Source organism: Aythya marila (genome assembly GCF_965140915.1).
Source record: "Aythya marila genome assembly, chromosome: Z".
NCBI classification, from domain to species: domain Eukaryota; kingdom Metazoa; phylum Chordata; class Aves; order Anseriformes; family Anatidae; genus Aythya; species Aythya marila.
Window position 1 is genome coordinate 5433391 of NC_139080.1, and position 144179 is coordinate 5577569.

The following is a 144179-nucleotide window of genomic DNA, read 5'->3' on the forward strand; positions in this document are numbered from 1 at the left end:
CAATGAAACTTCCACAGCAATCACAACTGAAGTCCACCCCTACAACCTTAACTGGAAGTATTTTAGATAGTTAAGTACCTAAGTTATGTAGGCGGGGAAAGTAATGAGCTATCACATCTCTTTTTGAACCAGAAATTGGAGACAATAGCAAGACTTTCCCAAGTGTTCATCTGAAGTTAGGTGCCTGTTTACTGTTGCTTTCAGAACAGCTCTGAGGTACCCACTTGCTTTTTTTGGGTGTGGCTGTTCTAATTACAGCATCTAATTACCATTTTCAAAAGACACAAAACTCACCCAGCACCACAAAGTCAGGCGAGTAGCTCTGCAGGTGGTATAGGAAGTTCTGAGGGAGGTGCCAGATATCCTCCCACGACAAGTGTGGGGGAGAGCTGCTGGCATGGGGCCTGAAAACAGGCAGCTGGCCTAATGGAGAGTGTAAATGCCACTCCAAGGGGAGATGCAAGAAATACTGTTCTGTTTCAAATGCAGGAAAATGTCATAATGGATTTCTGCTGTCAGAAAAGGTCTCTCTCCCTCTTTCTTATACCTCTGTCACAGCAACAAGGACCCATTGTCCCTTGAGCAGACTCTGGCTGCTGCAGGACCCTGTGCTGAACTAATTTAATTGATTAAAATAGCAGAAAACTACCCACTCTTCCCTCTCCCAAGATATTTTCTCCCATATTAGTGAGATAAATTAGTTCATGAAAGTGTCCTAAGAATGCCAAAGCCAGGACCAAACAAGTGGCAGGTTAAATTGCCACTGATTCTGTGATTCTGTGAAAACACCCAGGAGGGGAAGATGGATGGAGCTCCAGTCTAGAGCCATGTACAAATGCTGATGTGAATAGGGAGGATTTCAAACATCTCACCTTCACTGCCATCAGGAGGTTGAGGCACCCCAGGGCCTAGGTAACTTCTATGAACTCCCTCTGCATTAATTCCCTAGAGGACTAAGGCATCTTGAGTGTACAAAGGTCTTACATCACTCAGTGAGAGGAGACCACACAGCTTCTCCCTGGTGCCCGTATCCAAAGGGATGTGGGCACTCCCCATTTCGTGTGTATTATCTGAAACACAATGGAGATGTCTTAGATACCCAAAGAAAGATAAAATGGCCCTGGACATCAATGTTTAGGCACCTGAATGTATCTATCAGTGACCCAAGGTCACTGCCACTAAAAATTCAGTAATCTCAATGGCTTTAAAGGGGTGTATTGAGTCCAAGAAAAGGACTATCAGCTTTTCATTAACACATAAAGCATGAAAGAACAAAGGTATCTTTATAAAGAATTTCAAGTAAGATCATACTGAATGCCTTAGGATCTAAAATAAACTAATAGATAAAAATTTCCTCCGTATATATATGTGCTCCACACATCTGCATTTCAAGTTTCTAAATTTCTTCTTATGAATGTTAATAAGTTTACCAGGTTCAGTGTTACCAATTTCCTGATGCTACTGGGAAAAAAAAAAAAAAAAAATCGACCCCTCTCCCCCTGCTTCCCCATATCTGTAGATGATTTCACATTTAGACATTTATTTAACAAGGGACATTTTTCTATTCTCTGATATTTATTGTAACTGCAAATAAAGAAAAGGATCAAAAAATCTGGTAATCCTACCTGCAGGAATCTTGAGAATGGGACTGAAAAGAAGGTGATGTTACAGTCACATGAAATGAACCTTGAGCATTTTACTTGACTACCGCAACATGAATAGCACCATTAGTGAGAATTGTCTTTTTCCTTTTTTTTTTTTTTTTTTTTTTTTTTCTTGTATAAGATCCGTCCTTCTGTTTGTGAAATAAAGACTTCAGCTAATAGTGCCACCAGATGGGCCCTTTGTGGTACTGTAGTCCCTGAGTGATATCCTAATGGAAAACAGAGGAAAAAGAAAACCCCAAACTTCAGCATTTCTGTTCATTTCATCTTATCTTTTCATCTCTGCTCCAGAATTCTCTCTCCAGCAAGAAACTGAAGGCTTTATAGTGTCTTACATTAAAAGGTGAAAAGACCTTGGTTTTACTTTTCAGTACAATAACTTAGTGGCTTGCAAATTTCTCACTTGAGGTTAATTGTATCTTCAAAGTGTGTGACCCACATTGCAGGCAGACAGAATAAAACAGTTCTGTATACATTTAATGGATTTATTTAAAAGGATGAGCAAGCAAATGTTCACTTAAAAGCACCGATTAGTGAGCTAATATACTACATTTTTACTAGGATAATTAAAGATTGAACAACGCAATGGTCAAATTGAGGTCACAATTAAAATTAAATCAGTAAATCAATAGACTCAAAATGATCAAATCACTACATTAATACAATACATAATGAAATCAAATTATGAGGTTGATAGCAGATGAAATTACTGTATGATAGTCTTGGGCTTTTGTTGGATTTAACAAAGAGATATTTTCCTTTTAGTAAGACCCCACCATGTACCAACATGGTGTTGACCTAGCAGGTAAAGGAAGCAAATACCTACATATGTGGCTCTGCCAGTCTCTTGGCAGTTTTTCATGGGAGAAATCCAACAGACAATAAAGGAGTCTTGACTTAGACTGAAAAAAATAACTCCTGTTGGGTGGTTTTAACAGTCCCTCCTCAGCTCTCATTGCTATTAACACATTGCCGTAGATCTTCTTAATTACCACCCTTTGGTTTTGCATAACATAGAATTTTGCATAACATAGAATTTCCCTAAGGACTTAGAAGAGAATTGATGATTTAGCCATATATAATTGTGGCTTTGGGATAACAGCCACTCTCCTACACAGAAGAATCCACTCCCTAAAACAGCAACAGTTTTGTGTTTATTAATGTTTCTGCCATTGGCAATAAGAAAGCACAAGAGAACCATATTTACATCAAATGTTAGATTTCATAAGGATTATTTTTGTTTGCCCTACCTTTGGAGTCAACAGGCACATCAACTCAAGTATTCTGAATACTCCACATGGTCTAGTGCTTTAGTCAAAACATGTTAACTTTTAAGGTTTTATGTCATGGAAGAATACTAAAGAATCAAGTTACCGGTCTCTGCCACACCAGCTCTAGTGCAGATAATGTTCCCAAAGCAATGAAAGGCCTTTGATAGACAGGTATGATGTCAATATTTCAGGCAATACAGCAGACACCACATCTCTGATTAAAAAATAAATAAATAAATATGCATCAATGAGATCAATATATTATTTCCAATTCAACTTTCTTTTAATGGTTCTTTTTTAGCCATTCCTAAAATAATCTGCCTTTTTTGGGGGAGGGGAGGGGAAGGGAGGGGAGGGGAGGGGAGGGAAGAGGAGAGGAGAGGAGAGGGAAGAGGCGAGGCGAGGCGAGGCGAGGCGATCTTGCCAACAAATATCATAAGGAAGAGTGTCAAGAAGATGGGGGCCAATCTCTTTTCAGTGGTGCCTGGACAAGAGGCAATGGGCACAAACTGAAACACAGGAAGAATCATCTGAACATGAAGAAAATCTTTATTGTGCAGGTGATGAGCCTGCACAATAAATAGGCTCCCAGGCTGCCCAGAGGCTGTGGAGTCTCCTCATTGGAGAATCTTCAAAAACCACCTGGACATGGCCCTGAGCTCCCTGCTCTGGGGGTCCCTGCTTGAGCAAGAGTTGGACCAGACAACCTCCAGAGATGCCTGCCAACCTTAACCACTCTGTAACTCTGTAACCAATCCTTTAAACTCATCTCTATATTCTTAAAAAGCATTCCAGTCTTTCCAACTGTCTTCAGTTTAGAGCTCTAATCCTAACCCTCAAAGCCCTTTGAGAAGGTAGCCTTTGCTCTCTAAACAGTGACAAAGCCTTCTCAAAGAACTAATCTCAGAACATGTGAAAAAGGACATTACTAAATAGCACCAAACTGCTCTTTTCTTAGCTGACTGAAACAATTTATTTTATTTTAAGAGAAATTATGGAAATAGTTTTGGTAAAAACATTGATTAGTATTTTAAATGTTATTTTCCCCAGTTATTTTTACTGATCCTACTAATGATCCATTTTATCTGTTTTAATAGGTTATTAAAACACTTTTAGAAAAATGGGTGGAAGTAATATTTTTGTCTGAACGCTACAGGAATAATGCTTAAAATATTTCAACTGTTAGGCAATGGGCTTGGGAAGCCAATTGCTAAAGACAGAAAACACATATGTTTCTTTGCACAATGGTGTTATTGGGTTGATCAGACAGATTTTGGTCTTGAGATGGGAGTCTCCACTGACAAACCCAGATTGCAACCCCAAATCAGAGCACTGGTTTGTTCTGTGCTTGTCTCTAGTAGCAACATGGCCCTTTGCTGTATTCCTGTAAATATATAAGTTTGACAGTAGCTGCAGTGATTTGTTGTGGAGCTGTAGCACAATTTTGAGACAAATCCCCAGATGATCTCCACTTAATGTTCACTAGTTCAGTTATCAGAGCAGTTTAAAACCCCACAGAAGACAGAGAGTAGACAAAGCATTTCTTGGTAAGGTACTGGAATACTAAGGCAAGGAATTTCAGCTTTCTCCAACATGACATAGGTTACTACGTGAACTTGGGTAGATTACGCAGGTTGCATCGACGGTGAGTATATTGTCCAAGCCAGTCAAATGAGCTCTGTGTGCTCCTGCTTGACATCTGTTTCAAGGCTACATGCCTGTTTCTGCATTGAATGACTGGCTGTGGCAAAATGCACAGCTTTTAAGGTTGTTAAAGTTGGTTCCCTGCCCATCTCCCGCTAATACAGCCCTATCAGTGGAAAGTTTCACTCCCAGGCTTGGTTTGGGTCTGTTCTTGTTTTAGCGAGATCCCAGCCTAACAAACATGCAAATAAGAGAGCCATCTCTGGCCACAAATGTGTGCTTGCACTATGGGTTTGCTGTGGCCTTGGTGCATCTCACAGGCTCTGCACAAAGCTGTAAAGAGATTCCCTTTTATCTCCAGGGGGAGATAAGAAGGTGACAACCTGTGCTTAAGGAACAGAATAAGCTTAGTATAATACCACAACTGCTACATATGGCTACTGTAGCTATGGAATGACAAACAGCAATTCCTAAGCTCTACATGGCTTGAATCAGTGGGGGGAAGGAGATAATAACTCATGAACTTCCCAAACAAACATCAAAACAGATTTGAATGCAAGAAGGCTTTGTACTATTATATTAAATAAAATCCATGATAGATAGCTAAGTCACAGGAGGCCAGTAGCAAGCCTTTGCTGCTGTCAAATGATTAATTTCAGTAAGAACATCAAAGAGAGGAAACAAGGAAAATGGATGAGATGTTTGCTTCTTAGGAAGAGACAGCAGTGGGGGATTTTGCCCACATTAGAATTGCAGCCCTATGCCCAGAGGCTGCACATAACACGTTGTAATTTCCACTGCCTTAGAATCACATAATCTCGACAAGTAGTAAAACTCACTTTTCTGCAGAGCAGCAATAAATAGTAGGAGGTATTGGTTTCTGAGAGAGGCAGGATAACTATACCAGTCTGCCCTTCCACACCCCAAAAATTGAGATCATGTTTAAGAAATCAATATTAAAAATGAAGAAAAAAATCTAATGTTGTGATTTACAACTTTCAGCTCTCTCAGATGGAGATGTAAACTCTCTGTAACAGAGAGAGAGATTTTCATCTTCAAAAAAATAAATCAAAGATTCTTACATGAATAAGCTAAACCCAGCTGGCAGGGCTTTATAACCAAAGGGCATGGGAGCCTGTAACACTGTGGTGGTTTTACTCAGGTGGGCAGTCGAGCTCTACCACAACTCACTCCCCCTCTCCTCAAAGAGGAAGGGGGAGAAAATACAACACAGAGAACTTGAGGTTTGAGATGAGACAGGTTTAATTAAAGGGAAAGGGACTGGGGAGAAAATGAAACAAAAGAAACAATAAGTCCACGTGGAAGCACGGAGAGACGGAAAAAAATTATTCTCTACTTCCCATCAAAGAGCAATGTTCAGCCACATCCTGGGAAGCAGGGCCTCAAAATGCATAGTGGTTGTTCAGGAGGAACATCCCCCTCCCCCATGAGAGCCCCCCTTTTTATTGCTGAGTGTGACATCAGGTGTTATGGAATATCCCTTTGGTTGGTTTAGGTCAGCTGCCCTGGCAATGTCCCCTCCCCATCACTTGCCCACCTTCAGCCTGCTGGCTCTTGGGGGCTTGGAAGGAGTCCTGATGCTGTGTCAGCACTTGAGTGATATCAGTGCTGTTCCAGCTATGAGTGCAGAGCACAGCACTGTGTGGGCTGCTGCAGGGAAAAGGTGACTCCAGCTCAGACAGACCCAACACAAACACTTCTGTCACACTTCTGTGGAAAACATAGTGTCTAGAAAACACTCCAATTTACTAAAGGTCTTTGGAAGCTCTAGTGGTCTAATGAGACAAAACCAAGAATTCACTATAGAGGCTGCAGCATGCCACTGGGTTAGTATTGCTTTCCATGGACCAGTGAAGCCAGGGGACAATTGCAACAGCACCTAGCAGATGGAAGAATTTTTGAACCCTGATTCTAGCTTTTTATTGAACTTCTGGAGATGCTTCACAAAGAGTATAGACTTCAATGAAGAGAGAAGACAGCAGAAGTTAATTTTATAATGGAGATAATGGGTGGTTTGTTTTTCTTTTGATTTTTGTTTGTTTATGTGTTTGTTTCCTCCTCCTTTCCCTTGGAGCACAAAGCTAGACCTTCATCAGAAAGGATGGATGTCATCTGACGTCTCTAACAGACTACTGTGGGATCCCATCTGTTCTGTTCATAGGAGTTGGACAAAACTTTTCCAATGATTGCATTCTCCCAGATGGGAATCCAGGTTCCATAGTAATAAGGCTATGGGGTCCATTCAAGTCACAGGGGCCAAAGGGGCCAAATGTGAAAGATTTTCCATTTCCAATTTCCATTACTTTCTTGGCAAAAGGATATATAAACCATAGACACAACAACCCAAATTTTAGGGCTCTGGCAATCTGTGAGTGGCCAGACAATGCTGCAGTTATTTATTGTTTGTACTGAGGGATGTGTGTTCAAAGGCTTGGTAATTCTGAGAGCTGAGTAATTCTGCAACCAATTTAATGTATGTGAGGTATGAGACTTCCTTTCGCATATTCAGTAAAACACATAGCAAACAGCAACCTTCATACACCCACCAGCAGAGATTCATAGATCTCAAAAGAGAATTGATCATAGCCCTCTGCAAGCATGACCTTCTGTTTGACACAGGCCACAGAATTTCACCCACCACAGTGGAGGGAATTATTCTTTCTTTCTTCCTAACTGAACACTATCAAGCCCAATAACTTGCTGGTGGCTGAACTATAGCTTATCGTTAAGTAAGACATCCAGTCCTGGCATAAACACTCCACTGTGAATTTACCACCTTCTCTGGTAAGCTCACAGTGTGCTTAAGCACCTTGACAGAATTCATTCTTTTCCATTTGAATTTATTTGATCTAAACTTCCCTCTATCCAGTTGTATTATGCGTTAGTGCACTGGATGGGATACTCATTAATTTCATTTCCCTGGTTAAGATGCTTACACTACCTGCCACACACCAAACACCAAGGACTAAAGCAAGCAGTTTCAGTGCTAAAATATTCTGTCAACAACCATTAGACAGTTCAAAGGTGTTGCTCCATGGCAGGATGAGCTCTAATGGGGCTGTCAGAGACAGGCGCCCTGCCCCACCTGCACCAGCCCTCCTGTTCCCAAGTTTGCTGAGCGAATCAGTTCAGGGAGTTCAGCCAGAAGAAATCCAATGCTATAAAAGAGATGGATCAGGTTTTTGTTGGCTTGCTTCCTGAGCTGGGTTGTCACATGGCTAACCAGCACTGGGACAGGGGAAGCCAGCTCTGAAAGGTTGAGTTAGGCAGTGATGAACTCAGGCTCTGGGAGAACCGCGGTCAGTTTGCACCATTCTGTGGAGCAAAGTCCCACAGCACGCAGTGACTGGGAAGTTGCAGCTGATCACAAGGGGACCTGAAGTTGATGCAATCCTGAGCTCAATATGGGGTTTCAAAAGAAAACAAAGCCCATGAGGAAACAACGAAAAACAAAATGAAGCAAAACAAAACAAAGCAAAGCAAACCAAAACAAAACAAAAAACACCTTCACTGCTCCAACTGGAGATTCCTAAATTAATCTTCAGTACTGCTCGAGGCATTCACCATCATGTGCAGGACTTCTGGTGCAAAAAGAGCATGGGAGGTGTGACACTTAAGGGATGGGGTCTGAAAACCAAGACCAGACCCAGAATCCTTCCTGAATATATCCTGAACAACCACCAAAAAAGGCTCCTGTGTCCAAAGTGAACCAGTACAAGACAGATTGATGGACTGGCCTGAATAAAAGTGAGGAATTTTTCATATTCTTCTGAAATATTATCTTTCCCCCATTCCTAAATAAAAGGTTGGAATGTAAAATCAGCTAAGTGCATCATTTTGATAAAAACTATGCAAATCTTTATATATATATAAAGGCACCATCTATAACCCTGACATTTCAGATAAAGGCTTTAGTTTCAGTTTAAAATATAAGTTCCCAGTATGGAATGTAAATTCAAACATTTGTTTTATTTTTAAAGTACTGTGTATTTTGTACTCTGACAGTTACAAATTGCATATATAATTTATTGAGCTTTTTTTCTCCCCACAAACCCAGTCCCAAACCCTGAGAAGACTTCCTAATATTATAGGAGTCTGACTAGAAATACAAAACTTGAGGGGCAGTGGGAAAGAAGATAAAAAAAAATAACAGAGAGAAATGACATAGATTAAACTTAAATAAATAGCGGGCAGCAGTTCAAATTGCAAAGTGCTAGGGGTATTAAAAAGGAATCCATCATATGTGCCAGGAAAATGAATAACAATATATAGCCTTCCCATGTTGGTCCTTTTCTTCTAACTTGGGGTCATTTTTTCTTCCCTTTTAAAGTGAACTGTTACCTATTCACCCAGCTCAAACCCTTGCCAATCAAGAAGGCAAACAATACAAAAAGCAAGAATGAAGCTATGCACATTTATTTAGTTTTCTTTTCTAAAGACTTTCCCATTGCCCTCATCTTTTTCCCTTCCCTCACATCCTTTCGTTCCCTTTCCTCGCACCTCCCTGCCTTCTGCTGTACCAGCACAACAGTTTCTGGTGCTGTTCTGCAAAACAAAATTTCCAAAAATGATAAAATAAATCAGAGAAAAAAAGGTTGCATTGCTTATTTTGACCCAGATAATTTCAGAGACCTGCTTTATGCTGCAGCCCCACACAGCTGTATCAACACAGCTGAAGGGACAGCGGGGAACTTTGCAAGTTGGCTTCCCTGCCAAAGAAAATGTAGCATGTAAGCACTCCCCGAGGAGCCATTCAGTCAAATGGTGTGCCCATTCTGCCTGGGGAGAACAAACTTTAGGATGGATTCAGTTCAATGTGATTGCACTGCAGCTGGGACCTTGCTCAGTGCCAAAGTGTTGTGTGATTTTTTTCCCTGGCTTAATGTACATAAATGATTTTTTTAAACTAAATTGCTAAACTAATTTTGACTTTACATACTCTAAATGAGGCTAAGAGGAAATTATACAAGAAAAATGGAAGTCCATGGAGTCATCTAAAGGCCCAAGACACCGTGTCATGAAAATTACCATGAATTAGATAAACTCCCAATTAATTACAGTCTGGAAACAGCAGAAATAATTTCTTGTCTCCCTGACCAACACAGAAGTAGAAGGCAGGTTAGAAATCCTACTTTTTAAAAACCATTTGTGTATAAAACACCATCAAACTCACCTTCACCAGGTTCTTTTATGAAACTAAAAATACTGAGCTCTGAGCACTTTGCAGACCTGCAGGCATTCCACCATCCACTAATGAATGGAAATCTGACTGTATTTCTTGACATCCAGTGTCAGAAATCACTTACAAGTCCAGCTCAAACACTGGGCCCCATCACACCCCCTACAGACCTATTTCTTTCATCACAAACTGTTGTTCAGAGAAAAAAAAAAATCACTCCTCCCCAGGCATTTTGGATTTCTTTGTATCTTCTTTGAAGAAGACAAAGAGCTATATAAGAGCCACCACATGAAGGACTAAAGCACTTCATTAGCTTTTGCTACAGAATAGATAGTACTTGATTACTTTAGAGCTTACTCTCTGCCTCTAAGATATTAGTAGGATTCAACACGTGTTTTCATCAGTTTGCCTGAAAAATGCTAAATACTAGAGCCAGCTTGACAAAACTATCAGTTAATAGTTGTTGATGCAATCTATCTCCCTGCCTACAGTCTTTATGGTCAGTAATGCAGACAGGTTGTGGCAAAACAAACCCAATTCCATGGAAACTCAAGATTTGCATCATTTTCACATTGCTGTTATATCATGTCAGTGAGAATAAGCAGTAAAATAACTTAATATTCACAAAATGAGCAGTCAGCCTGAAAACAGCTGAAAATGATAATGGGTGACAGCCTGGACTACAAACAAGCGTGCCAGGAAGATGCTACATCTTCCTGCAGCAACAGCACTCTGCTGCAGCAATGCTTTTGGGTAGCTGCTGAATTAGGATTAGAAGGAGGACCCACCCTGGGTCAGGATGCATCTCACCTGAAGCTGGCAAGTCTAACATTGAGATATGTTATCTAAGCTAGGGGTTTTGATCTCCCTTTGTCATCCAGGGAGAAAAAAATGCTGCAGACTGCCACCCCACTGGTCTTCAAATCAGCCCCAGAGATGGGAAAAACCCAGCTCCCAGTGTCTCTAAGCCTCCACACCCAGCACTGACAAAGGTCTGTACTCCTGCTGCACCTCAGAGCAGCCCTCAGACTGCCTTTCACACACACAGAGGCTCTGCTGGAATCTAGTCACCTGCAAATGCTGTCGGTCTACATCGCCACTAGGCACCAAGAATAAGGAGGAGACCTCCCTGCACATCATGGTGGGAGATTCATCGCATCCTATTGATGGCCCCACAGCTCTGCACTGAGCCCCGCACTGATTTATTTACATTTATTTATTTATTTATTTATTTATTTATTTATTTATTTATTTATTTATTTTCCCCAGCAGTATGCCCTTTCCTTGCCATGTCAAACTCCTTAATTTAATTATTCCTTTCTTTAGCTTTTTCTCCTTCCCAAGCCTCCTGCCTCCCCTGTCAAAGCCTCACCATCACTCCCCAACCTAATTAGCTCTCACAGAACACGTGGGTTCTCTATGCAGGCCTGACATCTTCTGCACTGCACCAATCCTGGGCTCAGTTGTCTCAATTAGGTGCCACTGGACACCGGGGTACGGCATTAATGTGACATCTGTACAGTTCAGGGAACTTCTGCTCCGTTATTGAGCTTTTCCATCGCTTCTTGGCAAGAAAGAGATTATTGTTCCCCTAGCTGCGTCCCTGCCATAGCCAGAGGGATCACTCTCTGCCTCCTTGTCTCACATACAGCCACTCAGCTCCTCTGCAGATGTTGAATCTTGGAAAAAATGGCTCTGCTGTGATAGAGGTGAAATGACAGACCTCCAAGGCTTTGGAAAGAGGAATTTATTGGAATGCTTAGAGCCAGAATTGCAAAGCTGGGTAGAACAGCTATAACAGTTGCACCTTGATTGAACTCTGTTCTAATCCCAGCAAAGTGCAGCTCTTTGCCTTGCTTGGGCTGGCTATAAACTTGACAACCTCCTCAAGCTGCATAGCAGGATTTTAAAACCTTCATTAGGCTCAGATTGCTCAAGTTGTTTGCAATAAATTGCAGGCCAGGACATTCAGGGGTAGCACAGAAAATTTACATCTATTAGCTGCTGGCTAAGTTTTCCCCCTGCTCTTCAGAACTTTGAAGGACGGTCAAAAGGGCACCCTCAAAAGCTGAAACTGCATAGATAATATTGATGAATGTAAATTTAACGCTAATTACAGTAAAAGGAGCAACAAAGCAGCTTGTTCAGTGCAGATGAGAAAAGAGGGATAAAGGTTTCCTAGCAAAGATGAAGGCTTGCTTCCAGGATCCAAAATGAAATAATATGTTTCAACAAGTCACCAAGTTAGGCTCATACATTAGCCTTTTATAAAATCCAAGCTCCTATTACGCCTTATTTTGCAGATGGGTAGGGGGAAAAGTAGCTAATTTAATTTTATTTGACAGATATCAAAGCTAAGAACAGCATTTTTAGTGATATTATGCTGAAGCTAGGAGGCTTATCTTATCACTTTTAATACACCTGTCCATTCTTAATAGTATAACAGTTGAAGTTGTTAGCCAATTTCAACCAGCGAGGTCTCAAGGACTTTATGGGTTTCATGGAAATGAATCTTTAATCAAGAAGGGAGAACTTATTAATTTCTCTGGTGCTTAAAATGGCTGTAGTCTGAAAGCAAGAATCATTAAAAAGTAAAGCCACACCAGATATTTTTATGAAATCCCTAGCTTTAGGAAAAAGACAACCAAAAACCCATACCATCACTATTTGTACTTTAGCAAGCCCCCAGAAATTTAGCTAAGAGTCTACTCCATAACATACTGATCTCCAGTTCTTCAGTGGTTCCTCTGGTCAAAGAACAAGTGGTTATGGTGTATTATTTTGGGACTACAGAATGACCCTTTGGAAAGAAATATGACAAGAAAATGCTTTCCTAGACTGGATTTTTGCTGCTGTGATGTAGAACTTACTATAAGTAAAATTTGAAATAGGCACCCTGAGCCACAGCACAGGTGAGCTTTCCTCATCCTTTAGAAAAAAAAAAAAAAAGAAAAACAAAAAAGAAAAACAGAATTAAAGAAGAGCTTTTTCTTTGCTCCCGGTACTGAGCCACTGAATTATCCCCCCTAGAAGCAGCACATCATTTTTCATGTCTCTCTTACCAGGTGACCTGTAGGCAGTAATTTCCTTTGGCAGGGGTCTCTTTTACATACTTAGAGGCAATGACACACAACTTACAGTGGAATCCCAGAATCAGCTCCACAGACCTTCAGGGGGAAACTCTTCCTTTCAAAGCAGACTCATGTACAGCTATTTTATGCTGGATTATTTTCTGTAGCTAATAGTATTTCCGTATACTGTAGTTAATCTGCTCAACAATACAGCTCCACCAGTTGAAAAAACTGTTCTGTAAACTGAACTGAACTAAATATATATGTACAAATACATCTAGAGATTTTACTACTTTGGGAAAAGGGAGAAAACCCTAATGAACATGATCCCATTTGTCAGCATAACCAGGTCTGCTTTCATAGCAAGTCACTACATGGAAGAAGGGAATAATTAAAGAGAACAAAATCAGTATATGCTTAGTTTTAGAAAAACGTCCAATCAAAACGTCCAATGAGAGTCATTGACTCACTAGAGTATAGGCTAGACTGTCTTATGGATTAAAACTAGTTTTTCAGAGCTCTTTGTCTTCAGGAATGCTATCTGTAACATCTTCCACCAGTCAATGTTCACGTGCCTTTTCTGCAATGCATGATAATGTGAGCTCAGGTACAATTAGTAATTAGCAGCCAATAGGCTACAACTAATGGATATGGAAATGGGTTCTGATTTTCCTCTTTTCTCTCTTCATTTTTCAGCAGAGCATTTGACTAGTCAGGAACAGGAGAGATTATACTTTAAAGCCAATTAATATCAACCAATCACCAAAACTAGCTGTTTTGGGAGCTCTAATAAACGAGTTCAACAGCTCGGTGGATTGGAGCAGACAGCAGGATTCTGGCCATCTTCTTGCTCTAAACCAGGAGTAATTCTGGAATTAATGGTCTGGAAAAGGGCTTCAGTCCCTGGTTTGCAGCCTGGCACCCAAAAATGGCCCTGACTTTCGCCCACCTTTTTTCTGGAAAAGTTTTATAAGTAGCAGGCAACTGGTATGATATGGCTGGACTGATCCCATGTGATGTCTGAGTTTCCTGAAGGGCATTACACTTCCTCAGAGCAAAGCCATCTCACTGAGCCTGCCATGAACTGAGATCACCTGCTCTCCGATTCCTAATTTAAGTTTCAGTCTTCTTTAAACCTTGTGAAACAGGCAGAATATTGTGTTTATCCTGAGGCACAAACTTTAAGGTCAAAGACAGCAATTGAGAGACATGTCAAAGTCCTGCATGGCACAGTGGGTGGTGTCAGCACCAAGGACATTCTAAATTTTCATTAAAAGACATTTCAAGCACTTTTTTTTTTCCCCTTTTAAGATCTCACTACTTAAATTAAGATATTTTTTTTTCTTTTTTTCTGCATCCAGTACTGTTCCCTCATGTTTCTTTTGTGTCTGATGCTTTAAGTGTTCTGTCATCACACATGATGGAAAAATATTATCAAAGCAACCAGACTATAGATGAAGGGATTTAGCCACTTACATCTGTGTTCAGCTCTCAGATGAAGCTCATGACAGCTGCAGAAAGCAGCAGACTCAGTTGCCAGGCACAGCAGGTCAGTAGCCACCCAGGGCAGACCTGCGTGTGTTGGGGAAGGCTGGATTATGCGTAACACACTCAGAGGAAGAAATAGATGATATATTCCATAGGGTATTTCTACTCAAACAAAACTCAGTTTTTCCAGGTAAGTTACTAACCTAGATTTCCTCCTTTTTAACATCTCATTCCAATAACTTGCAATTCAGGCAACAGGAGGAAAAAAACAGTCTAAAACCAATACGGACATATAATTGACCTGGGTTCCTAATCGCCACTCCACAGGGACAGCAGTGCTTTAAAAACAAGATGTATTTAATCACAGTGTCCCACTGACATCAGTTCAAAGGCAGTTTCAGCTGCTCTCATCTTCAAGAGAGAACTTTCTTGCCCAGACTTCAATTAATCCCCATGCTGTCTAATTTTTCAACATTTTCAACCTTGTACATTCTTTGCACAAAATCCTGTCTCTTTCACTTGTTTTCCTCTCAGTTTCAATATGCAGGTCTTCAGCCACAAGGAAATAAGAAAACTTTCTTATGCATCAAGACTTTTCCTTCCCTGCACTATGATAAGACCATAGCTGCTTTTTGATTTGCTTTATTTATTTATTCCCAGGACTCAGTCTCCTTTGTTTTAGTCCATTATAGAGATTGCCAGTTTTCAGTCTTGTGCAAATTAAGTTCTTTACTATTTTGCCTATGAATTAGTGATAAACTGTTTCTTCATCATATATTCCAGATTTTCCTGAAGATTCTTTTTTTTTTTTTTTTTTAAAATGAGAAACTCTGATCTCCTAGTAAACACATATACTTCTATGTCTTGCAAAAAGAACAAATTTCCTAAGTTCCATTTGACTCTGTCATTTTATTTATATTTATATAAGTCAGACGTATATCAAGTCTCTGAAAAGCATGCTACATTTTCACTTGTAATTCCGTAAGTTTTTTGATATGGAATTTTCTGTTTTATACATTTAATTTCAATTTTAAACATCTTGAAACAGAGTACTAATCAAAAGAAGACATGGGAATTGAACTTTCTTGCTCAAATCTGCATCTATGCAAATACCTTGTCTCTACTCAAGGCATATTTTCCTTCTCTAAACTAGACATCCATTTCTGTCTTATAGTAAGATTTATTATTATTATTATTATTATTGTTATTATTATTATTATTATTATTATTATTATTATTATTATTATTATTATTTAAAGAATTTTCAATGAAAAAGTATCACATGTTGCACATTATTGTACTTCTAAATGTATGACCATCTATGCAAGGTCAGCTCCACCACTGACCAGTGACAAAAGCCAAAAGAAGAAGAAGGAGAAGGGTAGAAATATGTTAATACACCTCTGTTGCAGTCTCTCAGTTTCCAATGATTTGTAGGTTCAGGAAATTCAAGGACTGTATATACTATTGTGTTTAACTGACCTTGATGAATGTTTCTTCTGTGCATTTATCTAATCGCTATTTAGCATCCACAAAACACTATGAAAATGAGTTCCACAGTTCAATTATGCACTGTGTAAAAAGCACTTTTATTTGTTTCAAACCTTTCTCTTGCTAATTTCCTTCTGATACCATCTGTTCATTAAGAGAACAAACAATCCTTTCTGTTTCACTTTTTTTTTTTTTTTTTTTTTTTTTTTACGTATTAGTTAGGATTTTCACAAAATCACTGAGGATGGGAGAGGGCTCTTGAGACCACCTAGTCTAACCCTTCTACTCAAGCAGATTGTCAAGAATGGTACCTCCACCGGTGAACACCTTAAAGTTTCTATGGGCAACCTATCCCCATTAATAAATAAATAAATAAATAAAGTTTTCCTGTGTTTTCATTTGTGTCCATTGCTTCTTGTTTTGTCACCGGGCACTACTGAGAAGAGTCTGGCTCCCTCTTACCATCAGGTATTTATGTACATTATGTATTCCCTGAACCTGGTCTTCTCCAGACTGAACAAACCCACCTGTCTTAGACTGTCAGAAAAACAGACAAGTCCTATGATCATTTTTGTAGCCCTTTGCTGCATTGGTTTGCTTGCATTCAGCATAGAGATGCACATGTATACAAGCAGTGGGCATGAGGATGTTTTCTGTACACTCCCTATTCCTTTACTAAAAAATTCCTAACTTTCTATTGCTCTTTGACTGCTATTGAGCATGAAAAGATGTTTTCCTGAAACTATGTATTTGAACTCTAAGACATCTTTCTTGAATGAGCATTTAACAGATGGGGCTGTATAATGCCAATTTTTCCATATGGTATTATTATTATTAGAATCACTTCTGAATGTTTCCTTCTATTCTTCCTTCAGTTTTTGCTTTGCTTTCTCAAAAATTGAAAAAAAAAAAAAAAAATTGATTTTGCATTAGCATTTCAGCCCCTTTTCAATTATTTTCCAATAGGAAAACATGAAAGCAAAAGGAGGAAAAATAGATAAGGATAAAAAGAGTGGAAATGTGTAAAGATGTGGTATTGAAGTAATGTATTGATTCTATAAGTGATTTTCATTTCAAGATGGTTACAGCATAGCTTTTTGCCTTCTACACTCACATTCTGGTCTACGTGCTGGTCTAGAAAATGACAAGAGTAAAAAAGGTGAGACTAAACCCTACAGGATTTGATAAGAAAGAGCTGTTCTGGGACAGAAGAGGTATGTCACATTATGAATGAGGTAGGACTTCATTCCAAAAGGATAAGAAATACCGAAAACATAGTGAGGGGCAAAGACACAACTATTTTTCTACAGGCAAATCTTAGCTATTTGTTTTTGCAAACCAACATGAGCTTCTTGGCATAGTGTCAGAAACATACAGGAATATATTTCTACCATCTTGACAGTAATATTTTTCTGACTGAAGTTTAAGAAGGAATTTCTTCTCCACATAAGAGTAAGGGGTGCAGAGATATTTGAATATATTTTTTCTTCTCCACCATAAGCTATCAGGTACAGTGCAGCAGAATGACAAAGGATTTCATCGGGTGCTTATACCCTTCTCACTTTGATATTGAAAACAATTCCCCCATATATACAGGTTGACCAAAGTGAAAGTGTGTGAGGTAAATTATTTCTAGCACAATGTATACACCTTTTTCAGAGGGCTTCTCCTATGTTATTTGAAAGGTCCCTTCTCATTTTACAGTAGATTTACCAGCAACACCCAGACATATTATTTACATGTGCCTTTTGACTTGAGCTTGGACTAATAGTTCTTTCCATAATTGTTTCTATTACAGGGGTGCTCAGAGATTCCAGGCATATGAGAATCACTTTGCAAGTGTAGTATGATCCTTGCTCAGATGAGCTTACAAATTTAAAAGGTCATGAGAAGACAACACAGATGCAACAGTTAAAATAAGAACCACTTGGATCCCTGATGCCAGGTATATAGGATTTCAAGGAGACTGGATAAAAAGTTCATACATTTGAAATGGCAAACAGCTGCATGATATGCACAGAGCACTGGGATCAGGTCCCTTCTTTATTGTGCCAGCAGAAATTCACTGTAGTGATTTCAAATTCCTTTCGAGTACAGCATTCCTAATTTATTTTGATCAAAAACTCAAAACCAAAAGCAAGAAGTAGTCTTCCTTCCCACCCTCAGTCACACTAGATTTTAAGGGATTAAACAAAATAAGAGGAATAATCAATGAAAGTTTCAAGACATTCAAAAACTGCAGTCAGTACAAATTCACCTTTAACTTCAGATTCATTTTACATCATTAAAGTTAATACTTTATGACTCACTTAGCATCATTCCAATACCAGTATCTAAACATATTTGTTATTGCAAGCTTCACAAAACACCTGAAACAAGAGATCAGAGCAAGCACAGCTGAAACCTTGTTACCATTGAAATTGGATGCTACGTGTTGGTTTAGAGCCCAAAGCTGGGCATAACAGTTGATCTCCTAGGGCAATGCAGTCATCTACTCAGATATAAACTTGGCTGATGTGCCTAGTTGTGTGAAACACTTTTGACTCTTCTCCAGCTTCTGAGAAGATGGCATTTCCAGAAACGTGGCACCCTCTGCTGCAACATCATCCAGTAATAAACTTAGGTAAAAGTGGTCTGTCTTGTTGGGACAACATCATCTGCAGTTCTAGGGGGAGATCTCTCAACCACACCATGCTAGTTAAGTTCATGGACATCTGAATGTGGGTTAAGTATCTCAGTGTTCAGCAAAAATGTCTGTACTCTTAGTCCTTTACTAAAGGTGAAGCTCTGGACTTCTGCAGAAATTGGGTTCATGGAAATAGGTCTTTTTTAAAGATTAACTAGATGAAAACCTGACAGAATTAGCCCTTTCTCTGAAGATTCCTGTATCCTCAAAAAAACAATATGTGTGACTGTACAGTCAAAGTAAAGCCTAAATGTAAGTTGGATACATACTTAATCCAGCATGATCCATGGAAATTACTCAGTGCAGTAAGTGAAATCTAGTAGTTTCAGAATCAGATCATCCTACAGCAGGCACATATGCAATGATGCAATTTGGCTATAACTAAGCATGCAGTGCCATCATTTGAAATGGTTTGGGGGTAGCCAAGACCTCCATGACAGGCTGGTAAATATAACATGGAAACTATAGGTGGTTCATGGTCTTCTGCAGTGACAGCTGGAGTCCACGAGAGATACTGGCTAAGTCTGTTACCTACTTCTAACAAAACCGATTTAAAAATCATCATCTACATGTATGAACCAAATATCACAATATAAAGCTAGGGATAATGATCCTTATCTGCTTGACTAACAAGACAAACTGGAAGGAAAAGATCATTTAATAGCTATCCAATGGCAGCAAAGAACTGACCAGGATCCTGCAGATGCTCTTGCCCACAGGATTAGAGCAGGCATACAACCAGCAGCTTTTGTCTTGTTATCTGCCCCCAAACTGTGTCTGTATGGCACTGACTGCACAGCTCCCAGATTCCTTTTCCATGCTCCTGTATTACAGTACAGTATGTTGCTCAAATACTTGTCTACAGCTTTCAGTGATTGGACTGTGCTGCTGCCATCTTCAGTTATTCTTGTCCAAGTTCAACACGCTGCAGGCAAAAAAATTAGGATAACTGGTAACCCTACCATCGTACCTGTCCCTGCCTTTGTGCTGGTACTAACACCATGGCTGAGAAATGGCAAGCTACAACAACAAGGCACTAGAGCTCAGTACGTGAAAAACTGAGCAAAATGAACAGTTCCTATGTCTTGAAAGGCTTAAAACTAAAACTGCTGTTGAGGAGCATTAGTTGGTACACAACTAGGGATTTTAACATGTGCTGCATAAAATAATGAAATAGCAGGAAAACATATGCTAAGCCTTTTGTAAACATACATAATGGAGGTGTAAGACTGAACTGTGGGTATGCTGATTTACAACTCTTAAGTGAGTTGGACTGCTCACTTATTATAAAGCTTTAGCTGTAAATGAGAAAGTTGGAACTCTCAGTTCTTAGCTGTACTTGAACACACCCATTTACAATCTATGCAGTGCTAAGCTAGAAAATCTGTACAGCTTTAAGCTATCCTTCTGGCTATATCTCATTATTGAATAAAAGAATTTATCTGTTGCTGCATATTGCATCAGGATCAGGTACCCATAAAGCTGATGATGTTCATGCATAAAATGTGGACCCTGATAAAAAGGGCCTGACAATATGCCTTGTGGCTATTGCTTGCTTAAGCTGAATACACAATCATCACATTTTGCTGTGTTTCAGTTAACTTTTTTTTTTTTTTTTTTTTTTTAATATATATATTAGTTAATGAAAGCAGAGGAACATTCTAATTCTCCCTCTTTTTACTACAGCTTTCTAATATTGACAGAACCAGCAAAGCAATGTTTGACAGGAACATGAGCTCCAGCAAGTACATTTCTTCAGGCATCTTTCAGCTGTAACGTATGGGATGAACACAAGCCAACAAACCAAGGCTGAATGCAAAATACAATCAAAATGAACTGCTGCTTGGCAGATTATAATAGCGCTTTCTGGATCCATCTGTAATTAGAGCCCCAAGCTATGGTGTTTTTATGTGAGAAGTTAGAAATGGGTCTGCACCACCAAGTTTACAGAGCTCAAAGGGAAATGGAAGTTCATAACTTGAAAGATCTTCAGGGCCAATGGACAATGAAAGCCACAGCCAGAACTGTAACACAGTTTCTCGACTCTCATTTCAAAAGCAGTGCCTGTCAAATTTGAAGCAAAACTGCAGCCTAAATCTGTCATCTCATTTGTAGATTAAGATGCCACTCGGCACCTTGTTGATGGCATCTTGTTTGCAACTTGGAAAACAGAAGTGCAATATAGCCCAATATGGCAAGCACAGATTTTAGTAAATTGTGTAGACCAGCCACACAAAACACCTCCAAATTATGTAACACCACTTTTTTCCTCATTCATTATTTAACAAGTACTGCTCTTGTGGTAGACAGTTCTCTGCTGCATATTTCATCTCTAGTAAGGCCTCATTCTTCCTGCTAATGTCCGCATTGTTGCTGTGATCTCCCTTGGAAAAAGAAACTGAATTAAATCCTAGTGTAATTCTGCCTTGGCAGAATCTGGTCAGAAATCTCAGCTGAATCACTTCTTTAAAGAAAGCTTCCTGTCATGTGTGCTCTTGTCATAGAATCATCAAACGGCTTGGGTTGGAAGGGACCTTAAAGATTATCTACTTCCAAACCCCTACCATGGGCAGGGACACCTCCCAGCAGACCAGGTTGCTCAAAACCCCATCCAGTCTGGCCTTGAACACTTCCAGGGATAGGGCATCCACAGCTTCTCTGAGCAGCATGTGCCAGTGCCTCACCACCCTCGAAGTTCTGAGTGAAGAATCTCCTCTAAAGAAAGGCTGCTGGAGCCTTCTTTTCTGCAGGCTGAACATCCCGAGCTCTCTGTCTTTCTTCATAGGAAAGATGCATCAGCCCATTGATCATCCTCGTAGCCCTCCTCTGGGCCTCTGTCTTTCTTGTGCTGGGGGCCCTGACCTGGGCACAGCACTAAGTGAGGCTTCACAAGGGCAGAGCAGAGGGGCACAATCCCCTCCCTCCACCTGCTGCCCACCCCTCTGTTGATGCAGCCCAGGATGCAGTTGGCTTTCTGGGCTGCAAGAACACACTGCTGGCTCTTGTTGAGCTTTTTGTCCACCAGAACCCCCAAGTCTCTATCAGCACTGCTCTCAGTGAGTTCTTCTCCCAGTCTGTGCTCATGTCCAGGATTGCCCCAGCCCAGGTGCAGCACCTTGCATTTAGACTTGTTAATTCATTTCCATTTTCTGTTAGGAAGCTGTTTATATATGACTGTGCCAGAAAAGACGTCTATTAAAAAAAAAAAAAAAAAAAAAGCCATTTTTCTTTCACAATGTGGGTTCTTTGTCTCTAATCAGACAGAAATGCTGCATTAAGCAGACATGGGAGAGAAAAGCCTTTAGTTACAATTAACTTCACAGTCTGTTTCCAAGTAAAAGAAGACACTGAAGAAATGACTGCACAAAATAATCTCTGTTTTATTGATCAAGGACAGAAGCAACAGTTAGTTTGGAAAGTGTATCTGTACGATTTACCCATTACATATTCCAAATCATGTTTAAACACCTAACAAGATAGGAAAAGAGCTGTTGTACACGTTGGAGAAAACTACAGCCTGCCCGTGGAAGAACAGATACCAGAGCTCCCCAGAGACCCCCACATTGTCTCAATCCTCTCTTCCTTGTCACTTTATTTATTGTCTGTCACAGTTTATGAATAGTAAATCCTCCTCTTGAACAACTCTATAAAATCATCTTCCGATCCATCAGCACTGATGAGGAGGATGGGGAAAAATTTTGGATAAACACGTCTGTGAAGGGAAGTAATTCATATTGGTTTTGTTATGTTTTGCACAACCTCTAATTGTGAAGAGGTTTTATTCAGAATGCAAGTACCTTGCTGTCGCAAAACTTAATCCACTTTGAAAGGATCATCCCACACACCAGCTTAACTGATTAACGTTGGTGCGTGGATGAGCTATGAACTCCTCTCCAAGGAACACTCCTGCAGTTTCAGGTTAGAATCCGTACAGGTGAACCACTTCACGGCTCAGTACTCTAGAAACAACTGCCATTAGGGATTTTCCTCTCCAAAGAGAAATTTATTCTCTTAAGGAAGAGTCCCTTCTAAATCACGGAAGCTTGGAAGGACAGGAGGGCACCAATATTGTACTCTAAGCAGCTTCACTATTACAAAGAATCATCACATCAGCTGAAGGGGTTACAAAAATCTATTTTAACACAATCTGCCTGCAATCTGTTTTCAATGACTCCCTTAAGACTCCTTAGATGTACGTACTTCAGATACTTCATAATAACTGCTGTATTTTCCATCCACTGATGATACTAGGTCTTGTACGTAAAACCTCTGCTGACTACAAAAGAAGTGTCATTTAGCAACATCACTCCACTTTGCTACAAAGACATCATGACGCGGTGCTAAGATTCACATTCTCTGCTCCTCCTTCCCCTTTCCAAAGTTATTATTCCCCCAAAGACTTACAAAAGTGCACACAAGAAGGCAAGATAACTGTCTATAAGAACAGGCACATCTCCTGCTGAAGAATAGATGACTTTTATATTAAAGCTAAGAGCCCCTCCTTTTTATTTTATTTATTTTTTTCCTTCTCTCCATGAAATATATATTTGCAATTACTGCTTGAAGACACACATACACCCCAGAAAAAAAAAAAAAAGGAGAAATTTGCACCACTTTCTGCTCTGACAATTGAAAACAACCATGATGAAAGGGCATAGGTAGGGGACGGAAAAGGAAAAGGAACTATTTATTTTGCTTCCTTCACTTTCAAACCCAACAGAAAGACCAGACTGCAGGAAAAAATAAAATGAGGGTGAGACCATGAAAGGCATGCATGCCAGTAGGCAAATAAAGAACTCACAAGCTGGCTTTCTAATGCTTTTTTTTTTTTTTTAGTTATACAAAATACAAATGCAGGGTAAAACAAGACCTTAGCAAAACTATTTTCTGCCTGTTGTATTTATTTTTCTCTGTAATGCTTCCTGGAGAGATTTAACAGGATGATTTTTGACAGGTTACTCTGTGACTCAGCTGGCACAGCCTGGTTTTCTACCAACTACTGCTTCATGCTTTGATATATATGATGGAGCTCACATCCTGACTCTATGTAAAATTTTGTGCGTATTCAAACACGCTCTCTCCATGTATATGTACAAATACTTGTTCAGGGTGATACTGCTGTCTGACATTCCCCTGGGAGCCTTCTTCTATGATGTACCTTTGTGAAACATGTAGGGATTTCACCTTTAAGACTCGCAGCATCCCTCAAGTCAAAATTGGCAGTAGTTATTCAAGGGATTCAGAATTTTTTGGAGACAGACACATAACACATGCTCACAGTACTAGATTACATAGAGCCATGATAGAAAACATGTTAAACTAAGCATTTTTTATTCCTGTTAGACAAGGTTTCAGACTAACATACTGAAAGATAACTCCTCATTTAATATAAAATAGATAATTCCTTCCAAATTCTACTTTTGTTTTGCTTTAAATAATGCTGCATAAAATGCTGATAGCTGTTAGATTTTACAAAACCAAGTTGAAATCAAGAACTTATTTTGTGTATCATGATTTGAAATATATCTACTAAAAACAACTATATTGATTTATATACTTCTAAGTACAATTTTCAATGATATTTGATGTTTTTCATACAATACTTTAAGTAATGAACTTACCTACAACTAGTATATTGTAGCAGTCAGCCTGAAGACAGTCATTTCTTAGATCAGAGACACACCTGGACAATTTCTTAGCACTCAGCTGGTGTTTATCAAATTGTTAGGAAAATATACTGAAAAAATGTGTGGTTAATTGACAAGTAGAAACAGATAAAGATACTAGTTGCTTCTCTTTCACTGACTCACACAACCTTTTTATTTCTGCTACATAGATTCTTCATTCATAATGTGATTTATTGTGAAATCAGTGTCTTCCTAAGCCTTGCATATCATACTTAGATCTCATTTTGGATTCATGTGCTGACATTTATAACTGAGTTAATGTACGGTGTTTATAGGTTGCTGCACAGTCCAGCATACAAACAAGTCATTATATTCACTTTAAACTAGATGAAATAGTGAAAACCCTCTATTCTATATGTTTGTAGTGTTTATATAAAAGTTATATTTAACACTTTATAAATACACTTGAAAAGTGCTGTATAGTCAGGCTGATGATGCCTTCTGGGTTAATAATAAGGAGTCATCCTTGGCCTGCCTGGTCAAGTGGTACAGCCTGCCTCAAGCCTACATGTTTTCATAATTACTGTTATGCAGGGAGAACAACAAGATCAACACTTGGAGTAGAGTTGAATAACAATGATCAACACTTGGAGTAATGTAGTTACTTATTACTACATGTAGTAATTACTACATGGCTCATATAACTATGAGGCTTTTATCTCTAGTAGAGTATAGCCTTCAACAAATCCACTGATCAGTGGAGATCAAACTGTCACCTGGCAAGTGAATCACCAGCTGGAAAATAGGAAATTCAGTACGTGTATTCCTCTCAGACACCATCCTGCAAGTCTTAAATTCATGTGGTCTGCAGCAGCCACATCCTCAAGGTTATGCAGGGCTTTGCACAGACTCCCAGTCCAAAGGGGTTGTTGAAGTGTACCATTCAGACACTGCTCAAACAACCCTGAAACACCTTTTCCGTAGCTATCTGTAGTACAGAATGTTAATTCTCTCTTCCTGCAGATCAATTTCAATCACCATATGAGAATCGTGGCCCAGTTTCACTGCTGAAGCTCAAGATGACAACACTACAGAATTCCTAAGCCTAGGGACACCAGAAGGTTCAAACACCAGAGTGCACATTGGCTGTTGCTGCTTGCTATTTTTTAGCACTGGACTGAAGCTTGCATTTTGAGTCAGAGATTTTTTTCCTTCACATGCTCAATGCCTGTGTGCAGCAGGACAACGGCTATATTGATGGACCACAGGACAGACGATTCTGACCGCCCAGCTGGCTGGTCGATATGGTATTGCAGTCAAGTGCAATGACTGCCATGCTGTCTACAATCTGTGTTAGGGTGCTAATAATATTCTTTCACAAGGGTCTCAACATCACTCCCTTTGTGTATGCCTGGCCCTGCCTAGCACTCACAGCCTTGTGACATGACACAGCTAAGTCCAGCTGCACACCCATATCTCAGAGTAGAACAATTTGATGAACAGCATTCTCCTAGCTGTGAGGACTCCTGCACCTCGAGCAACTTGCAAACATACACTTTCTCTTCACCCTTTCCAATCAATAGACCTCCATCAACCGTTCTCCCCTTTCCTTTGGACATATGTGAAAAAAAACTAGAATCATCAATCTTCTTTATACATCACAAATGTTTCTCACCTTGCAGGTTCCCAGAACCTTTTATTCTGAATTGCACTTCCAGTTCTCTGTGCAGCAGGTCACATAGCACAAATAGCTTAACTGACACCCTGAACGAAAACTCTTGCACTGCTTAATGGACTGGAAATGAATTCACCAACATGCATCAAAGCATAACCACTACGGACCTTCCCAAAACATGATTGTAAAATTTAAAAAATGGTATTACTCAGTGCTGTGAATATAAACTCCTAGTAAATAGCCAAGTATCTTCATCACAAGACAGAGAAGGACAAAGTGGTTTACTGGTGGAAGGGGATGGGGAGCAGACTGTGGCCCTCACAATCCATGAGGAAATGTTTAGTGACCTACTACGGCACTTGGACGTACACAAGTCGATGGGGCCAGATGGGATCCACCCAAGGGTACTGAGAGAACTGACGGAGGATCTGGTCAAGCCACTTTCCATTATTTATCAGCAGTCCTGGCTATCGGGGGAGGTCCCAGTTGACTGGCGGCTAGCAAACGTGATGCCCATTTACAAGAAGGGCTGGAGGGTAGACCCGGGGAACTACAGGCCTGTCAGTTTGACCTCACTGCCAGGGAAGCTCATGGAGCAGATTTATCTTGAGTGTCATCACGCTGCACTAGCAGGGCAAGCAGGCTATCAGGCCCAGTCAGCATGGGTTTATGAAAGGCAGGTCCTGCTTGACAAACCTGATCTCTTTCTATGACAGTGTCGTGCTTGGTGGACAAGGGAAAGGCTGTGAATGTGTCTACCTTGACTTCAGCAAGGCTTTTGACACTGTTTCCCACAGCATTCTCCTCAAGAAACTGGCTGCTCTTGGCTTGGACTGGCGCACGCTTCGTTGGGTTAGAAACTGGCTGGATAGCCGGGCCCAAAGAGTCGTGGTGAATGGAGCCAAGTCCGGTTGGAGGCCAGTCACTAGTGGCGTCTCCCAGGGCTCGGTGCTGGGGCTGGTTCTCTGTAATATCTTTATCGATGATCTGGGTGAGGGGATTGAGTGCACCCTCAGTAAGTTCGCAGATGACACCAAGTTAGGTGCGTTTGTGTTGATCTGCTCGAGCGCAGGAAGGCTCTGCAGGAGGATCTCGATAGACTGGAGCAATGGGCTGAGGGCAACTGTATAAAGCACAACAAGGCCAAGTGCTGGGTCCTGCACCTGGGGCGCAAGAACCCCAAGCAGAGCTACAGGCTGGGAGATGAGTGGTTGGAGAGCTGCCAGGCAGAGAAGGACCTGGGAGTATTGGTGGATAGTCGGCTGAATATGAGCCAGCAGTGTGCTCAGGTGGCCAAGAAGGCCAACAGCATCCTGGCTTGTATCGGAAGCAGTGTGGCCAGCAGGGCTAGGGAGGTGATCGTCCCCCTGTACTCGGCTCTGGTGAGGCCGCACCTCGAGTAGTGTGTTCAGTTTTGGGCCCCTCGCTACAAGAAGGACATGGAGATGCTTGAGTGGGTTCAGAGAAGGGCGATGAAGCTGGTGAGGGGTCTGAAGAACAAGTCTTACAAGGAGCGGCTGAGGGAGCTGGGATTGTTCAGCCTAGAGAAGAGGAAGCTCAGGGGCAACCTTATTGTTCTTTTATTAGTACTTTAAAGGAGGCTGAGAGAGGTGGGGGTTGGTCTGTTCTCCCACGTGCCTGGCGACATGACAAGGGGGATCAGGCTAAAGTTGTGTCAGGGGTGTTTTAGGTTGGATATTAGGAAGAACTTCTTCACTGAGAGGGTTGTGAGGCATTGGAACGGGCTGCCCAGGGAAGTGGTGGAGTCACCATCCCTGGAGGTCTTTAAAAGACGTTTAGATGTAGAGCTTAGCGATATGGTTTAGTGGAGGACTTGTTAGTGTTAGGTCAGAGGTTGGACTCGATGATCCTGAGGTCTCTTCCAACCTAGACAATTCTGTTATTCTGTGAAAGTCTCCTATAACAGAAATGGGATACTGTCCCTGATTTCGGGGTTGATGATTGCTGCAGTGCATGTGAACACTATAGAGCTAAGCCTGGAGCAAGTTCTCTCAACTGCTAAACATCTCCTTCTGAAGTTTTCTTCAAAAGAACTGGAGGAAAATTTCAATATATTAAGTGCAAAGGACGGGATCAAAGTGAAGAGGTGAGATGAACGAAGTGCGGCTACATCACAGAAATCAACAAGTTTTATGAGCACATAGGATGCCCCTTCAAAACAAATTTTTAAAAAGTTTTTTTTTTTTTTTTTTTTTTTTTTTGTGCAATGTTCCCTAAAAGTAGCGAAAATCCCAAGCTCTCAGAAATACCTTAGGAAGATATCAAAAAGTTCTGCATGTAGGATGAAACAATGGGAAATACAAGCAGTAGAGAAATCCGTATTTCTGACAGATAAAGCAAGACTAAAAAACAAAAACACCCCACAATGATAATTAGTGCTCTTCCGAAGAGGAGTCAGCTGAAGATTGGAGGTACTGCTGTGCCCCCTCTGCAGCAGTTTTGCCAGCTAACACAAACATTAACTAACAAGGGTAATATAGATCCTACTAAGTAGCACCTTATATGGAGAAGAGGAGCTGAAACAATGTTGTGTTTAACTAGCTAATTTGGGTAATATGCTGAAATAACTAAGGGCCTATTACAGCCATTGCTGGATTTTCCTCCATCAAAGCACTTCTCATGTTTGCAGAAGCAGTAAAGTGCAAGACTTGATTCACAAATACCAGATTCAGATTCAAATCAGTCCTTCTTATGTTCATAATTGGGAGGGCTCTCCTCCTGACAAACAAAAAAAGGAGTGTAAGTGCACTCTTTGAAAAGATCCACACATTCGTGAAAAGCTAATTACACTGTTGATTATTCAAAACAGAATCATTATGCACTCAACATGTGGCACAGAAGTCATTTTATTAGTACCCTTATTCCTGAATCAAACAAACACAGTAGTGAAAATCCTTGCAGAAAGCCAAGAGTTATGAACATAATCCTTTAGCATGCCACATCTCAGCAGGTAAGATGAAAAAGACAAAACAGAATACCTCAGGACTGCAACAACAAAGAGTTTATTAGTCATGAATATATAATTGCTGTACAGAAAACATTCAGATTTAAAGTGTGAAATACTGAACGCCTCACTGTGCGTTCTTGTTGCTGAGCCTGTTAGTGATGATTTAATTGACTGCCTACAGATGACTAACTTATCAGCACTTAAAAACATTTTTGTAAGCAGGGAAAAAATGATCGTCCTTTCTAAATGATAACATTGCCCAAGGTGGGAAATAAAGGAACACACGAATCATGTTTAAAACTTACTCAAGGATTAGAGTTAGTAGGAGGGGAGAAGAGGAGATTAACATGGTTTCATGTTTTTCTGTACTGAAAAACTGTAGACTCACTGCTGTGCTTTGTACATACACATATTCAGTGTAGCAATGATTTCCGTTTTTAAATAAGAAAATATTTTAACAGGTACAAGAATCTACCATCAAATCCAGCCTCTTCCAGTTATCTTTGGCTTGGGAAGATACTCACTTCAACCTTTGAGGCTGACATTTTCCTTAGAAAGAAATGCCATCGTATGTGAGCCTGAAGGACGGTATAAACATTCTCCTTTTTTTTTTTTTTTAATTAAAAAAAAACAGGTATTTTTAAACCTTTAAAGAAATGAGACTCAAAAAGCTTCTTTGCCTCCCGAGTTCTCAGTTCTCCATGCTACCAAATCTGCAGCTTTTGCCTTCCAAAACTGCTTAGTGAAGTCCATAAGGGCTTGAGAAAGTCTCTTTCTTGAGCATTTGCTGAGGCTTGTTTCCATCACAGGAAGGTGACGGGCTTATTTTCTCCAATACTACAAGGGAAGAAAAAACAGAACGGAATTTATTTAACCTGGCTTATTCTCAGGGACCAAAAGTTATGTGTAAATTGAACTGGGTTTAAAAAACATTGAACACAATCCTTCAGGAGACCAGACCATTTGGAAACCAACACTGTCTGACACTGGACAAACAGCTTCATCCAATATGCACAGTCCTGGTGGTAGATTTTCCACTTGTTTTATTTTCAGCATGCAAGACAGGCTTCTCCAAAAGGAGAAAAACAGAAGCCTTACTATGAGTGAAAGGAACCACAGCAGCACTTGGACCACAGCTTCTGAATATCATAATACCTCTTTACGTTTACAGTTTAAATTGAGTTTGTTCCTTAAAGAGCAACTGCCTATTAGTACAACCTCAATTGCAATACTATATTTTAGGTGGGACACCCCTCATCCCTCAAGTTTTCACTCTTCAAAAATCACTGATTAACAATGCAAATTACTTAAGCTGTAAATTTACAAGGAAAAAATGTGAAGTTAGTCACTTCAAATTGAGACTGTTTCCCTTCTTGGCAGAAATAAATAATGCTAGAATGAAAGTGACTCTCCTGGGAGAAGTGGCTAGCCAGTCTTCATTAGTATCAAGTGAAATTACTATGCGCTTTTTCTCATCTTGAGCAGTTGAGCAGTATTATACCACACCATTAACTTGTTCTAAATGTTAAGTTTATTTACTTTTGAGACAAGTTTGTTGATAACCAATAAGAAGGAAACAAATACATAGCACATAAAAGGGCCTGTAAAATATCTAGTATGACAATAAATTACAGATACATTAGAAACTAAGGTTTCATAGCAGAGCTTTGACATGAACCCAATTTATAATATTGTTACAAAAGAACAGGACCAAGATGATGCCAAAAAATCTAAGAGTGCTTTACTGAAGAGCTCCACTTTCATAGGGAGTGACGCAGAATGCTCACACAATGGTCACTACAATAACTAACCTTATTAAAAAGCTCTTAACTACTGCAGTAGATATCACAGATTCCCTGTAGACCTATTCTGGAGGCAGCAGGATAATAAATATCTATTGATAAATTTAAAGAAAAACATGCTTAAGAGCATTTCAAATGAAAAATTGTGTGGCTTTAGGTCCAAATCTGCTATTTAAGCAGGTGTTATTATACCCGCATAGTTTTTTGTTGTTGTTGTTGTTTGGTTGTTTTTTTTTGAGACAGTTTTTATTACTATTTAGAGCAAGGTAATTCAATGCAGCATTATACAGGAACAAATTGAAAGCTCAAACTGGCCATTGTGTAAGATGACCGCTTTACTGCAAATTCAATTATGCATTAATTGTTCATTTGTTCAACGATTTAAAGACTCTGAAGACTTCAGCAGCAAATTCTTCTAACAAAGACAGTCTCAGAAAAAAAGCAATGATTTTGACTAATGAAGTACTAAATATCACTACAAAGTGTCCTACCTCACTTGTAGTATAAAGATAATAGACTTATTACATTTAACTTTGATGGATTTTTGGTGATTTTTTTTTTAATACACGAACACATTTCAGAATCTTAATACATGTCAACTGCCAATTCATTTATGACTTAATTTCATGTCCTCCTCATGCTGATACTACCCAATGTTCTTGCAGGGGGAAGCTTGCAACTGTAGCTGTTTACAGAATATGAATGAAGGCAGAAATCAGAACTCCGAAACAAGAATCCTACATCGCAAGAGGTTAAAAATGCCTTAAGCATTTAATATAACACATTGTTGTTCACATTTTAATGTGCAATTTCTTGTGATCCCAGGAGAGAAAAAGGACACCTTAAAGGACAGAAGTGTCAACTCTTCAGCAGCACATAGAGTTCACAACCTCATGAAAAACAGCTTGTTACTTAAACCACGCTTCCTTGGATCTAAAATTCTTGGGTTCAAATTCTTAGTTACTTTACATATCCTGAACAAATCTGTCTTGCAATTTTAAAAGCAATCTTAAGTGTTGAGGAAAGGTCAAGCAAGTATACTTCTGAATGGAGAAAGGAAAGGTCACCTAAATCAAATCCATAAACTTTGACTTACTAATACAGCTTCAGAAATACATTAACAATTATCTGGGACAGACTGCCAGTCACCTAAAACCAATGAAGTAAAAAGATGTCTTAAATAAACTGTCGGTATGTGATAAAAGCAAGGTCTAGGCACATACTGGAGTCACTTAATTTTAATCTTTTAAAAAGATTACATCTTTGTAATGGTCTTGTTTATTCTGAAAAACGTGAGGTAGATGCTAGACTTTTTCACTTGGTCTTATGAAATTACTATCCTACATCCTATGACCGAAGTAATCCATGAGGAATAACAATTTTCGCAATACTTTTGTGTAATTACTCTTTTTTTCTCCCACACTGTGCAAAAGATCACCCTTGTTAAACACATATGCAGACAGAAAAGATGTTTTTACTTTTTAACCTGCACTGTAGTGAAGTTCTTAAAAATAAAAATTTGATTTGCAGGAAAGAATAGATTAGTTGGAAAACCTTCAACAAAACAGACAGCCATAGAAACTGAGAAGTGTTTTTATCAGATTTTGATCAGTTTTGAATGAATTCTTTCAATTCTATTTCTTGTCAGGAGCCTAATACTTAAGGCAAATAGCATACTACCTTAAACGCCTGATAAAAATAAACTAGCCAGAGAGCTTTGAGGAAGAAGCATTATAAATTCAAAAATGAAATTTGAATAACAACTTTCAATGTAAGATTTTTTTTCCTCCTCTCATGGAACCCCATCCTTCCAATTTGCAGTTCTTACCCCTGGTAAGATGATGAGTTACACTCCAATTGGCATGTTTGCCAAGAAGTTTATAAGAATTTCCTAGTACCACTGCAAGCTGGCTCTCCAGTCCTGGCAGCAAGAACACTTAACTTGTAAGAACTACGACATCATTAACAATGAGCTCCTGTCTTGAACTTACCACTCTGGACCTCTCACCTTACTCAGTTTTCAGTAAGACTACCAATTGAGAAGCTCTCTCACCTGTGCAAACTTATGTATCTGTTCCACCACAGCTGCAAAAAGGGCATGGACACTTTCATCAATTAGACTCTGCATATAATGGACAGCTTCTTCATCAGAGAGGTCCAAACGGAACTTGTCCTGCACCTGGAATGAGTTGGGGAGACAGAAAAGATGACAAATGTGATTTCAATCAGACTTACCCAGTAGCAGACATGATTTAAGCTGTCAAAATTTAGTAAAGAATCCGTATTTTACTTCATATGTATTTTACAGCAGATTACTGGATATTAACAACTTTCATTTAAAATGTCTGATTAACTTTTTCATAAAAATGAGTGTTTAAATAAGTGAGAAACCCCTCCCAACTCCCCTCCATGAACAGTCAGTTGGAGACACTGCTACCCCCTACACTGTTTTTTTATTTGACAACATATTTTAACTATTATCATTATTGTACCAATAACATATCTTGCTTGGTACTTACAATTTCCCTAAGAATTAAAGCAGTGTAATTAAGAATAGAATACCAAGATCTATATTCCTCTATTACAGCCTTGGTAATGCCCTGACCCATGAATATTTACAAAGGTACAGTGGATGCCTTTTTGTGAATTCCAGCTAATTCCATGGCAATTGTTCAGGACTGCTCCAGATGGCAACATCTCATAAGAACCATTACTACAAACTTTTCTTTTAATATTCAGAACCTCCATACATAGAACTGGCAAGAGCTTCAGCAGTTTCAGAAAAAGAAATAACATTTTGCTTTTTGGGAGCCAAGTTAGTTTTGCAGACATGCCTTTTTGCTCAGAACACATAAAAGGCAGATGCTTAAGTAAGCATTTTGGGTGAGTTCATGTAATTTGATGCACAGATTCAGTAAAATGATAAAAAATATCAAGACATCATGATTTTCTAATTTTTATGAGGTGATGTCTGTAAAGCAAGACTTGCAAACAGGAATGGTGAGTGTTCAGATTTTTTTCCAGGAAAAACAAATCTCTTGCGTAACAATGCTACCTATGGGAGGTCAATTTGGAAAGCCATTTGTGCTGTTTAAGAACTCCTAGCAAGTCCTGATTTCCCTAAATAAAATTAAGGATGCTATGATCCCAGCATTCTTTTTGCAAAGTAGCACTGGTCACAATATAAAAATCCCTCAGCAAATTTCCAACACTTGCAGAAGATAGTTGCAGCCATCTAATCACTTCCTTTATGTTCATAATGGTAAATTTCAAGGGATGTGAGCTCTTCTAGAGACTGTCGTATCCATCTACTCAGTCTCTTGCATAATGAGCTAGGTAAAATAGTATAGACTTGATGCAAAAATTGTTTGATAATTTCCAGTTTATTTGTGACAATCTCTTTTACAGAGTCTCTACAGTGAGAGGGAATGAATCACATCCTAGGTAGGTTGTTTCAATGATTAATTGCCTTGTTTAAAAATTGTGGTTTATTTCCTATCTGAACTTGTCCAATTTCCATCTCAAACAGTTGAGCTCATTAATTTTTTTTTTTTTTTACATTAAAGAGCTGTCTATCACAAATATATTTCACGTAGGCAAATATCAAATGATTTAAGTTGCTTCTTAACCTTATCCTGGCTAAGACTGAAGAAACAGATTATGAGACAGAATAACATCTCTCCTGAATATCTTCCATTCATTTACCTTTACACATTGAAAAGAAATACCAGATTATTTCAGCAATGTTCTTAATAAAGACATTAGAGCGATAATACCACCTTCTCTTCTCCTTTTGCATTCTTTTTCAACATTAAGGATACCACATAGACAACCGCCCTCTTTATGATAAGAAAAATTCTGAGATATCAGTTAATTATTACTCTGCATCCTTTCCAAAGGCGAGGTATTGCAGGGGAGCGCCCTTCAGTGCCACCATAAAAGCCTAAGTTAGCCTACCAGGTACAGAAAGACAACACCACTTCACTCAAAATACAGTTGTAACTCTAAACTTACTTCAAACATACTGCTACAAATTGAGTTTTTCTGCAACTTCAAAGTTTCATCAGTATGAAAGCCTAGATTAAGCTGAAAAATGTTCAAACTCCCCAGGAAGCAGATCACAGGGAGGAAATTAAAAGGGTATATCAGGCTAATTTTATACAACTTTCATTTTCATAACAAACATAATAAAAGGTTTGTTATCTCCCACATATGTTAGAATTTTGACAGTCAATAAAACATGCAGAAGAATCCAACTGAACTTGGACTACTCACATGCCTGCAATTATACACAAGCTCAAATACCTCCCCAAATGAGTCCACAGATATCTGTCACACCTTTTTAAATGCTTGTAGAAAAAGTGATGCAATGAGATTTTAACAAAATTTCTAACTGCAGTTTAAAAAACAAAAAAACAGTAACACTCTTAAAACTCTAGTAATGGAGCACTTCAACTGTTTTCTAATCCGTTCACAGAACTGCAGCTACTGATGTTAAAATGCTGCTTTACTCTATGGGATTTAGGATTAAACTACTTCCCACCTTCCCCAAGAACAGACTGGCATACTGATATATGTGGAAAGAAATTTAGCCACAGCTAGACCCTAAAATCAGATTGCAATTAACAGCAGGATCAAATGCTGCTGAGCACTAGATCTTTGCCTGGAAGTTTTTCAGCACTGCAATTAAAAATGACTGCTGCAACCTAGCTGAGAAGAAACATGGCAAGATGACAAATTACCTCTTGAGCTGTAACATCAGCAACAAGATTAATATATACTGACTTATGGTTCTTGTAACAAAACCAATAGTAATTGTTATCTGAAATCTCTCAGCTCCAAACTAAACCATATATTGTGAAAGATAGTGGCTTCTCACAGAGGAGGTGAAATTAGCAAGAGATTTCTGCATGGTGGTAGAAGGGAATTTAGGGGTCAAGTTATGATGAGTTATACAATTATCTCATTCTACACATTTAAGAACAAAATTTATCATTCTACACATTCAAAAGAAAACGGTCACCATGAATGCATCAAAAACATGCCACCTGAATTATTTACCTGGAGTTCTTGTTTTGGCAATTGAATTATATTAGTCTTGTTAGCTTGCTATTAGCATTAGTCAAAAAGAGGAAAGAAATATACTTGATGAATCTAGTTAAGCTTTTGTTTCCAGAAAGGAAAGTTTTAAACCCCATACTGTATGCACACAATAACTTTAAACACATTCCTTTAAACACGTCTCAACAGTAACCTTGAACATTTAAGGGTGAAAAGGCTGTATAAAGAATGACAGAACCCATGCAAATACTGACATTCAGCCTAAAGGTTTCAAATTGCCCACTATCTATCCACCTGCACAGTGGATAATTTCGTACTAAATACAGGGTAAAATAAAAGAAGTGCATAGTATATGAATTTACGTGACTAGGAATTTTATTGTTCAGTTAAATTGACAATCACTTCCTGCAGTCACATGGAAGAAGAGGGAAACTTTGCAAAGTAACAAGCAAAAAAAAAAAAAGGAAAAAGTTCTACAACGTAACCATGAATAAATACCACTTTGCACCATGATCATCCCATGAAAAATCACAGGCTTTTCACCTATGATAAGTTTGCTGGTGAAGCAAACTCAAGTGAAAAGCAGTACAAGAGGAGGAACTGGATACTTAGCAGCCTCTGCACCTTCCCCAAATTAGAGGTCAAGCACAGGTAGCAAACAATATAGTAACAGAAATAGGATGTTTGGTTGGTAGGGTTTGGTAACTGATACTGAAATATCAAAGGTCTTCACACAGCCTTTAACTGCCACTCTCTGCAGAGAATTTTTCAGTATCTGCAGAGACTGCAGATTAAAGCATTAAATGAAAGGTCTTCCTTTTCTATGTAAAGATAAACTCACACAGCACTTTTATTATTGTCTAAAACTGCATTTACATATTTTAAACAGGTCACAATTTGCAGCTATATAATTATGCTTTTATATTATTATGCTTTCTAGAACAGTTTAAACAAATGGAAAGGTGTAAACATTTAGTGCACGTGGGGTGGTAACCAAACAGTCATTAGTTCTGAGTACCCTTTTGCTGCAGAAATACCTGTGCTTCATTAGAAAGCATTCTTAATTTCATTAGAAATGGAATTAAAATTAGAATTAATGCTGCCCCACTCTCCCAAAAAAAGAAAATCAAGTAGTCACTTTATCCATGCATAGCAGAAAACCCAGGATCTTATAATGATGCAGCCTGATCAAAGCAAACAAACTAGAATCCCACCAGCTACCTTCTGGAATAATTAAAAGATTAAAAGTAGTACCACAGCACAAGCGTTGTTACTGGGAAGTAGAACATCATGAGAGATCAGACTACAGCAGGAATTAAACTATTTCATGCAAAATACTGATAAGTCCCACCACATAATCCTGCACACCCAAACACCCATTTCAAATACATGAAATTTCAAAGAAAATTAAACGTTAGGTATACTTACACTTCATGTGACAACTCACTAAAAGGGAAATTGCAAAGGTAACTGATATGGAAAGAAGACAATATCAACCAGAATAACAGACAGTTATCTGATGGTAAATTCATAATTCATTTTTGCTTGATGTGTCTTCACAGGAAACTAAAAAGACTCATTTTCAAAACAGTAATGATGTGTTATATGAAGCTCATTTCAGAGAAAACTCCACATCATGTCCACAGATCTATGTACATTATAAAAATCCAGATGACAGCATAGAGGAGACTATACTCAAAAGCCTAACCACCTAACAGTCGTAGAAGTGTTTAAGATAATGGACAGGCCTCTGTTTTCTTCCAGCAAATAAATCTCCAGGTTTGTCCTTCTCCCTTTTGCTATTTTGCATTTTTGGATGTGTGACAGGCTTGAGATTTAGATACCATACTCAAACTCAGTTCAGAAATACTGTTGGTGTAGTTAACCAATCTATGTTTTACAAACATTTGCAGCTATGATTGACATAATTACTGAGGAAAGTAGCAAAATATTTTGAGTTAATATCACATGGACATATGAAAGCCCTTTCTCCACCCTATTTTTCTCAGACTAATTGCAAGTCAGCCATTCCAAGACTGCTGGCTGCTCTACTCTTATTCTTCCAGCACCATTAGGCAGCACTGCTGCTGTTTACTGCAACAACTAGCTAAGTAGCTAGTCATTGTGTAGTTTTATCACTTTAATATGGGATTGCTCTTTGCAAAGTCAGCTACTCAAATTGAATAGAAGCTTCAGTGTTCTTTTTGATTGGGTCTTAATATGCATCAACTACTATTAAAGCTCAAATAAAATAGTTGATAGCCAAACAAGTAATGTTTAGTGAGGTTTTCATGATTTTTACTGTTTTGCCGTAAGATTGTTCCAACAGTCAGCATTCAACGTACATGTAGCAGAAATTAGCACTAAATTCTTGGCTTAACCCTTACCATGTTTCACCTATTTCAGCAAAGGTCTTTCCTGCTTTCCTTGCTGCTTGATTACAACACAGTCCGAACAACTCACTGTACAAACTCTTCAGATGCTCTAGTTGCATGTACAATTTTATTTGAAGGACTATTCTGACAACAGCTTTTGTTTTCCAGGCTTTGATTTGAACAAACTGCACTTTCTAAACAAGCCTGTGCAGACTTCTGTTTAAACGAAACAGAACAAAACAAAAAACGGAAGCTAATAAACCCATTAGTGAGGATCTAATTGAGCTTCCAGAAAAATATGGGTTTTAGCTGACGCAATATGCAAAGGTCATACTGTTCCTGTTCAGAATTTCATCATATTGGCCAAATAATTATGACCAAATGAACAGCATGATATAAAGCACCAGGAACCTGGGGTGTTCTTGCTCTCACTTCACTCTGTGAAGTTTATTCCATCCTTTCTGGGTTTCAAAATGAGTATACATGCAGAATCAACAGCCTAGAAAGAGAAAAGCTGGGTGTGCAGCTGCAGCATCATTACCCAAATGGACAGAAAGATGAACGTCTGCCTAGGCAAAATGAGCTCAATGTCAATGTGACACTATTACAAAGAATAATCCTCCTCTGAGGAGGAAGTAAATATAAATACAGAAACAGACAGACTTACCAAGCAAAACTGAGTTTATTTCTCCTACAGAGAAATAATACTAACTCTCTTGACATTAATAAACCTCAGAAATGTTTCCTAGCTCCACCTTTCAAAAAACATTGTTATTTTCAGTTAGGTAAACAGGGACAGATATCTACTGCTGTCTAAAAATGCAGATCAGACAACAAATGAGAATCCTTTTCCTCTTCACTGACTTGTGAACTTAACTCTCAATTATCCATTGACTGACTTCTGGGGAGGAGGGAGAAAGAAGAGAGGGCGTTTTACTACAACCTCATAAATTAACTCAGCATTAGAAACAAACTGGCTCAAACTTTCTCTGCACCTTAAGTCACATTGTTTCTCTGTTTCAGCTTTTCTGCCTGTAAACAAAAATTACTGCACTTTGATGTGTTTAATGCAAAAGAATTAAAGCATGCCTGCTTTCTCTTCTTCCCAGTTTTCAGACATTTCTACCACTTGTTTCTCATCAGGTGTAGTGAGACCTAGTTAAAGGTTACATAGATTTGGAAACACAAAGTGTTCTAAGTGGTCCATTCTGTAAGAAAATTCCCCACTCCACTGAATCATGAGAATTTAACCTTTTCCTGTGTAAATCCAAAGGTGCTATCAAATTTGAACAGGGCTTTCATAAAAAAGTTACCTTCCATCTACAATCCCTTTAAGCTCACCTATAAATGACACAGTTGCAGCATCTTTGCAGCACCTGCAAATCAATGGGCATCTGAAACACAGTTCAGTCAATTATAACACTGTCCTTTAATGCCTGCCGAGTTCTTTGTGTGCCAATGAATCACCGGTCCCTGATGTTTTCTAATTTAAAGGTCAAACTTGCTATGAAGGACAGACACAAGCCATCTGGCTTTCCTGCAGAAAAATCAGATTTTTTTTGTTGTTGAGAGACGACAATGCTGAATGCATTTGTTACATTGGAAGAGTGATGGCATAACTCCTCCTTACACAAAACTGCCTGCGTAATTGACTGAAGATTCTAGTTACCACTGTTTAAAATTATAGCATTACTTCAAAAGAGTAACAATTGTCAATTAGCATTGCAGCTGCATGAGAAATACAAAGGCAAGTAGCAGTGGCAGAAAAAAGGGGCGGAGGGGATTTGCATTATATCCTCAGTTATGCACTGACAAGTCAATGTAAACAGATTTCAGCCCAGTCCTTTTCCTGAAAATTGAGATCTGGAAAAGAATAAGCAACGAGTGGAAAATTAAAGGCAATTACCTCAGAGGTCAGAGAAAGCAAGAGGCAAACAGGGGAGAACCTTCCACTATTTTCCAATTTAAGTTCATTTTGTAACATTTTTGAGCCAAAGGGGGTTCTCAGAGAAGCCTAAATCAAAGGGTAGCAGTAGGAGATGGTATCCTGACCCATGAGGTGAAGCACACTAGTCCACCAGGTTTCTTTATGAATAGTATGGAGAGGACAAAAGGACATGAAAGGTTAAAAAAAGACAACTAATTTCAAGCTTTGCTGATCCTTTTTCTTGGTCAAAAATTGACAAATGTTTTCATGTTAAACAAAACATCAAGAATCTGAAGAGGATTTCTATGGTTTTATGGGATGGAGATAACCTGTATAGTTGACAACCACTTTTCTGCTTTGATTTGCAACCCCTTTTATCCCCCTCTTCACCCTTCTTTTACTGGGAAAAATACTGATTGAAACTGGATTGAGGGAATTAAATCATTAAAGGAAAATTTTCTTTCAGTTTAAAGGCACTAGATGATCTACCTAGTGATACACACTGGAAGTGGAGAGATGGTTAAAAAAATATTTTCTATACATCAAAGAATAATGGTGAAACTTGAAACCAAGAGCTTTCCTCTTTCCTCCAGCCCAGCCAATACTGACATTCACATTTTCAGTTCAGTTTTAGGTGTAAGAAAGCATCATTAAGGTCAGCATTGGTTTAATTTCTGAACACAGATTTTATACAAAGCAAGTAAGAAGGTACTGTAAAATTGTAGTGTGTTCCAAATCCACAACTCCAGCTGTAATCATCAGAAGTTTCTGGTACATTTAACATTAATGAGAAGAAAGTACCCAGTCTTCTCCCCCAATAAGCAAAATCAGTTTGTGTAGAGCTTGCTCACTTTTGAACAAGAAGAATGTGAAAGTGCCTTCAAAGATGATATAAACGGAGAGCCCAACTCTGCTTACTCCATCCTGTGCCATAAACCATGTCAAACAGGTGTAATCTATACTTATTTTACAGAAAGTTGTACATGACAAGCTGCTATTTCAATTTTGCTTCGACTCGATACATATTTCTCCCAAAGACATTTCACAGGCATTGGACAGAAATGACACCCAGACAACATGCTTTTTGATAGAATGTAATTTTATAATCAGCTTAAGATCTTCCAGTTAGCTCCTTGGGCTATAACGTGTTACTGGAAAGTAGATGTTTCTTCAGCAAAAACAGCTTACAACTAAAGATCCTGCCTTCCTTTTTCTTCCTCAGGTTAATAACATTTTCCTTAGGTGTACCTTCTCATTCAGATTTCTCTAAGAAGTTTCTATTACCATAGCAGAATGAAACTGTTAAAAAACAAAGAACAATTTGTATCATCCACAGCCTCAGTGAAGAGGGCATGCTCTACATCATAATTTTTCCATTATCTTGGTTTGTTTTCTGATTTGTCTGAAATTAAGGCAAAAGATGGCAGACTTCCAATTACCTTTTCAAACTCATTAGTTAGTGTCTTGTTATACATACACATACCACAGGTGACAAAAGAAAGTACAAGAAATGAAGCCATACAAAATGGCTGTAGTGTTCTTTCCTCTACTTGAATTAAAATAAAAATTAAGCACTCATTCATACTCAAAGAATTAGGCATGCTGTTTTCTGTAAGTTTGGAAAAGAAGAACACCAAATATTTCTGATGTTATGTTTTACTCGTCAGAGTATTTTTATATATTGTCCATCAGCAGACAGATATTTCTTGCAGCATAAAGTACCTCTAATTCTTGCTCAGAAGCAAGAATGACACATTACATCTCTTTGCAAAGCTGCTCAGAACACAGCCCAATGTACTGCCTAAGCATAATTCTTTCCTTTTGAGAAATCAGAATAGTAGCCATTGCAGAAAAATCTCCCTTACTACCTCAACTTCGTGGACTGTACTCTAGCATACCTGTTTCAATGAGAACAGAAACCTGTGAGGCAAGAACAGCTCAGTAAATGAATTTGCTCAGAATACATTCATTTAAGTATGTTACAAGGTGCCTTTTTTCTTGATCCTGTTAAGAGATACCTATGGAAGTATAGTTAGAATACTTTATAACTGCTCTTAATAGGATTGCTGCACCTACTAAAAAATTCCAATGTCAAGGAATGCTGAACAGTTTGAACACCAAAATATATTGAAATATAATGTTCCACCTTCAATAACTTTCCTTTCTTTAAAAAGGAAAATTAAAATTTGTACTATATACATTTTCTCACAGTTTCATCCTAAGTAATATTCTGATACCTGAGAGATTTGGAATAAAGATAACCCAACCTGTTTCCTCAGTGACCTGACTTCAGCTGCCTGTGAGATCAGAGCCTAACTAGATCACTGGCCTTCTAAAAAAAAAAAAAAAAAAAAAAAAAAAAAAATGAAGGCTCTACAAAACAGAGAGTGAGTGATACTACAGCACCAGTAAGGAAAGTAAAGAAAAAAAATTTCCACCATAACTATTATAAGAAGGATACCTTCTTAGATACAGAAATGTTTGTACATCTCCACCTTTCTTTCCCATGAAAGTGATATCATGGTTGAAATGGCTATTGACTTGACTCACATAAAGGTAATTTAATTTTACGGGTCAGTCCAAAATGGATCTTTAGCTAATTTGAGTCTGTTGAAATATATATGGATTTTTTGTTTAAAGCTTTAAAAAAAGGCAAACAAAAAAAATCAATTGAGATGCTGAAGGCATTTATTCAATTTTCCTACAACAAGGTACAGTATTATCTTGTTAAATGACTGAACAAACTTGCCACTCAGCCCAAGAGGTACAAGACACCTTGTTTCTCTTTTCTTATTGGTACTAACAAAGCTCAGAACTGATTTGAGACAGGCTAATGGACATTAAAAACAAAATTTCTATCACTATCTAAAAAGTGACCTCTTCACTCTTCTACATAGAATTAAGATGATTTTGCTGCTTAGCCATTTTATAGCTGTTTACCTGATGTTTTTCTTTAAAGTAAAAAAAGAAATAAACCAAAACCAAAATATTTTCAGTTGCTTTGAACATAGTTGTTTTCATCCAGTAGATCATAATAACAACACTTGCTTTATAAGAGAGTCCTCTATTCACCTGCTCTTTCAAGATCTCACCATAATGTATCATTTTTGCAGAAATTCCAGAAGTTTATTTATTCTACAATTCTTAAACCAAAAGGTCCAAACCTGAACCTCTCATTTGGGATTATAAATTGCTGTCCTGTCAAAAAATTAGTTTATTAAAATAATTATACTTGGGGCAAAGGATTGAGAAGACTATGAAGTAAAAAAACATTTATGAACAAGCCAAACAGTTATCTTTCTGATAATACCGTATTGTGTTTGTTTTATTCTGTTTTCCTTTTTTAAGGAACAAGCACACTCTAAATGAATTTACAGAAGTTGTGACAGCGAAATCTGTTCTCTCAGTATATTATCTCTACCCATTTATAATTATTTTGCATGAAATTTGAAGGTCTTCACTCTTCCCCAACTAAACAACATTTTAAAGCGTGAAAGCAATCTGCATTCCGTATAACAAATACTTGACTCACTGACTCAGGTCTAGCTCTCAACATTTTCAAGCCTCTAAGGTGAGAATAAATTTCATCAGGGTAAAAACTGCAGATCTCAAAGTTGCAGCATTGCCAGAGCTCAGTATGACAACAACTCTGTTGTATCTGACCTAAGTGACCTACCAGACAGCAAATAAACATACACTACTTTCATCAAAAAGGGGACTATTATTTATACTTAGTAATGAAATATAGAGGTAAGTACATTGATCTAATTCATATGCCTATGAACTTCCCTTCAGATTTTGCTTCTTTCTTCTACAATACACGTAGGTGTATTATCTCTGATTGGATATACTATAATCAGGCTTGAGATAAACGTGATTTTAGCTACTGTATATCAGTGAACTGTAACATACTTCTCAGCTGAAGAAAAGACTTGTTGGCTTTCAATTCTCTATCTTAATTTAATATTTTATATGAATTAATATTTCAAAACAAGGGAGGAAACTTCTATTAAGTACGAATTTTATAAGCATCTGAAACACTCAGACATTACTACAGTAAAAGCACCCTTTAAAAATATTTTAGAGAATTTGACATCCTACTATCATTTGCTACAAAAAAAATCTGCTCCTGGTATAATTCACAGGAGTGTTGTCCAAGATAAAATGTGATGCCAAGATACTAAGAAGAAAAACGTATGTTAATTGGCAATGGAAAACAAGGAGACCGAATTTGATTACAAAACGAAACAGACCAAAAAAACACACTATGTCATCATTTGCAGAAATGAAACAATGATTATATGAGCTCTTCTATATCAATTTGAAATTAGGAAACGCTAAACATAGATGTATATTCTTACATGCTAAAAGAAAAGCTTCGTTGGAGTCAATTCACTTACCTTCAAGAGAATTGCATTAGAATGTGAAGTATTAATTTAAATAATTGTGGATCTTTGCATTCATAGCTTATTGAAAACACTAAAGATCAGGTTGATCTTTAGAGAAAGTACAGAGCTTGAATCAGAAGTGAACTGAACTGATTTTCATTGGATTCACAGGCTCCACAAAGTCTTTTGTGGAATTAAAAGAGATAGCCCTTCGCTAGAAATCAGGTTATAAAAAAAGCCAACATTTGCCTAAAACGTAAGTGCAATGAAATTTATGGGAACATTTACCCGGTATTTTCAACGTCAACAGTAGGTGAAACACCAAATAGAGAAGAATGATTCAGGCTGGAGCAACAAGACAAAATCAGAATTAGGGGACACCTGTTAGTTTGTTTTCACAACAAAGATTTCCTAGTGAAGAAGTAAAAACAGTCTCAGTTACTGTTTTATAAAACTATATGTGACTGTTCCACCTAGTTTATAATCCTGCAATCTTTCATGATACAATTAGCGTTGACTGCTTCACCCATCAAAAGCTTTTCATTAAAGTATGATCACCGTTCTTAGCAGAATGTTGAAATATCACTTGGAACAGAGTGCTAGGGCAGACTAGGCATGGACTCCATGGGTGATCAAGATCAATTCTGCATATATGGATGAGCACACATACTAGGCAACTTCAAATGTATATTCCCGCCTTTAACCTCAGTGATTCTAGAAATCACTTAGACCTCATAGAACAAATGCAAGCCTCCTCAGGTCATTGGTTACACACAAGTCATCAGAAGTGACTGAAGATTTCATAATATGATGGTTTTGGTTAATTAAAGACAAGGAAAGCTTTCCTGTTACCTTTTTTACAGTCTTGTCAGGTTCAAGAGCAATATCTGGAATGTTGGCATCCACCATGAGGGAAAATAAGTTCAAGATCAAGTTGGAATACCTGAGTAGAAGAGCGTATTAGATAAATACACTTTGTAAAATGTACGAAAGACAACATTTTGTGAACAACTTCATATAAGAAATAAGATCAACTTGAGTTGGTAATGTTTCAGAGGAGATGCATACACACCACTTTATTTGGACATATTTAAGATATCCAGTAATATGAATGACAGTTTAAGCCTTGTCTTGAACTGCCAACACTGAACACAGACCATGCTTTTTTTTTTATGTTGGATTTTTTTTTGTTGTTTTTTAAACAATCTTATAAAAATAGCACATATTTTAGAACAATGTTTATCCACAGACACACCAAATATAAACAGTTTCAAATACTGTAAGATTTAATGCCTTCTCCCACTCCTGGGAGACCAAGCATAAGCTTGGATATTGATTCAAAGGTTAACTTTATTAATTGGGTAACAGTTATATAGCGATATTATATATATTAGCATTCAAACAAATGAAGTCTTCACAATTAGAATGATTTTTCATGTTGCTGTGAGGGCTTTTGCCATAACAGGTTGACTATGAGTGGTTCAACCAGATCTAAGTCTGCAGTTGCTCAGTTAAGCTGCAGTAACTTTGGTAGTACAGACGTCAGTTATAACCATTTAAAGAGAAAAGACAGAGTAGTTTTAAGTTTTAATATGGTGTTGGTAGTACTTGCAAATCTTTTAAAGAACATAATTTTACCCTTGCAGGAAATTAGCTCTAAGTTGCTATTTGAAAGGATAATTTCCAAGCTGTTCAACATAAACTGAAACTTCCCTTACTCCCTTAAAAGAGAGACGGTTTTCTTTTAGAGACAAAGTAAGCAACCAGCTTCAAAATCTGAAATACTGCTTTTCGAAGACCCGCAGGAGCTTCTTTGATGATAGAAAAAGAATTCTTAGTAGTAAAATTTATTAGCAAACTTGTAAATGCATATAAATTGGCAATCATAATAGCATGAAATATTTTAACTACAGAAAATGACTCTTAGCCATACTCTACAAATATTTCTCAACAAAAATCTCTCTTGGAAAGCTTAATTCTACCAAAAACTATTGACACCTAGTAACAGGAACTAGCACTACCTAGAACATTTCAGTGTAAGATCCAACTCTTTAGAACACAACTATTTTAAACTGTTTGGACAGAAATCTTTTGTCTAATTTGTTTCAGCTGTTCTGCTTCACTTTCCCAAGGGCAAGGGGCTGGAATCTGGAAAATGTCTTTTAGACATTTTTTTAGACGATAAAAATTACACTACTATTTTGTTTCAAATCTGGCTACAAACTCTGGCAGTCGATAGCAATAGCAATTGCCAAGGACAGACTACTTTCTTCACTTTTCATGCTCCTAATAATAGCATTCAGATGTAAGCAACCTGAATTATGTAGCGAGAAATTGGGCAGAAAGAGAAGGGCTGGACAAACCAGAGACTGAACAAGATGTGTAACAGGGTGTGATAGACAAAGGGCAAGAGTGCAGAGACTGATGCTAACTCTCGATAAGGTCTTATGCAGGTGCATGGTATGCCATGGACAGGCAAAAAAAAAATAGAACCAAAAAAAATAGAACCAAGAGCCAGAAGCAAGGGTGTATGCATACTGGTGCATACTGGCACCTGAGACACAGGGTGTCAAGATGCTCACAGCTGGTCCACAAACAACCCAAATTCACCCTAACATTAGACATTTTGTTGGAAAAATATCTTCAGGTGTTGATTCTAGATTCTTTTCTGACAGATCCTGCTGAAGAGTTGTAAACTGGGAATTCAAAAGGGACGGAAAGCTGACACACAATAGGACTTGAGCGTTTTTAAGTAAGCTCAACATGTATAAAAAAGGTGTAAAATGCTGCTATGCCACAAGTGAGGATACAGCTACAACCTGCCCTGCAGCACATTCAGCACACGTGGGCTGCTCCTTCATTACAGCATTGCTGACAAACACATACAACTGATCAGCGGTGTTCAAAAAAGTGGAAAGTCATCTCTCCCCAGGGGAAAAAACAAAAACAACACACCAACCACAAAAGTCCCTCAGCAATGATCATATGCAAAATTTCTTTCATCTAAAACTATGAACAAACTTTTTCCACTTATAAGTTGGAAATTGTTTTTGTTTTTGCTTTGCAACAGTATTCTACCAGGAACCCTGAAAGGCAGATTCAGCATTTGAAACATGCAGAACACTGTCTATACCCCAATGAAATGAAGAACAAAACAGGAACTGATAGAGATAACAAATAGGGAATTTGCATTTCGATTTAGCAATTAGAAGTTATGATTTCACTGTACTTAGCCAGAAGTATCTGTGAACAGGTTGGCATCAATGTGCAGAACCGTTAGAGCTAAGACATTCCTCCTTTTTTTTTTTCCTGACTCAATAAACAAGTAATCTTGATCATTTTTAATTTTAGCTGCTTAAAGTAATAGTTATTGTAATACCAGTATTATCCTATGCCTCCAAGAGAGATCCAAAACCATTTAAAAATGTTTTCCTATAAACCTGAACAAATATTGGAGACATAATTACAACTATAGTCCCAGAATTAAAAATGAAGTTATCTTGATTTACAGTTCAGTTTTATACCAAAATGACTGCTGCACTCCACACTTGAATATCACCTCTGTAGCAAAACATTACGTAAACTAGTTAATGCAATGGATAATCCTTCACTGACATAACAGACCTGTTCACTGAAAAAAACTAAGTTTAAAAAACAAAAAAAGTATTACTTTTATAATACTGTATTTCTGATTTGTGAAGTTTTGAGAAAAATTCAGAACACTGAATATATATTGGCCTTCCTATTAGACTTCTCTGAAGTCAAACAATCTTTGCCACTAACATGCTATTGCTTTTTCATTCTACTGAAATGCTTTTAGTAAGTCTATAAAACAATGCCGTATTCTTTTTCTTCTTTTAACAAGGGAGAAACCACCTGTGACTTTTTCTGTTATCATTTAATATCATTGGCTATGTACTTTTCATATAGGTATTTTCACATTCTTTTAATATTTCTGTTTTATTTCATATATTTGAAGGTTTACATCGTGTGATCTAAAATGACGTTCTTTCATCTCCGGGGAAAATGTACTAAATCAGTCACAGTACACACCAAGAGTGTTTACATGCATTCTATGTTCAAACAGAAAGATGAGCTACACAGCTCAGAAAGCTGATGGAAAATTATATGGTCACTACAAAGGAATGAAACTGCTTCAAAATCTGAAGGTGTGATCAATTCCTCCATAAACAGAAATCTAAAGAGGCTTTAGCTGCCATTGTTCTGTCTATCTACAAAAGCTGCTAACATACTTGACGACCACACGCAGCAGCTAGTATTTGTTCTGTGGGACCTGCATCCAACTAAGCTTATATATACCATCTTCAAGGCAAAGAATTTGATTTTGATCATCACTCGTCTAAATTGGAGGAGGGTAAAGCAGCAAATTAATAATGATTTAGGGTTAAAAGGATACCAGTTTACTTGATCACCAGTAATCAGAGAACTTGCTTAAGGGCAAAAACACGTCCAAAAAAACAATTTAATACCCCCACAGAATTTATGAAAAAGGTATGTTATTAAACAAGTAAAACTGAGAACCTTAACTTAAAAGGCAATTATATTCAAGCTCCGCATTATACCAGTGTTTTAATGGTTTCCTTCCTTTGTTTTGTACAAACTCTTGTTTGAATTCTGAACATATACACAAGTTTTGAATTTTTAACAGGAATATCTTCCCTGATATATTCAATATTCTATTTTACTGAGGCTCTATTAACTTATCCAAATAGTTTTGTTACCTGCGGAGATGGAGAAAAGCTGTGTAGCACTGCTTACGGAACTCCTGGTACTGCTCACTCTGTGTGCCTCCCATACCTTCCACCATCTCCTTATTCAGCTTCATTGGGGGAGGTAGAGGCTTAGGGTCCCGACCCAGAATGTAACCAAAGTCAATGTGAAACAGTTTACCTACAGATGAAAGGCAAACATTTACCTCAGTATTTCACATATCAAATTGCAAAAATACTCAAAAAAAAAAAAAAATTTAAGTACAGTTTCCTGAAGATGCTAAATTGCTCTCAAGAAATACTATTCACTATTTTCTATGAGGCTTATAACTATAATTCATGTTTTCAGATATAAACTTGAAATTATAGACTTAAATAAAGCTGATTTCAAATTCACTCAAGAGTACTAACAAATAAGGTAAGGATTTTGTTTACTTTTTAAACATATGGAATATATTCATAAAGACTGAACCAATGTTCAAAATAAGTAGACATCAAATAGACATTAAGTGCTTAGTCATGTTATAGATACTACTACTTCTTTGCTCCTTCTTAAGAACTTCTTAACAAATCAAAGTGTTAATGCACATATTGCTTTTTTTCCTAGTATCCCATTTGGCTGCCCCAGTATACAATAAGTTATTTTAGTAATACATTATATTAACCAAAGGGAAAATAAGAATCATGATCTTAAAATCCTTTAAGAGTTGTCCAAGTACATACAAAATTTAACACCTCTGAAATATTTCTAGAAACATGTATTTCAATTGTATTTTGAATGCAATGTCTCAACATACTCCATTTGTACAAAAATGCATGAGTTACACCACTTGATCTCTACTTTTCCCTTCTCAGAGCAACTATGTTTGTAATGTTCCTGTCATTAACTTGACAAAAACTTACATACATCTCATTTCAAATGCACAAGGCAACTTTTGTTCATATAAAGAGTTTGTGTATTTGCAAGATTGTCCATACTTCTTTGGAACATGTTCACTGTGTTCCTTTTTACTAGTGCCAAATCTTACGTGAGATGCAACATGGAGCAAAATAAAAAATTGAAACAGCAATTTCCAAAAAACAAAACAAAACAAAAAAAAACACTACAATATATTCATATGATAAAGATTAAGTATTATATGAACATGCAAACAGAAACAGTCATCAAAAGCCTAAGTGGTTCAATTCACAAACCCTACGAAGCCAGTTTTTAGGAATATCCTTGACTTACTAAATTGAAAATACTGACCATACAGAGAAAAAAAGGTGTTTGTGAATGTGTTTTGCAATCAAATTTTCAGTTTGATACTAAGCTTTTGAACTGCAGAATTTAAACAATAATAAAGCTGAATTAAAAAAAGAATTCAGTTCTGCCAATGTCCAAATGTGCATATAGAAGGTACATAAATGAAATTTCATAGAACCACCTAGCTTGGAGAAGACCTTCTAAATCATTGTATCCAACCGTCAGTCTGACCCTACTGAGTCCCATCACTTAACCATGTCCCTTACTATCACGACCATATCTTAAATATTTATCTCCAGGGACAGGAACTCCACCACTTGCATGGGCAACCTGTTCCAACTCTTGGCCACCCTCTCCATGACAGAAATTCTTCCTGATGTCTTTCCCCTGGCTCAACCTGTTACTGTTTCCTCATATCTTATCACTTGCCAACTGAGGAAAAGACACCCCCATTGATGCAACCTCCTTTCAGGTAGGTTGCAGAGAGTGAGGAGATCTTCCCTACACCTCCTGCTCTCTAAACTAAACAACCCCAATTCCCTCAGTCACTCCCCTATCTTGTTTTCTCGTCTCTTCAGCAGCTTCACTGCCCTTCTCTGCACACACTTGAGCCACTCAATATCCTTCTTCTAGTGGGGGGCCCAAAACTGAACATAATATTCAAGGTGCAGTCTTACCAGTGCTATGTACAAGGGGACATTCACTTCCCTACTTCTGCTGTCTGAAGGCAAGTGATTGCCTTTAGACAAAGGAAACACGTTCCTGAAGACCACATTAAGAAGGATTAGGAAATAAGTGCAAACAAGTGATGTGCATTTGAAATGTGAGGTAAGTTGAATTTTGCATCCAAAGCAGAGCTCTGCAGTAACATTAATAAATTTATTTTTAGATGACTAATTCATAGAAGAAAATGACATGGATAAAATTAAATGTGGATATAAAAAAATTGAGAAACTTCTAAATAATAACTAGAAAATGGTTATCATGACCTATCTATTCCCAGATACCACAGAACATACCAAGTCTTGCTTCATCATTATGGAACTGAACTGCATTATAAACAGAGGTTTGTTACCCTTCGGATGTTTTAACTTGCACTGTCTATATTCATTTTAATATTTTCATAAGTTTAGACACTCATCACTCTTGGAAAAAAAATTGGAACGTAGTATTTTTCAATTAGTCATCTCTCTGTCCATTTCATTGAATAATAGATGTTCTTTCATTGGAGAAGCTTGCTTGAAATCTGTCATAAGCACTCTTCAAGCCAAGAAACAAACTCCATCACAGTCAATTTTCTAAGAGAGATCACAAGGATGCTTAATAAGCAGACTAATTATTCACTAGTTGATAAATACAATCATTACTTGTTGCATATCTAATTGTGCTAAAGAATTTCCTTCAGTAATTTTTTTTCAAGCTGTTGCTGGTTACTCTTAGAGTTCACTTTTGTAAACTAAGTATTTTGAAGTAGACATTGATATATACAGACAAATTAGATGATAAAAGGTGTTTAATTAAAAAGTTTGGGGAGGGGTCTGTAACTTATTCAAACCTGTCATCATGAAGAATCAAAGGAGAACATTTGAATAAAACAATAACTTTCGTGGCAGTATTTTTTTCTAGTTTGCTCTAGAGATAAAGAATAATTAATAATGTAGCCTGGTAACTAAAATGTATCTAAATCATTCTAGAACAATAATACTTGAGTGATATACATAAACATACGTTAGTTATCAAATACTTTTTTATATCTCAGTCCTAAAAACGAGTAAGCAAACTATAAGGTGGGACCATCCTCATTTAACATTACAGCTTCCCTAGCTATACTCAAAATTTAGCGGATTTTTAGGCTGACTCAAAACATATGTCAAACGCTTTAACTTGAATACAGTAAATATATTTAATACTTTTCAAATGCATGTACTAAACACAGACACTATTCATTTTCATTTGGAAAGTTCAAGATCAATTAAATCATCATACCAAATTACAAAATAAAGACAGAATGCTCCCTTGATATTAGCCTGAAGCTGCTACTATGCTAAAGAAAAGACTGACCAGCCAGCTGGAGGGAACACTGCTGTTTCAGGGCTTTCTACAAAGAAACTTGACTTATGCTGTCCTTGAGGACATAACTAAAATTGGAACAAATGAAGAACAATCTCATTTTGAACAAATTAAATTGGTAGTATAATATAATATTGAAAATTAGGTGGAACTTACATTATTAATGTTAATAAATAATAAACTTATCAAGATACTTTTAATGACTTGATTTTTTTAATACTAAGATAAAAGGTTGCAAGTATCTCAAGTGATCATCTAAAGCAAAATTTGTATCAGGGCATGACAACCAGCATCTCACTTTCAAGATGATTAACGATTGAGATAGCTCAGCTGCATTCTTGGATATTTTTAGCATTTTTTAATCCCAAGTTGATGATGTTGAGGATAGTGTTTTTTCCTATGGCACTCTACTGAAAATGTCACTTGTTATATCTCATAAAGGTGACCTATACAAAAACATGTTATGAAAATATAGTGTGTGGGAGATGCTACTTCCTTGTATTATACAGACAGCAAAGAACATATCAGGTAAAGATGCAATAAAAAATAAATCGGAAACCAAAACAAAGAGTGCAGATTTAACCAAAACCTGCTAAAATAATAAATAGCAGCAGGAAGAGAAGGACAAAAACAGGAACTTGAACTCTCCAGCTGTACATAATCTGGAACAGCAGCTTCGTGCGAGCTTCAAACAAAATATCACCGTAGTTGGTTTGCATGGCAAGGTTTTGGTAGCAGGGGACATAGGTGTGGCTTCTGTGAGAAGGATCTAGAAGCTGCCCCATGTAAGGTAAGGGCCCTACTGTTGGCCAGAGCTGAGCCAGTAAGTGATGTTGTTTGCCTCTTTGAGAGCATATTTAAGACAGGGGAAAAAAAGGCTGCGCCACACAGCAGCTGGTTGAGTGAGAGAAGTGAGAAACAGCCTTACAGGCGCCAAGGTCAAGAAGACACCAAGAAGGAGGGGGAGAGGTGCTCCAGGCACGCAGCAGCAGTTCCCCTGTGGCCTGTGGAAAGGCCTCTGGTGGAGCAGGCTGTGCTCCTGCAGCCCATGGGTCCCATGGAGCAGATCTCCACGCTGCAGCCCGTGGAGAGGAACCCATGCAGGAGCAGGGGGGCTGGGCAGCTGCTGCCCATGCTGGAGTAGTTTGCTCCTGGAGGATGGACCTGTAACATACATGTCATTCCTGTTACACACCTGCAATGAAGGATGCAAAAGCTACTAGTAACTTAGTTTGTCAGCTTAGTCATGATCCTTCTCCAAGATCTGATCTCCTCAAAAACACAACATTCAACATTCAAGATTTGTCAGCCTCAGATGTGACAACTTTTTCTTAAAAAAAGAAATAAAATAAAATAAAAATAAAAATATTGCAAGTAATCACATCTGGAAAAAAATTCTACAGGAGAAATCAGCATCATATCTAGGCAACTACTGAGTGAAGTTTTTTGATTATCAAATGTCACACAACAAAATTTATGACATCTTCAACTGAAGGTTCTTTAAAGTTACATATATGGTTTCTTACCAACCAACTTTTCTCATCTGAATTTAGAGGATTATTCTTAAAATTGTATTTCACTGAATGGTTAAGGTTGGAAAGGATCTTGTGGAGGCCACCTGGTCCAATTCTACTGCAGGTCCACCTAGAGCTGCCTGTCCAGGATCATGTCCAGATAACTTCTGAATATCTCAAAGGATGAAGACTCCACTGTGTAGCCTGTACTAGGGCTCTCATCCCCCTCACTATTTCATACCGCAAGATTTCACACCACATGTATTTATATACAGTTATCATAAATCTTGCCAGTATTAGCCCAGTTGTGAAATCTGTGCAACACATTGCTTTTCTGAAGGCTTTTAAATTCCATGTTTCAAAAACAAACATTTTCCTCCTTCAATTTACAGTTAGTGCCATAACACACGTACACCTCGATCTTTTATCATCATGTTTTTACTCTGGCTTATAATCCATCTTCTTCAGAGTTATTACATCTTAATTTGAGAAGGCTTTAAATTATTAGCCATGCTTATAATTAAAGACAAAAACAGATTACAAATACTAATTTACTACTGTTCCTGAGTAACTTCTAAAACCCAACCCCCCTACCTGAGTGATTTTTTTTTTTTTTTTAAACAGAAATAATTTAAGAAAATGAGTGAAACATTTGGTCCCGATTCACTTTCGTTTTTGTACATCTAGATATAAAGGCCGTGTATTTCTAGTATCTATATACTGAAAGCTATTTAGAAATTTGAGTTCCTTTAAAAAATACTTTAAAGGAACTAAAGGACTTTAGGCACTTGAGAAAACTACACATACGGATTTAGGAAACGCATTAAGAGAGAAGTACGCCTGAAATTCTTGCCGTATTTTAATTCCTGCCATATTTTGAGGTTAGAAGCAGGAGTACATGCTATACCTACATATAGTCTACATATAGTCAAGTTACACAGCTTTGTGCAAACATTTCTGACTTTGAAAGCGTCTCACTTGTCAGAAGTCTTAAGGACAACATTAGCATCCTTTTAGAAGTGGGAAAGACTGTGGAACAACTTCAAGTAAACTCAGATCTTAAAAAACAGTGCCCTAACCATTCTCCACTCCCCTGCTCAAGGATTTTTACTTTTACTGCAAAAACTCAAGTAAAAAGCAAGAAAAGGCAGTTACTGATTGGAAAAGAATCTGATATTTCCAGAAATATGCAATTATAACTGCACAGACAAAATTGAGTTCAAAACTTAAGAGCTAATATAGTTGTATATTTTAAAGTTTTTTTTTTTTTTTTTTTTTTAAATTTTACAAGGTTGACTGTCTTTTCCATATGTTCAGTACCAGGTGTTCGGTAGAAAAATGGAGGACAGGCCCTTGGGGAGCTCAAGGGAATGGCAAACATATAATGATCCCCTGACCAGCAGTCAGGCCATAAGAGATCTGAAAGTCAGTTTTAGTTCCTTCCAGCCTTGAGACTGAAGAGAACTTTGATTAAGTGAAACGTGAACTTATGGAGACTAAAAATTGATACCTGGTGCTTGCACTAGTGTACTGGGTCTGGCTGGAATGTTAACTTTCCCGGCAGCAGCCCATTCAGTGCCGTACTCTGTACTTGTAGCTGGAACAGCAGTGTTATCACACCAGTGTTGTGTCTACTGCTGAGCAGCAGTGGCACAGCATTGGGCCTTTCTCTAACCCTCCTAGGGGGTGGGCAAAAAAGTGAGGAGAGAAACATCACTAGGGCAGCTGACCTAAACCAATCAAAGGGATATTCCATACCATGTGGTGTCACACTCAGCAATAAAAGGTGGAAACAGGAAGAAGAGGGGAGGGGTGGGCTCTCGTTGAGAAGACGTCGGTCCTCCTCTCGAACACCGGCTGCGTGCGTTGAGGCCTTGCTTCAAGGACGTGGTCAATCCTCGCTCATTTGTGGGAAGTAGAGAGTAATTTCTTTCCTCTGCACTTCCATATAGCTTTCATTTATTGTGTTTGTTTGTTTTCCTCCCTTTTTCCCCTTTCCCTTTTATTTCCCCTTAGTTAAATTGTTTAGTTCATGGTAGTCTTTATTTAATTATTATAATTATTTCCCTTTAATTAAATTATCCTTATCTCAACCTGTGAGTTGTTCTTTGCTTTACTTCTCCCCCTCCTTATCTAAAGGAGGGGGAGTGAGAGAGCGGTTGTGGGGTTTAGCTGCCCAGCACGGTAAAACCACCACAACTAGGCAATAAAAAAATCGGACTGCAGCTGGGAAGGCTGTTTTTTCCATCTTTTACTGCTAATATCTAGACTCTAATGCAGGAAAAAGTTCCTATATAGCAGCACAGAAATTGTTTTATTTCTCTGGAGTACTATTAGGAAAAGCTACTAACAGCCTGCACACAACTCCAAAATCCTTAAACAAAAGGCAAAGCAAATTAGACGCAACTATTAAAAACTGCCACCAGTCTTATTCTATTTTAACAGGCAAGCAAGCCTCAAGTTATCCCAAAATTATCTGTTCCCACTACTGGGAAAGAAAAATCAAGTTCTGAATTTCAGTGTACTTTCTGTAAACAGCCATCATTATTATTTTAATGTGGTTCATGCAGAAAAAATACCATTTAGTGATTACTTTAACTGAATTCCTATTTTAAATACGAACAGGATAAAAACACCTCTGATGGAAATAGTTGGGGAGACAGGGTTATTTCCTGGATTTCCCAGCAATTTCTGGTGTCACCATCAAAATATCTCCTTCACTAATAGAGCAATGCCATAGTGAAAAAAATACCAGAATGCATAATTTTTCGTTAGTAATCACATCTTCTAACTTTTCTAAAACCGTGCAAAAATAGGAGAAAATAGTATGAGCTGTTAAGGACTTATTTAGGATACAGATTTTAACTCAATATGCTGGTAGAAAAGCAAGTTGTAGATAAACTTTATTATCATCATCCATATAATGGATAAGGGCACAGCTTGTGCTAAGCATTTTAATACCCTTCCCCTAAGCTGTCCATTATCAAAATACATTCTTATGCTATGCCTACATACAGAGAAGATATCAGGTATATATTTTTATATAGGTAATACCTTTAAGTGGAAAAAAATCAGCAGTTCAATGGGTAAATATATATTCTCTTTAGAACGCATCACAGAAATGGGTGTTACACAGAGAAATCTAAAGAATAATATTATGTCTTAGTGTTCTGCTTTTTTTTAAAAAAGATGATCCCCTATGAAGATCACCAATATTTATATTCATATTTAAAAATTTAATTGCTTTTTACATGCTATTGGAGTTGGTGACATTAATAAAAGTATTTAGCAAAGTACTTATCTAAAAATTAATGCTGAAGGAGTGTTTGACTCCTTTTTTTTTTTTTCATTGTTGTCATCTTCAAACCTGCTTCTGCACAGATGTTATTATCTGAAAAGCACTGAGTGCACTATCTTGCATATGGAAATGTTCAGATGTTCGCTGTCTTACCTTGCAACTCTTTCTGAGATTTAACTTTTTATTTTAAACGTTACTCACAGATAAGGATGTTTTGCCTTCTTTCTAGAAGAGAAGCATCTCTTTCCAAACTAAATACTACTGCTGCCTGTGAAGTAAAATGGCCCAGCATCTACAAATCTTAATACTTTTTTTTTTTAATTGATATGAAAAAGCCATCATAATTCTAGAATCAGAGGCAAGGAGTCATAAAAGATGATGGAATTTTTTTCAATTAGGTGACAGACATTCTCACCCTTCAGTGCAAAAGAGTTTGAGTGGGGAATAATTTGTTTTTATGAACTTCAGTATCTGTTGCTCAATATTTAAATTATACCATATCTGTTATAAACATAACCACCTACATAATAAAAGATGATGCAACAATTTTACTGGAATGAGTCCAACACATACAGATACATCAACCAAACTGAAACTCAGACAAACAGGTAGGTACCACAAATGTAATGATATACTTTGTTATATTAAACAAAAATTATGTGAACCCCAAACTGGGACTCTGTCTTTTACTCTTAGAAACTTCAATTTTTTAAGCGTAGTTAAGAAATGACCACATATATGAATCCTATCATTCATTAAGAAAGTTCTTCTAGCTTAGATTCTTCTAGATAAATTAACTTTTTCATTATAACTCAATGAAATTTTCAGTAGCAAGAAACAGAAACCTTGGTAACAAGTCTATGCAGTGGTTGAAACATATGAATTTCTCTTGGTAGCTTAACAAAGTCTCTTAAAATATGACCAACATAAACCTCTCTTGGTATGTTACAGAACATAGGTAGCAGATGAAAAGAATGTCATACTTAGAATTTACCGTGGATGTGTGCTGCCCTCTGCTGTTCTGTTTAAATTTTTCAACAGTGCCAAACAGCCATGGTTCGGTTACTTTTTAAACACAATATACATACACATTCCCTCAAACTAACAGACTAATTACAACTCTGAGTATCCAAACAGTGCCTGCTAGAGAAAATGCTTTATATTATCCTTTGACAAGTAATAGGGACCTCTCAAGAGATATTTTTAAATGTCCACTTGGACAATCCCAAGCAGATAAGGAGAAATACATTTGATTTAGGTGTTTGTTCCCCCACGAGTTTAGATCAAGATCTTCCACTGGAATGAAGGCCAGATGTTTAATTTTCACCTATTCCTTACATAGAATGCTGACTCACATTAATACATGACTCACATTAATACATACTTCAGGCCTACTGTAAACTAACAAAATATTATGTTTCTCTTTTCCACAAATAAGATTTTTGTTATTTACACATTTTTCCTTCAAGAAATTATTTACTGTATTATAAAAGCAATTTCTAACTCTTCTTCATGAGGAAATTAAGGTATTCAAGGTGTCATAACACCTACACAAGTATCCAAAATATTTGCTACGAGTTTCTGGACTTTATCCAGCTAGAAACAATAATTATTTTAATTTCTCTTTAACCCAAGGCATTATAGCTTGATGTTCAATTGATACAACTCATCCAAGACTTTTTCTCAATACTCCCAGTGTTCAATTAGAGGAATTCTAGAAGATGACCTGATAAATGAAGCCAAGTTAGCTAGAATTCCACCTGCCAAACAATCTACGATGTCCAGCATTTTTATTTCACTCCTCAGGAAAACAAACATTCCTAACTGCCAAGTATATTATAAACAAAAAGCTGTAAGAAAATAGATGCCGATTGTCTAAATGGTTTCATTGTCACTTGCAATTAAGCTGCTAATTGCTTTCATGGAAAAGTTTCCTTATAGATCGAACATTTCATTTTTTGTTGTTTTTTTACTGTTTTTTTGTTTTGTTTTTGTTTAAACCTCTCCCACTCTCTGAAAAATGAAACGTTTAACTTCAAATTAAACGTTTTTTTATACTTAAAAAAACACACAAAGCACAATTCAACTTCAAATAAGCACAGAATTCCTTCTGAGTTGCTGAATTGTTAGCTAGAAAAATGTATTAAAATATTTTTTAAACTAAGTTATTGATTTAGAATTACTATAATTATTCATTCTACCTGGTCCATTTTTAATACACATAATGCAACAAAAATGGCATTAAAAAGTTAAACAAGGTAGGGAGGGAGAATCAAAACACTTACCTCCTATTTTCAATTTTTGAGATACATAGGGTTTGCTACAAAGGACATTTGAATAAATGGCAACCTTTTTTATTTTCACTCCTTCAACCATGAATTTGTAATAAGTAGAGCACTCTGTCTAGTTCCTATCATTTTACAGAAAGCTGGAGAGAAAAAAATAAAATAATTCTGCTTGAGCAGAACAGTCTAGTCCATCAGGCTGATGAAACACTTGGATTTTTGTTGTATAGTGGCTTGGTTTCATCAAAAACACAAAATACACAAGTAGGAGAAAATGCCAAACTGAACCTTGTTCTGACAGGTCTTAAGTGGCATTCCCAGTTTTGGGATGCATCATATTTGTAATTTTTTAGAAAAACATGCAGACCTGGAAAGCTCACAGAATCAATTTTGTTAAAAGAAAGTCCAGTCTGAGACAGAAATTAGCAAGGAACTCTCACTGAAGTCATCAAGATTATACCCAATTCCATAGGACTACTAACAATACTTGTCTAAATATCTACTGTATTTTGAACAGTGTACCTAAAATTATTAAAATACTTCCACTTAATAGATCTTGAAATTGCTTTCTGACACCATATTAGAAAAACAACTAAATAGGAATGTAACAATTTAGAAAATTGTTTGATAAATAAAATTAGGAAACTTGGACTTATTACTTTACAAATACTTATTACAGCATCCTTTTTCCAGCTTTCAACAAGTTCTGAAAAAAAAAACAACCCAGAAAGAATGATTTTTACCAAAGTTTCAGATGACAGTGACAGGTTTCATGATCTTAAGGAAACGCAGTCAAATTTTACCCTGTAGTATGCCTGTAACACTTTCAAAAAAGGTCAGCATCACTCAAGAAAAAAACTTGTGCTTAACAAAAATAACTTGCAAGTCCAGCTTTCATGCATCTAAGAAGTGTGACAGTAGAACACATGGCTGTAAAATAAGCCAAGTGAAACCTACACAAAAATCCAGTGCTTATAAACATTCCTGAGTTTAGGTAAACTTAGGACTTCCATTACCTACAGATGCATAAATGGCTGTTACACAGACATCAATACCACATATTGGTTGTGTTATCTCTTGCCCCATTTGATTATAGTGCACTTTATCTACTTGCTTTCTTATTCTTCAACTACCATTTCACACTACTAACAGTTTAAATCTAAACTTTGATTCACTGAATCAAATATTACCTCAGATGAGCCAATATATCTTTACATTTAGAATACAAGAATATTCTACAGTACTCAATGGGCTGTATCTGCAAGCAAAATGGAGCCAACACATTTGAATGTTACCGACACACTTGAAATTAAACAACTGCTGTTATAAAATTATACTGCTAAAAATAATTACCTGTTTTTGTTAGCAAAAGATTATCCAGATGTCTGTCTCCAACTCCAAGGATGTAAGTAATTACACAATAACCAGCTGTAACAAGTAAATTGTAAACATCAATACAAGTACCTTTCCTGGAAAGAGCAACAAGTTCCACACAATTAACAACAGCATATAATGTTATCTTAATTCTTGTTCACAAGTAATAAGTATGCCACAGAGGCTGGGAAAGTGGGAATGAATAATCAAGATTATCAGCAGTATTACTTTGCGTTCATCATAAATTAAAACTCTGGAATATATTTGGTACTGCCTAGATTCAGCTTTTACTACCCTATTATACACCTAACAGGAATATAAAAAACACTTCTGTTCAATATTAGGATTAAGCTACTTCAAAGTAAGATGAGGTATTTTGATCAAAATAAATCATAGAATCATAAAATATCCTGAGTTGGAAGGGACCTATAAGGACCTATAAGGATCATCAAGTCCAACTCCTGGCACCACACAGGTTTGCCCAGAAGCTTAGACCATATGACTAAGTGCACAGTCCAAACGCTTCTTAAATTCAGACAGGCTTGGTGCCGTGAATACGTCCCTTGGGAGCCTGTTCCAGTGTGCGACCACCCTCTCGGTGAAGAACATCTACCTGAGGTCCAGCCTAAACCTCCCCTGCCTCAGCTTGACACCATTCCCGCAGGTCCCATCACTGGTGATTAAGGAGAATAGGTCAGCGCCTGCCCCTCCACTCCCCATCATGAGGAAGCTGTGGACCACAATGAGGTCTCCTCTCAGACTCCTCTTCTCCAGGCTGAACTGGACAAGTGACCTCAGCCGCTCCTCGCATGTCTTCCCCCCTAGGCCCTTCACCATCTTCATCACCCTCCTCTGGAGGCTCTCCAACAGTTTAATGTCCTTTTTGTACTGTGGTGCACACAGTACTCGAGGTGAGGCCGCACCAGTGCAGAGTAGAGGGACAATCACTTCCCTCAACCGACTAACAATGCCATGCTAACATACACATTTTGAACACTAGATACTTACAAAACTCATGAACAAGCGTTAGACATCGATGTGAATTTGAATGGGTATGTATTTACAAGCTAAGCAGTAAGGCAGAAGGTGGTAAGTTAAAACTAATGCAAACTGTTACATTTCTTTCACCCACTAACCAGAAAGGTTTAAATAAGTTTTAAGGATTGCACTGTCAGAAAGAAAAGCAAAGCAGAAAATGTGGTACAGCAACAACTGAATGACTTTTTGATAGGATAAAGCTTTTTAATTTAATGGACAGCAAATGCAATGTTTTAACGTCAGCATCAGTTTACTGAAGAAACACACGACTACAACCTCCATGAAAAAGATGACTTTTTACAAAAACGAATTGAACTTTTCTACTTCAAATACTGATGATTCATTACTTTACATCTCCCCGGATGATGAATATCCCATGACGTGGAGGAAACAAAGGTAGGATTTATTTTTTTTTGCTAGAAAGAAGAATGTCCTTAACTTATAATAACCTTCAAGGAGAAGGAAAGAGGTCTGACGAAAGAAATAGTGTGTCACATGTCTGACTCAAAAGTACTCTTTTCACTAGACAATGCCATTCCCTTTCAAGGGCTATGAAGACTCCTTGAGCACAACGGAAAACATAAGCAAAATAATTTTACAATGCTCACAAAAGGCACTAAATGGAAAGAAAATCCTAGCTCTCATGTTCCTTTATCACAAAAATCTATGCATGGATGCTAATGACCAGGAAAAATTATGACCTCTAATTCCACCCTGAAACCTACAAGAAACATGAACTGGTATGTTGTTGAAGTCATGACAAATGAAAGATTAGCTTTTCACTTATTAGAATCTGACAACTAGAAATGAAAATTTAATAGTAATAACAAGAAGGATTCATCTCCAGATTAAGGCACAAAGTAAACATATAGCCATCTAAATATCAAACATAAATTGCTATTACAGTCAATTGAGAAATATCTGACACTTAGTCGAATCTTGACCAATTCAAACCTACCCTAATGCTGACACTGAACATGACTGGTCTGCTGAATAAGTGTTAGAGCTCAATAGCGACATTAATAAGATCTACAACAGGTATTCTGACTGTAGGTAAGGAACTATGCAGGTACTTGCTATCATTTCATCTTAAGTGTCTCAATAGCTCACTGATCCCATCCCTTGTAATTCATATATGAAGTTATCAGTTGTAGGAGTTTAACTTACCACAGCTCTTAACATACGTGTCCATCACCTCTGCACTTATTCCATGAGGCCCAGTCTCACTCGGTGCGTGCTTTCTGAAGAAGTTCTGGAGGAAAAGTCATCAACATATTTAGTTACTACACATGATCTCAAATGTGATTCTTATACCTAGTGATCAAAGATTTAAAACAAGACCACAAATGCCCAGTAGTGTAAACTGTTAAACTAAGAATCATCCCCAGCAAACCCAGTGAGATCTAAATTTACTTCTATATTGCTATCTTTAATATTATCTTAATCATCATATTACGCTCAGCAGGAAAAGATCTGAAATTCAAATTGAAATGTACTTCTTTAAAACAGCCTTAGAAGATTAGTAATACATTCAAGATTTACTTATTAATAAATATGAATACAAAAATACTTCCACAGGAACAGGCAAGCTTATATGAGATTACGGAAAACATACAGGACTAAGTTCAGATCAGTAACTATGTTTGGGACACACATTCTAACTTATAAGGTTTAACACGATATGCCTCTATATTCTTCTATACAACTGAGTTTAAAAGTAAGATCTAAATCACTAAATGGTACGTGGTTGAGGCCAAAACAGTCCTTCCCACTACTTAAGACTGTTTTTCTTGACCAAGATAAAAAGATATGTAAATTATATCTAAGCCTAAACCTAAGATTATTCCACTGAACCAAAGTACAGGCACAAAAGCTAAGCAAGCACTAGAAGAGGAGCTTTCTATGTATCTACACAACAAATAACTGCCCTGATGAAACACTGAAATGAATTTCACAAAATAAAGAGGTGCTGAAAGCAGGTACCTTCTGACTATTTAAGAAAGTTTTGCATGAAAAGCAGCCTTGTTATAAATGGAAAAAGCTTTAATTGCCTTTGTTTACACAGGAGCAAGCACTTCAAAGACATGTTCAAGAAGCTGAAAGTAGAAAGATTCTGTTGCCTATACAGAGTTAGGAGCTGGATTCAATGATACCTGTGCATCCCTTCCCTTTGGATACTCTATGATTCTTATAAATGAAACCCATAAAAGCAATGTGGAACAAAAATTTTAACTGTTTAATAGCGTAGTAGAAAATTCTAGCTTCAGTGCTCCAAAACTTTGGACACTGTATGTTAAAAAACAACTTCAGAGAATCCAAACGGCAAGCTGTGCGGAGTGGAACATAAACCCTCAAAAACACAAAACTAAAATCAAGATTATTAATGTAAGTTAAGTAACATTCAAATATCAAAATGTTTGTTGTTTTTTTTTTTCTTTCCTGCAGATCTGTATTATCAGTCCATATTAAATTACTTGCTTTGAAACTTCAAAATACTTTTTTTTTCATTTTCAGATACTGTCAATTTTTATTAAAACACCTGTGATGCAAACAAACATTTACAAAAACAACAGAATAAACTTTCACCACACTCAGTGCTCGTTTAATTTTTACTCCTTGGCCTACAATGCACAGCTATTTTATCATGCTTCACAGCACAGGAAATCTGGGTTCTGTAATGTACTTTGTCATTACTCTGCGAAGTAATCTCAGATTACATTTCTTTTTGTTGTCTTGTCTATTTAGATCAGTGGTTCCTCAAAGGAAGAATTGCTCCATATGTCTGCAGAGCAATCAACAGTGAGGCACCTATCTTAGTTTGGAATAGGATGTTATAATTGCAAAATAACAATTTCACATTCATTTCTAAATGCATTATTCTATGAAAATATGGAATAGAATATAGATAGTAGGATTCTAAGATCACAAAGGACTGCAGAGAAGAAAGCACTTCAGAAACTGTATGATGACCGACAGTGTAATCACAGAATCGAAGGGGTTGGAAGGGACCTCGAAAGATCATTGGGTCCAACCCCCCTGCCAAAGTAGGTTCCTTAGAGCAGGCTGCCCAGGTAGGCATCCTGACGGGTCTTAAATATCTCTAGAGAAGGAGACTCCACAACCTCCCTGGGCAGCCTGTTCCAGTGCTCTGTCACGCTCACCATGAAGAAATTCTTTCGTATGTTGGTGTGGAGCTTCCTGTGCTCTATCTTGTAACCATTACTCCTTGTCCTGTCCCTGCAAACCACTGAAAAGAGGTATAATTGTAGCTTATCACAATCTTCACAGAAGTGAGAAGAAAAGTGTGCAACTTTATGTTGGTCACTGTCCAACAGAGTAGTGTTGTTTGGTTTTTTTTTTTTTTTTTGTATCTCCATATTTTCAAATGTATAGTTAACAGAAGGGTGTAAGTATTTATTTTGACTCGCAGTTACTGCATTATGACTAAATGCAAGCTTCAGTATTAGCTATAAAAATTGAAAAAAGGTATGAAAAAAGGTAATGTAATGAACTAAATGCAATATAAATACACTGTGTTTTCATTCAGAACGTACTGTCACAAAACGGGTAATGTTGACCCAGACATCTGGAGGTTACCTGGTCCAACTCCCCTGCTGTAGCAGAATACCCAGAGCACAGTGCTCAGGTTCACATCCAGTCAGCTCTTGAAGATCTCCAAGGAGACTCCACAGGCTCTCTTGGCAGCTTATTTCAGTGCTCTGTTACTATTTGTGTCTATGTATCTTATATGGAAGCTTGGTATATTTTATTTAGCTGTATTTATCCTGACCAACTAAGTGAGCTCTGTAACCTAACTGGTGCTGTGCTTGAAGCTATCAGGAGTTGTATGTGTCATTATTCAATTACATATCCCTACTCAATCCTATTATAATCAAAGAAAGCTTGCTCCAAATCAATCACACACATCGACCACACATGGAAACAGATTTCTGATGTTACACAGATGAGCTATTTAGTTGTTTAAACCAGAAAGCATTAATACATGTTTGCTTTGACAAGGTGTTAAGCCTAGTGGCAGCTAGCAAATGTCACACCCATCTACAAAAAAGGCCAGAAGGAAGACCCAGGAAACTACAGGCCTGTCAGTCTGACTTTGGTGCCAGGGAAGCTCACGGAGCAGATCATCTTGAGTGCCATCACACAGCACATACAGGACAACCAGGTGATCAGGTCCAGTCTGCATGGGCTTATGAAAGCCCAGTCCTGCGGATGTGGTCTACCTTGACTTCAGTAAGGCTTTTGACACCATTTCCCACAGCATTCTCCTGGAGAAACTGACTGTTCATGGCTTGTCTAGGTGTATGCTTCGCTAAGTAAAAAAACCTGTTTGAGTAGCCAGGCCTGAAGAGTTGGGATGAATGAAGGTACATCCAGTTAGCAGCTGGTCACTAGCGTTGTGCCGTAGGGCTCAGTACTGGGGCCAGTTCTACCATATCTTTATCAGTGATCTGGACAAGGGGATTGAGTGCACCCTCAGTAAGTTTTCAGACAACACCAAGTTAGGCACAAGTGTTGATCTGTTTGAGGGTAGGAAGGCTCTGCAGGAGGATCTGGATAGGCTGCACCAGTGAGCTGAGGCCAACTGTATGAAGTTCAACAAGGCAAAGTGCCAGGTCCTGCATCTGGGGCACAACAACCCCCTGAAACACTACACGATGGAGGAAGAACGGCTGGAAAGCTGCCTGATGGAAAGGGACCAAGGGGTATGGGTCAATAGCCAGCTGAACACAAGTCTGCAGTGTGCTCAAGTGGCCAATAAACAAACAGCATCCTGGTTTGCATCTGAAATAGAGTGGCCAGCAGGACCAGGGATGTGATTGTCCCTCTGTACTTAGTGCTGGTGAGGCTGCACCTCAAGAAGTGTTCAGTTTTGGGCCCTTTACAAGGAGGATACTGAGGTGCTGGAGCATGTCCGAAGAAGGGCATTGAAGTTGGTGAGGAGTCTGCAGAACAAGGCTTACAAGCAGTGGCTGAGGGAGCTGGGGTTGTTTAGCCTGAAGAGGAGGCTCAGGGGAGACCTTACAATGCTCTACAACTACCTCAAAGGAGCCTGTAGGCAGGGTGGGGTCAGTCTCTTCTCCCAAGCAACAATTTCCTCTTATCCTAAGTTGCCCAGGGGAAAGCCAGAACCTCAATATCATAAATGAGCTACACTTTATTTCAATGATATTACTGTTAGGTAATAAGATGATAGGTCATAGGATGATTTAAGTGTTTTCTAAAGCAAAAAATCTGATTTGTTTCAAGTTTGAATCTGTCTTCTAAACAGTAGGTAAAGATCATTTGAAAGACTGTAAAGACTGATGTGTGAGATTTAAGGCTGCAATTCATACTGTGTTATCAGTAGAAGACTTAAAGAACATACCATCACATACCTGTATACTTTCCTCAGTAGCAAGAACTTCTGCAACTGGCACTGACTGAATAAACTGCATGAAACCTGTGATACAAACCAAAAAATCTCCAGTGCATACAAGTTTGAAGCTACTCCAGAGCCTTTTTATTAAAGGCCACCACTAACACATGGTTTCATTCAACTGCTTCTCTATAGTAAAAAAAATCCCCCAATTTTTCTCCAAAATTCAGTAGTTCTTTAACAACCAGTTTTAACTGCAAGTTGTCCAAATTTTCATGAAAAAGGAAATAAACCAGTCATTTTCTAAATGTTTATCCACAATGCATCTAAAAGCATCTAAGTTTCATTTTGTTTTGGTCTTTTTTCCCCCCCATCTTCCTGCAAAGGTCAATTAGAGTATTAACATGATTTGCCCAAGATCACACTGCAAGCTTGCACTAAAGATAATGCTGTAAATAGTCTAAATGACTGTCACGCATTTCAGAAGTTAATAACAGGTTTATTTTATGAAGATATTTGAGTCACCTGTGGAATACCACAGCCACTCAACTTGTTTACTTCCACAACTTACAGTGGGACAGGATTTTCTAACACAAGCTCTTCTTTAGAATACTGTCTTAAGCAAAACATCTGTCATGAAAATACTATGTCACAACAATCTAAGAACTGAAGGAGAAAATTATTCCCAATACTATACTTTTAGAAAACCAAAGTATTCATACCGTGTTTTGTACTAGTTGCCAGCACTTTGTAAGGTGTCAGCTTCAAATCCAGATTCTCTTTTCTTAACAGCTGGGAGTGGGGAAAAGAAAAAAAAAAGTGAAACAAACCATTTTGTTTTTTTTTTTTTAAACAGGAGGCACTGATCTACACAGTTCTTCACTGAAGTTAGTGATGTGTAAAAGCCAGTTTGCCTTTTTTTTTAGTTTTTGTTTTTTTTTTGGATCCATACAGAATCTATATCTGTCTATAAAGAAAAAAAGCCAAGTGAAGTCTGAAAACCCTGGTATGTGTTAGCAACTTCAACAGCCATGCTAGCCACATGAACATTTTCTACCAGTCTTGCTCTTGACCCAAAGAATCAAGAACTTAAAACGACAACATGGGTAAGTAATTCTCACCTTATCCATGAGTGAAATAATCTGAAGAATAAGTTGATCTTGACGTAAGTCATCACCATGCTTAAAAATTACAGGATATTTACCTCCATCTTCTGTCTTGAAGAATAACTGAGCAGGCATTAAGGCACTCTGGAAAAGGAAATTTATTCCACTAAGCTCGTTCACAGCAATGTTCACATTAATATCTTGCTACAGTGGATTCCTGAGACACAAATCCTTATTTACTGTATTATTAATTCCTGTCTAGTTCACATATAATAAGATCATACTATACTGACATAAATTTCAGTTAGAAAAAGGTTTAGAATAATCTTACTGGTTACCAATAGCATAACAGCAAGAACCAGAAGTCGCTTAATGTTCCTCAAATACAGCAGTAAATAAGCAATTCTAAAATTCTAGAAGCAGTTACCTACTGTCTAGGATAGAGTCAGACCATGTCATTTCCAGTTACCAACACTATGATCTAGGTATGTTTAAACAAAACAACAACAACAACAACAACAAAAAAACCACCTCAGGTTCTCCACTGTTTAGAGAAGAAAAAACAAACTAGAATTACAAAGGATACATTCTTCCCCTGCATGCCACCCCATCCCTCATGCAACTGAAGAGGAAAGGACAGAAGGATTCAAACTTTGTTTGCATGCATGCAATTCAAACCAATGTAAAAAAGGTCACAACAAAACAAATTGTAACTGACGAGATCAAAAAGAGACAATTACAGGATAAACATTGAAGAAATGCTAGGGGCAAGTCATCTTAAACAATTAATTACTTTCTTAATCTATTTAGTAAAAGAAAAAAAGCCTTTTTACATTGCTGTTTGTGAAGAACAATTTGTTTGCTGTTTCTCTGAACAAAATGGATTGAAAGGGATCAATTACCTACATGAATTTCATCTATTGCAACTGACCAAGTTACTTCCCTCAAAGCAAAAACAATTAAAAAAATCAATAATATGGTTTAATATTTTCACATGCAGTAAATGTTTCAAAAAAGTTTCATAAATAAAAGAAAAACGATTCTTTGAATAGTCCTACAAAAGCTGCCACGTGATAACCAAGAGCACCAAAAATTAGTCATTCACCTCTGACTATCATCCTGTAGCACAGGATTATAGATTAAGTGGAAATGAGTAAGCATTCAGAATCAGGACAATCAAAACCATCTCTGACTTCAAAAGAAGTTTTAAGAGCATGGAATGGTAGATGGGTCCTCTTCTACGTAACTAATAGGTATATAAAGAAACAAGCCAAAGGTGGGGAACCAAAGGTGGCAGAAAACTATCAAAAATGTTTAACTCTTATTTTAAGTAAACAGAATTTATTGCATTTCACAAGTGATTCCCATAAAACTAGAAGGTATACATTTACAACCTACTAGAAATCATGGTTAACATTTGTTGCAACAGAAGCTTGAACTTTTTTCCTCCCCCTCTTTTCTTTAAAACTAGCAGGGAATGCCTCCTGGTTAGAGGCCTGACTGGTAAAAACACATTTTAGTCATCTTAAAACTGGATAATAGTCAACTAGATGGCTTGAAATTACATTTATGATGAACATGGGCTACTTACATTCCAAGTAGCATATAAAGCAAAAGAATTCAACCCTTTTAACAGCATACTGACTGTCCAATAACTATATTAAGGAATGGCTATGTAATTACAAGCAACTGATCTGGTTCAATTTAAGGAGTTATTTATACTTGGGATACATCATCTATATGGCAGTCCACAGCAACATAATGAAATGGACCACCTTATTTCCTCCTACTCCCTAGGAAATAAAGTTTCATTTTGCAGTACAATAATGTTAACATGTAGATTAAAAATCAAAACAGGTATGCTACATGTAAGATTTTAAACATAAGTGATGCTCCCTCTGGACACAGACTAAGATTCAGAGAAGTTCTGAACTAGGAAGCATTCAGCTACCTTGGAGACTGTCTCCGGCTTGTGAACCACTTACTCTAAAGAAGATTTGCGGATAACATTTCACCTTTTTCAAAAGTAGATTATAGTTATTTAATAAAGTATATCAGTCTTATAAAAGCTGCTGTGAATTTAGTACATTAATTTGAAATCAGCTTTAGAAAAAACAATCACTTTAAGAGCACATTACAATTAGATTTCTCCTTGACTACATCAGCCTCTTTCAATCTTTCAACTGGTATTGCTAAGCTTGGTGCTCATTAGATTTGTTTATATTTCAGCTATTCAGACATTATTTACCTTGAAGAGTGTGGCTTTTTCAGGGATTATCCCTTTAATTTTCACCTGAGGCTCCAGAGGAAGTGGAATAAGTTCCATATCCGCTAAATTCATCTTTTCATTATCTGCTAACAACGCCTGAAGCCTCTCATTCTGAAAGAAAAAGAAAATCTTGTGTCTTATCCCCCCTCCAACAAGCAAAACTATTAGGCATACATGAACAGTTAAAGACTTAACAGCAGATAACTGTTACTAATAAATCACCAGCTTCTTCAATTACTACTCTAAAGAATCAAGATTTCATTCTTAAAATGCAGTGAAATAAATATTCTCTTTATATAATAAGAACACAGATATAAGAATACCTGAGGTTGGTCCTGGTGGACACCAAGTTAAACATGGGCCAACAGCAGGTTAAGGGAGGTGATCCTTCCTCTCTACTCAGCACTGATGAGGCCATGCCTAGCATATTGAGTCCAGTTCTGGGCTCCTCAGTACAAGAGACATGGACATATTGGAGAGTGTCCAACAGAAATCATCAGTAGACTGGAGAACCTTTCCTAGGAAGAAAGGCTGAGAGAGCTGGGATTTCTGAGTCCCAGAGAAGCTCAGGGGAGATTTTAATCCATGTATATAAATACGCGACTGAAGAGCGCAAAGAACGTAGAGTCAGGCTCTTTACAAAGGTGCCCAGTGACGGGACAGCAGCCTTGGGCAAGCTGCTGTAGGGAGACTTGCAGGAAGGTAGGACAAAATGACCTTCAGAAGTGCCTTCCAACTTCAGCTGTTACATGACTCTGTGATGATCCTCATATCACAAGTTCTGCTCCCTTCTCCAATCTTCTGCAACTTGCTCACCCTCAAATCACTACTTCTTCAATGATTTCTATACTTTACTTTAGCAAAAATACCCTGAGACATTTCTGAAGGCCTCTTTTCCTTTTCCATTTCTGAAGTTTCAGAACATTTAGTAACTTTAACCCATCTAATCCCTTCTTAGGGTTCTTTAAAATTAACTAAAATTGTTATAGGATAGACAGACATCTGTTATACATATAAGTAGTAAGAATTTTTAGCGAAAGGGTAACATTCATTTCTGGGAAGAATTTGACAATGTAAGTGTTCCAGTGCTTTATTTACCTTTTTCTTACGATTCCCGCTTTCACGCTGCACTGCTTTCATTACATGAACCAAGCGATCTACAAACGTCTGCTGGGCTGCCAACAATGAACGCATCACCCTGACAGATTTATCACCCTGAATGAATTAAAAGAAACAAAATTAGTTATTTGTTCCATAATTATTTTACTTAGAAATATTTTATTCTTTATTCTTACATCTTTGGGCTTTTAAATTGTACGTGAATAAAGATCTATTTCCTCCCAATTCAAAAGATGTTTTCTGTAAAGCGCGGTCAGAATCATTGGAGCTGACAATCAATTATCTGACCTATCAGTTCACTTCAATTTGATTCAACAATTTCAAATATGAACATTCATGCAGGAAAAAAAAAATGCTCACACAACCAAAATAAAGTAACAACAACAAGCACATGAAATACTTTATATAAAGTGTTGAGTAGCTTTCCTAAAATGGGAATTAATGTGAAGTATAAGATTCACAGTCCTGCTTGATTTTAGTGCATCTACTATAAAATTATAAAATAAAAAAGCTTTTATGAATTTCAGTCTGTTTTTGCTTTTTTTCTCCTGTTACTACAGCACCCTTTGCTGTTGGCACACAGAGCAACACAGCTTTTGGATTCAAAAGACAGGCCTCTTGTCTAAATTTGCACTGGTAGATTTCTAATAAAGAAATTAAAAATGAACTAGGCTGATCATACAAGGCATAGGATTTCAGAATCAGCATGTTAACGGGAGCAATAAATAAGACAGAGAAAAATGTTCTTGATTGTTGTTCTTTGCTTTACCACAATCACTGAAAATACAAACTGAAGTAGAAGCTTTCTAAATTTCAATACATGATATGATAAGCTGTCCTCTATCTAGACACTTGTGTCTTTTTGAAAGAAAAGAATCACCAAGTATTTTCCTTACACAGAGGCATTACCTTTAGCAAAGCCTGACTAAATCTTCTCATCACATTTAAGTACATTTCATGAGTCTTTGGGTCCCTCTGCTGAGTGTCTTGGTCTTCACATTCCACTATTACATACCTGCAGCACAGAAACAATTCAAGTTATATTGTACTCTGGCGCTGTGTAATCTGAGTGAAATACTGCAGTCCCGTATTATACACTTGGAGCTAAAAATAAAGTTGTTCAAAATAAAGTTGTTCTTTGAATAATACTAGCTGAGCTCTTCAAAATCGCTTAGTCTTAAATACCCATTTGGATAGGGCAGCCTATAAAAGTTTGAGGTGCTTCACTTGAAGCAGTCAAACATCACTTAGACAGGACAGAAGTCTGAATCACAAGAACATTCCAAACAGGGACAGCGAGTACTCCACTACTACCCTCTACAGCCCAGAGATAAAATTGTTGCTGCAAACTTGCTATTCAAGTACACCTTAAAAAAAAAATCCTATCCTACTTGTTCCTTATTTTGCCATTAGCAACAGTGGAAGAAACTGTACTGATCCTGAAATAGCTCTGCAAAGGCTACATTTCAAATCTAGTTTTCATTTCTAGAATATTCCAGACAGTTACTGTCAATTTATTTTGATGTGCTAATTAGCAGTTTGGAAACACTTTTGTGCTTATTTCTGTTCACAGCACTGAAAAACAAAAAGTAGCTGTGCACAGATCTTCCTTCTGTTTACCAATATATTTCATAGCTTTACCCAGGCTAAACAACCCCACTTTAAAAAAAAAAAAAAAAAAGGTAGAGATTAGCAACTGTTTTCAAACACTGAATTTGGATTCAGAAGTGGCTCTACATATTCAATAAACATGCTCACACTTCACAATAGCGATTAATTTTTTCTTTTTTTTGGACTTGTAACTTCTTTGCAGGTGAATGATTATAGGACAAGATTATAGGTCTTGATTGCAGCTGAAAAAATGATGTTTCTTCTCCTTTACAGATCACTTTTCACATGGATAGAAGCCTTTCTGTAAACAATCAATAACGTCATATCTGGGGTCTTCTATAACTTCAGCTAGTGCTAAAGAATGCTGACAGCAGATGAGAATCAAATGAACACTACATAGATTAACTTGGTGGTGGTGGCTGTTACATTTTAGTTTTAAACTGATTTCACATCAGCTTTATATGTTAAGAAATGAATGCCAAAATACCCTGGGTTCCAATATTAGCTGATAATCCAGAAATTGCTATCATAAAAGGGAGCACTAAGGAAATCACTTGTCAATAGCTTAAGTTAAAAACAACTCCCTTGCTCTATAACTCAAACCTCCTTCCTCCTGAAAAGAAAGGGCAAAGTAAGAAAGGCACATCCATCTGAAAGTAAATAGCTACAGACCTGCACATCCCTGGACTGTTCGGAAAGTTACAGACAGATATCCTGGAAAATTTCACTGCAGCTTTAGTGTACTTCTGACTAAATGATTTATTTATTTAAAGTTTTGGATGTAAAAAAATCTGAATTTTCTTTTTCACATTGATATAAGAAGTCTACTAGAAGTGATTCAAAATTAACTTTGTGTCAAATTTGACTAATTTCATTTACAAACGTGCATTATATACATTAAGGTACACATAAAGTATTTTATTCGTATTATCTCAAGAAAATCTATAACCAGAAATTACTTCAAAATATTGGCTGATACTTTTTTCTATACACTGTTACCTTACTAAAGTGATAGAGTTAGATTGCTGTAATATGAGCGAAAATAAACAAACATTTTAAAAAAATCTGTGCACTAAAACTTCTGGGGAAAAAAGGGTGTCATTAATTGAAACACGTCTTTTTCATTTGTTAAAAATTTGGGCAGTTTCTCAAAACCACCTTAAAACAAGGAGGAAGTAACACTCCACACACACAGGTGTCTCATACATCCAGATGGGGGTGAAGTTAAAAGCAGTAGCAGTGATTTCTGCAGGTACTGTTAAAGTATAAGAATAGGAGAACTTTACAATGACAAGTGAATGAGCAGGGAGGTTTGATTTTCAAGGGATATTGTACTTTTCCATTGATTATTTTGGTGCACATTGTGTCTTGATAGATGAAACAAGCAACTGATCAGCAGCCACAAGGATTTATGGCTATGTCAGCTCAAACAGTGGCTACAACATTTGTATTTTGTCACTGAGATTAAGATGTCTGGAAAGAAAACAATGAATGAATTGACTCTTCTGTGGTGGTGTTTTTTTTGTTGTTGTTGTTTTGTTTTTATTATTGGTCTATTGTTTGCTTCTGCAGTTGGAAGACAAACTTTGGAGTTCTGGAAACTTTTAAATATTCTGTAGATTCTGACAAGTTGCAGAGCTTAGCTCATTTTTATTATGTTGATATAATCCACTAACATTTATTAACATTATAAAGAAAGTTTAGTTAAGTCAAACATTTGGCTTCTACACACTCCAATTTAGCCTGCAATTATTTTAATCATCTACATTTATTAACATCTTTATTCTGAAGCCAAACATCATATTTTCCCCTACAAAAGTTTCCTTGTAAGTAATGTTCCCTATTTAAGTAATGCACTTGAATTGTCTTTCATTTAAATTACTGAATTACACGTCTCAAATTTCTGAAAAAGCAACAGAATTGATGAAGAAAATTACAGACTGGGTCACTCTCAAGACAGGTTCTTAAATTTAAACAGGAACAATTTAAGTTTATACCACCTAAAACAGCCAATTCACCTAATAAGCATGTACTAATGCATATGGATATTTTAAATTATTATATGCATCTAAAAGAAATCAAATGATTATCATACGTATCAAGTCATTTTTAACCATATGAAAGGTACCTAAGCTGTTCATTATAAAAAACATGCACATATACAAGTATATGCTCATGTGTGTTTATATGCATATACACGCAGACAGGGAGTACATTTCATGGAGTACAGCTCTAGTCACCTCAGCTTTCCTATAGTGAGATCATATCTGAAAATGCTTATTTCATTAAGTACAGAAGGCATACAGATGACTAGTTTAGGCATTTAATTCTTAAATTACATGAGACAACATCTTACCTCTTCACCACCTACATGAACTATTCATAAGTAAAGTTCCCCCTAAAGAAAGCACACATCTGCAATGACTGTGCTTATAACACAGCCACAAATTGAATCTAAAAAAACAATTAGATTAGCACAATCTGATTAACGACTTTATGAATGTTTATAAAGTATGCTCTTGACTTATTTAAGTAACTTTAATATTCTAGTCAACACTGCCAAAAGTATAAACACAAAGCAAACAAAAGTAGTGCAGAAAATGAACTTGATTTCCTACTCAATACCAGAAACAAAGTGAATGACTATACAATAAAAACTATACAATCAGCCCCTCTCCCCCCAAACACCATACTTAATGCCCTACAGATCACCTTCCTTTGTCTAACAGAGAAACACCTTTTTATGCTTTAAAAATCAGTGTCCTCTTTTTAGTGATTATTCTGTTCTGCTGTGTGTTATAAAAATACTACTTTATCCTGGCTGAAATTGAGATTCTCAAATTCTCTATTGCTTTGCATCCTTCTGGGCATTATAGCTTTGATTTCAATTACATATTGATACAGAATGAATAAATAGTTTCTAACATACCAGTATAAGTAGTTTGCCAATGTGGAATTTTTGCATGCTCGTGATATCAAGAAAGTGCAAAGGTCTTGCTGAAAGAGATTTAAGAAAAGCAAAATTACATTGTAACATAAGTCTGAGCACATCATAGAGATGAAGATAAGGAAAAAACACAAATGCATGAAGGTTTGAGAGATGTTCCTTTGTAAAGGCTGAATCCGATCCAACCTATGACTGAACTCCTATTTTTATTTTTACTTCAAACATTTCCAGCAGCAACACTAAGTAAAGTATATCATGGTTGCGTATTTGCTAATATATCACAAGTACATGATGTTATCCAACTATAAACCTTCAATGTTAGCTTTCTATTTACAATACCTTACTTTTCTCCTATGCAATTACCCAAGTGTGCGAATCAACCCTGAAAGGGATTTGCTACCTGTTTTACATCCAAAAGAGCTGAAACTCATTAAGATGGTTTACATCTTAATATAAAAAACAAATTTGTAGAGTATATACAACATTTAGCTGCTTTTCCAAGGTGTAACAGTCCAACTAAAAAAATATGAACATCTTTACCTAGATATTCCTTTTGAGCCTTAATTTCCATGCAGTCCTGAGACCCAAACAGGAAGATTTACAAAGACAATGGATCTTTTGTTCAAAGACCAATTAACTGTACAACTGTACATCAGATTAAAAACAGACTCCCCCAAATTGTCTTTACCTTGCAATTTTCCCTCCTGCAATTTCTACTAAAAGAAGAGTAAAATCCTTGGCAGATATAAGTCACAGCGTCTTTAAGGTCTATAATGATGGCACAAATGCCGAAGAATCTGGGCACAGGAAGAACACATTGCAGGTATTAAAAAAATACTTGGATAACTGTTTTCTATTTAAAAAAGGGTGGCTTTAAAACACCTCAAATTCATGTAGTTGTCAGTATCTAACCAGCACGTGATCATCTTCTCAGTAATTTTCTACTTTAAAAGACAGGTATTACAAAAAAATCAATGCCTAGTCCCCCAGTTTTTGGTAATGGGACCAAGAAGATAAATAGACAGCCTGTAAGAGAAAATCAGATAACCTATTGCTATTTTCTCAAGCATTTAAATAACATGCATGTTCTTAGAGCACTTCAAGTATTCAGCAAAATATAGTATAAAAATTCAACCATGTATAAAAATGTAAAAATAGTATTAAGTCCCGGAGGTCTCAAATATCACAAATGCAAGTTAAAACATTCAACTTACATCAAGGTTCTCATTGTCTGCAGGCTCCTTTGTTTTAGAGGTAAGAGGTGGCGAGGAAACAGATGGCATAGGAGTCATGATCTGGGAACTACATAAAGGAGAGCATATAACTGGCATGATTCTAAGTTCTTGCTTGGAGGACGGGGCACATACAAGAAAACAGCAATGCATTTCACTTCCACAGCATAATAAATTCAGAAAACTGTAAGGTAAGTATCTTTAAAAAACACCCTCAACCCTCCTCTCTCTCAATTCTGTCTTGGAACAAACTGCATGAACAACAGCTTTGATCGCTGTGTCTGGTTAGTTACACAGCTTATGGTTGTAAAAGACATTGGGTTACATCAATCTTAGTATTTTGTTCCAGCTTGCATAAAAAATAAACAAACATTCACGGGAATTTAGCAAATCCACATTTTCAGTATAAGTTTTTGTTTTAAAAACACATTTCCAATTAAATTACCTACACACAACACCTGCAAGCACTCAGATCTGGAATACAATCACACATACCAGAGTAGACAAATCCAATGCTTGCTATGCCAAATTTTTACTTTCAGGTAAATTTACTATGTGATCAAACAGATCTATCGACGTCAAAGTGTCATTGCATCATGCATTCCAGGACACCTAATCTATAGCTTAGTGGTAAGACCAGTGGAAACCTTGTAACATAAAGAGTACATATGAGTGGCACAAGTGATTAGATAGTGATGCTTAATACTAGAAATTTGGAAACCTGTTATACATATTCACATAAAGCTCAGAAGGAGACTTCTGTTAACCAAGTTTGTTTGCACCTTAATCAGGTATTAATCAGGTATTTCAGCATTTGTTTGGGATTCCAAGTAATAGAAAGTATGCCGCCAGCAGCTCCTTCATATTCACAGGATTATCGCTACATGTTCTTTTGAAGGAGCAGGAAGAAATTTATTTCCATTTCAGACTGATCAGATGTTTAGATTCATATTCTTTGATGAAATTCAGAAATGGAGTCTCATGAAACTGCTTCATGGGAAGCAACCTACCTTCTGTAAGGACAGAAGGAAGCAATGTCATTGCTCCTCCTGAAGTTACCTTCCTTCTGCACAATAATGTCAAAGGCCACAACTTCTAGATTGAGTGTGTTAGTTCTGTAAACTCTCTCTACTCAGTAAATACATTCTGTGAAAGGTTAGGATTTTTGTTTATTTAAATTAACATGTCACCACTTCAGATTAGATAAGAACACTGAATATGCAACAGTCCCTAAAAAGGGGAAAGAATTTGAAGACTTGTTACACATTTCTGTTTTTCTACAAGAAATCTTAGCTTCTTACCTGTCTATTTCTGTACCATTAGCTCCAGATGTTGTCATGCTTTCTGACACTGAACCTTGACTATCTCTCTTGCTAGGTTCCAGTCCATTCTTTATGTCATCAAAGTTTTCATATTTCAATGCCTGGACTAGTTGTAGCAGATACATCAGCAAATCCTTATGGAGGGGAAAAAAAAAGGAAAATTAATCATGAGGATCAAAGCTGCACAATTTCTTAATCTCAGAAAAACTTGGTCAGAATTTATTGACTATAAGGAACTGGAAGAGAGTCTCATCAGAAACAAATATACAACAGAAAAAAACTGATCTAGGATGAAGTTTGACTCCCAAAGACAGCAACTTACCACATCACTAGTTCACTCAAATTTATTAAGTGCTAGTTAAGGATTTTAGTGAAAATGCATCTTTAAAATACACCTTTAAGCCCTACTTGCTTCTGGCATCCACGAAATAAACTTTCCAGTTTAGGGCTTCTGAGAATGAAACTTGAGCACAAAACGTGGACTGTGGTACCAGGAATTCACTTTCTTTCCTCCTCTCTTCTGTACAGTATTTATTTTTATCCTTAGTAATGAACCAGTGCATCTGATCTATTTAAGACTGAATAATAGAATTTTAATCACTTGCTGGTTATAATGAATTAATTTCCTCTACTATTCAACTTGCTCAGCTGGCTTTAAATGTTTTGTAAAAGGTACTCTATACAGACAAAGCAGTATGACCTTGGCTATTGAAGAGGGCTTGCTAAAATTAGAGAAATTTATGCTCCCTATTTTAATCTGAATTGATTATCAAAGATTCAAGAGCTATGGCAATACATTCAGTTTTGTGTTTTTTTTTTTCTACTGTCAAAAGAAAAGAAAATACATAATTAAAATACTGAAGATTAGCAACTATTAAGTGGGCTCTACTCACAAATCACATCTCATCACATTCTAATCAGTATACAATCAGAAATACCTTATTCCCACATACATTTTTCTACTCGTTTTCTTCAGAAAGTTTGTGATGATATACTGCTTCAATCTACCAGACAGTTCTGTTTGGAAATCTTGTAGTGAATATTCTTAGTTCAGCATAGTTAACAGGTTAACAGAGAAAATTTATCACTGGTTTGCAGGGAGAACATAGGATTCTTTCAACTTCACAAAAAAGTGCTGTCACTGACTGTTCAAGCTAAGACAATTATCAATGAATATTCAATAATAGCAATTAATATTGTAACCTTCCCTCCATAAAGAGTTTTTATTAAAGAGCATCATTGTGAATTTTTGTTTTAAACTTCTCCATTGCTGTTATCACTTAAATGTAGCAAACATTTGAAGTACTTGGTAAGAGTAAAAAATCCTCTCTGCTCCAAGCCCAACTTGGAGCTAACTTCCACATGTGCTCATGAAACAGTGAATACCTCATCATCAGCCTGCTGAAGCCTAGCAACAGCGTATCGTCGAACTGTTGGATTAGTGAAGTGAGATGACAGAAGTTCTAGAGAATCTTCCACATCCATTGGCTTCCATTTGCCCAGTAGCTCCAGTGCTTGCTTTGCCTCTTGAGGTAGGTCCCAATTGACACACTTCAAAAATTTTGTCAAGGCCTAAAATGAAAGATGGGACAATTCAACAACTGAGACCTGGGACAAACAAATAGATTTCAGAAATCAAAAGTTAAGGCAAAACTAGATCAAAACTATCTTTACATAAGCACAGACCTATGAAGCTTTACTGACATAAGTGACAATACAATTTGAAGTATTTTAATAGTATTTTAATAATGAAGTATTTCATCTTTTGAAATTGTAGAGTGATATTTAAGCAAAATGTAAAGTCAGTGATTACTGCTCAACCACCATTGCAACTATACAGAAATATTTACTGCTGGGTGATTACTTTATATATTTTGATATACCTTGGGCTTTTGGTGTTCTGCTACGTATTTTGGTAGCATTAACCCTTTTAGAAAAGGGATGAACAACTACTTTTTAAGCATTTTACTTTGCTTCAGGAGAATTAGCATCACTAGTATATTAAGCTGTCACTTGGGTTTTGCAGAAAGACTGCTGCAATAATAGCCAGTTACTAGGATTTGAAAAGGAGAACTATGGTCTTTAATTTTTAAATCAGTACGACTATAGAAAAAGTTAAAATAATCTTGAATAACTAAGACAAACTCTGTATCTGCAAGAACAAAACATTGTAAAAAAATCAGTGCCAGATGAAATGCTTCTTGCATTAATAAATCCTCTCAAATAATTCAACTTACCTTCTCCTGATTAGTAAGGTAATATCTGAATTTCCAAACTAGATCCTGTTCCTCGTATGTCAGCTGCTTTGTTGGTGGATAACTCACTATGATCTATTAGACACACAGTCAGAAAGTGAGTTTAAAACACACAGGCAGGCATAATCACTGAGTTAACAGACTATACTGTGACAAAACACTGATGAGACAAAAACAGCTATAAAAAAGCTTTCCAACAACACAAATTTCTCGTGCCATTGTGGCGATGCTCCTCAGTTATGTTGAATGAACTGGCTGTGTAGGAAAACGTATGCAGTTAGTTTTAAGACTACCATCAACACCAACATATAGGTATATGTTCTTATCCAAACAGAACTGCAGCAATAGTTAAAAAAGTACATTCTCCTCATTCCTGAGTTGGACCGATATAACTATGTAAGAAAAAAATGTTCTTTATTAATGATTTTCTTTAAATTGTGGTGAAACATTTCCCTGAAGTTGTCACTACGTATTAATACCAAGCTACCTAGTAACTTCAAATTTAGTCGTCAGATGAATGACTTACATTAAGCTGATCTCGTGTAGCTGCATTAGGCTTCAGATCATGATCAGAAGGTCCACTTCTTAAACTTCGAGCAAGCTTGTGATGTTTGCTTTCTACTAAGTTCTCCTAAATGCAGAGGGTAAGTCAATATTTATAAATATTTAAACTCGAGAGAAAGTTACTACTGAAGTGAAAACACCTAGCAAAAACTCACCAGGATCTTAAATAATGCATGACAATTAAAATTCACATCTAAAACTACAGCATCTTCTGGATTGTTTATTTTTCATCATTGCTGTTTAACAAGATATCCTTCAACAATATGCTCTTTTACTCATTAAAAGTAAGGGTTGTTGGGGTTTTAGTTTATTTAACTTCACTTGACTTACAAGCCCTATGTTGCCTTTTGGTGAATTGCTGCAGAATGCAAGTGTTCCAGTCAAGGCATCTGTGATTTAGACAGCACTCAAACGTGCTAGCCGCTTTGAAAACATTTTTAGGATGTTTGCAGTATAAAGCTTTGTATGCAAGAAAAACATTCTCAAAAAGTTTTCCCACTGTTAATAACATGTTAGCAACAGTAGGAGCCACAATAGGAGCCACAGTGTCAACAAGATTTCAGCAGCCAAGGCAGTTTTCAGCATTGTCAGACTTGCTCTTGCAGTGTTAGATTAAACAGTGCTCAATAAGTGTTGCCAGTAGAAGCCCACTTACATTAAGGTTCCCAAAGCTGCCAATACCAGTCCCACTGAATTGGCATCCACAATAATGGAAATCTTTTCTAGAACTGTATTTAGGCACTGTCTACATGAAAGACAACATACAAGAGAGCGTAGGGAGAAAATATTTTAACAGATGAAGTGACCAAGAGTTACTATACTTTCTTCTATACTTGATTTCTCTCTTCTTCAGCTCCTTCTTACGTTATATTCCCACCCTCTCCCCTCTTTTACCAACAATCCCCCTATTTTGCTTTTCTATACTTCAGAAGCAAGCACATTAGGTATGGAAAGGAAGAGAAGCATCACCAGCATTAAATCACTTCTGGTATTTTAAATCTACCAGAAGCAGCAATAAAAAAAAAAAAGTCACACCAACATACTTTTCAACTGGTCAAATACATCTTTGCAACAGAATTTTGAACTACTACAAACTAGAAGTGATATGAGTGATATGACAAACTTAACTCCACTTCTGAAAACTTCTCAGCAAAGTACTGTTATACACATTGCTTTACATGGACGCTTTACACATAATGCTTACCATAGACATTTGTGGATCTGGAATCTTAACAATTTCAGAGCTCGTCAAAATTGGAGAAGACTCATCACCATCCTGAATGACAGAAAGTTAAAAGCATACTTAATATTTCCAATTCTTAAAATAAAATAGCATGTCATATTAAAGCATTATATAACATACTGAAGTAAAAAATTTTGCAGCCACACCTTGCAGAGTTTTGTGGGTATAAAGGGGAAAAGAAAAAATGGATTTTTTGGTTAGTTTTCGCTAGATGATAAATAAGATCACAATAGAGATGGAAATTCATCTGAGGAGATGCATCTTGGCAACTCACTACCATGGAAGCAAACAAGCAAGTGGAAAAAATTGCTGTTATCATTACTCATGTCCTCTGGAAGCGCAAAGAAAAACTAAATCAGGGTCCGTACTTTCACTAAAAACAAAGAGTTTCCTAGAAACAGCAGCAACATGGCAGAAAACATTTCAAAACAGTTCAACAATAAAGGTCCTCTGAAACAGCCCAATGTAGGAAGGTCTGTGCCCATCTATCACAGGTTCCACATACAGTGTGGTATGGTCTTCTCTGGAAGTTCATGCTGTACATGCTACTCTGGAGCCGTAAGGCAGATGCCTGATAATTTTTTCATTTAGAAGACTAAGGTGTTGCTGGTTTCAGTGGAGAAGCAAAATTTTTCTTGTTTGAATCTGGCAGAAAGAAAAAATAAAGTCTGCCACCACAAGACAAGATCCAGCAACATCATTTCCCTGCTTTTCAGTCACATCCAGAAGACTGGTTTTGTTTTATTTTAGAAATGCAACCAAGCATTAATTGACATGATCTACAGAATATTTAAAAGACAATATAAAACAGTAAAATAGAAAAGTCATCAAAAAAAAAAACACGAAGCCACTAGCATAATACATGCTGTACTATACTTAACTAAGTTTGTTCTCATTTATTTCAGAATAATTTTCAGGCATGAATCCTAATGAAAAGATTTGATGCCAGCATTGTCAAACAGGACAGAAGTAATGGCAAAAATTCTAAAGGCTGAATTGAACATGTAGCCCAATTTCCAAATGTAAGCAGGGACTAAAGATGCAAATAAGGTGCCTACTGGAATTATTATCTCAATCACAATGTATATTTTACCTTCAAAAATTAAGCCCTGAGGGTTTAATCGAAAAGACAACCGCTAACACTGAATCTTCCCACTGACTTCAGCAAGCTTAATTTATTTTTCATCTGCAATGTGTTGCCTCTCCACAGTTTCAATAGGATGCATGGGGAAGGGAAAGAATTGCTAGATCTCAATGAAGTATGCAGCCTTAGTTAAAAAAAAAAAAAACAACTAAAAGTTAATGGCCAAAAGATGTTCCATATAATCTATTCAAATCACAAATAAAATAGTTTCTTATATTTTGATTTTCTATATTTTTATATTTATGCACACTGTATATATGTGTTTTGGTTTTGTTTTTTTTTATGAATGTACACATATTAAACACAAAAATATCAAACCTTCATTTCACACGAATCTATTCTAGTTTTATTTAATTTTAGAGTATAATACACGTTACAAAGGTAAAAGCTAAGGCCTTCAGCAGCTTCATTATAAGGGAAACAGACATTTCCACTAAAATAATTTTTTTTTTTTTTTTTAAACATAACTCTTCTGTCAGTAATGCTTTGAGGTAATTTGTTTTAGTTTGCTTCTGCCCAGCCCCTTTTTTTTTTTTTTTCTTTCATTTTTCAGTCCCAAATGCTTCTTGGGATGCTTTTGCTTTTATATTTTTCAGAGGTAACTTTCAAAGAATTGAGGAACTTGTATCAAGGAGGAAAAAGGAAATAATTATCAACAACAAGAAACAGGAATTAATAATGCCTTCACCATTTCAGGAGAAGGGTATTTTATTAACTTATGTATATTCTGTGTTGCTGACTACAGTAAAAGATTTCTTAATATTAAAAAAGCATGTTCAAGAAGACAACTCCATATTAGTTTCTCATGTCTTTCTTAAGTACAACTCTATGGTCAAAATAATGGCAACAACTACACATCTATCCATCCTAGTTAAATGTTTCATATGTATATACACACACACTCTGTGGCTGATGGCAGTCCCAAAATAAGCAGTACTGCTCTTCCAAATGTATGCAAAAAAATGTATGCAAATGCACACTGAAGAGGACACTTCACATTAACCTAACTCTATAGAAATACTAATTCTGAAGTAGTTCTATTATAGCAAAACTACTACTGCACTGATATAAACAGTAGACTGAATAAAGTAGGAGATAGGCACATCAGTGATCACACTGTACTAACACTTCTGTGACCTCACTGCAAGCAGCTTTCAAATCATGACATTAGTATTAATATTACTAAGTCGAATTACATAAAAACAATGAAATATTAAGGAATCGTGTTTTGGCAGGAAAAACTGTCCAAGAAATAAATTTAGTGACAAAGGATGACAGACCAAGTTTCATCAAGTAACTAGTTATCTTCCTAATCAAAACTGTAATAAGGCTTCAATCCAATGTGGCCTTTAAAAGCAGTGGAGGATTACAAATGCCCCAGAGACAAACAGTGCTTCCCCTCAGTTTGGGCCCTTCCCACAACAGCACTGTAGGAAAAACTTGACACAGCAGTGGAATCAATAACAACTAATAGATGTTCAAAACCCATATTGAAGCATTTTTAACATCCATATCCCATGTAGAGTCTCTAGGGATAGGCAGTAATGATACTACATCTTTGCCTCAGTAAATACACTCAGATAAAGTAGGCAGCTGAAAGAAGGAAAAATTCTGACAAAGGTTTTAGACTTGTAAAATGGAGCACCACAATCAAAAACCTATGACAGAGATTGCCAATTCAGAGCTTATTAGGATGAAAATTATTAAGTGCCTGAAATCTGCTTAAACAAAAAAATACAGAAGTTAGAAAGACACCAAGCTTTCCAGTGACTAGTGTCAAAATGTTTATAGTGCCCTCTAAATGCAAGACTAGTATTAAAAAATAATTATTTCCAAGCTCATTGGTAATACACCTGTGTAAGCTTTTGAAAGAAATAAGGTCTTCTTTATCCACCTTTACTCAAATGCTCAAATGCAGTTTTATAATGCTGAAGAGCCAACCTAGAAAGTTCTGGCTATTAAGCTCAAGTACTAGGAAAACTTTGTTTCCTAGTGTTTTGTTACATTTTAGAAAACAAAACCAGAAGCTTCAACCAAAACTTGCTGGGAAGCCAAGTTTTGCCAAAGCATATATGTCAAATTACTGTCAGCAGTTACAAACATGTTAAAAACTGACTATTTTATGAAATCCTTAAAGAAGGTCATTGTGAATAGTTTGCCTGTGAAGGAAGTCAGCTGTTTTACTCACCTTCCAATTAGATTAGTGCATAGCTCTAATTCTGTGTCATACTTGGAGAATATCACATGGACCACCGTGACCCTGACCATATAAACTTATTAAACCACACCAAGGTCTGAGAGTCAAATTTCAATTTGCATTTTGAGTTTGGTCAGGTGCATGCTTTTGAAATATCTCTCCTGATTATCCCCATGTAATAAGAATTGATTTACAACACTCAAGTTTTAAAAATACCCTCCAACTGCTAAGAGTCATTCAACTTGGGGGACTTGAGGAAAACTAGACTCAAGTAAGAGAATCCAATGCAGACATTAGGCCTTCAGCAACCATTTCCTCATGGGAAATCTGCTTCTATTTACTGCCTTATGTGCTAACACTGCCAGAGCTGGAGAGATGACCTGTTGTTTTCCAACTAGGAAACAAAAGCAATGACAATACTGAAAAGCATTCACTTGCTTTAAATTAATCTTAAGAATTTTAGAAGTACTTCAATACATTAAGGTCAGTGAAGAACTTTAAATAGTTTATAATGTTTATATAAAGTCAACAAAATTTGCAGCTTTGTAAACCCACAAAGTTCTTACCTGAAAATTAATTTCACAGTATAAATAAATAAGGAAGTTCTATTTATCTTATTCTTTACTACTTTCTTCCAAGACATGAAAGAGGTTCTCTGGGAATGTGTCACTTTTAAACCAAATGCAGAAGTGCAATCAATTTATTCAAAGGTTTCATTTGGAACCTTTGCAAGAATACACATTAATGAAAAATACTGATGTTATTTGCACTTGGAAAATCACAGGGAACTTTTGCCTGAATGAATCAGAAATGATGCTCTTGTCACTAGAAGGCTGCTATCCTTCACATCATGAATGTTGTATTAAAATTAACAGAGAACATGGAAAGAGCCACTGCCACTTTACGTCATTGTAATTGAAGGCTGAATCAAGCAGTAGCTGATAGAATTTGAGATTCTTTAACAGGCTAGTTCTTTGTAAACACTTGAAAACAAATTTATCACCCAAACTGTGACAAGTAATCTTCTCTTCACCTATCGGTCACAGACAGGTGACAACAGAACCTAGTTTCAATATCCTGGGTATGTATACTGTACACTGTAATTGAAAGCATGAAAATACTGAGAAGATAGGCATTAATTTATGTAGTTTCCTACTGCTGCCAGAAAAGGGTCAAGAACTTGCTGAAAAGCTACTTCATAACAACAAACCCCTATAACTAACTGCAGCTTGAGTTTTAATATGTACTATTACACATTCAATTACTTTATCACCACAAGAGCAGACAATTTATAGTTATTTTGTTCCATGCATTTTTAATATGCCTCAGTAAAATCTGTCAAGAAATAGATGTATGTTTCAAGTCTGAGTCTTCTTTCCCTCACTTTTTATATCTTTAAGACTATAATGACGACTGGAAAAAATTGTGTGTGCAAATCAGGTATAACTCATCTATAATGGTAGGTTTCTGGAGGTTGAGGAAAGAAACCAGTTTTAGGAATATTGCATACAACTATATAAAGTGTCAAGACAATACAAAGCTGCATGTTAGCCATGCTCATTAGTTTGCACCTGTGACACATACAACACATTCCTTTAATTTAAGCTTTTACCCTACTGCAGAGTAAACTTGTTAACAATTCTTAGTAAAATGTTTGTGTTTTGACCATGTTCCATTATGCTCTCCAAAAAAATACTTCCTTGATTCACAAAGAAGTAAATAACTATTTGGTTTTGAAGAAGAATTTGACACATACTAAGTTGCCTTGTGTTTTGTAACACCATGGAATTTTGTCACAGTAAGATCCTCTAAAACAGCTGGTTCTAAGAGAAATCTACAGAAACACTACCAAACAAGCTATTCTAAAAGGCAAAAAAAAAAGACTCGGGAAGATGGGTCCCATTTTCAAATACAGTCTGCTAGAACAAATGCTAAACAAACGCTTGGACTCTCAAGCAGTAAGCAGGTAAGCTGAGCTAGGTTTTTAACCTAGACACCTGCCTAAGGCACAGAGTATCAACATTTTATCTTTTTCAACTCCACAGGATACTTCTGGACTTTACACGAGCTTTGCTCATTTAAAATGTTAGCCTTAAATTCTTCTGCAATGCTTTAGAAACAGACACAGCCATAACAAAGCACCTAACACTTAACGCTCCCTCTGGTCAATAAGCGCTCATTCACAAGTGACCCATTCAAATAGGACAAATACTTCAAACCTTTGAGACATAACCAGAGACTGGAGTATTTGATGCAGAAGTATATTCAGTATATCAAGCATATTTCCTCTAAGCACCAGAGGTGCACCAGGAAAGCACAAATAACTTCTGCCTTAAGACATCAGCTCTGTCATCAAAAACAGGGAATTGTGAAGACTCAAGTCTAACTGCTGGTTCTGTGACAAGAAACACAACAGTGGGACAAGATTCTAGATGCCATTTTTAGAAGGCACCTCTCTACTTGGAACCCAGAACACCTTAAAACATAGAAGACATAAAAAATAAAAGACATGAAAACATAAAAGATAGCTCTGCAATGGAGTACTCATCCCCAAACCCAGCAGTGTTCCCTCTTATCTGGTTAAGGTCTCCAAGTTCATTCTGAGCCTCTTGTTGTCTGTGGCCCTACAGACAGCCTGATCTTATCTGCAAACCAGCTTCAGAGTTGCACCAACCCACTGCTTGGTCATCAGATTTGCTTTAGTGTACTGGAGAATTTGGTAAGAGCCAAGTTGAACCACTGTTGCCTCCGGAAGCGCTACAGAGACAGCCACCACTACATGGGACAGAACATAGCATCCACCTGCTTTAGTTCTATATCCTGTCTGCAAGACTGAACTTTTACAAGGGTTTGCAAAATTTCTTAATCAGATGCTCATTTTTGGTATGACAACAGGAAAAGATAATTTTTAAAATTAATTAAATGTAGTAATTTAAATAACTAATTTCCAACAGAATAAAACTTAAGCTGATTGTGATTTGTGTTTTCTCAGGTGTTTTTTGTTTGTTTTTAATGCTGTTTTTTTTGCAATTTATTGCTGTATTTCTCACTGCCTTCTGGTACCTTACCTAGATCACAGTGCTACCTTTCAGACCAGTTGGTAATGCTGCCATGAAAATAATTCTAACCTATCTTCCATCATATTATAATTTTCTATATTGAATCACATTCTTTAAATTCTCAGAATAGATGCTACTTATAGTGTCTCCAAGCTTAACAGGACTCCAGTCTATCATCATCTACTTTCTCTTTTCCATACAGCTGCCTTATTCACTAATTTTCCAAATTCTTATTAATAGAAACATACTGAAAACTTTAAAAGGTAATTTCTGTTGAGTTTTCTTTTTTTTTCTGAAGCCAAGTGATAGAGATGCTGTCATCTCTATCTCAGTGGATCTTTCTACAATGCACAGGTCCATAGAAGCATTGATAATGCCTGCCAAGGACACAATACTGCCTGTAAAGCTCACTGTTAATCCTTTGTTTCAAAAAATTTTAAGTCACAATACTGATGTCACTGCTTAAATGTTTCACAACATTTACGACTTGATCTTTTTATGACTTTACTTGATTTTTTTACGACTTTACGACTTGATCTTTTTGGTTTCGAAATCTACTTTTAAAGATTGCATTTTTCTGGATACTTCAGAAGAACAAAATTAATAAGCTGTTCCAGAAGCTTGAGTTGTGGTGTTTTAACAATTAAGTTTTGCATGCATACATACAAATTGGCAAGCCCTATTGCAGACGCTGAAAAATGACAGCAGGATATCCCTCTTAGTAGCGATTCCTACATACACACTTTCTGTGCAAGAACATTAAAATAGTTACTAGCTTCATATATTGCTTTGGAGATACATTTCCTGTAAACAGGAAGAAAAGATGGAAGACACTCTGATCAAAAGTCTTCTCCTAAATTAATTTTCATAACATTTTCAACATCGAAGTATAAACTTTTATTTGTTGATTTTAGAGAACGTTCACAAGCTGAGCACCTGTGCGAAGTTTTAAAAGCTTGTATTTTATAAAATCACAAATCAATACAGGTACACTTCTTCTTGATGAGACAATTTTACATACAGCTACTCTAAAAGTACCATTGGGCAACTGGAGGAACAATATATCAAAAAAGTTTTTAATCACTCACTTAAAAATTCTATAATCTTGAACTGTTACATGAATGAATAACTTCTGTAATTTCATCGCATCCATACCATTTGATTTGTATGTACATAAACAGCTGCTACTGACAGCTGCCTGCTACTATCCTGCAGCAGAATATTTCACCTCAGCAGAAAAAATTATCTATTTCAGATGCACACACTGCTTTTTAAAGAAGACCATAAAGTCTGCAAGGCACATACCTTTTCGTAGTAAACTATTCCGTATTCTTTATCATCACACTTGACACAACGGAATTCAATCATCAGGTACATAAAATTAGAACTTCGTTTTTCCCTCTGAGAAGAGAACCACCAGATGTGTATCACATATTAAAGAACATCGATCTTTAGCATTCACAGTACAGCAATTACTCTACTTCCTTTGTGCTGTAACTGATTAATTAGATTATCACTTGCTGAAGCAATTATTCAGTTAATCATTTCATAGCACTACTTGAGACCTTTTTCCTGACATTCTTCCTTAACTTACATTGCCAACTCACAATAAACATCCACATGTAACAAAATCATATTGTTTTAATCAGTAGTTTGCAATTATGATTCAAAAGCCTGCAAAGAAGCAATGAAGAATAACCAGTTGACTTTTGTTTTAAATGATTACATGTAATTATGCACATCAGTCAAAACCCAGAAGACATGAAAAATGACTGCTTTAGATGAAACAATGAAAGAGACAAATTAAGCCTAGACCAAAATTAGACTTGCAGCTTTTAGACTTTCAGAGGAAGATTTGCTTGTGTATGTGTTTTTTAAATGATTTATTAGTAAAAGTGTTTAGAATTTTAAGATTTTTGAAATCCAGACGGGTAACAAAGAAGTTATACATAAAACCACTATCGGGAACATTTAATAAAAAAAATCATGCCCTTTGATAGCAAGCAAATCAAGCTCATTTCATACGTTCGTAATGGATTCAACTTGCCAGCAGAAACAATGCAATTTTGCATTTAAGACACAGCTCTAGGAATCAGAGATGTTGAATTTTATGTAGTTTTATAAAAACCAGGAAGACGACAAAAATACCCATTTCCAACACAGGATAGGCTGAGTTCTCAAGAAGACTTGAGAGGTTATTAAAACACAAATATAAACATAAAATCCCAGACCTCTAATTAATTAGCTCTAATTAAAGTAAGATAAAAAAAATCTCAGAATACAAAGCAGAATACAAAGGAGTTCTGTTGTGCAAGATAAGTATAATCAGTTAGTAAGTCTGCAGTCATTTTTCTCAGTGAGGCTTAACACCTCATACAGGTGTTACGTTGTGGTTTGTGAGTTTGTTTAATTCACTCAAATCTTGTGTTTTTCTTCAACACCCAAAAATCAAAACCAATAAAGTTAAACAGGTCTGAAACCAAAGAAAGTCTATATGGCCAAAAAACTTCCCATCATGATCTAAATCCTAGAGGTTATTCAGTTATATCTAACAACATTTGCTCCAAGCTACACCAAATCACTTACCAAATCACTATACCAAGTCACTTAAAAGTTGATAAAAGAGCTTTCTATTCCCATAATTGCCCAAGTCAAGTCCAGATGGGAAGCTTAAAGAATTATTTTTCCTTTAATTGTATACATCAGTGACTGAAGAAAAATAGGACCAGTTAGTTTCCCACACATGTGAGAGTTCCACATTAGCAAGATTCAAAAAGAAAATTACAAATCTGATCGAGGATGACCTACCTCGTTTATCATTTCTATTTCTCTAAAGGTCAGCCTGTCCAGCCAGTCCACTTTCACCATGTGGCCTTGCCGATGAGACTTCGTGAGCTGCATACAAAATCACAATGATAACATTTAAATTGTTTCAAGTAAGAAAAAGAATATCAAACTCAATTTTACAGATACATTAACATGGGATATAAGGAGGAAAAAAACTGTAGAAAAAAGCCTGTAAATTATACATACAGCAGATCCTCATAAACAGTTAAGCTGTGCCTTAGCAATACTTCTAATATCTCAAAATATCATGGCAAAATATCAAAACCACTCAACAAGCACACGATCTTTGAATGCGTGAAACATTAAAACAGTAACCTATTTTTTAAGCAGTCACATAATAAAAACACTTGACTGAGTTACTGATTTTCATACAGCATAACTTACCAGGTCAAACACAAAAAGGAGGTATTTGAGAAATTATCCCAACTGAATAATTCTACCTTTATAAGCCTTACAAAAGCAAGGTCTCAGATTGCAACTTACACATTGAAAAAGATCAATGAAGACTTACAGCAAATCAGAGTTTGTTCTCCTTTTCTTTTTAGGCATCTGAAAGCAGCCTATCAGAAAGCCCAATAGTATCTGGACGGGAAAGGTCTCTGCTTAGTTGCTATTTCCCAAAGTACACAGAAGCTGCCACTCAGAAGGAAAGCAGCATGTCACCAATATTCCACCTCCCTGCTTTGCTCAGCACACCCTCACCTGCCACAGCCTTCTATTTAAAAGCCAAAGAATGCTGTTGGAAGGACTCTGGAAATTACCTAGTCTCAAAGCAGGGTTACTGCACATTGCACAGGACATTGTGCAGTCAGGTTTTAACTACACACGGACAGGGACTCCAAAACCTTTCCCAGCAATCTGCTATAACAGTGTTTAACCACACTTACATTTTAAAAAAGTTCTGTGTTTCAGTTTGCACGGACACCTTTACACACAGTAGCATTAATAGGCATCCAGCAACTGATAAGCCAAAGGAAAATCTGAAGCTGGCTGTATTCAAACAATGGCTATTTAGGAACGACACACCACAAGAACCTAGTCTGCTATGGAAACAGCTATACAGATGAAAGCTTACACAGACACTACTCAGAAACCCTATTTGCTTTGCTAGCCAGCAGCATCTATCGATAAAATGCCTTTACAAAGAAACACAAAATACCAGTGAAGAAAACAGTAATATCTTTCAGAAATTAGTATCTTGAAAAAACAGCTTTCAAAAGAGAAGATGGTGTCAGCTATGTTAGTAGCTATTCATTAGAACACTTATTTGGGATGTGAAAGAAACCCATCTTCCTGAAATGCTTTGGGCCCTCATTTCCCATCTTCAAAAGAACAGGGTAGAACAGACCCATGTATTTTGAGATTGCAATACCTAGTTATTTGTGTTTGAGTAGGGAGCAGAAAGGAATGATGGGGAAGAAAAGCGCTGATAGGGTGTGATCACGTTTGCAACAAATCTAACATGAAAATGAAGATCTACATTAATACCTTTCTCAGAGACCCATCACCGCCATCACATAACCATGCAACAAACTACAAAAACAGTCCAGATACTCAGTGTCTGTCTACAGAGCTTCCATGGGCTAGATGGGATTTAATCTGCTAGGATCAAGAAATGGGACACCATGGCTGGTAGAAAGCTTGAAGTAGATGCACTTAAGCAGAACAGGAATATACAACTACACTAACCCAAGAAAAAGGTAAGTTTTTCCTCTGTCAGGTATATAAAAGCCTCCTGGCATATTTTCCTGCTCCTCTTTCCAAACCAAAGCCTACAGTTGTTCTTTTCAAGAAACGTATGCTCACACCTGAGCTTCTACTGAATAAAGCAGGTTTGCACATCCCATGCTTTCTTTAGAATACTATACAATGTTAATAGGAACTCGCAACAAAAAATCACTATTAAGTTACCCAATTACATCACTTCTGTATCTCCCGAAGAAAAATATTTGCATCTCAGTGTTCTTGTAAAGCCACTGTTGAAACAAACAAACCTTCTTCATGATAGTGACCTACTACCTACAAGTCAGAAAACATTTATGAGTTCTCCATTATAAATTCGAGGTGAGCAAGACTAATTAAATAGACTGTAAATCAAAGTGTATTTCTGTGACAGAACTCTAGATGACAAATTGATGTATTTATGGCACTGGACCTTTCTTTCACCTGGAGCTGAACAAAGGCGAGGATGAAAACTAGGCAGCCAAGATTAAGATGCAAGTACATACACTAAATAAGAAGGGCTGAGACATCCGGCAAGCTTCAGGTAAGTTCACCTGAAGAATGAGAGATCAGCTAGTAAAGTTCAAGAGCTCACATTATGAATTCCAGAGGTAGCTTTGATGGCAAAAATAGAGTTTGCCAACAAGCTGTGAATAGAAATATTAATATGCACACATATGCATAATCTTAAATTAATGCAACTTTGGTTAATTTTTGCAGGTCTACCTTTTTTTTTTTTTTTTTCCTAATGCAAAGGTACATCATAACATGCCTGAACAGTACACCAGACAGCCACTGAAGGAAACTTTAGTGTCCTCACAAGCTACTCTCAGGAGCTACTCCTCTTGAACTGGATAGAGTTCTGTTTCTGAGCATTTTCAAGGTGCATTGATATTTTAATTTTTCACAAAGAATAAGGATTTTAAGTCGCTACAACAGAATGCTACATATATCACAAGTTTCTTATGCTGTTCAATGCATTTATGTGTTAATTTAAGGAATCTTTGTAGCAAGGGACTTTATCCATTTGTGTAAACCCTATAAAATACCTAAATCAAAGTAAGGTAATTTTCATGTGAGAAAACACAAGAAGTTTATCGTTATTATAGTCTAATTTTGCTCCAATGATAGTTCAAACTTTCCATGTACATCTTAAAGGTTGCTATTCTACTACCTTTGCCAAGCGGCTCATTTGATCCTCAGAAACTGTGCTGCTGGTTCTCCCAGGAGTTCTGGTGGGCTCTGAGCCATCAGCTTCTACGTTGGGCCAGACTTTCAGATCATGCATTCCTTGACGAAACATACTGCAAAGAAAAATGTGGGATCACTTCAGCAAATTGAAAACACAACTGTCAGGAATCAAAGTACAGTGGCAGCTGCACAAAAATGAATAGGATTCCTCTGCCAAACCTACAAACATGTATTACCATGCATAAGTTAACTGAACTGTAGAAGTGCCTAGCACCTTATCCCCTCTGTGGCCTTCATTTTTATTGGCACATGAAGTTTGAAAGAAAATGAGTAAATCTGAGGTAACTTATTTGGCAAGTGGAAGAAAAATGGATAATTCCCAAAGTCAATGGGGTGGTACAAACCTGAACTGAAGAGAGAGCCTGACCTTCATAGTTTTATTATTTGTAATGAAGCAGAAAGAATTCCTCTTGACTTGCAAATTACAATATTGACTTTAGGTCCACCTAAAAAAATTAAACTATAAAATGTAAGTTTCATCTGAAGGTCAACTGATAAAAAGCAGCTTTCTCAGCTGAAAAAAAAAAAAAAAAAAAAAACACAACACAACCCTCACCATACCATTTTCTCCATCTATGCCTGAAATTGAATTGATAATTGAAATTGTGCAGTGAGCAGAACTTTGCATGGAAATTCACCACACCTCTTCTATTCAAAACCCTGTTTCCCTTGCATATTTGTACCAATTCACCTATAAAAGGTGCCCCAACAAATTGGGTGCAATATTTTTTAAATAAGAGCTCATAAACTGACTAACATCTTCAGGGATATACCACTTTGAATCATCATAGATTAAAAATTATTAAGAAACACTGACTAGAAGGACCATCTCACCTTAAACTCACACATTGTTGAATACTACTGCAGGGGTTACCATTTACAATCCAATAAAAAAAATGAAATAGTTATTTCTGTCCATCCCCCACGCTCTGGAAATAAATGTAATTTATAAAATACTATCTTTTTCAGGAATTACACTTTAATATTTTAAAAAACTACCAGCAATCTTCAGGCCACAGTCCAATTGATCCAGTTTAATTTTCTGCCCTAAGACAATGCCAATTTTTTTGTCAAAGGAAAATCTTCAATGACAGAGATGCAACCTCCCTCTACAGAGATTTTCTACATTCACTACCACTAGGACAGTCTTCTTAGTGCCAACCATTTCCTATCACCAACCTAAACTTGCCCTTGCTCAGCTTAGCTTCATTACTCCTTACCCATGCACAAGACACCAAGGTTACTTCTCCCCCTTTTCCAACACTACCTACACAGTAGCAAAGTGTTCCCAGACTTTTCTTCAGCCCCACCTGTCCTTACTCCTCCTCCATTACACTTATTTCCTATATGTCCAGTGATATGGACTCCCTTGGGCTCCCAGCTGCCAGAAACTTGTCTGAAATTACATAGAACTGGACACATTCCCACAGAGGAGACAAATAAGAAGCAGAAGGATATAACCTTGTCCCTGATGTGCATACTTGTGAACTGTTTATATATTTAATATTGTTGCATATTTCACAACATCATGAATGAATCGTGTAAATTAAAGATACACTCTAAAACACATTTTTTTCCAGTTTTCTTTGTAGGTACTCTCTATTTTCTCTACTCCGGATTTGAATACAATTAATTACACAATGTATCCTTAATTGATATCAATTGCACACAGTATCCTTAAACTGTATCCTATATTTTTCAGTCCCCTTTGTACTTAGTCGAGATCCTTTTGGTGTCCTGCCACTTTCCAGTGTACTTGTAATCCTTTCCAGCTGCATATTATCTGCAAATGTACCAACCTTGCTCTCTACGAAATCATACAGATTATTAATTTTGAAAATTCCTTATTTCCTGCATTACATGTTGTTTCTTATAGATAATTAACAGCTGCATTAACAGACAAATCATAAGGCAATTAAACAAATCATGTCAAGTAATCAGAACTGGAATTAATTCATTAAAAATACATACAAAGTGGTATTTTTAAAAAGCCTAAGCTTTGGCTTTTTACATGAGAAACTATTTTTTCAAAACCATAGCACATATGAAGCTACAGTGGAGGGAAGGAAGAAGGAATAGAGTAAATCTGATTTTATACACACTCACATAGATATATATATAAAGCATATATATATTTTACCCATATTTCCCAAAGAGCGAGACTGTTGTTCCTCCCACAGGAACTGCTTTACCAGGTCCATATACATCCCAGATGGTTAGAGCCACCTGTGCATTGCGAGGTAAGTCTGGATACTTCACAGGAAGTTTCAGCCATTCATTCCAGCTGCAGAGAAACAGTTTTTATTAGTCATAAAACCTCAGAATTCAAGTTACCCTACAGTAGTTTACAGAATACAAATTCTCCTCAGACTATGAACTTCTAATGACAGACTGACAATTTACCCATGGGCTTTAGTTATTCAAACACTTAAGTGTTGTCTTGAGTCACTATGTTCATGTATGATTAAAAGGCCATCAACCAAAGGAAAAGTTCCTGAACTTTACAGCTAAGTGCCCAAGATCAGTCTATCCAGTAAACAGCGTAGAGTGTGCTAGTCCAGGCCTCAAGAAAGTTATTACATTAATGAACCATGCCCAAATACACAACTTAATTTTTTCTTACCCATTACACACAAAAAAAATTGCTTTTGTTGTCAGGGCAACAGCTAATAACTATATAGAGACTTGAAACATAAGTTACTTGAAAAAGACAAAAAAATATATATTTTTTTCTGACAAACAAAACCCGCACAATTACTTATAGAATATGATGTCCCAGTAACTAAGATATATGAAACAAAAGGCAGTCACTTACTTCCATCTAGTGCTAAAAGCTTTATAGGAAGTTCTAACTGGAAGAGCAAGAGGCTTCCCTTCTGCAAACACCTGACAAGTTACATACAAATCAGAGCAAGTTTCTTGGTACAGTCCTGAGAACTTCAGCATGGGGTCTTCCAAGAGAGCTTTGTAACTCTTCTGTTCTCTTTTTCCCTCTAGACTTCCTCTATAGAAAAAAGGAGGTAAGAGAAAGAGGAAAAAAAGAAATAAACCACAGTTTACTTTGTGCATGCTAAAAATTCTACTGTATTTCCATAAGGTATATTTAGACTACTCATTATGGCAGCTATATTTGTTTTGAATTACTAGCAAGCAGTGAAATCTAAATACCTGAGAGAAACTCTACATTTGTTCACCCTGAAGAAGAGAAGGCTCCAGGGAGACCTCATTGCAGCCTTCCAATACTTAAAAGGGGCTTATAGAAGAGATGGAGAGCAACTTTTTACTCATGCAGACAATGACAGGACAAGGGGAAATGGCTTTAGACTCAAAGAGAGGAGAGTTCGGTTAGATGTTAGGAGGAAATTCTTCACTCAGAGGGCGGTGAGGCCCTGGCATGGCTTGCCCAGAAAAGCTGTGGATGCTCCATCCCTAGAAGCTGGATGAGGCCCTGGGCAACAAGGTTTAGTGGGTGGCATCTCTACCCATAGCAGGAGGGTTAGAATTAAATGATTTTTAAGGTCCTTTCCAACCCAAGCCGTTCTATGATTAGAAGTGATGAAAAAAGTACAGAATTCATTGCAATTTAGGGGAAGAGGAATACTAACAAATGGAATAATTACTTGTTTTCCTTTTCAATTGAGGTAACTTCTAATACACCTTGTAGATTCTTAGACTGTACCCTCAAGCAGGGCAACAATGAGATGATATATACTACTATCATCCAAAATGAAAATTACATCAGTAAGTATCAGCATAAACTTGCTCCAAGTACAACTTAGAAAAAAGAGCAAACCTTATTTTAAAGCCATATGAAATTTGAAATGTATGACTGACTTTGGATGCCATTCACTTCTAACCCATTCACTAACAAATCAAAGGTCAGCTAAGCAAACTATTCACACCAAATGATTACAATTTTGGTGTTGGTGTGGAAATGAGTAAGATGTATCTTCCAGGAAACAATAATCTTTCAGTACCATAAAATAGTCAGAGTAGATAAACAAGTTTCTTGCAAGAAACAAGCACAGTACATTCCAGGAAGACACACACTCTGATGCACAAACAAAATCAGAGTTTTTGATAGGCAGTACCAATTAGCAAAGAGGACACGTACATCTCACTTTAGTTCCTATTTTTTATTCAGATGAAACTATTTAGGCCTTAATTAAGCTTCCTCAAGTCAGTTTTTCACAAAAGAGAAGTATAGCTCAATGTAACTACATTAGGGATACATTTCAGAATCACCCACGTTTACTCTACAAGAATTTAAGCGTCCCTGTGATGCAGGAAAAGAAACTGTAATAAAATATGAACCAGAAAATACATCAGTACGTGCAAACACTAGGTTCAACAGGAGTGCTTGCATATAACCAGCTAAGCACGTACTTACAAGCTGTATCTCTGCCTATAATAGAGAACCTAACAGAAACGTGCTTTCAAAGAAGCATGCAAACAAGTAAGCGAAAGAAGTGTCTTCAGATTATCTCCTGCCTTTATCACTGAGGAGCTGCAACACCGGCTGATGATAGGTTATCAGAGGCATGAGGACTCAGCTCAATCAACCTGTGCCTTACAGCACTGCCCTGCCCCACACAACTTGAGGCCGCGAGCGCTTCTAACGCGGCCGGGGCAAAACCAAGCTGCTGGGCTGCAGGGGAGCTCATAGCCCCCAGAAGGGAGGGCACAGCAGCACCGACCCGGCCCTGGAGCCCCCCAAAAAGCACCGCTGCGGGATGCCCGGGGTTCCCAGCTGCGCTCCCCAGCCGCCAGCACGGCCGGGCCCCTCCTCAGCCACCCCCGGAGCTGGCGGAGGCTGAAGTCCGTGCCCCTCTCACTCACATCTTCAGCTGCACGTTGATGTCAAGGTCACAGCTATACACATAATAAAGCTTCTCAGCCTCGCCCATGGCGGCTGCTGCTGCTGCTGATGATGATGATGCTGCCGCCGCCGCCCGCCTGCCGCCTCAGCGGCGCCCTAGCCCTGCAGCGTAACGGCCGGCAGGGCCGAGCGGCGCCGACATCTTAGTTAAGGGCGGAAGGAGCAAGGATACCCCTTCCCCTCACAACTGCCCTTCTCTAAGATGGCCGCCAGCCTGCCCCTGCCGAGGGGGCGGACCTAAGATGGCTGCGCCCACAGCGCGCTCACCAACATGGCTGCCCCCAGGTGTACGGCGCGCAAGATGGCGGCTCCTTCACTTACGTTACCCCCGGGTGGAGGCGAGATGGCCGCCTGTGCGGAGAGCACAGGGCCAGGGCACGCTACAGCTGAGACTGAGGGCGTCAAGGAGGTGACTCCTGCCCCATTTTCTAGCAGGAGTCCCCAGCAACATCTGCATTTTCCCCCTTCTCTCTCCCTCTGGTTGTTATTCTCCATGCTGCAGCACAGCTGAGGCAGTTACAACAAAGTCTGTCCTGACTGAAACCCTTCTGTGCCCCCAGAGATAATGCTTTCTCATGGAGCAAAGGGATGATGTGCATGGTGTACATGTGCATTTCTAGCACCTGTCACATGCTATTTAATTCTATAGTCAATCCTTTTTATTTCAGATTACTGACACCTCTAAAGAAGGCCAAGCAAAAATGGCAGTTGTATTCTCCCACAAAACAACAAAACAGTACCAGCCACGATGCGGAAATTGCAGGTTGAAGGCTGTATTTACTGTAACGATTTTATCATGAGTCTCACTACACTTCATTTGGCAGTATTTTTTTTTTTGTGTGTGTGTGTTCTTTTTTATTATTTTTTTTCCAAAGCCTCAGCAGCTAGAATCTGTAGTTGATCAGCAGTCATCACCTAACAGCAACAACAAAAATATATTTGCAGAATGACTCTATAAATGAGCCTTACAGCCAACCAAAAATCACACAGAACTTATGTTTTGTAATAAAAATATGGTTGTGGAAAAATTCTTAGTATTTTGAGGGCTATAAGGATTGCGGGTACTTCAAGCAACATAAATATGCGTGTCATTACTATTGTATGCCAATTCTTTCTATCTAGGCAGAGCAGCAAGTAGGTGATTAGAGAGGAGGTTGGTGTTTTCTGATCACAGACACTCCAAACTTCTCAAAACTGCTGAATGCAAGTATGAAAGTGCTATTTTGGTGTAGCTGACTGGAGTGATGGCACACAGCAGCACTAGTACTGAGGGAGCATCAAGACAGGTGAACTCTCCTAGTCTGTGCTGCTCATACTACAAAACAAAACAAAGACAAAAACAAACAAACAAACAAAACAAACAAACAAACAAAAAAAACACCGGCACGTTCTACTCTATTTTCACAACAAGAACCATTAACTAGAAGGTATGGAAGGGCATTCATCAACTAGTCCTGTCCTCTTGCTAGTTAACTACAAAGGGAAAGGAGGCCTCTTTAAGGAAAAAGGGCCATTTCACCTCAACACCATTTTTTTTCTTTTTTTTTTTTCTTTTTTTTTTTTCCCCCCCTCAGAGGGTGTAACCAGGAGTTTTTTTGTTTGTTTGTTTTGTTTGTTGTTATCTTTTTCTCCAAAATATCTAGCAAATTGGAGAAGGCTGTGGCCCAAAACCATGTATCACTAAAATGAAGCCTTTGCTTTCCAGCACTGCCAAGCTGGTGTGTGTCATGAGTGAAAAACATAATTTAAACACAATTAAATTAACAAATTCCTTTAAACAGATTATATTAAACTAACATTTAAAAAAAAAAAAAAAAAAAAAAAAAAAAAGGATCCATTTTCAATTAACTGGATTAGTAATATCAGTTAAATAATACCACCATCGATTTCACCATTACAGAAACATTTTTAGGTCATTATTCAAGTTCTTTTTTGTTTCTTAGAAATAGGGAAAAATATAGAAGACCTCTGAAACTGGCACGTGTTTTAAAAAAAGTTTTCAAAGTGGTGTATTACCCAGTTTTCTCAGATCCTGGTGTGTCTAAGTAAGAAAGTAAATTAGGTCTGTGGGAGGCAAGAGAAGAGAAAAATGTTTAGGTAAGACATTTTTGACAGTAAAATTGTGGAAAGATGCAATTTCAATCAAAAGTGTCATTTTATACTACTTTCTCATATTAATAACCTTAGATTTAGAAGTTCTCAAATACTGCTATGATGGGGATTATGACATAGAGGCTGACAGAAAGAGTATTTTTCATCTTGAAGGATCTTAAAAGACTATAAAGATGCAGAAATGAACATACCATGCATATCTGTGCATCACTGTCTACACCACTGAAACATAGCTTGCCAGAGATGACATACATGTATCTAAGCTGGTGCAGTGTCTACAGTGTCTATATATACTGCTACAACTGGGGTAACACAGTAAAGCTTAACATATCCATTTGGTATTGAGCAGATGCAAAGCTAGATAAGGACATTATCCCGTTTACATTCTGCTGCTACTTTTGTGGATCCTTCAGGGCTCTCAGCTTTGATGGCAATGTCTGTGCTGCTGAAAACAGTTACTGTAGGCTGTTGCCTTTGCATCAGCTAGCACATGGGGCTCATATCTACCCTATCTTGACCTGACCCCTGCAGACTGGACCATCGGTATCCCAAATGCAATAATATTTGGCCTGTCTCTCTAGGTTTTGATGGCCACTCTTGTGGCCAAAAGACATAATTATTTCTGTATGTGTTTTTTCAGCTCAAAGTGCCTAATGTAGTGTAAGAACTGTTTTGCAGCATACAGGAAGGTTGTTTTTATAGCACGACATCTAGGGCATGGCATGAAGAAATATTGTGGTATTTAAGTATTTGTGTCCTACTACAATAGTGTAGGATTTTTCCAAACACTAGGTATCAAACATGGCACATCTTTTTACTCTACAGTACACCCATAAGCAAACTATCCTGGCAATTCTACTGGGGTTTCCACATGAACATATATATTGTTCAGGGAAATGTATATATGCATAGAAGTGATAGCATGATCAAGTTCTGGAGGTAAACTGGAGGATCAAGATTTTCAGTGTCCTAAGCACAATGTGTAGCAAACTCTGACTTTCATCATGCCAACAGAAAACAGAAAAAAAGGCATCAATTACTTCTAGACCTCTGGTGAAACTATAGGCCTGAGGGACAAAAAGGCCTTAATGGTCACCAGTTTCCCCTGCCAATGGCCCAGGACACCCCTTCGTAGATGTCGGCTTGTCCATGGCTGAGCCATGGGCTTCATTAAATGAGGTCATGGACTCATGGACTGGTGTCTTGGCCTGGCCTTGGCCCATCCCAAAGGGGGTGCCTAATGCCTGTGGCTGCTCTGGCTGCCCTCTGGCCTGGCCTGCTCACTGGCCAGGGTGGTGGGATAGGCCCTGGCTTTCTGCAACAGCTAGGTTTACCCAAGTGCTTTTGTCTTGAAACACCAATTTATGCATGGAAGCATCTACACATTTTTTGAATAAAGGTAAATAAAGAGAAACCTATTCTGTTCCTCTCATGAAGAGTATAAGGAACTGTCTAGTGATGCCTAGATTTAGTTACCTACTGCTGCTGTGTCTTTCCTGTCACTGGAAAACCTGTAGTAAGCGATGCAAAACCATGGGCGCTCTTCATTACTTTGCTCATGCATTAAAATGTTCCTCCTTTGTTTTTCTGTTTCTCAGTTTGATGTTTCCCTGAGAGGTCCCTGAGGCCTGATGACGTGAAGCATCAAGAAAACAATGGGAGCAGTAGAGAGCACTGCTGCTGACATGATGCTCTTTGGAGGGAATGCAGCTATTTCCTTGCTTTGAAGCAAAAGTGTCACTTGCAGTCCATATTCTATTGATAGCCGCAGATAAATATGTCATCTCTCAGTCCTGGTAAGAAATACATACCATCTGCAAGAGAACAGCATGCTTCCTCATATGCCATCTATCTTCTGCTAGTGGGACTACCATGATAAGCAGGGCAATTGATCATTTTGGGTGTTCAGCCAGGTCTCACATTCTTGGCAAAGACTTTCAGCAAAGTTGCTGAAGGTAGCTGAGTTGACAGACTTGCTGTATTTCTTTCTTTCTGAGTGTGGACATCTGTCCACTAGAAACAGGACTGAAAACTATATATAACCCTTTATACATCAGTCAGATGGTAATGACTTTCAGTCACTAATGAACTGTAACAAAACTGAATAGGCAACGGCCTTTTTCCCTCTAGTAATATCCTGAGAAAGACTTTACATACTGAATATACAACTAAGAGAATTTCTGCTGTTTGAAAACCACAATGATGGGCAGGTCTTTGGAAACACAGGAGTGATTATCATATGTCCTTTAAAAACGGATAAGAAGCAGGTTTAAGAAAAGACCTTTCCTTTCCTCAAATGTATGTTTTATGTTTATTTATAGATGCGTGAAAGTGCCATCAATTCATACACTGTAGATATTTAAGAATTGTAAATACCCATGTAGAAAAATAGTTAAGTGTTACAAAATAGGTATCATTATCAGAGATACTTATTGGAGCATCATTTTGGTCCAGAAAAAAATTACCCTTCTCACAATTCTAGCCTTGGAACAAAAGTTCCCCTTTAATGTGCTAATAAAACTTTAGATCTAGAACATATAGAGCAGGGAGTAAACATCTGTCATGGTTCCGCTCGAGTGGGCAGCCGAGCTCCACCACAGCCGCTCTCTCACTCCCCCTCCTCAAAGAGGAATGGGGAGAAAATATGTGAAAAGGGCTCAAGGGTTGAGATAAGGATGAGAAAATCACTCAGTAATTATTGTAACGGGCAAAACAGACTCGGCATAAGAAGATAGTAAGATTTATTGCCTATTACTAACAAGCAAGAGAAGTGAGAAAACAAAGGAAAAAAAAAACAAAAGCACCTTCCCCCCCATCCACCCTCTTCCACCTCCTCCCCCCGAGCGGCGCAGGGGAACGGGGGAATGGGGGTTATGGTCAGTCTACAGCACTTCTTCTCTGCCGCTCCTTCTCGGTCACTCTCGTCCCCTGTGCTGTGGGGTCCCACCCACGGGATGCAGTCCTTGATGAACTGATCCGGCATGGGCTTCCCACAGGCAGCAGCTCTTCCAGAACTGCTCCAGATATGGGTCCATACCACGGGGTCCATCCCTCAGGAGCAAACTGCTCCAACCTGGCTCCCCTACGGGCAGCAGCTCCTGCCAGGTCACCTGGTCCTGCATGGTCTCCTCTCCACGGGCTACGGGTCCAGCCCGGAATCTGCTCTGGCAGGGGTCTTCCACAGGCGGCAGCTTCCGTCGGTGCAGGCTCACCTGCTCCACCGTGGTCTCCTCCACGGGCTGCAGCGTGGAACCCTGCTCCACCATGGTACTCCATGGGCTGCAGGGGGACATCCTGCTTCACCATGGTCCTCACCACAGGCCGCAGGGGACTTCTGCTCCGGCGCCTGGAGCACCTCTCCCCCTCCTTCTACACTGACCTTGGCACCTGCAAATCTGTTTTCTCACACCCTACACTCTCCCGGCTGCTGAGTGGCGCAGCGTTTTTTTCCCTGTCTTAAATATGTTCTCACAGAGGCGCAAAACAACATCGCTTGTTGGCTCAGATCTGGAAAACAATGGGGCCCTTCCCAAACATGGGGCAGCTTCTAGATCTTTCTCACAGAAACCACCGCTATGGCTCCCTGCTACCAAAACCTTGCCACGTAAACCCACTACAACATCCAAAGCCTATCAGAATGTCTGGCCAACAGCATATACTTCTTTAGAGAGCTGAGGCCCTCACAAGGGTGATTCTGTGGATTCTCATCACATAGCACAAAGCCGTGCATAAAGCTCTATTTGAAAACAGGGCACCAGTAACTTAGGTTTATGGAATGATGTTTTACTTAACAAATGCACTTTTCAGCTGATTATATATCTTTCCGTAATTAAAGACTATTAGATTTAGGTTTGCATTCTTTGAGAACGAAATCATCTACCCTTCTGCATTTCTACCATGCTTCTATATTACTGGATTTAGCACTTAAACATTAGTGTGTGCTAGCCCTCTACTCAGTGACACTGACAGTAAATGAGCTTTCAGTTCCAATTCTTGTTTTCTCAACCTTCTTCCCAAGCACAACAGCAACATTCCTTATGCTTAGAGAAACTTGGGACTTGGAAGAATCTCTTCACATGTTCAGTCCCATCTTTTACTATTACCAGTCACAACTGTTCAAATCTGTCACATCAAGTTCCACTTTACAAGCAAAAAGTGTTTCAGCTCACCCATGAGAAGGTTGTCCCAGAACACTTCTGGTTAGGAACCTTCTTCTATTTTTCTTCACACCAATGAGAATCTGTTTTCACTGGACCCAATGCAGACTGGTGCTGCATTACTGCAGTTATAAGGAGTCAGATCCTTATAGTGTCACTTTGCTTCTTGGACCAGTGTCATATCTGTCTGTGACCCCTCTTTCTATTGGCATTGATGTAGACATTGTGGAGAAGAGAAAATGGCCATTCTGGTCAGCCATAGAAGTCCGTGCTCTAGGTAGACATGAAAAGGAGTATTATTAAGTACATTCCTGATAATATTAAAGGATTTGTTCTAATCCATTAAAAGGAGATATGATTTTACCATTTTGTGCTCTGTACCCTCAGGTTTTGTCCCACTGGTTGGAGCTAAAAGCATGAAGCTTCTTGCAACATTTAATTTCCATTTAAATGACAACAAAGCCATGGACTTCCTTTTTATTATAGAATCATCTTCTGCAATAACCCTCTTTAGAAGAGTCCCTAAACTCATTCATCCCCATATAACTTTAACTCGATAAAGTTGCACTAGGGAAGAATTTGGCCCATTAACTTTAGTTTTCTAATGCTATTTAGTCAATAAGCCATATAATTCCCAAAACAAAGAAAAAGGAATAATAATAAGAAACATAAAATATCAACACAGGCTGTTCAGAAAAAGAAGAAGGAAAGTAGGAAAGAAGGAGGGAAGGAAGGAAGGAAGGAAGGAAGGAAGGAAGGAAGGAAGGAAGGAAGGAAGGAAGGAAGGAAGGAAGGAAGGAAGGAAGGAAGGAAGGAAGAAGCTAAAGCAAAACAAAACTACTGAGTTGGGTCATCAGCTAGAGAAAATCAGTGTAACTCCAGTGAAATCAATTAAATGATACTGGAGGATCTGTAATGTTTTCTTTCTTTCTTTCTTTCTTTCTTTCTTTCTTTCTTTCTTTCTTTCTTTCTTTCTTTCTTTCTTTCTTTCTTTCTTTCTTTCTTTCTCTCTCTCTTTCTTTCTTTCTCTCTTTCTCTCTTTCTCTCTTTCTCTCTTTCTCTCTTTCTCTCTTTCTCTTTCTTTCTCTCTTTTTCTTTCTTTCTTTCTTTCTTTCTTTCTTTCTTTCTTTCTTTCTTTCTTTCTTTCTTTCTTTCTTTCTTTCTTTCTTTCTTTCTTTCTTTCTTTCTTCCTTCCTTCCTTCCTTCCTTCCTTCCTTCCTTTCTTCCTTTCTTCCTTTCTTCCTTTCTTCCTTTCTTCCTTTCTCTCTTTCTCTCTTTCTCTCTTTCTCTCTTTCTCTCTTTCTCTCTTCTCTCTTTCTCTCTTTCTTTCTCTCTTTCCTTCTTTCTCTCTTTCTCTCTTTCCTTCTTTCTCTTCTTTCTTTCTTTCTTTCTTTCTTTCTTTCTTTCTTTCTTTCTTTCTTTCTTTCTCTCTTTCTCTCTTTCTCTCTTTCTCTCTTTCTCTCTTTCTCTCTTTCTCTCTTTCTCTCTTTCTCTCTCTCTCTCTCTCTCTCTCTCTCTCTCTCTCTCTCTCTCTCTCTCCGAGCCCCATTATAGAATCTTAAATCACAATTTATTTAAAAAAAAAAACAAAAATAAAACAGTCTGGCAGATTTTGCAAGTTCAGTACTCTGTTAACTGAGTAAGTAAAGATATAATGAAAGCAATAAGTGCTGAAACATCACACATGCAGTACGTATCTCCAGCCAGTCCAATTTTAAGCCTAAGGAGACTGGCAGAGTTCCTGCTGCGATTCAAATCTTATGTCAAATTTATAAACTTGTTTTCTCCATTCTGCTCTCCTATCCCTGTGCCCCATCAATCAGAACTTATACCTGCACAAAAGGCTGATCCATCATTAAGGAGGCAGGTTGCAGCCAAATGTAAATTTGCACTTAAAAAAAAAAAAAAGGAATGATACTCATGCTGCAGGGCAGGGTCACCCTCTGACCCTAGGCAATCTGATTCTCAATCTGCAGAACACAGGCTAAAATAACATGTCCGCCAAACAAGCAGTAAACTTTTCTGCTTCTGCCTTTTTGAAGATTCTTGGAGTTGCTGCGTCTGCCGGCTGACACTGTCTGTCTTTTAAAATATGAAAATCTCCTCCATATGCATTGAGCTCAGTTTTCTACTTAGCATTTCAAGAGCCCTAAGGACCTTCAGGGGGGGAAAAAACATATTCTGAATTTTCAATTTTGATGACAATTTGCTTTCCCTACAGGATGTGCAGAAACACCTTGAAAAACTCGTCAGCTGCACTAAAGAAATGTTTCTTGCCATGGGAATGAGGACACATCTCTTTCAACTAACTTGGGGAAACAAGTTTGACTCTTTTGTAAGAATGGGCTGGTAGTTTCACCTGCACCCCTTGTTTTCCTAAAGTAGCTGAACATCTCTTTTAGGTTGTTCCAAATACAAAGCAGCAATAATAGCAACTTTTTTTTTTTTTTTTTTTTTTTTTTTTTTTTTTTTTTTTTTAACAACCAAACAAATGTGTGTTTTTCCTGTACAGTAAAAGGCAAAATGTAGCCTGCCTATCCCTTCCTCCTTCTCTCCGTCACATCCTGCACCTGCCCACCCACTGTCCTACTTACAGGAGAGTCCGTTCTCATCTGAATCCAAATAAAACTTCAGGCCATCAACAAAAGATTGATCATTTCTTCAAAATTAGATTGCTAGAGCAAGATGTGTCATTTTGTCTCATCTAGGCTAGCCTCACCTTGCTTTAGAGTCAATGGAAGGAGACAGTAACATTTAAGAGCAATATAATCATATTTACCTTCAATAATTTTGTGAGGCTGGGATGTACCACTGTTTACAAATCTTTTTTTTTCTTTTTTTTTTTTTTTTTTTTTTTTTCTCCCAAACCTTTGAAAGGAGCCTAGATGACCTACTTGTATGAAATACTGCTTTTATAAAAATATTAAATGAGGTGGATCCCACACTTAGGTTGAGATTTATATATTTTTCTCTGTAACCACCAGACCACTAGAGGGGACACTGCAAATGCTAGTTCTCTTAGCACCAGACCCATTCTAAAGCTTTCAGGTGGGTTTTTCTGCTTCCATACCACAGATGGGAGATATTGAGGTACCGGTATTATAAAGTTCATTTTTTTTTTCTTCAACTGAATTTAATGACAAAAACATAATTGACCCTAAAGGGATCAGGTACAAGTTGTACAGTCTGACTTCTCAGAAAACCCAGGTTTACAGAATTCCAGGTGAAATCACTGGATTTCAGTGTTCTGCTTGCTCAGTATTCAACCTTCATTAGCTCCTGACAGATGAACCAGGAGTTGAGTTAAGAACAGAGGAGATAAGCCTTGATTTCTGGGCTTGTTTTCCAGCCATTAGACAGCACTTATCTTTAATGTTAAGCTCTTAGAGATTGGACTGATGACAATCAGTGTTTTTTGTTTGTTTGTTTGTTTGTTTGTTTGTTTTTTGATATTACCAATATCTCCATGTTCTCCATGGAACAGACAGAACAGCATGAATTCTAGTACCATTTTGTGTTTCTGTTGCTAATCCTGGTTTAGCCTTGACACAGATAAATCTGATATTAAGCAAAGGAAGATGTTGCATAAACACAGTAAATGTTGTCTCTCCTCCTTTCAGTAGGCACAGAAATGCACACCAGGGCAGTCAGTTGCAATGTCCAGTTTTCAGAATATTTAATTATCTTAAAATGGGAGGGTTCATTGCAAATGCCTTTGCTAGCCTTTTATCCAGAGTAAGACACTAATACAACAGTGACTGGTAAGCACAGACATGTAAATGAATGTGGATGTTTGCGTAAACTGTATTTCTTTGCAGATGTGGAACAAATTCTGCTCTTAGTTATACTAAGGCATCAGCTATTGATTTCAGTGTAACTAGGAGTAGGCAACTGAGGACAGGACAGATCCATCCATCCACCTATTGGTTGATCAAACCATTACAGCATTTAGCATGTAGCATCACAACTACAGCCCCATGACTCACCCCTGTGGGTACAGAGGGACTGAAGTCCCCCTGGCCTCCCTGTAAAAGGGAGGGCTAGACAGACACCAGCATTTGGAAGTTTGTTCCTTTCTTTACAAAGATATTTAATAAATAGCCTAAGCTCAAAAAGAAAGTTAAAAACTCATAATCAATTTTGTCATTCTTGCTTTCCTTTCTTATTTGTAGGAAAAAATTAATCACTTTTCTCCCACCCTCTGATAAGACTAGGCTTTTGCACTCTATTAACCCCAGGGGCTAAAAGATAGACTGTTTTCTAACAGGTGAATTAGTGCTAGATAGCATTACCACAAATGCCAAGTCATTAAACATGTAATTGGAATTTTTTTTTCCTATCTTAACTTTTCTACATTATAAAGGATCTTTACAAATTAATGACAGAATATGAAGCTGCCCTGAGAGCTATTTGCCTATTAAAAATAGGCATGAAAAACTCCCATCCCCATCACATGAAGAACTATCCCACCAATTTCCAATTACTTCTGCCACTGACAGTTCACTGGACTGTTAAGTTATATTCTGCACCATGCTGCTTAATGTGGCTAAGTCGTGCAGGTATTTGCTACTCTTCTTTTTTCATTCTTCTTCTCCTTTCTAATTTTTTTTCCCCTGATTGTGAAGCAATTAAGCTATGTCACTAATAAAAAAAAAAAAAAAAAAAAAAGAATTTTAGTGCCATAAAGGCACAGTTAATTTAAAGATGAATCCCTGGCAATATCAAAATCCTCACAGCACTCCGGTCCTAATATATTCTGGAAGTTTATTCGGGACCTTCAATAAAAGCCTTCTGATGGTACTTGCAGATACTCTGACACACAAAGTCTTCATAAAAGGAGCTAAAGATTATGTCTGCATCTGGTAATGACAATGGTAATATTAGTGGTAATGGTAATAAGAAGAAGATTTCACTGTGGGATTTTTTTTCTTTCTATTTGATGAAAACCTTCAATTGAGAATGCAAGGGAAGATTGACAAATATGATCACTTATGTCAAGAACTGAAAACAAAAAAATCTCAGGCTTCGGAAGTGTAAGCAAAACGCCAGTTATTCAGACTGCTTTGAAGCTCCACGATGGGAAAATCAAAGTGTCAGCATGTACTAGCTTTAATATGAGGGGGTGGAGCCTTTAAACAGAGATGTTAATGGTATCACTGGGTGTTGAATAAGACATTTCTAAATTTATGGATGCCTTTGTCTGAGCTAGAGCTGCTGGGCTGCGGTCTTCTCTGTCTTCTCTGCAGTTTTGCTTCTCACCTTCCTGGGGTGCTTATGATGTCTCTAATAAGGCATATGCTCTCTGTACATTAGTGAATCTTACCTCTTAAGCAGCACCCAATTCACTAATATTTATATTCAATCAATATGATTTATGTGTGAATATTTATTAAATATCCATGTGGACAAGGGTGAGATGATCTCACTGCACATATATATGCCAAAGCATTGTGTCAGGCATACATCTTTTCTTCAGAGTTGCTTGAACCAGTGCTGTGATTCCATCTGTAAGATGAGACACTTTAACCTAGCCATTTCTGATTTCAATAGAGAGATCATCAGTTTTTTTACTGAGAATGGGGAAAGATCTGGACTTTCTAGAAGTTGCATGTGTCTATGAATTATTAAGGTAATGCAACTATAAGACAAGTACAAAAGATTTCTGACAGAAACTAAAAAAAAAAAAAAAAGACGCATCCAAAATGCAGCAATAGAACAGGACTATTAAAATGAAGAGGGGAATAGAGAACCTATTAGATGTGGAGCGATTAAAAGAGACAGGGTTGTTAAACCAAAAGAAGTGAGGGGAAGCAGGAAAATAATACTATGAATGTCTAAGTATCTTTCCTCTTGGGAGCAAATCCCTGGAAAGAGAAAAAGTTATCAAAGTGAAAGAAGAAAAATAATAGAAGCATGAAGATAAATGCATACAAACTGGATAGCTGGGTGTCTTCTGGATGGAGAGAGCTGGAAGATGCACAATAGCATTTTGAAACATTCAGTATAACATTGCTGTGTATTCCCAAGTACCTCCTTATCACATGCACTCCACATATGTGCTCCAGCATGTCTAATATGTGACTTCTTTGGCAGCCTAAACTCAGCAAGTCACTCAAGCAGATTAATGCTGGGATATTTCTGGGTGAGTTGTTTTTTATACTGGAAACAGTAACTCATTCCATGGTGGCCAGAAAGCAGACTTACAGACCCAATAATTTCCACTAGTGCAGCTATTTCTGCAGCCTGTTTCATTTGCCAGACTTTTCTTTCCTTCATCTTCAAATCTCTCACTGAGATCCACTTTGATGGGTTTTTGTTTGTTTGTTTGTTTGTTCTTAATTTACCTTGGCTCTCTGATTTTGAGGATTAAACTTCACTTGCATAACTAAACAGAAGAAAACAACAACAACAAAATAACCAACCCTTTAATACAGTAAAATATATATATATATTTACCTTCTTGCTTTTCTTTCCTTTATTGTTCTGACTCCTCTGACTTCTAAGATCTAAAGACAGGGATCTAGGTTCAAATATTACTTTATTTTATTTTATTTTATTTTATTTTATTTTATTTTATTTTATTTTATTTTATTTTATTTTATTTTATTTTATTTTATTTTATTTTATTTTATTTTATTTTATTTTATTTTATTTTATTTTAAACTTGTGCTTATTTACATTGGTATTATTATAAAGTGAAATACGCCAAACCAGAGGGACATTATTTAGCACCTATTTTCAGTGTTAGAAAGATAAACCTCAGCTAATCATTTCAGAGATGAAATGAAGAATTGTGTTTTTAAACGGCTGCATGCAGTTCAAGGACCTCATTGCTGTTCTACAGAGTGTATACAAATAGTACAATGCAATAATGAACGGGAAGCCTCCCGCTTCAACCTGTAAATTAATAGTTGAAATGTGCTCTTGTGCAGACAGCCAGTGTCTGGGCCGGTTCACACCTGGCATCACACCAGGGCCCACATGAAATTCAGGCGGGCCACGGGCTTTGTGCTGGGTGTTTGAGCAGGGCTATTTTCACTCTGCAATGAGCAAGTGCAGTCATATGTTTCAATAAGGGACTTATCCGCTAGCATGTGAAAATGTTACCGCTAATTTTACACCTTGAAAACAAATCAGGGTTTCACAGTTTAAAAGCAGAAACCAACCAGCTATAAACCGTCAGATTGACTGTGATCTTGGAATTGAATAGGTCTATTTGTTCTAACAAACAGTTAGGCCATTAAATTGCAAAGCCTTCCAGTGTTTGTCCAGGTAAATAAGGACACATCCAAATTGATTATCTGTTGTTCGGAGGTAATGATACGTAATAAACTATTCGCTCTGGGTAAAGTAACAGAAATGTGCTTTAGTGTGCAGATATGCAGGATCTGCCAGTGTAAGAACAGGAGACAACTACTAGGTTGTCTCAAACCCAGGGCTTCATCACACCCTCCTGCCCCCCATTCTTGAGGGTGAAATACATTTGCCTTATAATACAGAAACATACATTTTTCTTCCTCCATAAGCCTGAATGATGCTGTTGTTTCTGCTGATGGGGAGTCCTCAGAAATCTGCATGTGGGCACACATACAGAACAACAACAACAACAAAAAGACTTCAGGGACTTTAGGGTTGATCCTGTTCCTTTCAGTGTCATTATACTAATTTGAAAGAGAAAAAAAAAAAAAAAAAGACTATCTGTCATCACAGACTTCAAATCTACTAGCTGCCCAGCAATAAATCTTGTGCTCATGTCAAAATGTCTCCCACAGAATTTCTAAGATGAAACTTCACAGCTCAACATTAGGCAGGAATTGATGATATATTATCCAGGCAGCACGAGCAGTATTCTAACAGGAGAAGTGGTAATCTAAATTTTGTCAAATAGGAAGCAGTTAAATGATTCTTGCTTTTCCCAATTGGAACTTAATTGACTTTTTTAAACTGTCATGTAAGAATTCCTCCTGTGCACAGTTTCTTGGTATCTCCAGAATCAGACTATGCCTACCTACAGCTCTGGCTGGAAATCTCCAGTACAAGGGAAAGGGAATGAGAAGCAGAGACCAAGAACCAGGGACAGAAACATTTTCCATCAGCAGCAGGACCTTCTTTATGGGATCCTGCTCCATCACTTGTGACAAACGCCAAATTGAATGTTTGTGGGGACAAATTCTGAGAGGGTAATAGCCCGTGCTGAGGCAGTGTGGAAATGATAAATGTTTTATTGTCTTTATTTTTCTCACATCACTTGCCAGTTAGACTTACAGGATGAAATTAGCAACCTTCCGAGGTGGAATTTGTCTTGCCAAATTTTAGCTGACTAAAACATTGAGTGGGATGGTGTGCACAAGGGAAACACGTGAATTTAGATACCACGGGATGCTGATGCTCAGGTGGGTGTTTAAACTGTCATTAGAGCTGGCACAGAGCTAGTCAGTGCTGCCAGTGGCTCCAGGGACCTATTTCAGCTGTCCCAATGCCTGCTTTGTGTGAGCAGCCTTGTCCCCAGGCCCCAGGGTCTGCACTGATGTCCCTCCCCTACACATTGGGACAGCTTAAGGACATGCCGGGACTCACTTCAGGCTGTCTGACTTCAGGTTCTTTGAGGTCCTGCTGTTAGTGCCCCTAGTGTGGGCTGCTGTTCAGGAAGAGGACAGGTCTTCTGCAAAGGTGTTTGATGCTCTCCTGGCCCCAGACACCCTGCACAGCCCGGGAGAACTTGATGTTGATGGTGAGGAACTGAATTGTGGTCGGATCATGCCCCTCACCCAACCTGCACTGGTAAGCTGCCTCTGTAATCAGAGGAGCAGGCAGGTGCCTTCAGCAGCATTTTCATTTAATCTATCTTAAATACCTATTTTAGGATGATACAAAATCTAATTTCTCCCAAATTATTATTTAAATGTGACTAGCTAAGTCTTACTTAACTCATGTTAGGAGCCTTCTGCTGGAAAAGTATCACAGAGATTCCGTGGAAAGGAGGGGGCCACCTCTACCTAATTATGGTGTAACGTTGCTGGTATCAGCAGCAGAGTGCTGTGGGTACATTTAACCAATGTCCACTGAAATAGAAAGCAAGATAACTAATCAAACAAGCGAACCAGGCATTATCTCTCAGTGATAACAAAACAGATGGTAGGCAATATGGAAAGGGGAACACACAAAGAGAGATATTAATTTAAGACAGACAGAGAGATGGAACAATACTTTCAAATAAACAGCTCAAATTGAAGGCCAGATCTCAAATGTATATTCAGAGACCAATGAATTCAGCTCTCAAAGAAAGAAAAACAGATTTTGGCTTTTGGTGTGTGTATGTTTTGTTTTGTTTGTTTCTTTTCTTAATATAAGTAGAAGAAAGATCATGCATTTATATTTATTATTTCTTTATCCAAAAAAAAAAAAAAAAAAAGAAAAAAGAGGTGAAGCTACATTTTTTCTTGAGCCCTTTTTCACTAAATTGCTAAATATTACAGTTCCTCTGGTGGAACCGAGGCAAAGTGGTTAAAAAGACACAAATATTTTGTTTCTTAAAAAAAAAATAGAACACTAATAAGTGGGAAAGTATTTCTTTTCCTTTTCTTTTTATTTTATTTTAGAAAATTATGAGACTATATAATCTCCAGAAGGTACCGAAATCTAAATCTGAAAATCCTCCGACAGACCTGCAAATATATTTTTAACCACTAGATGGTGCTTAAAGTACAGCGTTGAAGTGAACTGTTGTACTGTGAAATGTATAAACAGGGTACCTATGTCTGAGGCTTGAGGTTGTTTTTATTTTCCCCATATCCAGGAGGAAAAAAAAAAAAAAGGAGCGAAAAAAAAAAAAAAAAAAAAAAAGACTAAATCTCTTCTCTGACTTTTTTGACTTAAAAAGAAAAATGGACATGGCAAAAGTGTTCCTGATTAGATTGGTACAAAAAGATGATGCATTCTTTCTGGATGAATCAGGAGATATGAGGTTCTGTCACTCTTTAGATATAGACCTGAAATAGTAAGCTCAAATTTATAGCCTCTTGAATGAGCCACAGGACTCTGTTTACTCATACAGTAGAATTGGGTGCAGTTCCAGCAGTTCTTCTCTGTGATCAGTTACTTTATCACCTTGATCAGTTCAGAAGATACAATAACTCTCTTTTTTAATACATCCTACTACAGTAGATCCTTTATCAACCTTCTTTGGTTTTAATCACACTTCTGGGGCAGAAATCCTCTCCCAATCTCTCTCTTTGACATGCATGCAACCACATGCTCACAAACCCAGAAATGCCTATGTGTTACTTTCTGACCTTTCGCAATTTTTATATTTTCACAGGAAAAGGATGCAAGAGGTAGGGAGCAGGACCTACAGAAAAGATAGCTCAATTACAGCTGCTCCTTTCTGCCAGTTCTGATTTCCAAAAAGATATTCCCCACACAAATTGTTCCAGCAAGAAAGAACGCTGAGGAGGTCAATGAGATTTTACAGGAAATTGGGAATAGCAAATATTTCCCTGGAGCTCCTCCCATCGAACACCCTGCTGTGCAACAGGGAACACTTCTTCCTGACCTCTTCTGCCAATAAACTGCGCCTGGATGTATGCAGATCAATACCATTGCTTAATGTACATGAAGAGGTTATTCTGATTCCTGTTCTTTAAAAAAATAGCACTAGATCATTTCTAAAAGTATCTCAGGTGATTTGTCTCTGAGGTTTTCCATGACTCTGAGTTTTAAAACTGGCAAATATTTGCTTGGTATTGCTAATTATCCCAAAACAAACAAACAAACAAACCTGCTACATCTTTATGTATGCAACCATGAGAGACATTAAAATTGGAAAGGTGGGTCTAGAAATGTTATAAAGTATTAGGTCATCCAGAGAGTTAGTAGAGTTGCTTTGTTACCCAGATATAACTTTTTTTAAGGAAAAATATGAAGCTCTGCATGTCATAACAAGTGTCACCAATCCAAAAATTTGGGCTGGATCCAGAGCTCCTTGTGTCTGGGACAAGCTTTCTCTGAGGTCAAAATCTATTTATTAGCTATAGGAATATTTTTCACACAACCAGTTCAGAAATAGCTGTAGCATTGATCTCATCACTGAGATTTACTCTTGAATTAATTGCTTTGCACCAGATGACCTGGATTTGGTAATGAGTTTGTGTGTGAAATCTTTGAACGTGAGGTTTACCCTGCAATTCCTGAGTAGCTGCTGGAGAGGACATACTTATTTTCTAGAATCAAGGTTGTTTAAAAGTAAACTTATGAGCAGTTTTCATTTTGCTCTATGGTGTTTCATAATGATGCGTTACAGGCATCTTCAGAAGTCACACGCTGGTTGTATGTATTGCCCAGATGTGTTCTCTAATGTGGACATGTTAAAGCACGGACCCAGCTGTAGAACGCTTGAGGACACTTTGTTCTCTCTTCCAGCTGGTAACTTCTTTTGTAGTAATTGCAGCTTTCTTCTAAGCCTCTGAAATTCCTTTCCAAAATTAGGTCCTCAACTGCAGAGCTCCTAACTCAGCCATGAAATTATTTACCTTTTCTTTTTCTTAAAGCAAATCTTATCTGTTTCTGTCTGTTGCTCCATCTGTCTGTCTAACCTGCTGCTCTGCAGTCTAGAAGGGACTGACAACCTTTTGGGTTGTTTCATATACCTCTTGTACCCTCTTGCAAAGCAGCAAAGCTTTACTCATCTGAGCCAAACTCATCTGTGATGGTGAAAGTTCATTGACATCAATGATTTTATACAGGGGATGGATTTGATCCACAGTCTTCCCTGGGGACCACTCCAGACACAAAATGTGTGTCTGTGCACAATCAGAGGTGGGGAGGAGAATCCAAGGTAAGGTTTTGCAGAGATTGTTCCAGGACAATAGTAAATCATACACTCATTGCTGCGCTGCACAGAATACACTAAAGGAGAACAAGAAAAATGAAGGAAAATGCAATTCTGCCCACTTCAGCAGTTAGGTTTTTGTTAGAATACTCTTAAGCAATTACAAAGCTGCCAGGACTGTATTTAATTAAATATATAAATATAAGTACAAAAATAAAACCCAAGCAACACTTACATCATGCCTACAAGGTGTTATTGTTCTGTTTATTTTTTACAGATGGACATTTTGTCAGGGAGAAACTTGCCAAGTGCTGTGAGGGGGAGAGGGAAAGAGACAGAAAAGGTGGTGGAGGGATATAGTGAAAAGAAATGTCAATGCTACGGGAGAAATGGCAGCTCTTATATTTCAGAAAGGCAAACACACTACAGTGCATGTGTGATAAGGAAGTGTGACTTGAGTTCCCTACTTAAGGCTTCACTGAAATTGCCCAGTACTTACATAAAAACAGATAACAGAGTAATTAGAGATGGTGCATATAATTTGTCATCCATGGTCTTGAACTTCCTGTAGCTGATATGAATGACCAGATGATTTTTTCTTGTAGGCTGTGTGTTTGGGGTGAGTGGGATGGTTTGAACAGAACTGGGTAACAATAAAAACTCTTATTTAACTAGGATCCTATATTTTTAAAACCCAAAATACAAAAGGCATGCCTGCAGATGTTAATACAAGGGGAAATACTCTGCTGCCCTTTCTGAGACAGGTTTTGCACACCTAGAAGCACTCACAGCACAGGGCATCCCAGGAAAGTATGGGTCTGCTTTGTTGCTGATGGAAGGAGAGTCCAGATGTCTATAATTTAATGAATGCACTACAGCTTTGCCTACACACCTCCGTGTCTGGAGAGGATAACACCCTGTGCTGGAGAGTCTGGGGAGCCTGGGTGTGTCAGATGGGAGTGGGATAGAGTCTGGTCCTGGATTAACAGCAGAACAGCCTTTGCAAGGTGCTGTCTGGCTTCTGGCAGGATCAAGCTCCTGGAAAGATCAAATCCCAGGATCATATTGAATGCTGTTTTCTGAAACGTTATTGTGCTTCACAGATTCTACCAAGGCACATTTCCTTTTCAGCTGCCACTATTAGAAAGTATTAGACAGGTATTTACCTGTCCAATGTGCAAAACAATTTTTAATTGCACTGAAATCCATCAGGTACTGTCTGGAAATCAGATGTCCTGCCTCAGTATCCACTCAATTCAGCCAGTGTTGTGATGGTTTCCTTCTGCCCTAGGAGGGAACCAAATTTGCGATCACAACTCACTGCTCATTGCTTTGAGGGTATCACCAGTCTGAGGTGACACCCAGGGACAGGACTCAGTACTTACCTTGAGCAACAGAGGCATTTTGGTCTAGTCTACATGCTGGCTGGGTGCTATTGCAAAGGATGATGATCACCCCAAACTAATATGGCCTGTACATGAGGCTTTCTCATCACTTGTTTTGCATGTGTTTTGCATTCCTTCATGATCTACAAGAGTGTGAGACTGCAAAGAAAGAAAGCTTTTTTTTAGAGAAGGCAAAAATGTGCACATTGTTACCAGAGGACGTGTCTTTTTCAGCCCTCCAAATGGGGAAAAAGTGTGTTTGAGATGAAAGAACAGTTGTATTTTTCTTTTACTTTCTACAAGCTGTGGCTATGGTTTTCAGAAAGGCTAAAGGAATTAAGTATCCATTTCTTTTTCAAGTGAAAATCCAAATCTCTGACCTAAGCCTGTAAGATAAATGTTTTGCTTGCTGTATTTTAACCTCAGAACTGACCATGTGTTGAGTTATCCGTGCTGCTGTATTACCTTAACCATACCATGGCATTCATTATCCTGGTTACAGACACTATGTTAATTTACAAAGAGAAAATCTCAGGGATATCCGTAAGCTCCCACACAGAGGCACTGGTGAGGAAACAACTTAGCACTGGGTGCGCTCTCTCTATTTTTCGCAGGCTATCTCAGGTAGTGGCTGCAAAATGGAAATGCTCAGCCGATAAACACTTGTGAATGGTAGGTGAAGGGAGCTCTCATTTCAGGTGCAAATCCAATAGCTTCCCCTGCGGTTGGAAGGAGAGGATTAGTTCCCTTCCCCACACGTTGCTCATACCTCCGCCCACCCCCCACCTTCAGCATCTATATCCAAACCCTCCATCTGAACCAAAAAGCTATATCCGTCCCTCAGTAAAACATCTTTTATTTGCCAACTTGTTTTTCCCACAGCCTCCCGCTCCCTTTTGTGTTTGCGCTAATGTTCCGAATGTCTACACCGCGTAGCCGATGATTATTTGTGAGACAGAGTGAGTTAATGCAGATTTGCAAGCTGTTCCCATTTGTTAAATGTCAGAAAAACACATGCAAGTCACTGGCTTTAGCACTTAGCTGCCAGCTGGCTCTTCTGAAAGGAGGGGACAAATGACAGTCTATCAAACAGCATGCTTTCAAAGAAAGAGGAGACCTGTTCCAGAACTGCAGCTTCAGAGGCTCTTTTAACAACATAAGCAAAACTGGGAGCCAACCTCATTTTTTCCCCCTGGCTGTAATGAACACATAGCTTAGCTACAGCATTCCCCCACCCCCAGTAAAATGAACTGGAATTACAAAGCTTCTGAAGAATACAAGTTTTTTCTCTTTTTCCTTCTTTTTTTTTTTTTTTTCCAAAATTTTCTTTCCTTTTTTTTTTTTTTCTCCCTTTTTTTTTTCTTTCTTTTTTTTTTTTTTTAATTTTTTTATTTTTTATTTTTTTTTCCTTCTTTCTTTCTTTTTGGATAAAAAGTAAGGCCAAAAAATGTCAAAAGGGAAAGAAATGGGGTTCTGAGATCTGTCTCAAATCTCAGAAGGAGAGTTCGGGAAATGGTGCCAAATGGAAGTGTTTATACATGGGTAAGTGCCCAGTGTAGATTAACATATTTTAATTATGGGCTCCAGGTTTGCTGTGCTCCCTGAAGAATACATGGTTTAGGCCTCACTGGTGAGCCAATGTAGCCGAGGGGATGTTTTGTTTGCCATGCATGCTGTCGGGAGCTCTGTCCTCAGGATGGGCAGACAGTGCTGGGCAAGCGGCAGTGAGCCTTTCTCCTCTGGAAATGCTGCTTTCTTTGTGCCACCCAACGTGCTCCAACCCTGACCTGGAGGCTGACACTCCTCTGCTGCTTTTCCTATGTGCTTCTTTCCTGGGTGATGTCCACCAGGACCTCTAACATCACCTGCTCATTAGGATGTCTCTGAACAGCTGTCATGTGGTGCTGACTTTTTGTCACCGCTGACAGCGGTGAGATTAAAGCAGGTAGCCAGAGGCTGAAAAACTCTCTGTTTTTTTACAAAGCCCCGAGTCGCCTAGCCCCCTGTTATAAATATGAGGTGTCAGGCTTTGATTCACTGAGTGACTCACAGCCTTGGGTAGGACCCACTGCACAAATGGCCCCATTTGTCGTCGCAGGACTGTTGTTGTACATTGCTATAATTGTCAAGATATCAAAATCTGGCCATGTGGGTTTAGTGCTTCATAATTAACAAGCTGCATTGCTCTAGTGAATGTCTGCTGATTATACAGTAGGTCTCTGAAATGAGTGGTCAGTTCCCAAAGTTTTCTCTGGTTCAAATTCAGTGGCCCAGTGCTTCACAGAGAGATATATAGGGCAAGATCCATCTTTTCTGCTTTGTTACCTGAAGTCAAGCACTGTCTAAGCTAAACAGCCAGGTTCCTTCTCGTAGGCAAATGAGAGACAGAACTCTGAAGAAGGTAGTTCATGCTGGGTAGGTAGACAAGGGAATCTCTGTTGCTTCCCTCTGTTATTGGAGGGAGCCCAGGTGTCTCCAGATGCCTCTAGGCTCAGTGCTACCCAGTGAAACGGGACAAGTGAGATGAGATGAAACCTATTCTAATTATGGACACTGCCTGCAAAGCTCATTGCTCTGTAGCCCATGAGTGCATCTCAGCAGCAGTCCCAAGGAAGGAGTTCGGTGCCAAAAGTAGTCTCAGATCATCATCCAAACCACACCTCCTTTCAACTAATCCAGAGGAAGCATAAACTCTCTGGGTGTGTATGCTTTTTCTTTGAAAACATGCCCTGGGCAACCCAATTTGAAAGCAAGGCGGTTAACTTATGTATAAATCCTCTTGAGATCCAGGAATCAGGCAAAATTAAGCCTCTGAATCTGATAGGTACAAACTGAGCCATCATTGATGTCTTCAAGTTCAGCACATGGCCTTCAGTCAAGGCCCTTTTCAAAGATAAGACAGGTCTATCTATTTAAACAAAAAGTGAGATGTCCCAAGTTCCAGGCTGTCTTCATTCAAAGGAATATGAAATAAGAGACTTCAATTGCACTAAGGTTCTGATTATAGTCTCCAACTTTAGACTTAAGAGGCTCTAAGAGTTATTACTCTGCAGCTGGAGGAATTTAACCCCATTTTGAATTGTGAGTGTTCAGGGTCTTCACAGCTAGATCCACTGAGAGATTTAGACCCACAAAAATTTTGGCACCTAACTGCTATTTGTCTCATCACCTTCATCAACATAGATCACAGCTTGGATGTAAGGAGTAACAGAAAATGAAAATACCAAGCAATATCTGCCTGTAGATACAGAGAAGACAGTTGCTATCTGAAAATTTCCTCCACATTAAGTTCTTATTATCTTTTCTTTTGCACCATCAACTGTTCCATGCAATTGTGCTTGGAATCATTCAACTGAAAAGAAAGGCTCCCCTGTCCATCTTCCTGGCAGACCTGACCAAAAGCACCTCCTTTTCTCATTCCCTTTCTCAGATCTGGCTGGTGAAGCTTATCAAGAAGAGCATTACAAAAAAGTAACCTCTCCAACTCTCCAAAGTCTGACCCCAAATACTGAGATCACCATTGCAGCAATTTGTTGCAGGTTAGCATATGGCACTGCTACATTTTTCTGTGGCTTGAGAATATTGCTAGGGAAAGACAGCAGTCTAACAAAGCCAAGGCTACTGCAGCTCCACACCCCAGATCCAATCAGTATGGGCATGTATTCCCAGCAGACACACACACATATACACACGTATATAGCATATATATATATATAATATAAATATATATACAGATCCACACAGATCACAGACAAACACATAGAGCACTCACATTAACAGTCCACACCAACAGCCTCATCCCGTCCCCCCTCTGGCTGATCAGGATGAAAGTCTGTCAGTGCAAAATACACATATATGTATGTATATACATATATAAATATAAAATACAGATCATCCAGTAATTGGATTCAGCCACTCAGTCTGCCCGGTAACTGCTCCTGGGTCCCAGCCTTACCAGCTGCTGGCACCTGGACACAGGAGGCCCTTAGGCTGCAGCCACCTTCTAGTTGCTCCAGGGGCACAGACCCCTTGTGTACACCATCAAACACACACACACACACACACACACACACACACACACACACAGAGTGGATCCAGACAGGCATGCTGACCAGTTCTTCTTTTTTACACAAAGCCAGCCATTTTTATCCCCTTTTTACTAGATTTTCAGATGCTGGTCCTCCCGAGCAACCTTGACCTCTGCTTTTCCCACCTTTGTTTTCCTCCCCTAAACATCCCCAAAGAGATCCCATTCAATTCCCAAATGCTTGTTCAGTGCATTCCATAACGTGTCCCTGAACAGTGATCCCTCTCCATCCCAAACTGATCCAGAGAGCAGCTCCTGTATCTCACTGTGGGGTGCTGCTCTCACAGGGCAGCTCTGGGAGGGACTGGGGCTACTTTTTGTATATATAACCTAAAGTGTTAAATAACCTAAAGCTGGGGGTGGGGGGGGTGGGGGGCACCCTCAGATTATTTTGTTTCCTCCCCACTGCTGGGCTCTGTGTTCCTGTGTATGTGGAGATGAGCCTTTTATCTCACAATCTGACAAATATCTGCTTTCTGTGAGATTTTTTTGTTGCCTGGGTAGATCCTGCTCTGTCTCCGAGGCACATAAATTGTCATACTCGTTACATGAAGAGCATCAGGGTGAGAAAGCCCTTTCCCTTCATTTTCTTGAACAATGTCAGGCTCAGACTTAAGCAGTGAGTGCTGGTAACAGCAGAAATGTGGTTCATGCAGGGAGATGGTGAAACAAGAGCAGTCTAGTAAATAGAGCAGGGTGTACCTAGCAGTGCTCTGGGAGTCCTGGATCAGCTCATGGACTTCTCAGCAGATGAAAGTCAGCATCCCCATTTGAGAAAAGGGGATATTACTGCTAGCGTTCTCCTAGGGTATCAGAGGCTGAAAGTAATGTTAGCAAAATATTTATGCTACTAATGTCAGACAAGTAAGCCACTGGTAATATTGAAATATCATTTCTAAGTGCACACAAGACAGATTTTCAAGGATGCTTAGATTAAAGATCAGCAGATGTGAGGGGGGATTTTCAAAAGTTGTTATGCATTTCATTCCTATTAACTTCAAAAGAAGATAAGCATTATTTTGTAACTTAAGTTGCCACCTATTAGTATCCTTAAAATATCTAGATGTCTTTAGAAATTTCCCTAGGAACTTTTAGATAAAAAGTTCTTCATTTTAAAAGTGAACACTAAGGAACATTTATGTTTAGTTGTTATATTGTTGGTATCATAATGCAATGCTTATCCTTTTTCTGGGGAATGGATATTCACTGACTTGCTGGCTAAACTGGATTCTTGGACACAATAAAGGGCACACTAAACATGGCAGAAGATGTGAGAAGAAACAAAAGCAAAACATATATCTTGCTTTTGGATTCATCCTGAACCCTGTGTTATCTGCAAGGCAGTTGTGCTTATACACTGGGCAGTCATGAAGAAGGGCTTGTGAATGGAAGCATTATTTTGTTGTTGCTGTTGTTGTTTTACTGCTTCCTCAGTGATTTTAGGAAGTTATCCTGGGCGTCTGTGCTCATATTTGCTTAATGCACCTCAGAATACTGCACATTGAGCCAGCTATGAACAAGGGGGTTGCAGGACCTCAGTTCACCAGCACCAGGCTAGAATGGCCATCCTGCTCCTGCAGCCAGGGCTGGCTTCTCTTCAGGCGACGATGCTGCAGTGCAGACAACCAGCTATTTTGGAGCCAATTTAAATCTCTGTCTCACAGTGATGTCTTACACAGAGCGGGCTTATGATTAAAGGCTTGTCCAGAACCCCCAGAAATGGATAGGATGATATCCATTGTGCTTCAGTGAACTCCATCTAAATCTAGAAATTCTCCCCACCTCACTTTCCTTCCTTGAAACAGGGATAGCAACCTTTTCTTAACACAGTACCCATCTTGCTCAACACAATAGATCCCTAATCATGCAGGGACAGAGAGTGAAGAGGGGAGGGAAGGGCAGATGGCATCATCCTAATGCAAATAATAAATAATCACAATAATCCCTGCATTAAGAGTTACATTAGGTGCAGAACTGGGGAAAAACACTGCTGCATTCCCCAGGAGCAAGTCAGAGAGGGGGATGTGATATAAAGTGCTCTCAAGATTTTTTTTTTTTTTTGCTTGTGTTATACTGACGGCAGAACAACGTGGGAGGGCAGAGGTAGAAAATTATAGTCCTGGAAACCAACTTCTGTGTTTAAAAGATTTCTGTCAGCATCTCATGAGCTGGGTGACCAAATGCTCACATTGTAGGGGTCTTGTATTCATGATCTGCATCCATATGTCACACACTTAATCAGCGAGGCATAATCGTGGGATAAAGCAGGCAGATCTGAAATGTCAGTGCTCAGGTAGAAAGAAATCCCTCTTTCTCCTGACTTCTTTAGCTGAGATGTTGAGCACTTGCATTCCTATTGCTGCTTCTTGGTTGGACTGTTTCTATTTCAGCAGTGTCCTCATGCCTGTCATTGCTTGGACCTGGTTCAATAAACACATTAGCCACATCTGAGAGTACAAATATTTCTTCAGAGGCTTAAATGTCTATTTGAACATGTGATTGCAGTAACTGCACGTGCAGTCAGAGTCAGCCCTGTATACAGCATCAGTACTGACATGTCCAAATTTAGGCAAATCACGCATGAGAGGAGGAACCACGCTGGGGTCAAACGATAGGGAATAGTGGCTGCTTGCATCATCAGGTCTGTCAGAGGTGGTCCAGTAAACAACCTAGGAGGTTGGGTGGGACCGCCAACCTCTTGCAAAAACTCAGTGAGGAGGATGCACATCACTGTCTAACATGTGGCCGTGCTTCTGAGCATGGCTCTCTGCCTTCTTGCTCCTGGCTGAGGCTGGGGGTGACACCTCTAGCCCTGTTGATGAAGCATCAGTACTGGGGTGCCAAGCAGAAAAGGGCCCAAGGTGGCATTTGCTGGTCTATTGCAACCCCAAAATTCACTGTGGAATACCTCCATAGTGCCACCCTACTATGTTGACCCAGGGACAAGATATCAGATTATTCCAAGGGAAGTGTTGCTGTGAAGATTCCCAATTTGGAGAGACTGATACAAGTGGAAACTCAGCTGCACTCCTGAAAAGGGGGATTTCTTCTCATGCAGTTGTTTCTAGCTGATACAGGCTTTTGCAAACAACATGAGTTGAGCAAAGTGAGTATTTAATATGTGAAGAATGATTTATAATGTGCTTTACAGAAAAGTTTTCGACAAATCTGAATTCTCTATTAAAAGCTGCTTGCTTCATTACAGAGCTACCAAAATAGGCAAAGAAAATATTCCTTGCTTATCCCAAGACTCCTTAACTCCTGACAATTTTAATAAATCAAGGAACATTTGTAAGTACTAAATGTTAAATGTGTATTCACAGTTAATTTTTAATCAACTAACAACGGTGATGTGTTAATTGAATGCCATTAAGAAACCATAACTTGATGCATTAGCTATTTTCCTATGCAGGGGAACTTTTCCCAAGGCTTTTAGTTGTTACCCAGGCTTCTTTTCTTGTGGGAGAAAAAAAAAAAAAAAAAAAAAAAAAAAAAAAAAGTAAATTTTAAATGTGTTTAGACCTGGACTGTTCAAACCCTAAAATCAAGCCAAGTTCACAAGGTTCTCTGAGGTTCATAGTTTTGTGAACCCAAGTTGAATTTTAAACAAGCCTGGGCAAAGTTTCAAGTTATCTTGTGCCTTAAGGTATGACTTACAACCTACAAAGTGATCGTGTAGGCTCAACATGTAGACTTCTGTCTTCAATATGAATTGTTTAATTTTTGGCATGTCAACCCAAAGATCAAAGAGAAAGTCTGAAGGGTGACATTCACCCCTCTCTTTGAGACTTTTGAAACTTGCTGGGTTTGCATCTATTTTATCAGGCAGCTCCTTAGCAGTAGAGCTATGCCACTCCTCTTCTAAAATAAGGACGAGCACTAAGGCCTTGCTCAGTCTCTGTGGCTGCAGTGTCACCAGCTGAAGAAGTTACTGTTACAGCCCCACCTATTCACCGCTGCTCTCCCTGTCTTTCTGGAAGGACTGTTTGTGTAGCTTGCTCTTACCTCTCTTTCTCTAGTGAAAAATCAGATTAGCTTAACAGCACTGATTAAGGAATCTTTGCAAACCTGGCTGAATCTGGGTGATGACAGACAGCATTCACAGAAGCAGCTGAGAGGGCAACACTCATGGGATGACTAGCCCTGGCAGAACAACTGGAAGTAGACTGTGGCTACTCCTTTTGCCTGCTATGGTACAGATAGCAAAAAAGGTGGTGAAACCCCCAGCTTCTCTTCCGTACATAGTCCTTGTATGGATGCTTTACATATTTCAGCAGGGTTTGAAATAAGTCTGATCAGAAATGCAAGGAGGAAAGGGGGAGGAGAGATGTGAGACAAAAACAGCCAAGTTATAAATATCTCTATTTTTAGATACTCAGATGAAATTTGCTGTGGGGGTTTTTAGTGATGGTAATCAGGAGAAGAATGAAGGGCATCAGTAAAGATGATTGAAACCTATCCAACAAAAATAATCTACTGCAGTTGGCTCATTTTCTTTCTGATGTTGTGCTCAATGAAATGAATTTAAACTGTTTATTTTACAATTAACATGCAATGTGCATTTCCAAAGTAATTTATGAGAAACAATTTTCATTTTATGTGGGGCTGCGGCAGACAGAGAGAAGAGCTTCAGTTCACAACTGCAAGGTGAAGTTCAAGGGAGGGGGAAGGTGCTTTCTCATAAGTGAAATTTGCTACTTTCTATAAAAGCTGCAAGTCCTTTCATGGTTCTTGGCTGTAATGTATGTAGAAGGAGATTCCCTGCACCTTTTAAGGGTACATGGTCAAGGAGGGATAATAAGAAAGGGAATCAGTGATGGGAACAAAGTCTAGTCAGCCACACTAGCTGATGGTTATATGAGAATATGGGAATGTTTATTTCAGCAGGGTTATCTGACAGAGGACTCCTAAATTGGGAGACAAGGACTGGATACAAACCTAGTCAGTTGTACAAATTGATAAGGAGAGCGAGAACCTGGGGATGTGGATTCAAACATGGTTTTGTCTGACTGAGGATTTCTGAATAATAAGAAAAGCAGAGTGAACAATAATCTGAATGCTAAGACACAGACTTGATAAAATAAAATGGAGACAATGACCAGAAACAAACCTCCCAGTCAACACTAGTTTATGGGCTCCAAAGTAGACGCCCACTTCCAGAAAGATCAGCCTGGACTTCACAGCTGGTAAAAGGGGCCCAGACTGGGAGGGTGCAGAAACTGGGTGCCATGGGGGGGGTAGGGGGGGGGGGAGTGCAGGGTAAGAGGAGCAGCAGGATCAAAGGGGAATCAGTAGAAAAGGTGGAGAAGGGCTGGTTGAGTGTAAAACAGGGAGGTCAGTGTTCTTGTCTGGTCAAGCCTGTGTCTGGTCACTGCAGTCTGTCCTGTGCTCTCATATTTTCTTATTAAATCTTTTCTCAACTCTCTCTCTTTGCATATTTACACTCCCTCCCATGTGTATGTGTGCTGAAGGTCCAGGTGCCAACTCACAGTGGGACCTGTTTTTGTGTGTGAATTTAGTGCCAGCTGCTGGCATCAGGCCAGGGGTGTAGGCCCAGGCTGTGGTGCCAGTGGCTGAGCAGGAGCCGGGCTGGGCTTGAGCAGCTGGAGGAGGCTGCCGCGCTCTGCACCTTGCCTAACATTGACTAACTCATGGGATGCTCAGGGTGCGGGGAGCAGAAAAAGCTGGAGGAGGAGTGCTGGGGTCATGGGCACTTTGTGGTTGCAGCATCATCAAGGCCATGAAAGTCAGAGGACAATCAAGAAGGCCTTAGCCATTGCATTAGCAAAGGATTGAAGCAGAACTGTAGGAAACAGTCTGCCTCATGAGGGGCCAAAGCCATACAAAGCTGAGATCAGAAGCTCTTTGTGTTGTATAAAACTTGATTTCTTTTGTTATCCTCCAGCTGTGGCTCACTTGCCTATGTGTGACTGTAAGAGTCAGAAGTAACACTGTCCTTTCTTGCAGTCTCACCTGTAAAACCCTTCTACATCATGCATTAATAACCATTATCCACCAAAGGGCTGTCAACAGCAAGGATGAGCTGATGATCTGTGTATTATCATGAGATTTTGGAGGCTAAGGTTTGGTTTCTTGCTCTGTCACACTTTTACATTGTGACCATGTGTAAGTTGCCTCCTAAGGGAAATATGCTAGGTCATAAAAGGATCTTGAATCTCAAAAATAAAGTCTTAACAAGAGGCAGTGGCTGAAAGCCAGACAAATTCAAATGTGGAAAAAGGTACACATTTGTACTGGACCAGGGAATTAACTCTCAGGACAACAGACAGAGATGAGGGGGATTCTTCCAGTTTTGATATGTTCAATTCAAGACTGAAGAGTTAATGCAGCAAAATAGAGATTATGTTTTAGCCAAACCCATGTAACTGGGTTTAGTACAATAAGTGTATGTCCATAAATAGCTAATGATAACCAAGTGGTTAGTCTAGGTGTGCCGAAACTCTTTCCAGGCCTCCTTATACTCTCTGAGCTTATAAAATAGAAGTTTTTTTTTGTTTTGTTTTGTTTTGTTTTTTGAAGGACCATGGCCAGTTCCCACCTCAACAGTTAAATGAAATAAACATGACTACATAGGAAATATGTGGTATGCGATTCATCTCACCTCACTTAAGTTGTCTATAAGTAATCAGTAATTGGATCAACAAGTGTTTTTTTTTGTTTTTTGAAGTTGATGGCAAACACCAACACATATCATGGGCATTTCAGCCTGCCAATGTTGGATATAGAGAGCTGACCACTCTCTGGTCACACTGTCTCATCAGCTAGAAAAGAGCCTAGATGATTAACTTGGACCTGATGATGATCTTTAAAGTAGACAAAGGTGGATGAGATAAATTCCAGCCATTGCATTCTTAGCTCAGATGTTTAGCACCTATGCTGTTATCTTCCCTGTTTTTGTCTCACAACACCTCTTCTTATATTTATCACTCTTGCAAGACAGTCCTACATCTCATATTCACCCCAAAATGACTTTCACTTTACCAAAAGCAAGACTGAGCCTGCAAATTAATTGCCCTCTGAAGATGTTTACCACTTTTTATTATCTATGATAGAGCTTAGATGTCTAGCGCAGACTTAAATCATTTTCTTTCCTGAACTGTACAGTGTTGTTAGCAATGATAAAAAATCTGCTGTGTTTCCTAGCTGTGCCTGAATTTTAAGAGATGATTTTGCAAGGAAATCTGGAATTCACCCAGATGACTGAAAATATGCATATCATGAAGCAGAGAGAAGATCTCATGTAACTTCAGAAGTTGCAAAGTTATAACATTAATGTCTGACTAGTCACATCAGGCTGACACCTGTAGCACTGATGTCACTAGTTGCAGATGCCTGTTCCAAGATGAGAACAACTGCTGTACAAATCAGGCTAACTTCATTGATTTCAAAGACCGTGCATGCTTCTTCTCTGCACCAAATAAGTACAGGCATTACTTTATGTAGATGATCAAGGAATTTGGAAATAGTGACCAAATTGTATTCAATGTTTGGCTTTTCAAACAGCATGCTAAATGAGTAGTTCTACATTGGTTGCTTGGTCTGGGAATAAAATAGGCAACCCAAAAGGGTCGTTCAACCCCCAAAAGGTCACCTTCTCAAAGAGTATCTTTCTCCCTTTGCCTTTCTCTGAACAACACAGAAATTCAAATGTGACCAACTTATAACTTACAGCCAACAATTAAATATATAAGATTAGAGAGGATGGATCTGTGGTGACATCTTAAAAAGCAAAGTAACAGAAATTTTGTTCTCTGTCTTAGTTATCCTTTTTTTTTTACATTGCTGGAACCAAGATGCATTTTAATGCTTATTCAAATCTCTCTCTATAAAGGTATTTATATATTCATTGGTATATATTTATTTATATGCATATTTACATATAGATCTCTTCACCAAGCAATTCTCTAATTAGATCTTGTCAAAGAAGAACAGTCTTTCAAAAACAATTGTTTTGGATTTGGGGAAAGTTGGCATGAGGTAGCAGCTTAGGCCCCAATCTTGTAAGCACTTACTATATGTTAGTATCACTACAGTGTAATTTATGGTAACGATTACATTATTAACATTATGTGTGTAATGCTAGACCCCATCGTGCTAGCTGAGGTACACATATATCATATTTGGATATAAATCAGCTATAAGTCATATGGAAGAAAAGCATAAAAATATGCCACCAGATGGATTCCTCTTATGGTATGGAAGTTTTCAGTGGCATTTTGTTGTGTTCAGGCATGGTATTTTTGTTTTATTTATTGGCTGGTCATCCTTTTGCAATCTGAGGTAGCAAGTGATAATGCAGCCTATCTGCTGACAGAGGCATTTAAATATTTTCAGTTTAAGAACCTCCATGAGGTTTTTCATTTCAGAATTTTAATTGATATTCTCTTCTCTTGGCAACTCTCTCTACAAAACTCTTCACTTCTTCAGCCTTAAGTTCACAGAGTGCCCCAAGGAATGGACGCATTTATCTATGTAGGTGACCTCTGAGAGAAGAAACAAAACAGATTTCTGGACAAATTCTCTTATGTCATCTGCCACCTCATTTCAGCTCCTCTTTGGTCTACAAGAAAGGGCAAAACTCCTTCTTCTCAGCCCTGAGATGTGGTTTCTTTTCCTCCAGCATTTCTTTGCTCCTCTGTATGAGATCTTTTCTCATTGTAGAATATGCTTTCATGGCAGCCACATGTGCCTAGAGCTCATGCAACTCCTTGAAAAGAGTAGTCTGCTTTGATATCCTCACTCAAGAGGAAGACGCATCTGGCTCTACAACGGGGGGAAAAAAATAAAGAAAAAAAAAGTCAACCAAATGCTTATTGGAACATCAAGAAAAGATGTAATTTCAACTGATTTGCATTTCATCCCAAACTATCTATTTTGACCCCATGTATAATCTTCACCAACACTATCATTCCTGTGTTGATATAAACCCAAACTGCTCTTAATTTGGAGAGGGGGTTATTTTCCAGCCGCAAAATGAGTGACTGTGCAGTTTGAGGGAAGACTGAGCCCAAGATTCAACATCAGAGAGTATCTGGCTTAGTGTAGTTGTCAGGATATAACTAGATCTGTACAATCACTTCTCTACAACTCAAAAGGGATTGGAATTTGTCCACCTACAAAAACAACATTCAACACTGCTAGGACTTGAGGTCTGTGGTCCTGACATGCTTTAGCATTTTAAAGCACGTTAAGGGACCATAAAAGTTAAGCAGATGCCCACCTAACAGGACTGATATTTTCCACAAAGCTAAAGGTCTTTCATTTGTGAAATAGTATAGGTATGCTGATGGCAAACTTCGATTATATCTAATCCTCTTTCGACTGTGGGGGAATAAATCAAGACAAACATGAAGCAAACAGCAAAGAAATATCTATTTTCCAAGGAACTTCATGATGTATATTCCTTATCCCAGCAAAGTCAGGGATAAGCAGATTTTATCTTGGTTTGCATCTTCACCTGGAAAGCTGTGCCTCAATTTAAACGGCCAGGTCTTGCTGCCCCTGATGGGAAGAAGGAAGGATGTCGTTTCCCTGTATTAGATTTCCTAATATTGCTTGTCTGACAAAAGTTATTTTATCTTGGCTTCATTCCAGTGAGATGAAGCTTGGGTTCATTATGAACTCTTTTCCTGTGACCCTTATTCTTTAGCGGTGATATTAACATACAAAATACTGTGGTCTGGATTTAAAAATAACCTTCTGTTTTCATCTACCTTTCATGCTTGAAAGGAAATTTGTAAATTGTCAAGTTGACTTAATTTTTCCTCTGGACTTGCACCTATTTGCTGTAATAAGAATTTTCCCCTTGGGTTTCACTCATCTCCAGCGTGTGGCAGGAAAAAGGGATTAGGATTGTATTTGTCTTCTTTCTGAAGCCAATACCCTTTCAGCAAGTCTGCTATCAGTTCTGGCTGCCAAAACAGCATCTTAATGCCTTACCTGAGGGTCAAGTATTTTATATTAAGTTAACTTTTGCCTCTGCTGACTTTCAGTATTTTATTTACCTTGGAATCCTTACTCCTTATGGAGCTTACTATTGTTTTATGTTCACTCAAACCTGTATTATGCTTTTTGGTTCTTCCTGCTAACCCTACAAAGAAATGGGGAAGGAGTCTTGGGGCTTCTTCTTCCTCCAGTAATGGCCTATTTTAATGAGTTTATCTTGTGATTTGGAGACAGTCAACCCTTTGGCATCAAGAGATGGGATTTCTTGACACTAAGTGCTCTGCAAATGCATTTTTTGTCAGAGCTACAGACCGTTGGTACCTGGGGGGATTTACACAGTACTTAGCAGACCCATTTATTTGCAATACAAAATAATGTTTTGTTTACAGCATCCTCCCCATAGGGCATTAATCATACAGCACCTCATTCCAGCTGCAGATTGTCAATAATCTGGGGCTCTTTTTTGTTCATTTTATGTCATAGTATAGAATATCTCTTATGTCTTGTGTTGAGAAGAAGGATGCAGGAAGTTCCATGTGGAGATTTTCCAAGATGACTTGCAGTTCTGGGAGGTTTGTAAGTTGTAGCTCACAGACTGATAGGTGTGCATAAACTAGATGGGCACAGCTACCTACCTCTAAACAGATGGTATTGTCACAGGCTGTCAATAAAATGTCTGAAACAGTAATATAGAAGGGCAAAATTTTCTATCAGCACACTACTGACATCTATCATTTTACCTGAAAAATCACCTATAAGCTCTTACCTCCTATAGCAATTATCTCTTGTGCTGAAGGACGTAAGACAGTAAAACAATGATGATTTCTTTCAGTGGAAGGCTGAGTTTTGCATTCCTCATACCATCCTATTGGAATATTTTCCTAGTATCTGTGTCCCTTCATCTACAGATTTAAAATATATCAATATGAGATAAATAAGCCCCCCAAAAATTAATATTGTGTGTCTGTAAATTTGTCAATGGATTAAATAGAATTTTCCAAGTGATGCAGAAAACATATTAGTGGTTTGTTTTGTTTTGTTTTGTTTTGTTTTTTGAAGATTAATGAATTGATACAAGGAAAATCAATGTAATTTCACCTAAGGGGATAAAATCTAAGTAGTAGGCCCTTCAGTTACCTAAATGTAGGTGTCATTTTATACCATCTTTGTCAGGGAGACATCCACATACATGAAAACTGCCAGACTCACCTGGGCACCTGAACCACGCACTGGGAGCCCTCACTGACTGTATTTTCACCTTAGCAGTATTCATCTTTACTTTGATCCTTCTTTGGCCTTTACTCCCAACATTCAGTCAAAGTGGCACACGAGCATATAGGAAAATAAGCTTTAAACAAAAAACCAACCAAACAATCAAAGCTACTGGTGATTTCACTGGTGATTTCAACTACACCTCAACATCTTCCCCTTGCATTTCCTGTTATTGCAGTCCTGCTGCACTTGTGAATCAAAGTGGGTTTGGACAAACACTGAGTCTTCTTGCCCATCACAGATTTTCTCTGTGACTTTTTTGCATCAGTCCATACCCAGCCTCAGCCCTGCAAGCTGCTCTTCAGTGCAGAAGACTCAGTGGTTCAGGGTGAGGGTCTGCCCTGTGGAAAGTCTGCCCTTTCCACAATGGTTAAATCAGAGTTGGCTGTACTGCAAAATTACAAAAATAGTGATTATTGTTGCCTGAAACAGTAGTGCTTTTAAGTGATAGGCTGAGATATCTAATTTTGGAGATTAACAGCTACTCCTTGTGGGTTTGAAGAGACCAATAGCTTCCAGTTATAGGGCTTGTTGCTTTCTGCAACATCCCTCAGCAGGATCAATCCCTGCATGTCAGCATTTTCACAACCTGACAGTAATCAATGTACATTTTAGTTGGATCAGATAGTCTTCTTTTTTTTTTTTTTTTTTTTTTTTTTTGTTTTGTTTTGTTTTGTTTTGTTTTGTTTTCATTTCATGAGTGACAAGTTCCCTTTCTACGAGATTGAGTTTTACATTCACCTCTTCAGGAAACACACTATCCGCTACCTGACATGTCATGCAGCATCAGAATTGTCTGCCATCTTCCATGAGGTTATTATGACAGGTTCCTGTGTTTTTGTGGCCTGGCTCCATGAAGCATGTCACATTTGATGAATGTCTGACAAACGTGAATTGCTATTTGTAGGCTTGATTTAGATGGGAAGGAAGTTTTCCTGGGAGAGCTGTTCCCCCTGGATATGATCTGATTCCAACCCTTTCAGTTCAGGACAGTCAGTTTGCAACCCTGACTGAATGACGGGTCGATATCCAATAACTCATGATCAAAAAGCTGAAGTCTTCTTAGTCAGCAAGGCTTGGGTTTCCTTCAGGGGATGAGAACACTGTGCAACCACTCTGACAGAGATGCTATTTCCATTTCCCTTTAATCTGAGGACACTACAGGCAGAGCTAGCTTGGCATGAAACATTTCTTACATTAATTACCACAGCAAGATAAAAAATAATAGAATATATATTTTGGTGCCCAGCCAGTTATGATCAAACCCAATTCATTTTAGGTCAAAGCTATGCAATTAAGGTGGGGTTTTCTTTAGGATGCGTGTTTTCTGCTTAATTGAGCTATACTATCTGCAAGTTAACTTTTTTCCTCCAACTACATGCAAGAATATTAATAAGACATCACCGAGGTTTTATTTTTTCATGACTAGGTTGCTAAGTGTCACATTCCTTTAACTCAGTGACTCGGAGAGGAATGACAAATGGATCTGATCTATCACCATTCACTGTGGTATCCAGGTACAGAGCATGAAAATTTATGATGGTCAAAAGATTTTGCCATAAAAAACCCTGCTGTCTGCTGCCTAGTTGAGCCAGCATTGGAGATTTCTCTGTCTATGCTGTTGGTATCAGTCAGGTGTCAGACCTAACCAGTTTTGCTTTAGGGACAGGATCTCTCAAAGGTATATGACACACACAGCATTTGGCCAACAACTTCCTGAACTGTTCAGACCATATCAATCATAAGCTTCATTTTTGCCTTCTCCTTTCACTGTTTATTTATTTTATAGAAGGCATCTTCTATTGTTTAATGATCAAGTGATTTTTCAGGCATATAATTTGCAGTATTCAGCATTATTTATAGAAATTTGTCATTTCTCGGATAGCACATTCTGAAGCTCATCTTGGAAAATTAACCCATGTGTCTACAACTTGAGGAGACGAGAAAAGGATTTTATAGAACTTTTGTCCTCTCAAGCCCTGGGCCCTAAAATGGAAAACAGCACCATGCAGGACTTGCATGTAGCAACAAGGTGGTGATGGAAAAAGCCTTGTGGCTCTAATTCCTTTGAAAGCCAAAGTCAGACAGCACTAACCAGAACTAAACACAATATGGGGAAATATTTAATGACTAGTATTTCTGCTAACTCAGAGGAAAATGCCAAAGCACATCCTTAGTTAGACAAACACTGAACCTACAATTTAAATATCCCTATTGACCAAAGCTATTACCTCTTTAAAACAGATGGAAAGGGATTCTGTTAACAGCAAAAGTTTTGATCACCAAATTTCTAGGGTGTGTTTGGGATAAATGCAATCTCCCATGAGAAGGAGAGCTCATTTTGTGTGTACCTGTAAACAGACCATGGTCTGGCATCATTCAACAGCTAATGCCAAAAGCCATCTAGCCTTGCCCCTCATCCTTTACATTTCTTCCTGTTTTTAACTGTTACTCATTTTTACAACACCTCAGGTGTGTAAGGTTTTCTGAGCTATCATAAAAGCCAAGCGGTCCCAGTCCATTAGTGACGCGTAAAAGCTGTTTGCAGTTTTATGTCTGCTAGTTTAATCGACTTTTCTGCAGACTACCACATGGCGTTCCTTCCATTATATCACACTGAGGTATAGCAAGAGAGCATTCAGTGTCAGTAGGATCAAAGCACAATGAGCAAGAGCCATATGAAAACTGAAGAGCTGCTGTATGAAAAGCACTTCCCTTTTAAGCTGGTTAAAGGCCCCTTCCTGCCTCTTGTTAAAAGTGTATCTGAATGGGACACTGCAGTCTTGCAAAAAAATCAGAAAAATCCTCCCAAAGAACAACAGATATCATATTATACAGTATACTCCAAAGCTATACTGACAGGAAAAGAAAAAAAGGTACTGAATAAGAAAAAGAGATGTGCTTTACCTAAAGTCAGTGATAGAAAATTGGGTCACTGATGATGTCATCTCCAAACAGAGCCAATGCTTCATCTCACTAGCTCAGAAGAGGGGAGTCAGGAGTAAACTCTTGAACGGGGAGAGGAGGACTATGTGCAGCTTACTGACTGAAACACATGACTAAATCCTACACTTGCCTTTTGCTTAGAGAAAACTAAAGTCAGTCCTGTCAATAACAAGCATTAAATCCATCATCTTGGAGACCCTCATGTATCTGAGAAGTTTCAGAGATCATATGTGGGTCTGTGGTGGTCTATGGCCCCTCTCTAATTATAGTGGTCCATCCTCCTAATTAAGGAAATAAATATATATATACATTTACAATAGTTATAAAGAAAGCTCAGAGAGTTCTTTAAGAAAATACGTAACAGTCAGGAAGACTGTTTTAGAATCGTTTTAGTTCTCTGTAAACATCGGCTCAATGCTCAGTAGCGATGGAAATGGTTAATAGCTTGTTAGTAATGAATAGGAAAGGAAATGGTAACTGAATGGAAAAATCCTGTGCTTGCAGGATGTTAATAGATCTCCCTGATAAGTTCTGGGCAGGAGGGGAAATTGTAGGCTACAAGTCTAAAATGTGACATGCTGTTATGCTGTTTTACTTAATGCAGTAGCTGAGAGCACACTCTGCCATTCTACATGTAATTCAGCAGCGCAGTCTTGGGAGTAAAAATTTGCCTGATCAAGTTCAGTTCACTGACAGCCTTGGACATAAAGGCTGCTACAAATATCAGTAAAGTAGTAAAAAAAATTGAGAGAGAGAAATCATTTTGGTCAAGTGTTGCATAACTGAATTAGTGGAATGGGAGTCAGCTGTGGAAAATGTAAGATGAATAATTTGCATTTCAGCACTGCTAAAACAGGCAGAGTAAGCATTTGAAAGAGAAATATTAAGAAATATGCTGTGATACAGAGATGATGGAGATTTTTCTATCATGCAGGTAGACGGTAGGAACTCTGAGTCTGGTTCTCAATCCGTTATGACAGTTTGCATCACTGTTGCTCCATTTATTTCAGATTTACACTTTGGTTAGCCTAGACAAGCATGAGGGTTCCCAAAGTCGTATCCTTGTTGCTAAATGTTCTCAGCGTTTCTTCATTCACCCATGTATGTCTGGTGCATATCCCGTGGTTCTGTGGGCTGAGATACTTTAGAGTTATTTCCCATTGAGTTGCTTCATTATTCATCTGTCCCTGGAGGAGGATTTGTGAAGATGGCATTGGAGAAGTGTCAGCACTTATATGTTCTTGTTTGCATCCTCTTGGCAAAATGAGTTCCAGATCAAGCAAAGCATGGCTCAGACTTGAATTCATATCCCAAGTAAGCACATTTACAAAGAGAAAAGCCTAAACTCTTTACGGTTTTACAGGTATTTGGCAGGTGTTGGGGGGAAAAGTAGAGTGTGTAGTCTGCAGGTTCATTTTTATTTAAGAGCACAGTGCAATATGATTATCTAGACTTCTCTGGGGAAAATCAGATGGTGACATATATGTGTCCTGTGAACATCTCTGCAGTAAGGCTAAAGAAAATGGATTTTACTTCTCCTGGTCAGTTTTCTTTTGCTTGTCATACTGAACAAAAGTCCAGAACAAACTGGGCTTTCAGTCTTTCAGGACTTGAACTCCTTACTAAGTCAGGAATATTAAAATTGTATAATTAGTCTGAACAAAGAGTAGGGGAATCTCATCTAGTGGTTGTTACTAAAATAGAAAGGCTAGGTGAACAACTTATTTTGATATTTTACCATGTGTCAAAGACACTTAGTATGAGATAAGGGATTTGTGATCCATGTTTCATTTCCTCCTTAACCTGTTCTATATTTTGTGCCCAGTTGCCTTCATGGATATTATCTGTCTTATCTTATGTCTTGTTGTCTGTTTAGCAGTTCAGGGATGCTCCAACTCTCTGGGACAAGAGGGAATGGCCTCAGGTTGTACTAGGGGAGTTTCAGGTTGAAAATGAGGAGACGTTTCTTCTCAGAAAGAGTGGGCAGGCATTGGTTGCACAGGGAGGTGGTGGAGTCACCATCCCTGGGGCTGAAAGGTTGGATGTGCTGCTTAGGGACGTGGTTTAGTGGGTGATATTGATGGTAGGATGGTGGTTGGATGATCTTGGAGGGCTTTTCTAACATTAATGATTCTGTTATTCTGTGAACCCACTCCATGTACAGCACTTGCCACAGTGGCTGTGCTGGAGTTTGGGAGCCAGTCTCCCACATATTCCAACACCAGTCAAACTCCCTTAATATCTTCACCACACAAGAAATATCTCCAAACTGATGACACCAGTAATGCAAGAGTCATTTTGCTTATGATGCAGTTTTGACATTTATCAGGAAATTTACTTTATAATGAGGGTGAACAAAGATTGACCTTCTTAATGTTTATGAAGTAAAACAAAAATTGGAATTTTCCTCCTGAGTACTGACTGAACCTAAATATTACTAAAACTCAAGGTATCTAGGAAATGGCTTATTAGTTTATGTGTTTCTAGAGGAATACTGCGTATCTGTAGTCTCCTAAGGTTTTGTAATGATCCACATGTAGTATTTAAAGAAGAGAAATGAGAAAAGTTGAAAGATAAGCATGCCACAACAAGGCACAACCTCCCTGTGCCAGTGCAGTGTCAGGACTGAGCTGAGTGAGTTTTGAATGGAAATTAAAAGTCTCTGGAGACACCCAGAGAGAGACTTCAAAGGAGACTTTCTCCAGAGAATAAGCTAACTCTGTTGGAAAACATGTCTTCCACAGGAGAAGGAGGTCTGCCTAGTGATTTGGGGGCAGGAGATGGCAGGAGATTTGGAGTCTGTTTCTGTGGTGATGGCCCTGAGCAATAAGATGAGCCTCTCTAGGCCTGTTTGCTTATAGAAACTTTGTAAAAAATGCTATTAGTAAGAGGAGGCAGAAGACCCAAAGTGCCATAAACTATAAACACACAGGGCAAGACTCAGATTGTTAACTTTGGCATCTCAGTATCTGACAAAATAAATGCCTGGCCACAGTGGTGCAATTCAGAGTGGGATTTGGCTCTAGATTCAGACCCCTAGACATAAATGTTTTTGTACTTGCTGTGGGTGTATATGTCTGTTGCAGTCAGTACTGTATGGTCAATAATCTTAAGAGGTATTCGTTGGATTAGTTAATAATACATAGCTACAGCTTGGCAACTGCCAGTATCCATTTTAGGGTGGGTTGAATACTGGTTGAATCTCTCTTGATAAGTCATCAAGAGCTAGCCAAAAGGAAAACAAGATGCAGAACTTGTCTCTAAGGTTTCATGCTGCTGGCCTTAGCTTTGTGAGTTGTTCCTTTCCACTCAGGATATTCCCCTTGGCAGGGAGTTGAGGGTGGCTTCCTAATTCCAGCTTATGATAACCTTCCTTCTATTGAGGCAGTGAAGGACCCCAAACGTCATTGGTTGGCAATGATATACAGCTTTTGATTTCTGTGGGGCATTGGCTGCACCCTATGAATAAATTTAATGGTAGTTCTAACAACAATCCTGAGCCCTGATCTATCCAGTGTTGCTCTCAGCATGTTATATATCTTGTAATCTATCTTGACTAAGAACAATCAATACATTGCTCCCAGATTTGCTTAAAACTGTTAGAGTTGAACCAGTCATAGCAAGTGTGGGAAACATTTGCAGAACTTCCCCTTAAGATATACAAACTTAAGACGCTCCCCCCCACACACATACACCTCCCCTTCATGGAAAGCAATGAAGATAATGGCTCAATTCCTGTCTCGTGGGTGTTTAATGAAGTTAATGGCCCCTTTATAACCAGTTTGAGATCCTTGAATGGAAAATATTACTGCAGACCTAGGCATCGTCTTATTTTTCTTTTTCATCCCTTTTGAAAGGGGAGCATATCCTTCAGAGTGTTGTGTTTTGCATCTGCATTGTGAAGGTTGTTGGTGTATAGAATCGGTGCTTGGTGTATATAATCTATAACGTCTAAAAAGGATAAATAGCCCAAGAAAGAGGAGTGATTTGTGTGTTCAAATCCTAAGAGTTTCAAGAGGAAAGTGAGTTTGTTTGGGGAATTGTCTATAACTTCCTGCAAACTATTTTTAACTTGCTTTTTAGCAGTGATGTTTCTACTTACACTGACAGAATTTAATTTTGAAGGCGCTCTAGCTCGGACCTGACTGGTGACATCTGCCCAAACCTGCTGCAGTCAGTAGGAATGGAAGATACTGAATATCTTCCAGGCAGAGTCTAAAACTCTACACATTCAGATCATAGGCATTACTGGTATCACCAACATCTTTTTGATAGGGATAAAGTAGAAATGAATAAATTTAGCCTGGAAAAAAAAAATAAAAAATGGTAAGGATTGTAGCTGTTAGTGGAAAATGGCTGTGGAACTTGTCTCCTTTGGAATCAAGAAGACTCAACGAGGTTTTAAATAGTGTTCAGTACATTTATATGTGGAACTAAATTACAGGTGAAAGCATGGATCTGGACTGGACACTTTCCAGGCTAGATTTCTGATCTGATGTACCTACATTGGATATTGGCCCTTACATTCACATTAAATGGGCGGGCTGTCTTCAGTTGTACTTAATAAAAACTAGAGTTGTCTGAGTAATTTTTAAAAAGCATAATTATTAAAAAACCATAATGTGCTTGATGATTGTTGAGGAACAGTGTAGTCAAAAAATGTAGTATCATGAATCAAATTAGCTATACTAGGTACTCTAAGAGGCATTCCACATTAAAAAGGAGGAAGGTAAAGCAAGGTAAGGCAAGTTTTAACTAGAAACTGTCATGAGGTTTTGTTTCTTTTACTTCGTAAATGTCTTCAAATTCCTGTGCACTTTTACTGTTATTATTGTAACTAAAACATCTTAAAATTTTAGATTTTGTTGATACTGAACCCGTAAAATGCTGAGCATGTCTATATTGTTAATGGAAGCTGAGATTATTCAGCAGCTCACAAGTTCAGGCCCAAAATGGTTGCATTTGGTTATATAAAATGCATCAACCTCTTAACCTCATTTTACAAAAGTTTCACATTGTTATGGAATCAGCTTAAATGATTCTGTCTTAATGGAGCTCTTGAGTAGTGGTTACCAGAAGCTCTTTCACAGGTCAGCTAAACACTATTATGTTGATGGCTCCTGCTGACAGAGACTAGCAAGAAACAAGTCATCATATAAGATAAAATACATCTTCTGTTGGAGGAAGTAGAAATATTATTCTGTATTTCAACTTGCCCAGACCTACACTGCAACATTTAACCTCATGGTAACTGTGTTCTTCCCTCTATAAAAGAATGAAGTATTCACACACAAAAAAAGCAATTGTTTTGTCGTGAAAATGGAATGAATACATGAATCCAAAGAGGGTTTCTAAACTTGCCAGCATCAGTATTTGCAGAACTCAGACAATTCCGATTATAAGAAAAAATATAAGGGCATTGGTTTGTTAGCTGCAATTGGTATAAAATGAGTTTCCTACATTATAGTGTTAGACCTTGTACATTCAAATCTTGTATAAAACCAACTATTATTTCATTGTGTGGTGTTTTTACTGTGCTAGGCAGCTAAACACCACAACTGCTCTTTCACTCCCCCTCCTTAGATGAGGAGGGGAAGAAGTAAAGTAAAGAACAACTCACGGGTTGAGATAAGGATAATTTAACTAAAGGGAAAAAATAATAATAATAATTATTAAGGAAAGATTATTATTAACTAAACAATTTAACTAAAGGGGAAAAAAAGGGAAAAGGGAAAAAGGAAAAGGTAAGGGAAAAAAAAGAAGAACAAACAAACAAACAAACAAAACTATGTTGAAGTGCAGAGGAAAGAAATTACTTTCTACTTCCCATAGCTGAGCGATGCTTGACCATGTCCTTGAAGCAGGGCCTCAACACATGTAGCTGCTGTTTGGGAGGAGGACTGACGTTTTCATGAGAGCCCAACCCTCCCTTCTTCTTCCTGTTTCCATCTTTTATTGGAAATATTGCCAAAGTGGTCACTCAGGGCAGGCAGAGTTGGATGTCTGGACGCCAGCACCAGTTTAGCTCAAGTCCTTGTTGCACTGCCTGGTTCCCTGCAAAGTTGACCTGACGTTGATCCTGCAGCATCTTCCTACAACATATAATGTAGATTACAGATTAGTTTTCTCTCAAGATTAAATCTCCTTGAGGCATGCACTTGATACCCCCATTCTTTTGCATGACCCGCCAGGTAGACCCTGGTCCTTGGGCGAAGACAATCCCACGAGTGGGTTTGCCTTTTCCTGAGGCAGGAGCAACCCACACTACCTTCCCCATCCACTTTCCTACATGCACTATGGGGAGTTTAGCTCCTTTCACCATATGTAGGGGTTTTGTTTCGGCAGGACCAGCATGGCTGTCAGACGCACCTATTGTTAACCAAGTGGCTT

At 38.1% G+C, this 144179-nt stretch overlaps 1 protein-coding gene across 2 annotated transcripts; it reads right to left on the reverse strand.

Moving 5' to 3' along the window:
- Positions 1 to 28668: 28668 nt before the first annotated feature.
- Positions 28669 to 100202, reverse strand: PIK3C3 (phosphatidylinositol 3-kinase catalytic subunit type 3). 2 transcript variants are annotated; one of them, XM_082784402.1, is made up of 26 exons: positions 99998 to 100202; positions 97974 to 98162; positions 97299 to 97442; positions 95082 to 95211; positions 92147 to 92233; positions 90644 to 90739; positions 82900 to 82971; positions 82351 to 82440; positions 81658 to 81762; positions 81114 to 81206; positions 80263 to 80448; positions 78856 to 79010; positions 77537 to 77624; positions 76305 to 76372; positions 72674 to 72779; positions 71744 to 71860; positions 70625 to 70756; positions 68392 to 68520; positions 67993 to 68062; positions 67290 to 67354; positions 63061 to 63145; positions 60835 to 60909; positions 49081 to 49249; positions 45191 to 45281; positions 32641 to 32766; positions 28669 to 29622 (listed from the first exon to the last, which is right to left on the reverse strand). In XM_082784402.1, the coding sequence occupies exons 1-26, from the start codon at positions 100063 to 100065 to the stop codon at positions 29608 to 29610; spliced, it is 2751 nt and encodes a 916-aa protein (XP_082640528.1). In that variant the 5' UTR covers positions 100066 to 100202; the 3' UTR covers positions 28669 to 29607. The 2 variants fall into 2 exon arrangements, with proteins under 2 accessions (XP_082640528.1, XP_082640529.1); XM_082784403.1 differs by lacking the exon at positions 82351 to 82440 and having other exon boundaries at positions 99998 to 100200.
- Between the last annotated feature and the right edge of the window lie 43977 nt (positions 100203 to 144179).

What these genes read in the sequence shown, in the direction of transcription:
- PIK3C3 (XM_082784402.1), bottom strand. Translation starts at nt 100,065, where the DNA reads ATGGGCGAGGCTGAGAAGCTTTATTATGTGTATAGCTGTGACCTTGAC. An exon ending in ATCAACGTGCAGCTGAAGAT is followed by an intron (nt 98,163 to 99,997) that starts GTGAGTGAGAGG and finishes TTTTTTCTATAG; the next exon opens with AGGAAGTCTAGAGGGAAAAA. An exon ending in GCTTTTCTCCATCTCCGCAG is followed by an intron (nt 45,282 to 49,080) that starts GTAACAAAACTA and finishes TCTTCTACTCAG; the next exon opens with GTATTCCAACTTGATCTTGA.